Source organism: Perca flavescens, chromosome 15 (assembly GCF_004354835.1).
Source record: "Perca flavescens isolate YP-PL-M2 chromosome 15, PFLA_1.0, whole genome shotgun sequence".
Lineage (NCBI taxonomy): Eukaryota > Metazoa > Chordata > Actinopteri > Perciformes > Percidae > Perca > Perca flavescens.
This window is the reverse complement of record NC_041345.1, coordinates 18507184-18651362: the sequence shown is the minus strand read 5'-3', so window position 1 is coordinate 18651362 and position 144179 is coordinate 18507184. Positions and strand designations below refer to the sequence as shown.

The 144179-nt window shown below is 41.2% G+C and overlaps 7 protein-coding genes and 3 non-coding genes across 13 annotated transcripts; 3 read left to right on the top strand and 7 right to left on the bottom strand.

The window, feature by feature from the left end:
* Positions 1-3382: 3382 nt before the first annotated feature.
* On the bottom strand, positions 3383-42524 carry gjc1 (gap junction protein gamma 1). The gene is made up of 3 exons (XM_028600243.1): positions 42380-42524; positions 38919-38949; positions 3383-6376 (listed from the first exon to the last, which is right to left on the bottom strand). The coding sequence occupies exon 3, from the start codon at positions 6320-6322 to the stop codon at positions 4865-4867; it is 1458 nt and encodes a 485-aa protein (XP_028456044.1). The 5' UTR covers positions 6323-6376; positions 38919-38949; positions 42380-42524; the 3' UTR covers positions 3383-4864.
* On the top strand, positions 17347-17418 carry trnac-gca (transfer RNA cysteine (anticodon GCA)). The gene has a single exon. It is a non-coding gene; the product is annotated as a tRNA-Cys (tRNA).
* On the bottom strand, positions 21719-21790 carry trnac-gca (transfer RNA cysteine (anticodon GCA)). Its single transcript has one exon. It is a non-coding gene; the product is annotated as a tRNA-Cys (tRNA).
* Positions 22521-22592, top strand: trnac-aca (transfer RNA cysteine (anticodon ACA)). The gene has a single exon. It is a non-coding gene; the product is annotated as a tRNA-Cys (tRNA).
* Positions 42525-47550: 5026 nt separating the features above from the next.
* Positions 47551-62411, bottom strand: eftud2 (elongation factor Tu GTP binding domain containing 2). The gene is made up of 28 exons (XM_028600007.1): positions 62115-62411; positions 61315-61430; positions 61049-61211; positions 60797-60875; positions 59871-59946; positions 59588-59653; positions 59454-59489; positions 59110-59200; positions 58935-59017; positions 58653-58819; positions 58396-58520; positions 58220-58283; positions 58032-58122; positions 57765-57900; positions 57410-57537; positions 56857-57050; positions 56652-56763; positions 56420-56560; positions 54287-54388; positions 54108-54190; positions 53716-53802; positions 52713-52839; positions 51111-51198; positions 50795-50913; positions 50416-50510; positions 50157-50310; positions 48201-48308; positions 47551-48114 (listed from the first exon to the last, which is right to left on the bottom strand). Exons 2-28 carry the CDS (start codon positions 61417-61419, stop codon positions 48019-48021), a joined length of 2916 nt encoding a protein of 971 aa, XP_028455808.1. The 5' UTR covers positions 61420-61430; positions 62115-62411; the 3' UTR covers positions 47551-48018.
* Positions 62412-66079: 3668 nt separating this feature from the next.
* On the bottom strand, positions 66080-67561 carry phospho1 (phosphoethanolamine/phosphocholine phosphatase 1). The gene has a single exon (XM_028600282.1). The coding sequence runs from the start codon at positions 67427-67429 to the stop codon at positions 66575-66577; it is 855 nt and encodes a 284-aa protein (XP_028456083.1). The 5' UTR covers positions 67430-67561; the 3' UTR covers positions 66080-66574.
* Positions 67562-71616: 4055 nt separating this feature from the next.
* On the bottom strand, positions 71617-92397 carry znf652 (zinc finger protein 652). 3 transcript variants are annotated; one of them, XM_028600237.1, is made up of 7 exons: positions 92250-92397; positions 92056-92146; positions 85532-87065; positions 83662-83809; positions 83193-83308; positions 77191-77335; positions 71617-75029 (listed from the first exon to the last, which is right to left on the bottom strand). In XM_028600237.1, exons 3-7 carry the CDS (start codon positions 86549-86551, stop codon positions 74407-74409), a joined length of 2052 nt encoding a protein of 683 aa, XP_028456038.1. In that variant the 5' UTR covers positions 86552-87065; positions 92056-92146; positions 92250-92397; the 3' UTR covers positions 71617-74406. The 3 variants fall into 3 exon arrangements, with proteins under 3 accessions (XP_028456038.1, XP_028456036.1, XP_028456039.1); XM_028600235.1 differs by having other exon boundaries at positions 92056-92397; XM_028600238.1 differs by lacking the exon at positions 92056-92146.
* Positions 92398-93176: 779 nt separating this feature from the next.
* Positions 93177-96893, bottom strand: phb (prohibitin). Its single transcript, XM_028599555.1, has 7 exons — positions 96792-96893; positions 96155-96252; positions 95171-95332; positions 94708-94850; positions 94469-94585; positions 94280-94375; positions 93177-94129 (listed from the first exon to the last, which is right to left on the bottom strand). Exons 2-7 carry the CDS (start codon positions 96237-96239, stop codon positions 93917-93919), a joined length of 816 nt encoding a protein of 271 aa, XP_028455356.1. The 5' UTR covers positions 96240-96252; positions 96792-96893; the 3' UTR covers positions 93177-93916.
* A 1252-nt stretch (positions 96894-98145) lies between these two features.
* On the top strand, positions 98146-104203 carry si:busm1-163l24.3 (uncharacterized). 2 transcript variants are annotated; one of them, XM_028598656.1, is made up of 6 exons: positions 98146-98295; positions 99278-99461; positions 99842-99945; positions 100043-102853; positions 103279-103487; positions 103581-104203. In XM_028598656.1, exons 2-6 carry the CDS (start codon positions 99278-99280, stop codon positions 103666-103668), a joined length of 3396 nt encoding a protein of 1131 aa, XP_028454457.1. In that variant the 5' UTR covers positions 98146-98295; the 3' UTR covers positions 103669-104203. The 2 variants fall into 2 exon arrangements, with proteins under 2 accessions (XP_028454457.1, XP_028454456.1); XM_028598655.1 differs by having other exon boundaries at positions 99241-99461.
* Positions 104204-104208: 5 nt separating this feature from the next.
* On the bottom strand, positions 104209-136071 carry vat1 (vesicle amine transport 1). The gene is made up of 6 exons (XM_028598657.1): positions 135345-136071; positions 129214-129421; positions 116994-117164; positions 115778-115867; positions 113303-113544; positions 104209-109789 (listed from the first exon to the last, which is right to left on the bottom strand). The coding sequence occupies exons 1-6, from the start codon at positions 135768-135770 to the stop codon at positions 109541-109543; spliced, it is 1386 nt and encodes a 461-aa protein (XP_028454458.1). The 5' UTR covers positions 135771-136071; the 3' UTR covers positions 104209-109540.
* Positions 136072-144179: the final 8108 nt, after the last annotated feature.

Genomic DNA, 144179 nt, shown 5'->3' with positions numbered 1-144179 from the left:
TGTGTAGGGCAAGTACATCCAGCCAACTAGACCATTAATGGGATGAAATGTTTGGGAAAATAGCCTGCTGCCACAAGTTGCCATCCCAGACATTGCCCATGGGATTCCATTCATATCTGCAGTGACCTTGTTGTACATCCAGCTGCAGCACTATTCTCTCTCCCCTTCATTTGTCTCTTCAGGGAAAGGTTTTTATTTCAGAGAACCACAAAAACATACTTTCCATTTCCATTTTTGTGTTAATTCTCCTGTCAGTTTGACTGTGAACTTGCTAATGACAACAGACACAAAGTAGAAATATTGTGGATTTCGGCAGGTTATAACATGAATTCAGTGAATGAAAAAAGAATGAACAAATTATTATAAAAATTATATTATTTAATAACAAATGAAACAGTATATATTAATTTGCAGGTTCCGTTCCATAAACTGTATGAAGTTCATTGTGAATATGAATGAATATAAATTGTGTATGTTTTTTTAAAATGTTTTATTTCCGTGAATTAAGCATGTGATCTGTTTTCATCCTGCCCCTCAAACAATCAGGAATCAAGATCCGTTTAGAACCAGATGATGCCCAACGTACCCAACCCTATCCACTCAGATGTTCTCTCATCACAACCTGAAGATATTTATAGGTATTCATATTTTCAGTTTCTAAGAAGAACTGAATGATTTTGGTTGAATGAAACATATTGGTTCAGTATCAAGCACAATTCAGTTTTTAGAGAACAAACATTGTGCTTATAATGCATTTATGTAATTCAAAGCCTGACAGACTCATCACAACCTTAAGTTCAACTGTCACTGAATTAACTGCCAAAGTGACAAACAAAATGACATAGCTGACATGAGCTGAAGTGGCATCTCTTCGGTCTCCTGTGTTGTTCCTGCCAGTGACACAACATCAGCCTGTGTCACTGTAATTCTCCTGATAAGACTGCAGAGACCCCCTGCTCTCCACTAATCAAAATCAAACACAGATCTCATACCGACAACAAGAACAGGGCAATACTCAACGTTTCAAGAGTGGGAAGATTTTTATTTCCTAACAGGGGTTTCTCTCGGCTGTTGAGCCGAGACAAAAGATGCTGACACTTTATTCAATATGCATTTCTGATTTTTTTTTTAGGAAAATAGGTCTTTTCACATGCAAATGTACTATTCATCAACGAATATGAAAACAAATCTTTGCCAGGGGATGCAAGAATGGCACTCAAAGAAATTTACATTTTTGAAAAAGGCATAGAAAAACACAGAAATGCACAAATGCATGTATGAATCAGAGTTTGTACTGGTATTACCACTGGTTTAATTGTCACATCCCACACGGGTGACTATAAGTAACATAAAGGGAATCAACACAGTCTTTCTTTTGAACACTGACATTGTTTTACATTGACAGACAGATGCTGAGGGTGGACATTGTGGTATCCCTGATATATTAACCCACAAAAGACTTTTGATACAACCACTGTGTGATGTTCTTTCACTTATAATTCCTTTAGCTGCCATGAGGGATAATAAAATGGCTTTCAGTTCTTTGGAACTGACAGCCATTTTATTATTTATTTATTATTGTTTTAAAGGGTGCTCAACTGCATATTGTTGATGTCAAATTTAGGTAATGCATACTGCATACTGTCAGTACTTTGTTAGCGATTAAGTTTAAGCTAAAAATCCTTAAAGAATCGATGTACTTACAAAAAAGTAAAAAGAACATTCATGAAAGAAACCAACATTTACATAGTGCTGAACCTGAAGGATAAGATGCTCATTATGGGTTGAGAAAAATGTTCTTCCTAACAGGCCAACACCCTTATTTATTATTATCTCACAAATGCATTGTCACAAAGGTCAAAACACACATTGATACACTTGTAGCACAAATCAGACAGGGCTCCTTTAACCTTGGTTTGCCCTGTTTTTGCTTTAAGTGGGTTTTTTTAAAGCCCATTTTGGAGATGCATGTTTTTCACAGGACAGCAACAATATGCAGAGGAAAATAAACCCTAATACAAGTAGTTTTAAAAGCCATTTCTGTCCAGTGAGCACACTTTTTTCTTTCTTAACTTATTGTCTTTCTTTCGCTGTCACTCACTTCACAAAAGAGAACAGGGCGACACAAATACATAACTGTGCCACAGGGTAACTCTTTTGAGCTGGATAACCGCTTGAATTCCTTTCTTCCCCCTAGAAACAGACAAGTCTGAGCCACATAACCTCAAATAGTGTTGGATTTGTAAGGCTAAGCTGCCATGTCATGCAGTCTGAGCAGATGGGGACTTTCAGTACCCTCATGGCACCTTCTCAAAACGCCCCTTCCTCACTCTCTGAAGTGCTCCTTCTTTTGACAGGAAGTCTCCCTCTAGTGGCTTCAGCTAACTGCAAAGCATCACCAGCTGTGTGTTATCCATGTATACATCGTTTGTTTCCTTTTATTGAACAAAACGCAATACTTTAGTTGAGAAACATTTCTCACTGGGGAAGAATTTAATGAGTGCTGATTGGCCTCCAAGGGAGGAGACACTGACTGGAAGTCAGTAAATCACCTCTGGCTTATTGGGATAGAGTGGCACCAGTGGAGCCAGTGTCAATCAATGCTCTGAGAGGCAGCTGACTCAAGTACTTCTGATGATTTATGACTGTCTGCTGCTGGCCGGCTTGTTGAACAGACATGTGGAGCCAAGAGGTGAACAAGCGAATAAGAAAGACTCTTTCTACGCGAGCACCTTGCTATAACTTTATGTGAAGGAAACCACGTCACAATGTCCAGCCTCACAACTCACATGAATAATGGTTTGTTCAGTTAGTTCACTATTTCCTGGGAAAGACTCAGATCCTTTAGACAAGATTTATAGATTTATTAAATCAAGAACATAATGTGCCGGCTTTTCAGATTTGCTCCCCCTCCCAGTTTTGACATAAAATGAACTGCGGCTTGTTTGGAAAGCCACTGTGGGCAAAGCTTGGAATGGTTTGAATAATTTGGCACTTCATGTCCTTTCCCCAACTGATCCTATCAGCCAGTTTGTCTCTGCACACAGCTGTTAAACAGATCTCAGAACAATGCTGGAAAAGGAGTAACACTGTTATTAAAACACTGGCCAGAGGGTTGCTACATACATTAAATACTGATACTGTAACATACAGGGAAAAGTCTGGCTTTTTTTCTTTACATCAATAAGTCACTGTAGCCAACATATTATAAAAATATACTATGTAATATTTCACTTTTTTTTTTACAATGGAAGGCAATTTAAAACACAATAACCATAAATACCTATACAACTAATTCATTGTTAAAAGAACTTGCTTTCTTTTTCTTTATTTTACAAAACACATTAAAAAAAGAGTGTTTTCATATAAAACACCGGTTTGAACATAAAAATCAAGTTTGCTCTTTAAATCCCATTCTGAAAAGCAATACACATACTGTAATACAAAAAAACAATTGACTTTTAGAAAAGGGTTGGTCTTACATAGGCATTATTCCACAATTGGAGTAGCATGGCCACAGTATTCCAAAGCTACAAACAACCAGGCTTCATGGCAGCCTAGCATAAAATCTTGGCACTGACACTTGCATCACACAAACAGTGTTTGGTCTCACTATTTAGTAATGGCTTTAAACCTTTTTCCATTACAACTTGGTGATATTGCAGCCTTGTGCATCTAACACTGAACTTGTAGTGCTGAGAAGACTTAACTGACACAAGGCTTGTCACTAGAAAAGGAACACTACAGCTGGTTAAGGTGTTGCTGGATGCAGGTAGCATTGGCAACTGGTATCTGCTCCCCAATAAAGGAAGCCCTGTAGAAGATACCACCAGGGGGCAGTCAACTACAAGGCAGATGGGACAGCAGTGGAGTGTTGTGCAGCCTTGTTAAATAGCCATGAAGAGCCAGAGAAAGAAACTGAGATGTTGAGGAATAAGGTATACAAACTGGATGGTTTATGCACCTTGTTGAAAATAACTTTTTTTCTCAGGAAATTTCAGATGTAGACTGGTTAAAAAAAGCCACCTGCTGTACTTTTCGGTTTTTGAGCAGCAGCTGGTGTAGCACATCTATCAAAAAACCCACAGGAAACATACAACCACACGTCAAAAGCAAAGTCACAGAAACGTAACACTGTGATTGACACTGGAGATAAAGCAGAACACACACAGAACATGACTGACAGGACACAGCCTTCAGGAAGGTGATGTTCTCACTGCATTATAAAGTCACTGCTTTAGGCGTTGCCACTCAATTATAGTTTCATTTTATTGCATTTTTAGTGTTATGAAGTTCCTTGATAACATCATTACATTATGGATTCATAGCTTTGGCTTGCCAGAACATAGTGATGACATGACATCCCTTTGCCTTTGTATTATGATGATACATAAATACATTTTGATGTCCAAAGAATTAGGATGGCAATGTATAACGGAGACGTTGTCTTTGTAGAGGAGCGGCCAGAAAATGAGCTAAGCCAAATCTGGGATCAATCTGATTTGCAACAGAACTCATTATCAAGTTTAAATCCCTTAGAAAGGATGAACGGGAAGACAACAGAGGTCAATAATCTGCTTCAGGGCTTGAGGAGAACGAGACATGTAAACGACAGACTGTGGCCTACAGTTTGTGTTGGTGTGATGTTTCAAGTTAAACAATGATAGCCCAGACAAAACAAATTGTCAGCTGCAACATCACATTTGTTGACACACCTTAGTACACAAACACACATCTTCTCCAGCTTGCAGGATTCTTTTAAGGCACAGTGGTGTTTAAATATCCAAGGAAAATTGCAACAACTCGTCATCCAGTCTCTAATATATACTGTACATTGTTTCAATACATGCCACTGTTTCTGGGGTTAAATCCATACAGAGGGCTTGCCCTCTCCTGATTTGCTGCTGCTGCTGTTGCTGCTGCTGCCTCCTCCACTGCTGCCTCCTTTCCCATGCTTGAATCTATGCTTGCGCTCTTTCTGAAGCTGAGGCTGTGGTTGAGGTTGGGCCTGGATGATGTTACTTTGGGGCTTGTCGTCCTGGTTGTCCCCAAGCTGCCCCTCTGCCCGGTGCTGCTGACTGTAAGCCTGGATGGCCGCCTCCAGTTGCTCATGAGCTTGCTGAATCATGTCTTTGTTCAAAGCTACGCGGGCCTCCCCTCCAGTAGGAAAGTTATCCTCATTGCTACCAAATTGCTGCTGCTCCTCTTGGGCAATGTTGGCCCGGTTCTGCTTGCATGCCATTTTAGCGTTGCTAAGGTCCGTGTAGGGCATCTGCTCTGGCTTTACCACAATGTTGTAGCCAGGTGGAGCTGATGGGGTGTTCCAGGAGAAGGGGTAACCCACGTAATCCGCAGCCCCATCTCCACCCACCCCTCCCTCAGAGCCTGCCTCTGGCCCTGTCCCCCCTACTGAGCCCTCCACTCCTCCATTGGTGCCCAGTAATCCCAACTGGTACTCATCCTCCTGAGGTGGGCAGCGCCGACGGCGAAGAATGTCACAGATGGTACCAATCCCCAAATGGAGCATCTCCCAAACGTTAAGCGTGAGGCAAAGGACAGTGACACCATACATGATGCGCAGGAAGATGGTCTTCTCTGTGGGCCGCGACACAAAGCAGTCAACGCTGTGGGGACATGGTTTTCCCGAGCACACAAACACAGGCATCACACGGAACCCATACAGAAAATACTGGCCTGCAAGGAAGCCTGCTTCTAGCAGTGTACGAGTCACCAGTTGCAAAACATAGACCCGCATCAGGCCCTCATCTCTTATACGCTTGCGCCCATCATGCCGGATTTTGGGTTTGGGTGCAGGCTGCAGTGGATCCCGTGGCCTTTTGGGGGGCTCAATCTCTGGCACCTCATAGATCATGGGATCATCCTCTTGGTCCTCCTCGGTCTCCTCGATGCCCCGGTGCTGCCGTGCTCCAAAGCAAATTTTCCTGGGCTTCCTGTGCGTGTAGCTCCCTCCTCCTGTTCTAACTGCAGCAGAACCACCTCCTCCTTTGGCTTCATCTAACCGTGCAATCTTGTTGACAGCATAGCCCATGTACATGAGAGAAGGCATCGCCACCAAGATAATCTGGAAGACCCAGAAGCGGACATGAGATAGAGGGGCGAAGGCGTCATAGCAAACATTCTCGCAGCCCGGCTGGCCCGAGTTGCAGACAAACTTGCTCTGTTCGTCGTAGTAGATGGACTCTCCCCCAACAGCAGTGAGAACAATGCGGAAGACGATGAGCACGGTGAGCCACAGCTTCCCCACGAAGGTGGAGTGGTTGTGGATCTCCTCCAGCAGCCGCGTGAGGAAGCTCCAGCTCATTGTGTCGCTGGACAGTGGGGCAGACAGTGTCCCTCTCTCACCTGTTCACAGACTCTGGAGAAAGGAAAGGGGAAGACAAGAGGGAGGAAAAAGAAAAACAGTATGAGTTCACATATGTTCACAATAAATGCAAATTTCAAAACGTGATCAAAGAAAGTAGTACGATTTTCTAGACTTTTATCCCTGTCGAAATAGTATTAGTTCTGCAAATTCAGCAGCAAGATGGGAAAAGGGGTGACATAATAATTGCCTTAATTAAAATAAATGTTCCTCTCTGAGCTCGGGCAATCAACAAATCGTTTATTTGATCTGTTGCTTTTTGCAGCACAAATGCACACAGAATTTGGAGCTCAGTGCCACAGTGAGGTTGCTGTCAGGTTTGAGCTTTTTAGGGAATTAGAAGACCAAAAAGAGTGGAAAGAGGATATCGGTATTAAAGAATACCATCAAGCAGCACTGAGAAGGACGTGAAATAATCCAAATAGGGAATTTGCTATCGCCAAATACACACTCACTTTATTTAACAGCTTTCTTTTTGAAGAATAAATCCTCTTAGAGAGACTTCTTCTGTGTGAGGTGCAGTTTTCAGGATTGTATTAACTTGACTGGTTTGTTCTGGTTGGGAGGTAAATAGCAATGTGCTATGTGTGTGTGTGTGTGTGTGTGTGTGTGTGTGTGTGTGTGTGTGTGTGTGTGTGTGTGTGTGTGTGTGTGTGTGTTTAGGAAGAGGGACATGTTGCCTATGTAGGTTAGGTCTGGGCTCCAGGCAGTCCATCCAAACCAGCAGAATCAGCAGGTGGCCGGGCACAAACCGTTGGAGCGGGGAGTCAGACAGCAGACCCACATTAGCTCAGGCAGTGGAGCTGAACTCAAACACTGCTGTCCCTCAGGGCAGCTTTGGGGGATGAGTTAACACCTCCACAGAACTTTTCCCCCTTATGAAGCCGCAAGCGCATGGCTTATTGTCAGCTAGACTGAGAGGAAAATCCCACCATGAATACTAGCTTAGTTTGGGGTTTAAAGGGACGATATCCTTACCAAGCAGGTTGACAGCTTAGTCGGAGCAAGCTGCAGCGAGAGGGAAAATTCAGCTGGAGGACACAAGCAGGAGCTCCCAGCCCTCTGCTTTGTGTCTCCAGTAGGAGCAGAGAGGGCGGGAATGTTTTGAAGAAGGCTTGCGATGAAACATGTGTCATATTGATCACTCTGACCATATAAGGGCCTGCCAGAGACACAGGAGTTTATGCCAGGAAACCTTTGTTTGTACATGCACACTCCAGTACTCATATTACCCACATACAGTAAGAGGCCATAACTGTGCAGTCCGTCTGAGAGTGCCAACTGTGAGCGTCTGTGACCGACATGTATGAGTAAGCACCAAATGGCCGAGGCCACAAGCACACAGAGTCATAGCAGTGTCCTTCCATGGTCAATCTCTGTCTGACTTTTACAGCATTACATCATTGCATTTCTTAACATAGCTCTCACTTTGCTGCACAGTTGTCCTTTAGATAATAACAACCAGATTGAGTCCAGACAATCGGTGGCAAAGGTTGAGCTGCTTTGATAAAAAAGTAATGGTAAGCTTATTGTGTTGTTTATTGTTTTGGGGCAAAATGTTTCATTATTAGTGGATCTTTTGGTTTTTTTTCCTACTTTTTTCTGCTGTATTTGTCTTTTTAGTCTTGTACTTTTTTATTATAATTCATTTTTATCGGACTTTATTGAATATTTGTGATGTAGTTGATTGAATTTATTTATACAGTATTCTTTGTAATGTGGTCTTTTTATAGAGGCATTATTTAGTGGCTGCTATTAGTTTGTGAATGTTTTTAACTGATTTCTTCTTCAAACAAAAGTTTTGATCCAGCACATATTGAAGTTTTGTACTCTTGCTGTATTCAAATTAAGGGCAGCATTACTTTCTTATCGTAACCCCTTATTGTATAATTTTCTGTATGTTCTGTCTTCATGCTCCAGTGCTTGATGTTTACACTGAGTGAGTCAAACCCAGGTTTTCATGTTTTTGTGGCTGCACCATTGGCTCAAATGGAAATATTTCAGATGTCTTGTGCATGATTTTATCAGCCCAGTCTCATGCCAGGTCGTTATATAGTCACGTTATTGTAATCTATTAAGTCGTGGACAGGTTACGTAAATGCCGTTTTTTTTCGTGTGGCGATTACGAAATTGAAAGCAATGCATTTTAATGGGAAGCATATTTCGTGATCCCAGAACGCTGACGGTAGCGAGTAGTTGATAAGGCGAAAGTCCGCGTGGTGAGACTAGTTGGGGTGGTAGCTGGGTCAGAAAACACAGGACTTTCACCCCAGAGACCGGGGATCGCACCCCCGTGTGGCAGTACCTATGTCCTGTGTGTTGCAGTTCCTTTGTCGGCGTGTTCACGGTTCCTTTCCCCATTCTTTTTTTTTCCTAACCCCAACCGTCTCGTTATTGTGGTGTTTCATTTCCCCGTTTTTGTGTGCCCCTGCGGCCGGGATTGTGTCCTGCGAGTGGCGGCCCGCGAGTGGCGGCCCGTTCCGTTGTTTTGGCCGCCGTGAGCCGTTTCATTTCCCCGTTGTTGTGTGCCCCTGCGCGGGTCGCGAGTGGCGGCCCGTCCCGTTGTTTTGGCCGGCGTGTGGCGCCTCATTTCCCCGTTGTCGCGTCCCCCAGAGCAGGTTCGAAAAGCGTGACCTGTACTCGTTCAAAAGTCTTGGCATATATACACGAAAAAAAATCGTAACCTGTACACGAATTTATGAATCAAAATAACGTGACTATTACACGACCTTTCGTGAGACCGGGTTGGATTTTATACACATTTCCTCAAAATCCAGTCTGGTATTTTGTATTTTTGGAAACTTTGGGATTGGGAAGCTCTGTGGGTCAGAGGTGTTTTTAATTTCATAATGTTGCTGGATGCAATTTAATGCACGTTTATAGCTGAGACCCAGCTGAAACAGTCCTTGCACATTCACAAGATATAGAATAATTTAAGTGCATCCTTTGATGAAGCCTTGTATTTATTCTGTAGAGTTCTTAGGTAGTTTGTGCATCAGGAATTGTCACACTCCCTCCTGACCAGGAGAGATGCTCCAGCCCAGGCAGCCAAGCTTAATAATCCTGCTACCTCAGCCACATAAAACTTGGCATTTTGCTTTCCCATTCAATTTATGTCTGTGGGAGCTAGTGGGGCAGTTAGGGGTAAGAAGCTGACTCTATGCATGCAAGTAAATGGGGTGAGTCAGCCTCCCACATAGCAGCGCACACACAGCAGGCAGGTTTTCTGTCTGTTATTCTGATATAAACGATAAACTGATGGAAATCATGTCACACGTGATAACATGAAAAAGCACACCAGACTTTGGTTCTAAAGTGAGACAAGGAAACATGTAAAACTTAATTTAGTGTAATCCCAATGTCATTTCATATAATAAAAGACTACTGATGTTCTTTGAAAGGGAATAACATTCATGATCAGTGGCTCTATAGCCATCAGCCCTAAAGGTCATGACTGTGTTATTATGGGTCATCAAACTATCAGTCTCGCTGATACATCTGAGCTCATAATATTGCTCATAGCCCTACCAGAACAGTACAAGGTCAAAGGTCAACAAGATCAGTTTCCAAGGGATAAACTCCACTTCATGACCTCACACACCGATTCAATCAGACAGTTACAAATACAGTAAGCGTCACTGGAGGGATCCCCTCAGTCCCTGGTTTTTATCCCTCGGGATCCACAGAGACTCACATCCCAATATATTAAATAGACAGACTTACAGAGGGGCAGACACACACACACACACACACACACACACACACCCTCAAAAAGCATGCAGAGTAGACGAGAATGTCCCTGTACACAAACGCACCATTACTATGAGGAACACTGCATAGCTGAAGTGGTCCTATTTCACAATTGACTCATCACAAGAACACAACGGTCCAGCTGAAGGGCCCCATGCTTGGGAGGGACACCAGGGGAAGGAGCCCACAACAGGACAAAGCCCGACCCGTGCAGGGGACCACTGCAGGTGAATGAGGGTTGTAATTATGTAACAGTTAGATGTGCTGTGACTGCATGCTTCATTGAGGGAAATCCTGTGCAACAACAGGTAAAGGTACATAAAAGGTTTTGCCAGGTCATGGTTTCTGTACATCATATTTCCGCATCACTATCAGTTAACTGTCCTTTTGCCATGAAGAGTGGAGCAGGTGGACCCAAACGCAGAAGACTGCAGGCAGGAACTTGGAGAAATAAGTCTTTATTTAAGGTTGTTCACAGGTGACGCAAAACTGATCAAAAAAGAACAAATCCAAGGATCCAACAAAGAACGAACCAAAAACCGGGCCTTAAATACAAACTAACCCGACAAGGGGATGACGTGTGGGTGGACAGATCGGTGGAGAAGCTCAGGTGTGCAGGATAAGGTGATCAGGCAGGAAAACAGGCAGGGAGCTGAATGGCTGGGAAACAAATCTGGGGAACAGGGAAAGACTAACAAGGCTGATTCAGAGCAGGTGTCAGAGGTCTCTACCTTAATGCTTTGAGCTTTTTCAGAGTGTCTCTTTGTTAAACTATTAGTTGGAGTTAAAATAAATCTCTCTTTCTGTCTGTATCCTGTCGCTTTGCCTCTAAACTGTCTACATATTATTCCTGCTTGTCTTTGATATATGCAGATACATGTATAAACACACACACACACACACACACAAACAAAGCCACAATAATAAACACAGGCCACAGGCAGTTTAGATAATGAGTGTACTGTACATGGTAGGAAAAAAAGCTCTAATGAGTGTCTGTAAGAGTATTAGATTTATTTGCCTCTGGATGAACTTTAATCAAGTGAAGCATACTAACATGTACATTTATAGACAAATGAAACATATTAAATTATTATTGTACATTATATCAATATTGTCTGTTGGGGTGTATTCATTACACTAGTTATTGAAGTTATTAGATAATTTTCTATTTATTTTTCATATGATTTTGTCTCTGCTTCTCTGTTATTCTCATGCAGTACTCATCCTTAGACAAACATACTTACAGATGCGGCAGCCGCTATCCATCAGTCAGCTCACAGCACACATGTACTTTTCCCCCCTGCAGAGTATGAGTGTGATTACAGGCTGGGCTAAACATTTCCTGCTTCACCATACATGCTAATAATTTAAATTAATTGTAAAAGATCTAATTGATTTTGCCCTGATCCTGCTGATCTGCTGCTGAGTGTTAAAACACTCCTCACATTGACTTTACATTTTTATGTGATTATTATTGCTTCTTTGTTTATGCACAGTGCTGCTTTATGGGGTCTGCAACTTTTAATAGCTCGCATGATTTGAAAAAGTTTGTCTCCATCAACATCATGGCACAAAGTATCCCCTTACTGTACATGACCACTGAATGTTACATAATTAAAAATTAAAGTAACTATTTAAAGTATATGCTTCAAGTAATAACCAGATTTGTATGTTCTTATCATACATGTTCTTATTAAACTTCCAGTAGATTCATGAAGTCCAAAAATGAAATATTTGTAACCCTCTGTGGCAAATGTGTCCATGTTTATTTTTGCAACAATTTCAGGGGAGCAACATGTGCTGCAGAGAGATTTTTAGCTGTTCGCTACCTACACACTTTTGTAAGTGGAAACAGGAATGATGAAAGCTATAATTTGTTTTGTCATATTTTTCGTACTTTTTATCTGTTTGCAAGTTTCATTAGTGCCTAGATGTCAGATTTAATCCAAGATAAAACATAAATGTTTATATTGCATATATATTTTGGGATTAAAATCTAGAGTCAGTAAACCCAGATAGTTTTAGGGTTATTTATCTACTCTAAAAACCATAAACCTTCTCTATTCAAACTTATTGAATAACGTATGGCTAAAATTGAATACATTCAACAGTCAAAATAAGAATTAGATAAAATTAGAATTTTGAACATAACAGAAATCCTCAACGCAAATGTAATTGGTGAAGATCGAGACCAAAGCCAGTTCAGTCTTCACTAATCACATACAAAGAAACACCTTAATTCAGAAAAATGAACAATGTAGCTAATAATTAATTGGGATGAAATGAAAACATAAGTGGCATGTTGTCAAAGAGGCATACAGTATGTAAATGAAAGGAAAATATTAAATTAATAGATTCTGATATCAGGGTAACCCCAAGCCAACGAGAGACACATGAATAATTTTAGTGTATTTAATATTATCTCATTAACTTCATAATAGAGCCAGTCACTAGAAACAGAAATACTTCTACAAACAAAAGCATCAGAGAGCTATGAGACAACATGAGGGTCAATGCCCTCTTTCTCTGTTCTGCCAGTGACATCCTCAGGCTACACTGGTGCCCCTCCGAGCCTCCACCTTGTCCCATAGTCTGGACACATCAGACTAATCTGCTCACACAGTAGCTGGCCAGACATCTTTCCATGAGAACCCCCTGGATCGTCATATGTGGGTTAAATCGTGGCTGTTGCGATGCCATATAAAACCAACAAATTTATGTCACCAGCTTCTGCTTCACGCTATGAGTGGAGATAACCACTGTAACAGCGCCGCGTGAAAGACCGACCGCCAAACAAATGCTTGGCTTAAAAAGCACAGGGGGGTTTCTGATATTGTGGTTCCCCCTTCTCCTACTTTGAAGGCTGGATAGGCTCCTTTGTTAGGCACTCAGAGCTATTCAAGTCACCCAAAAAAATCCAGCACAGCTAAAAATGGATTTCTTATCAATTTTTCTGGTTGTCTTTTTTTTTTTTTTTTTTTGAATAGCAACTTTGTGCATGCCAAAATTGACTTTGCATTAAGTTAAGTTCACCCACACAGAATGTTATCAGAGCTGTTAATTACATTCACTTCATACACTAATTTCTACCATGACAAACAAATACATTATAAATTCCAAAGGTTTGAGTAGACAGTACACCCCAATTTGGGCCTCTGGCTCATAAAACGTGTAACGGTAGACATACAGGAATTCAAATCAGAAAACCCCACTAGTGAGGGATAAAAATAGAAACTGATGAACATTGTGGTCAAACTTGAAACTCGGCCTGTGAGAGAATCTTGAGACGAGGAAGTCTTTACTAAAAATGGATGAATGAGCTCTTCGATATTGTGCAGGAGAGAGGCGGGTTCAGAAGGAGCATTTGTCTCTCACTATTCATGAGAAACTAAAAATTCCCTCATTAACGGTGACCGAAGGGAAGAAACGCAACGGTAAACCAGTTCCATATGTTACAGGATGAATCTCTGAGGCAGGAGCAGCCTCTCTGTGTGCATATGTGCCTTTAATTCAACTGCATGCAGAGAAATTGACAGACAAACATGTAAATTGTCTTTTTAGTGATATGAAGTTCCCTAAAAGAGTATGAACAAGGATCAGGAAGACATTGCACCGTGGCCAGACCTTGTAAATATTTGTCTTTTGGTCAAGAGGTCTGGCTTCCTGATAGAACTGATCAGTTACAAATGAAACTTTGTCTTCTTGACTTAAAGTCACTTTGTATTAAATAATACAAAATACAAGCACATGCAGACAATAAACAAGCAGCAAAGTAATGAAAGTGGCGAAGCAGCATACTCACTCTACTCCTCTCCCAGATAACAGGTACTGTGTCCTTTGTCTCTCGACCTGAGGCCCCTCATCTCTGTCTTCTCATTTCACTTAGCCTGTGTTACATACCCCTTAACCTCAGCTGACATCAAACAGCCCAGACCTAAAATCAACGGCATCCAGACAACAAAAACCTCCAAACAAAACACAAGGCTCCGCTGCCGTTCTCTCATGAAAAGCCTCAGTGTGTGTGCTAAGCCAAGTGTGAGCTCTTCCTGAAAGAGAGGAAGGAGGGAGGCAGAGCATCTTGCCTCTCTCCCTGTGGTACTCAAAAGGGTCCTCACTTACCCCCTCATCCCCTTTCAAACTGGGTCATGGTTGGGGGTGGGGATGGGTGTGTGTATGTATGTATGTGTGGTGATGATGAGAATGAGGAAGAGGTGGTGGGGTTTTAATACCCTTTGGAGGGGTGAAGGGAGGCAAAGTCTGACTGACAGACAGTGATAGTGTGGAAGAGGAAGTAAAAGGTTTTGGAGGTAGATTTGTGAGACCTCTGGCCACTGGGCGCGACAGGACGGGGCTTAAAGGGTAAGGTTAGCAATCAGGAGTCTGTTCTTTATGTTTTCATAACAGTGTTATTGTGCATCTAATGCAGCCTACATGTCCTGTAGCCTCGCAAGTCCGGTAGATTCTAATTAAATAGCTTATAGTATGTATTTTGCGTACATAGTAAAACATGTTGTCCTTGGTTTGCCAAAAGGAAAAAGAAATGTTTAATTGAAGTAACCAAGATAGGATATGTTTGTACAACAATATTTTAGTATAGAAAAAACTACAAATGGGAACATGACTGAGAAGGTTTTCAGCTTCCATAAAACAGAAAGAACTGTTATGAGAGCTACTAACACAAACAGAGATAAAGCTTTGTAACATGTTTATCCTTTGCAACCTTTTGCTACAAGAAGCAATAGAGCTAATAGGAAATAAATCCAGAAACACTTGCAGTTTAACTTCTTCGGGAACCCCCTCCCGTCACACCTTTCGGATGTCGGATTAGGAGGGGCTGTGTCTGATCTTTTCTGCAACTTTCCAACATTCACTTCCACTTCACGCCGTGATTTATTAGCTGCACGAAGGTGCCAGATTTTGAAGTTCTTTCTCTAGCTCTCCTTTTTCATTCTTTAACTACTTGTCACTTCTTTTCAGTACAACTGACTTCAACCAGTTCTTTTCTTCCCCAACATGGCGTTGCTCTGCTGGCGACATGAAGGAAGGCTCTTGCTATAGCTCTTAGCAGATTGAATGGCTTGTGATTAATTGGCTGGTTGTTTTATCGCAGGCGGATGTTTGCACGTGTGTTATTTAATGTGTTTTATTGTGATGTCAAGTCTTAATGGATTAATTTCCCTTTCTCCAAGACAACTTTCTCCTATGGGAGACAATAAAGTAAACTTAACCTTTCTGTCATAACCCAGCCCTAAGAGCTGGATATATGGGCCCATATTAGCTTATTGCAGATATATAAGTATTGGTATAGGTCATCCAATTAGTGAATAGAAATTGCAATAAAGAAATACCAAAGACCTTATATTTGCAGTAGTTAACAAACAGTGTCACGATTCCATTGTTTTCCCACCTGAGAACACTTAAAAACATTTTTTAGCCAATCCACGATAATGTTAGTCTTTAGGTCGGTCGGTCAGTCGGTCAGTTCTCCACTTCTCCACTTTGGTCCAGACAAAAATATCTCAACCACTATTGGTTGGACTGCCATGATGTTTTGTACAGACATTCATTGTCCCCAATTGATATATCCTCATACTTTAGTGATCCCCTAACTTTTCCTCTAGCCCAACCATGAAGGTTTTCTTTGAGGTTTTTAGTAAAATATCTCTACGTTTGGGTAGATTGCCATAAAATTTGGTTCAGATCTTCCCTTCAGGATGAATTTGATATAACTTTAGCAATTCCCTAACCTTTCCATTTATTGCCAGCATCAGGCAAAATTGTAATACTTTGGCTTATGACCAGAACAAGTACAGTACCGAGTACCAAACTGGCATTCAAATCATCCTCAGCTGTACTTTGTGTTTAGTGCTAAAAAACAAATGTTCAATTGTAAAATAAAACCGTGCTCAGTACATATATTGATCCTAATTCTTTAATATAAACTAAATTTTTGTGTTACCTTTGTGTTGTGTGTTTATGTGAAAACATTAGAATTGGACAATATATTGAAATTCGATTTTTTTAAATCTAAATTTTCACTATTTGCCTCAAAACTCCAGTATCAGTTGGGCTATACTCACAGTACTATTCAGACCACTGGCCATGGTTTTATACCAAGTCCACTGTGTCAAAGCATAACAAATAATTGATGTCCAACATGCTGCTTGTAATGAATGCCAGTAGATTTTTGGGAGAAATCTGAAAGAAGGCCAGACTGTGAGCTGCCAACTATATAAAAAACAACAACATTAGTCCACACAGAAAGTTGTTGTAAAAGTCATAAAAGGACACTCCTTGAACTCTTTGTGATAAAAGTTGGGAAACATCCAAATAATCATCTGAGCTTGCCCTTATGCAGTTTCTGCTTGCAGATATAGGGACACTTGGTCATAATCCTCCCCATCACTTTCAGCCTCTGCATGCCCTCGTCCCTCCTTCACTCTGCTCCCTCCCTAATGCCCTCTCATAGAGTCATAATCATGCAATGCTACGAACAATAAAAGTTGTTCGTTTGATATTGTCCAAATCCATTCACCAGTGGTGGTTGCTCAAATTAGGACTGCACGCTATCTCAGTCTCTTTTCTTATCTCTCTCCTCTGAGCGGACCAATTGCTATCACCAAAATTCACAGATCATGTGCTGAGAAATCAGAGTGCATAAATCCTCTTTAAATTCATATCATGTCGCTCAAAGTCCACAGCTGCCATTAAATTTGTTTTTCTTTAATGTACAGCTATTGCAATTTGGTTTTGATGAATGTGAAGTTGATAAGTGGGGAAATAATTATTTTTTTTAACGTTTCATCTTGGTAATAACCTTGAATAATTTGACATCCTCATCTCCTTTTGATGTAGGCCTAAGTATTTCATGGAGCACTTTCTTCAATCATACTTATTTTTTATAGAAAACTGCACTAGATGTGATGGTGATTTTGATGGCTATAATATACATACTAAAGAGGAATAATGTCAGCTTTTTACAGCTATTAAATCAACATAGAAAATTTCTGGGTACCTTGTGTGTTCAAACACTACCTGTGAATAATATTAAATCGCTATGTAAGCCACTTTGCCTGTTTGTTTATCCCACAGTCGAGGCCATCTTTGCAGACTCAGCCAGCACACGGGTAGAGATGATTTATTACATTAATTTTCTGTGGATGTAAAGTGGAACAACTCCATGTTACTGTGACGGACAGTTTCTAACACAAGGGGGTGTAGTTCAGCGGTAGAGCATTTGACTGCAGATCAAGAGGTCCCCAGTTCAACTCTGGGTGACCCCTTCTAGAGAATACTTACAGTGCAAAAATATATCTAGGTTTACACAGGTAATACATGAGCACTTGTACTTGATGGCTGCTGCAGGTCTGTTAAATGTGTCCCAAATTCAAACTATATATTCTTAGCAACTTTTTAGTATATAGTGTTATCACACTGGAAACATGACAAAATTAAACGTTCTCAAATCAGACATTATCTACACTAAATACAGTGGGTTTTTTAGTGTGCTGGTGATGGATACCCTCTCACAATGCAATGTACAAAGGAAATAAAGGAGCAGCTCACGGCTAGAGAAAAAAATAAAATACAAATTGTGAATCTTGGTACAACAGCTACAGAAAGATTTATGATGTTTAATTGTTAAAGTCGCAATTTGATGGACGCCTGACATTGCACATATTGCATGACTTCCTGTTAGCACCAAGCGGTTAAGAACGTTGAGTTTGGCGGACACTGTATACTAACTGCTAAAACAGTATAACAGTTAAGATATAGCATACACATTTCATGTAGAAATAATATGTTGTACAGATTTTGGACACAGCTACAACCGCAGCACTGTTAATATAGAGTTTTAATTTCCCTTGAACTGTCTCCCTTAAAAATGTTTTTATTTTCCTGCTTTTACCTTTTCCTACACTGTATTGGTTTTATACACCAAATTGTTTTTATCTGTTTTCTTTTAAACCTGATGATTTTATGACTTGTCTGTTTATTTTGCTGCCTTTGTGAAGCACTTTGTAACTTGCATTTCAAAGTGTTCTATGGATAAATATTATTAGGCTATTATAAAATAAAGATAGTTTCACTGCTAACAGTTATGATTAGCTGTTAAGACAACTACTCTACTTTATTTAACCAATAATGCTGTAGCTCCTTCTGCTGTCATAGCAGTCTCCAGTAACATTTCCGAGCATTGCTAACTCATAATCATGATCTCTTTTGTCTTCCACGCAGCATTAGAAAAACTATTAATATTAGAAATCTGTAAGCTGTGCTTGGTGTTCACATGGGATGATCTGCTGACTAAATATATTTGACAGAAACCAGAGTTAAATGATGCGCTGCAAATCAGTTGACTCCGACTGACACTGTAATATCAATCCTTTATCCTTCATCAAACACAGCTGAGACAAGTTACAAAGATGAGTTTGTGTAGCCTGGTGGCGACTGAAAAGTTCCCCGATTACATGTATAAAAAGGCAAAAGAAAAAACGTGGAGTTATACTTATTTGGATACAGTCCGAGTGCTATATTATCTGATTTGGGCTCTTTCAAATATGTGTGAAAGGATCATAATATTTAAGCTAGAACTAACTGTGGTATATTATCCTCCCCAGGGATAATAATCACCTTCAGTGGGTGCAACTTTACTGGCCCTCAGTTCATAAATCTGGGGCTTCCCTCCATGCTGCTCATCATGTATACACTAGGACTACATAAAATAGTGTTAAAGTGACAGCCTTCACAAATATGTATATATCAGCATGTCATTAAACTGACTGCTCATAGATGGATTGAGGAGATTGGGGGGTTCTTAACTCTCATAATCCTTCAGCCTGTCTGCATTAACCAAACTGATTGGGCTTATTTGACAGTGTATAGTCCATGTAAACATTTTAAGAAGAGCCTTGAGTGACTGATCCATCAGACGTCTTCTTGTAATTTTTTTCATTGAGTTTCACTCAAGCTTTTACAGCAATTTCTCTATTTCTGAGTTGTAGACTGATGGGTTGCTATAAATGTGCACTAAGCCTGAGACGGCACATGTCACGTGTCATCATGAAATGGGGATTTCATGAAAAAGTTTAACTTCCAGGAAAACAGTGCATCTTTAAAGATGACAACACAGTCAACACAGGAATTTACAAGTTTACCACCAGAAAGTTGACTGACTGACTAAACTCCAACCAATAGTAGTACTATTTTCCTAAACACTTCCTCCCTTGCTATCAAGTTAACGTAACCCACTTAATGTTGTGTCCAACATCCTGTTTCAACTAGAGGTGTTTGGTATATGTACTAACAAATCTTTTGATTTCCACCTCTCAACAGGCATCACATCAGGAGAGTAAAAACACAATTTACTGAGGTCTTTACTGTACTGTAAGTCACATCTCCTTCCAGTTCTAATGTTTAGTCAAACAGTAACTGAACATCTTGACTGTGTCTGCATATTTCCTATACAGAGTCACTGTAAACTACGCATGGGGTGTAAATATTAAAGGTCCCATGACATGGTGCTCTTTGGATGCTTTTATATAGACCTTAGTGGTCCCCTAATACTGTATCTCAAGTCTCTTTCCCGAAATTCAGGCTTGGTGCAGAATTACAGCCACTAGAGCCAGTCCCACAATGAGCTTTCCTTAGTATGTGCCATTTCTGTGTCTGAAGCTATTGAGGAGGGGAGAGGTGGGGACAAGGTGGAGGGTGGGGGTGTTGCCTTGACCAACTGCCACTTTGCTCGTTTGAAAGCCATGATGTCTCTCTCTCATAGGTCGGCTAAATTCTCTGGGCAGGCAAAGCAGAGAAATGGCAGGCAACCTTGCTCCTTATAAGATTCCAGATCGGCCCATCTGAGCTTTCATTTTCTCAAAGGCAGAGCAGGATACGGTTTACACCTATTTCCATTTTTAGCCACTGGGGGACCATAGGCAAGCTGGGGGAACGCATATTAATGTTAAAAAACCTCATAAAGTGAAATTTTCATGCCATGGGACCTTTAAAGTATCAACAGACATGAAATGACATAGACAACAAGTTGGGTGGAGCCTCCTGATCACTTTGTTAAGCTACTGTATGCATTAGATCACATTAAATATCAGAGGTAGTTCAGGATAAACTGTAAGAAGAACTGTTTTAAGATATTATAATTGTGTTGTTTATAAAGCCAGAGAAAGACATATAATATGGGCCCACTGCCCAGCATGAAGAGAGCAACAAGGGTGAGAGAGGCTTTCTTGGTGTTTGGGTTGGGTAAGCAGCTTCCATTGGAATGTTTGGACACCATTTAGTTTAATTACATCCACTGGTATAAGTCATTGGCCAAACATGTGACAGCAGGTCAGGAGCTCTCTTGTTCAACTCTGGTTGCCTCCTTTGTTTATACAGTGATAGTACAGATGTTTTTGTGTGAGCAGACTCGCTAAGAAAGCACTGCAGGTCAATAAGTTAATTCAAAGACCGATACAAAACAACTTGTATTTGTTCAGAGTTTAAAGAATTTAAGCGAAGAGCTTTTAATGTTTCTTTATCTCAAGTCAAGCATACATGTCATGCAGCTTATGGCAATCTGATGGTATAGCTCAGTGGTGGAGCATCCGGTCCCCGTTTTCAACTATGGGTACACTTCATTAACCATAATAATATGGTTAATGAAGTACATACCTTAAATGCTATCCTAGGAACAAATATTTCTTATAAATGTTATTTTAGAATCTAGTTAAAAATATTGTAATGTTCCTTTATCAATAGTGTATCTACAGCTGACCAGCCGCACATCATTTCATGCTTAGCTGAAAAAAGACCTTAATTATAGGCAGTCCAGTCTTTGTTTATAATAAGCATGAAGGAAATGAAGTAAAAAAGCAACAAACAAGCAACAAATATGTGAAAACACTTTTTTTAAATACTTGGAGGGATACAGGAGGGAATTACAGTCTATAAATATAGTTGCACTATTATTTAAATCAAGACCTGATAAGAGTTGAGGAGGTTGTCCCCAGTGTAACTCTGAGTGCCCCCTGAAAGCCCATATACACAACCTGTAGGTACTACATGGTGTGGAAGCACTGGAATGCATATTTATTCAGTTCAATAAATTGATTTACATGAGCCTGAATAAGTGCATCAGGACAACATGATAATGTACTAAACTGGGCCATCTGTAAGGCAATATTAATTCTATGTGAAACAGTTTTATAGATCATCATTGCCTTAGTACAAAAACTATTTCAGTGAATCAATATTGATGCAAAGTGCTCACTTAGGTTAAACAGCATGTTTGGGGTGGATTTATTCGTACAATTACCTGCAGTGTGGTTGAGTGTGGTGTCTGGCTGGAACGGAAACCTGTAGACTTTCAGAACGCACTAGTACAGTTTGACACCTGTGGCTGTGATGTTATGTAATGTTCTGTGTTACATGCCAGTGGTTCTCAATCTCAGTGTCAGGAAACAGATTCCTGCTAGTTTCATTTGAAACATTCCAGCCTCTACATAAGGACTGCTGTGCTGTTAGACTGCAATAAACAGCATAAAGGATGTTTATGTTGTGTGTGGACATAAAAAATATCATTTCTACAGGGGACACCCAGAGTTGAACTGGGAACCTCTTGATCTGCAGTCAAATGCTCTACCGCTGAGCTACACCCCCTCTAACCTACTCCTGTATGTAAGTGGTTTTGTTTTGATAGGGTGATGAATAGATGGCTATAGGGTCTAAAGATAGCATACCTAAACAATGCACAATATAAATACTGTTGCACACTAATTAACAAACAAACACAAAAAAACAACCAACTAACCAACCATATCATGCTGTTTATGGAAATCCTACTGCTGAGAATCTATTAATGCAGACCAGAGGAAAACAACAAACTATTTAGTCTTATCCGTTTTGGTAATAAGTCCATTTTTGTTCATGTTATTTTGATCAAGCTCACATCTACATTAAGATCTCTGATATTTTCTAAAATGTACCATATTCATCAGTTTACTTTTTATAATATTAGATTTGATTACTTGGCAAGAAAATAAAAATAAGAGTAAAGTCTGTAAGGTGTGAGTTCACTGTGAGGTTCATGGTATCTCCAGCTCATGTACAATAGTGTTTGAATATTTAACTGCAGGAAGTCCATGGGAATATTAAACCGTTGTACATTTTTTCTGTAATTAGCATGGAGCAAATTAATTATTCAGGGTGAATAGAGGCTACAGCATCTACAAGCACACTTTCATTATCAAACAAAAACATTCAGAGGCTCATGAGTGAACACACTCAACACATCTGTGATTGAGAAGGAACAGGATTCCTGCTTGACTCAGTAATAGCTGTTTTGTTTTAGCTCTGAGTTGAGTTGAGCATCAATATTCATAATTTATAAGGGGGTATAGCTTAGTGGCAGAGCATTTGACTACAGATCAAGAGGTCCCCAGTTCAACTCTGGGTACCCTCTCTATTTATTACTAATGTAAACAGTGCTCTATGGACCATACCTTGGTGGCATGTTAAAGCAAACAATAGAGGAGCTCTGTGAAAAAAGCCTGCAGCTACAAACATAATAAGAGCTACAAGCTGTATTCTATAAATCCCGATCATGTACGTTTGATCTCTGCTTCACATCTTCCTTCAATATAACTATGTCTCTTAGTCTTCTGTGTTAAATCTAAGCCGTGGCTACATACATAGGTACGTGGTGGCACGGACCCTGCGTCGTAGCCTGACGTGCACCTCTCGAAAAATGTAACTACAGGTCGTAGGGACGCATGTCGCTCGGCTGTGGCTTGGTGGCGTTTCTCTTCCCACTACTCATTTCCTGGTTCTCCTTCTCCATAAACAACATGAAATCAAGGAGAGGGTTAACTTTTCCTGCTATAGATTTAGCACTGTGGTCAGAAAGCACAGGGGAGACACTTTGATTCTGCCTCTAGAGTCGGCACTCGCTCCAAAACTAATCACTGTCACTCTCTCACTCGCTCTACCACACACTCCCCATGCGCACATACATGCGGCCCTGCTATTCTCTTACAGAGATCGACGCACACACCAATGCACATGTATAAACTTTAGGCCACTTATGTAGGCTACGGTGAAACCTCTGCGTGGAGCCTCCGCACAACCATAAATCAAGCTTTAGTGGTAGAGCATTTGACTGCATTTTTTCATAACCTTTTCTTATGAACTGCATATGTTCTTTGAGAGTTGCGTACTGTATCTTCCATCACATGTACAGCAGCGTGACTGAGCCACACTTCATTAATGCTTTGCCATTCCAAAATCTTTAACTCAACTCAGCGTTTAAGATTCCCATCTCTAATTAGCGGCGAGGAGACGAGTTAACCTGAGATGAACAGATGGTCGGGCATCTCCGTGAGCATGTGTACGTTATCATCCATAATCATGCATGCCAAGATACACATGCACACATCCGGAAGCACACAGCTATCACCTCCTCAGGCTCAGGCTCACCTGCACGCTCAGAGAGTCATTAGAGAAGGAAGGAGGAAGAGGGAGTAAGGAGCTGAGGGAGGGAGGGCTGAAAGAGGTGGAGTCTGTGTGTGAATGAAGGCAGTGTTTGTGTGTGTATTGACTGAGTAAGCATATATAATATATGGTGAATTAGAGATAAAACAATTTTGTCCCAGTAACCAAGTTAAAGGCCATTGGTAAAGTAAAGTTCTCCTGAGGGTAACAGCTAGTCTTTGTGTGTATGTGTGTGTGTGTGTGTGTGTGTGTGTGTGTGTGTGTGTGTGTGTGTGTGTGTGTGTGTGTGTGTGTGTGTGTGTGTGTGCGCGCGCGCACTTGGGTGTGTGTGTGCTTGGGTGTGAGTCAGGCTGAGAGTGACTCAGAATTAGATGTTTCTTGTTGTGTCTTCAGGCGGGGATGGAGCGCATTCGACGTGTGTGTGTGTGTGTGTGTGTGTGTGTGTGTGTGTGTGTGTGTGTGTGTGTGTGTGTCTCTACATGTGTAGGTGCATGTGCAGAGCAACTTTGCCTTTGGAGACAGGTTTAGAGGGCAGAGGGAATGTATGTGTTTGTGTGTGTTTGTTTAAATGTCTGAATGTTTGTGCTCACAAACTACTATACATGTGTGTTATTCTTATTCATATTATTCTCGTTGCCCAGGGAAGTGGTCAGTCTTTCATTAGTGTGTTCACTTGTCTGACAGTTCTGTTCCTGAGGTGTCTGCTGGTGCTAAATATCACACACCTGGATGCATAGCGTGTGCGACTCCCTCTCTTTCCATGTCTTCTAAGACCCTATTACCATGCTAATAATATCCAACAAATCACATAGTACGTTCACCTTTCTGAGTCTTCGTCAGATCGGCCATACAGCACATACAGGATTAGGGATGACTTAATTTACAGTGGTGTATCTTTAATACCGCAGGAGCCGAAAAGCCGGGCAGAGGGAAGACGGATATGAGAGGAAGGTTTCTTTAAATAACATTCCAAATATGTGTGTATAAATACCACAGCTGGTTCCAATATTAAAGTCATCTACTGTTTGTACATCTGTTTATGCTGTAAAATGAGGAATGGGAATTGGAGAGTATAAGTTGAATTTAGTATGCTTTTCGTTAGTGGTAGCATGGTTGTGTGCATTTTCTGGCTAATATGCCACAACATCTGATGATTAAAAGGGCATAAAAGCATTTAGTAGTAACATATTATGATACTGTACAATAGTTCCCTCTGAAATGCAGCGGAGCCGAAATCACAGCATACATGAAACCGTGACAAAAATGTTACCTGATAACAATCATTATCATTAGTAACACACAACCCAGTCGATGCAAATTTATCAAGGTCATGCGAGATATGAAATGTTAATCTGTTAATTGAAATTCTGGAAGTGGAAATGGGTGCACATTCATTTTGAAATGCTAAATCATTCTAGCAGTATGTAAAAAGAAAATTCAAATTTCAGCAATCTTCACATGGCTACAGGTCTTTCACGCTTGGCTAATGTATCAGTTAGATAAATCTGACATTAGAATAAATTAAGTTGAACTGGCTGTATAGGCCCGCTGCATTCACTGTCCTCGCCTATGTGTTTGTAAAGGACTTTGGTAACCCACTTATGCAGCTGGATTTGCATTGAGTGAATTGAAGCGAAAGATTTAAATGGCATCAGTCTTGCTATTAAAGCAAAGCAAAACATCAGACAAACAGGGAGGAGCAATTCTCTCTCTTTATAAAAATGTGTGTGTGTGTGTGTGTGTGTGTGTGTGTGTGTGTGTGTGTGTGTGTGTGTGTGTGTGTGTGGAGCAGGGGGAGTGCTGTCCCTTGCCTCTGCTCAGTGTGTGCAGCAGCTGCAGTTTTCAGCCTCAGTCTAAACTGTAGGGGCCATTCTGCTGTCTAAAAGACTGATAGATACAAAGAGCAGAATGGTGATGAGAGATGACTCTGAGGAGAGCACTGATGGTGTGCTTCAAACACACTCAATTCGCAATTCAACATTTGTATGAAGTGAAAACAAAAACCACGCTTCCGGGTCAAGGATTCGGAGCGGGCTCTAAAATAAGTCACACTGTTTGGAGCTGTTTTTGGAAGAGGTGAACACAAGGGTAACACTGCCTTCAAAGCTTGTGTCGGTTTCACAACTGGCCTGAGGGTGGGAAAATCTTGGACTGAATTTGGAGAGAGTAGTCTCCTCCCTCCTTTCCTGATATGAGGTCTTATCCTTTGTCGTCCGCTGTCAAAACACACAGGAAAACAAATAATAATAACAAAGACCATGGATACAGATGCTGACCTGCGCCTGATGCACACATATGTTCCAGGGGGAAACCCTGCAAGCGAAGCAATCAATTCTCACACTCTATAGAAACAAACAGGCATGCATGTACACCTAAACAAACAAAGGGAGCTAAACACGCATTGCGCCCACAGTCTAATGAGAGAAAATGAGAGAGAGTGCATGAATGGAGTGCCCTGTTTCAGCCCATGGCATCGAGCGCTAAGCAATGACAAAGCTCTCATGCAACACCCCCATTCATAGTCTGGCACTAACGGTAGAAAATGGAGCTTGCTCGCGAGCCATATCACAGTATAGAGGAATTATAATATAAGAAAGCAGGGGGACTCTGCTGCACACTAGTATTCTTCCTCACCATCCCCCACCTCCCTCCCTGTGGGCCCTCACTACCCGCCCCCACAACTCCCAGCACACCCTCACCCTTCCACTAACCTCCCTCATTTTTGCTTTCACTACTGTTCTCAGTCCCCATCCCCCTCTCCAAAACCTCCACTTCCTTCTCCTCATCATCATCCACGAAGGACCATAAGGACAGATGCTCTTTATAATTACACACACTGCCTGCCACTGGATGATGATAATGGTTTATTCCAAACTAGAGGTCACGTATATACAGTACGATGCCTGTCGCTTCGTCTATATATTGTCAGAATAAATTGTGAAAATGCCTATCACAATTTCCTAAAGCCCAAAGTCATGTCTTCAAATTGCTTGTTTTGTCTGAGACACAATGACAATCATGTGAGACAAAGAAAAGCAGAACATATTCACAATGAGAGCTGAATTTTGGGATTTTTCCCAGAAAAAAAATCACATACAAAATCTGTTAATTGTTTGGTACCCCTTCAGATTTATCTTGTGTACCCCTTGGGGAGTAAATGACCACTCTAGCTTATGACCAGGCATACGCATTTTTCTGTTTTATTTGAATACACTTTTAGTCAGGTGATAACTTCTAGTAATTCAAATGAAAAAGTAAAGATTAAAAGAACATCTAAAAAACTTTATAACTGTCATCTCTCCCATCCATAATGTGAGATATGTTCATATCAGATGCAAACATCAGTGTGAATGGGGGTAGAGTTCAGTGGCAGAGCATTTGACTGCAGATCAAGAGATCCCCAGTTCAACTATAGGTACCCCTTGCTCCAACCAGCTATAACTTCTGCTACAACCAGAAGGTGGAGCTTTGCTCTGGGAATGCCGTTTATGTACATAGTAGCACTGTTTTGAGTGTCCATGGCAACCACTGAGAAGCAAACAGAGAAGAGATAACGGTTTCCAAACAAAGACACGTCTACACTGTATGTCTCAAGAGTTTTTGACTCAAGATCAAACTATATTTCAAAAGACGTTCGAGAGTGTGGAACAAACGAAAGTGCGTTTATTTCTTCTGTATCGCTATTTTTTAAACGTCCCCCCGTGTGACTGCACAATCATGGGAAATGTGGTGTGCAAAATGTAAACCTTTCAGAGGTGCCACCTTTTTCTCTAAACAAAGAGTTTTCTGCACTACACTTGTCATAACTCAAAACAAGTATAAATAGCAGTGGGTAAATAAGCAACATTCAAATGATTATGGTCTTCTATATCTTCTCACCCTGTTTCCTTTCTGCCTGTCCAATAAAGGGGACAATGCCAAACAATTATCTTAAATATTAAATAAATAAATGGTTTCCATTCTCACGTCAGCCGCAAGTTGCATTTTATTCTTATAGATCAGCTCTTATTTTTGGAGTGGTGCTCCAAACCGAGGGCAATTCTGAAATGAAGGGTTAACAAAGCCTTTAGCTCAGTATAAAAAAAGTATAAAAGAAGTAGTAATTAATTTATATTTGGTGGCAACTTTATGCTATGGACAATCCAGTTTTAGGCTCTTTTGGAACAAATCATGGTTTTCTAATGAAAGCGAAATGATAATGTTTTTTTAACTCAGCTATGACAAGAATATAAATGTGCTTAGTATAAAATTCACACCCTTTGTGTGTGTGTGGCTCCTATCTGATGAGTGAGAGGCAGCAGTGATGTGAAACAAACCCCCCACAGACTTCAACACACGGGCTAATTACTACACGCACACACACAAAAACACACAGTTTCTTCACTTATTGATGAGATTGATTTCTTTGTGCTCAGAGGTGCTATCCCTGCCAGCTGATGTGTGCAGGAGCTGATTAGATTGTTGATTTATGACTGACCATAAATAATGGCACTCTGAGCTCAGCTAGAATTGACTTGAGAGGGGAGACGCAGGGGATGCATGGCGAAAAGACAAACGGGTTAAGCGAGGTAAAGCAGGACAGAGGAAACAAGATGAAGGGGGCCATAAGAGCATTAGACCACTCCTGTACAGAAGCCTGGCTTAACTGTGAAGCTCATTGTCTCGGGCCAAAGCAGACCTGAGACTTGCCAACTGCACTCCCTCTGCTTTGTCAGGGCTGACAATGTCAGCGCTCACCATCGAGATGACAATTAGTAGAACGTAAATCACAAACAGATCCCTGAGGATGTAATACAATGCAACAACACTAATGAGTGACTGATTAACAGCTGTCTTATTAAAGTCCTCCCATTCTTAGTACCTGACATTTCACTTTAAAGTTAATAGCTTAACTTCCACCCCTGTAGCTAGCGTGAAATTGGCACTTAAGAGCATCATGAGTCGTGGACATCTATTTAGGGCGTGACAATGAGTCAATCAGTTAGAAACACGCATGACTTCCTGCTAAAATTAATTAGCATTGTGTAATGAAATGTGGCTTTCACCCTGCAGCAATGAGCGGTTTAAATCATCTTAGAGAAGCAGGCATTGACTTCACGAACCAAGCCCTGAGCTGCTGGGTCCGATGGCAGCGGCTCCGCACACACATGCTGCCAGGAAGCACACAGAGGCCAAATGCCACTGCCAGCCGCAGTTGAATTTTTCTTACTGCAGATAAGTAGAGACATTCTTGCCATCACAGTGACTGAATGCTGAGAAGATGATTTTGGCTCAGCTTGTGTGGAGAAAGAGGCGGGACGTCTGTGCGCTCAGGGCTCATGTTGGCATAAATGAGTGTGATTAAACACACATACATGCACCCTCACGATGCACCAAGCAAGTCCATATTCTAATTAAGGTTTTATTTGGGTTAAGCTGTTCACATGAACCATTGATAAATTGCAACCGAGTCTCCCTGTTGACATGAATGATTCACTTACCACCAATATTGTTGTCCACCTGTGATGCTGGTCTGCAGATTGAGCAGCAGTCTGTCTCTCTCATCTCTCTCTTACAATTTTTAATATATAGGAAAGAAATGATCCTAGTCCAAAATTTGTAATCTATATCTCTTGACAGACATTTTAAAACCAAACTGGCTCTTCATCAGGTACAGAAAAAGAGCCATGAAGTAGCCTACATATACTGATTTTAATGTAATAAGTATAAAGGAGAACACGTCATGGTGTTGCAAGTCTTTTGTGGGAGATAGCATATGCAATATTTTTTTGTAGAAATTCATATCTATTCTATAATCATATAATGCTGACTTTGAGTTTATGCAGTTGGTCAAAAAGTGAAAGAGGTCAAATGTTTTTTTTCACAGAGGAACAGTCATCATACAGTAACTTCCCAGAAAATATGAGTTTAAACTGTAACATGCAATTAATCTAAATCAGGTTGTGTTAATAGAAATACCCAAAAAAATGTCAAGAATGTAAGTGTACTGAAGTCAACCATACTTTTGCAGGCCTGAAACGTTGATTTCCTGCTTCCTTGATATATACACCATCTCAGAGACAAGAACACAACATCTACTGTACAACATCTTCTCTTTTTTTATAACAGCTGTTAGTTCGTTGCCTTGAGGAAATAATTCACCCTCTGCTGGTAGGGGTTAAGCATTTCACTCAAGGATGTTTTAGCAGATCCTTCCGATATAAATATAAATGCGTTGGCAGACACTGACCCTGACCCTGTTTCTTTTGACAAATCCAAAAGACATCATTCATATTTATATCTGGCCATGAATAGCAGGGGACAAGGATCTCCCAAGCTATACTTGTGGGTAATAACTCAAGTGTCAGTGCATAGCATCCATCAGCCATCATTCACTTTTATCTGACTGCACCATGGCCACTATCACTCCACTCGCCTTAAGTAGCAAAGCAGGCTGACTGAAGACTCCAGCGGAAGGAAGGGCCAAGCTTCATCAAACGACAATACTTAGAGACAGAGTTGATGCAGAGTTCAGCTTGAATTCATTACAGTGACTTACAGAGAGCCACCACATGGTGACATACATGTCAGTATAAATGACGGGCTTAATAGGTGAAAGTCAAGAGGTAAATGGAATGAAGCTCTAATTTTAGCCATGCTGCCAACATAGGTCTATGGATGTCAATGTCGTCAGACTGAAATATCTCAACAACTAATGGATGTATTGCCATGAAATTGGCTACAGACATTCATGTCCCCCTCAGGATGAATTGTAACAACTTTGGTGATCCCTTTTTCTTTCCTGCTTTTCTTGTAGCATTATCATCAGGTCAATGTTTGAATTAAAGCCAAATACCTGCTAAGCTAATGACATTCCCATCAGCCTCAGATGTACTTTGTGTTTAGTGTTAATTAGAAAATTAGCTTTTCTTACAAGCTAAAATTAGATGATTAACATGGTACAACATTAAGCTTGTTAGCATTGTTATTGTGAGCATGTTAGCATTTAGCTGGGCTACAGCCTCACATAGTCGCTGACATGGCTGTAAACTCTTGTTTTTACCTTATTTATCCTCCATTTAAAATATGTTTTGCAGTTATGGTTGAATCACTAAAAAAAGAAACTAAAATGTTACGGAGATACAAGTCATCTCCACTTCCATAAGACTGAAGCCTTGCTTGCTTGTCCCGATTACTATATATGTTTCATTTCTTATTATCTCTTTGGGAAGAGGGTCAAAGTTGAAATTGTTTGGGCAATTTGGGTATTATATAGAAGTAATATCAATATTCATATTAATTCACATACAGTAACTTTACTGCTTCAAAAGCAGACAATTTCATACTAAATGTATAAGCTGCTACCATAAACCTTCAATATAAATCACAAATTTTATGTAAAAACTACTACAAAAAAGATGAAGTCTTTTGCTGTCATTGTTTGCTGCTCTCAATCCATGTTTTTTATTCAAAACACACCCAGCTTTTCTGTGTAATTGGTGGTTGAGGTGTGTTCTCTCTGTTTTTTATTGAGAGTTTTGTCTAGTGTTTAAAGATTAAAAAATATGCCAGAGACAACAGAAAAGATTAAATGGAGGCACAGAGAAAAAGAGGAGGCAAGTGAATGCAAAGCTGCCAACATTAAAAATTGATTCACAGTTGCAGCCAAATTCAGCAGATGGTGAGTGAATGTAAACGGAACTGAGCAATCAGATTTCCTATAAAACACTTAAAGGATGCAGAGAAGGGGAGGAAAGAAAAGATTGAAGAAAGCTGGAGGAGCTGAGAAGGAAACATACTGAGAACAAAAAGAGCCCCTTTGCAGCAATATGTTCTCGCCTACGGTTACACTTGTTCCAATGCAACTTTAATCATCCAATCATGCTTGCCATGTCAACTGACAGGTCTGGTTGTGCAAAAATTGGATTTTAGATGCCATTCATCGATGCAAAGACAAGAAAAGGAACAGCTAGCAAATAATTGAGGAACAGATTTAAATCTGCAAAAGAGCTTTTTTTTAGGACAAGTTTAGACATGGCAATGTGTTGTTTATAAAATCTGATTTTATGATCAGTTTTTGAAAATTGCATTGGAATACACATACATACACAAGCTAGAAAATGACGTGTCTGCTCAAGAATTCCCTAAACAAATAAAGCACACATTCTCTAAGCTGAGAGTACAGACTCCATAAATCGATTGTTGCCTGAGGCAAATCCTTCAGGCTGCCTCACAGCTGAGGTGCCCAGTCGGTGTGTACAGCAACCCAATAAACACTCCTACATCACATTAAAGACCACACACTGCTGTGCTTACATTTGCATACATCAAGACTGGAAAAGTAAAGTCTTTTCTTGTTTAGGGCTATCTATGGCTTCTGTTATAGCAGATGAAATAAACACAAGTATATAATGTAAGATGGAAAAATAAATCTCCAAGTCGTTTTGTATTCTACTCACCAATACATAAAAAGGATTTATCTGCTATCCAGCCAGCCTATATAGTGCTTTAAGTTATAATAGTTAAGGTTTTTTATGAAATCCAGCCCCATTTTTTATGCTATTTATGGCGTTTCTTTTCTACAATAGCTATTGATTGTATTTACATTCAGTGATTAAGGACCCTATTTAATCAATCTATAGCGCATGGTCTAAAGTGCATGGCACAGGTGCGTTTAACTCCACTTTTGCAAGTTAAACGGCGCATCATCTGGGCACAAAGTGAGGCTGGGAGGACAGCACAAGCACTCCTGCCTGGAAAGGACACGCCACCCTAAGGTGCATTCACTTCACCCAAACAACAGGCTATACTGCCATCACTGTAACCACAGGTGTCACCAAATCTGAGATCTTAAGGATTACAAGACAAAACTAATAAGAATAAATCATCTGGGTTAATGCATGAGACAGGTTTGCCGACCTCAGGGAGAAATGAGTGTGTCTGCCCTGAGGGTTAGACAGAGAGGTGGGCTGAAGCTGAGGGGTCATGACTGCTCCTTTGCTCCCACGCCAAAACAGAGACAGGAGCAGTGATGAGATCCAGAGACAAACACACTGTGCCAGCCGAGGAAGCTGCTGCTGCTCTCCCCTACGGCCTGTGCATACAATCAAGTCATTATCATTCTCAGAACAAACACGTTCTTTATGTAATCTTTATGTAAACGCTCTGTCTCAAGGCGGAGAGAGGATCAGTTCCCTCAACTCCTAAAAACTGCATTTAAGATGGTCCCGAGCAGCAGAGGCCAAAACCAATAATAAACAGAAAAGAGAAAGAAAAAAAAACAGAAACAGAAACAGCACAGAGCTATTTAAAGTAAGGCCTTAAGCATTTCTGTCAAGGGAATCTTTTTCCCCTCTTTTTTTTTTATTTTAGACGTAGAGTCTCAAAGTGTTAGCCTGTAAGGCTATCATCGAGGCTACACTTGTAGCACAAGAGCATCTGTGCGTGCCTTTGGGCTTTTTCCTACCAAACACACCATGGTGGGCCATGGCTCTGATAGTCCTGAGGCCTTGTGGCCATGGAAACCCACTCATGTATGAATGTTACTTTGTTTAAACAAGACTCCAGGAGAAGAAGAAGAGGAAAGGACAGGAATGTCCTGGGAGACACATCACGTGTTGGTGATGTAACAGGAAAGAGAAAAGCAACAGGAGTCGCTGCTTTGGTGTTTTGCTGCCCAAAAAATATGGAGAGGAAGCTGACTTGAGGTTGTATGTGGGGGACTTTCCTCTATTCACTGGTAAAGGTTACATAGCCTACCTACATACAAGTGGAATGCTTAATCAACGCATCAAAATTAATATTTTCTCTTTATTAATGTAAACTTATACATACACACAACCAGTGGGCTTCTCTTTGTCCGTCTCTACCTTTTACTCACACTATTCATGTTGCTGCTTGCACCTCCTAAAAACAAAACAAAAGAGAGGACTGAGTTTTGTTTTATATCATTGCAAATAATATAATAACACACAGACCTTCTGTTATTAGCCACGCAGTCAAAAACACTATCAGAAACATCTCAGAAACGTATCTCTTATTAGAGCTATAACTCGTATCATGGTGATCATTTTGGTAAAATATGAGCTCATGAATATATGTTTTTTGTGGATTTGTAAAAACCTATATCTAACCTGCAACATTTCCTCAAAATCTACTCTAGTTATTTCCAAGGCTCCAGTAAAGCTCCAGTTAAATCTAGTCTAAGGTATGAGGTCTCCATAAGAGACTGTATAAACACTGAACATGACCCCAGAGCATCTTAGTGTCTGGAGTAACATGTTGTATATGGAACAGTGGCTAAAAATAACCCCGTGCTAGCTTGTCTCTTTCTAGCTTTTTATTAGTGTCACCCCTTTTATTTGCTCAATCGAGTGAAATTGTTCTCTACAACATTTAAAGAGCCACCCATCTGCTGGTTCACATGTCATGGCACAAACAGTTTCAAATCACAGTACATTCAAGAAAAAGACAATTAGGATTTACATGCTAACATTACTCAATATTTGTATTAGTAAAGGTGGAAATAAAATGTAACAAATTGTACAGCTAATTCCATGATGCTCACACTCGTGTGCATTTATCATGAGCTAAATAATTAGCTCTGTGATGCAATTGAGGTTGTGACCTTTTGCAGTATTGCAAGCAGTGGCAGGGAGGGGGAGGGGGGAGGAGGGTCTGCAAAAGCTGACACAGCACTGATGAAATGGTAGTAATATGTGAATTTGGTTATTGTTATAGTGAATCATTACTACAAAAATACCCCAAAAATGTCTCCTTTCCCAAATTACATTTTGGACTTCACACAATCTTTCCTGTGCCCTCAACTACTTTGGATTTTTGTTGCTCTCTGGTCCGTCTTCCTGTTTTTGTGCACTAACGTGTGTGTGTGTGTGTGTGTGTGTGTGTGTGTGTGTGTGTGTGTGTGTGTGTGTGTGTGTGTTAGTTTGTCTGCCTCAGTGTGTGGCAGAGTGTGGCAGCAAAGCGGTGACAGGGGTGTCGGCCTCAGTCTGTGAACCTGGCTGCTCTGTTGTTCCGCTAGTGACAGAGAGCGACGTCGCCCGACCATGGCTGCCCCAGCTGGGCCAATCAGGCGTGAGCGCTAGTGGACGGATCAGCGCATGCCTTCCGCCATGTGCAGCGCTGTGGCACAGATCCCCGTATGGATTCTAATCTACTGTTCCCCACAGTATCAGCGGCACTCTGCTGATCACTCCAGTGTGTTTGTTCAGATAATGGAGGAGTGTCTGTGCGTTTAATGAACTCTCTGCACCCTCCTTCACTACGGCTAGGTTGATAGTGTTTCAAAGGATTACACAGAGTCACATGGCTGAACACTGTGGGTTTGTGAAAATTTTGACTGCTATATGGGTTTCTGAAAGTTGAAAGAGTTAAAGAGTATTTTGGGCCTAAAGCTCATTTTTGACTGATGTTTCAATTAAACTGACGTTTAATTGATAATTAAAATAATGTGTCAGTTGCAGTGCAAATTTTCAATAAGGATTAAAGAAACACAAAAGTGCTTATTTCCATCCATGTTAAAATTATTAACAATATATGTGAATATACTTTTAAAATACAAATTAGGCCTTAAACCACATGACTGGAGTAGCACTGCCAAACTGATATTTTGAATTAATCCAAGAATACACTTAACCTACTCTGACAACACGAGATAGAAGTGAAACAACAGGTATGAGTCACACAAGCACACACAATGCGATGCACAGTCAGCTGTGTAGTAGCACAAATGTTACCTTACCACAACTGAACCCAGTACTTTGACTTAGGCTGCATTTACACTAAATCAGGCGTTGCGGCGGACATGCCAGTCCTCCCATTCCTTTGAATGTGGGTAATGTTAAAGGAAGACGCCAACTTATTGGGACTTTAGTTTATTCACTTTATCTTCCAGAATTAGATAAGTCCGTACATACCCTTCTCATTTCCTTGCGTGTCATAACTCTGTCTGACGCACCGACCGCTAGCCTGGCTTAGCACAGATGCTGGAGGTAACTGGCTCCATCTAGCCTACTGCTTCCAATAAGTGATAAAATAACGCCAACATTTTCCTATTTACATGTCGCAGCACCTGAGAAGCCCGTGGTGAGGAGCAGAGAGTTCGCCTGGAGTTCGCTCAGTTACTGCGAGAAAATCACTCTGCCCAAGTAGCAGAAGTTGCAGTGCTTCGCCTTCTGAGAATATAGTTCCCAGTATGTATACGGTTAGAATATGGCGGTGTCTCATGTGACCTTGTTATTTGTACACGCTGTGACTATACAAATCACAACATGTAAATAGGAAAATGTTGGCGTTATTTTGTCACTTATTGTGAGCAGTAGGCTAGATGGAGCCGGTTACCTCCAGCATCTGTGCTAAGCGAGGCTAGCGGTGGGTGCGTCAGACAGAGTTACGACACGCACAGAGATGAGAAGGCTATGTATGGACTGCAGGGGGTGATGAAGCGAAAAGTGGAAACAGAATCCACTTTTGGAGAAACGCAACCTGACATTACATGACAGATCACGATCCAGCGATTAGAAAAAATCACAATGGAGTGAAACATTACGTTTACAGTAAATGCACCATTTTAAAACCCACCGTAATGATCGGCCTTGCATACTGGTGAGTAACTGAAATTTTTTTTTTTATGTGTCGATGCGGACAAACAATCACTTGTAGAACCCAGCATACTAGCAGCATGGCCAAATGCGAGCAGTATGGGGAACACAATGGAGACCCAAATGGGCCATCATGATGACACTGCTGCACAACGCCTGATATGGTGTGAATTCAGCCTAAAACAGAGAGGAAGGTTGTGTCATTGGAGACTGACAGTGAATGAAAGGCATCTCTCTGCCTTCATTCCTGTCACGTTGTGACTCCGCCCCTCCTGTGACCCGAGGGAAGTGGCATAAGACCTGTCACCCCGAATCACGGCCCAGCCCACAACAGCCTAGCTCATATGTAAATGTGTCAGCATGCGCAGATTCATGAGTATGTCATATCAGTTTGAATATGCATGTTCAACACTGACTGGAGCGTAAACATCTCTGTACATGCAGGGCTCAGTGCATCTGTGTGTGTGTGTGTGTGTGTGTGTGTGTGTGTGTGTGTGTGTGTGTGTGTGTGTGTGTGTGTGTTTCCAGGCACACAGTATGTCTGTGCTGATCCTGGTATGTTATAGTGACATTCCCGGTGGGAAGGAGCCTCACGACTGTTTTCATTTGCAAGACTGCCCATATCTCTTCATGAGTACAGGCTGGGGGAAAGTGACATCTGATTTCATCCACACTTAGTGGGGTTCTCTCTGTCTGTCTCAATCTTTTTCTCTTACTACACATATTTCTGCTGTTTACACCTTCTCCAAGTGAGGATTTACTGCTTTTCTCTATTTCATATCATTGTAGATTATATTATGCTATTATATTATATACTTTTAAGTTTGTTGGCTGTTGGTCAGGCAATTTCCCTTTGGACTCTGGGATCACATGATGGGATTTTGTCTTATCTGTGGTTATTGTAAAGAAATTAGCACACAACAATAAAAAAGATTGTTAGTTGGAGCTCCAATGTGATAATTCCACATGCTATGGCAGAACAGTTTAATTTCAAAAGTAATAAAACTATTAAGGTGAACTCATTTCAGTGGTAAATTAGAAACTAATAATTGTTTTCATTATTAATGAATCCGTCTATTATTTTTTTCAACTAAACATTTAGTCTAAAAAAAAGAAGAGAGAAGTCAATCCCGGCTTCTCAGTCCACAAAAATGACATCTAGAAATTGCTTGTTTTGTCTGATCAACAGTCCAAACCCCCAAATTATTCAATTTATACTGATTATAAAACAGAAGAAAAGCAGCACATTCTCACATTTGAGAGGCTGAAACTGGCAAATGTTTGCCACTTTGCTTGATAGATTAGTTAATTAATTAGGTATCAAAATTGTTGCCAACCTGTTGACCGTAATATGTTGAATTAATCAACTAATTATTTTAGCTCTATGGTAAAAAATAATAAATTGGAGTGTTTGCAAATACAATATAATATTGAAGTATTCAGCTATACTGCATTGCTTTTGGACACATGCGTTGCACTTCTATGCACATGCTGTAGCAGTACTACATGTAGGACATGAACCACGGTGATCAGGATTCCCCTCTTTAGACAAAATCAGACATTTCTCTTTAATTTTTTTGCTAATTAAAGACTCAGAGATCTGCTGTGGCGTCACAGTGACACGTGCACCGACACAACTGTTTAGCGAAGGGTCAGGTCAGACTGCGAGGCTCGTTTTTACCGAGGAGTCATTGTGAGTCACAGAGAGCACGACACAACCCTCCCCTGCTCGTCGTCCTCTAATATTTGAAGTCTCCCCTAAAATATCCGGCGTTACGGACACAAAGCATACTCAGTTGTACTCTTGTACTTAAGACTACAATCATCCAGTACATAAACGATTCATCCTTCATATTGAATCTTTAGTCACATCACCGCTGACTAAATTAGGGAAACACAAGAAGGTCAAAATCTTTCTTATTTATGAACGTAAAGTTCATAATTTCTAAATTTAATGACAATTTAATTGCAGTTTTAATCTTCACAAGTATCTAAAGACACTCTGGCACATCTCAGTAGCCTCACCAATTATTTTCATACCAATGTTACGGAACAAATGTCACTATATTCACTCAATCTTCTAGATTAAACTATTCTCCCTGAAAATGACCATTTGCTGATTAGATATATAGTCCCATCACATCATCCAAATCATCAATTACATCCATACTGTACTTTCAAATGCCCTATCAGTACAGCTGAACCAAAGTCCCTACTTTATATAAGAGGGATTTAAGGTGGGTACATTTGATGACCTCTAACAATTGTAATCACCCGGTAATTACAAAGAGAGCGAAGTCCCTTGCCTCTGCTTTTACTTTAATGTCGTTTACAGGAACTGGCAACCAGAAAATGCAGAGCAAAGTACACAGTGTCAAGCTGAGGGAATCCAGACTAGTTGGCAGGCATAAAGACACAGTTTTCCCTCTGTGTGCTGCACTCTGAGGATTAAGGCTGGAAGTGTGCTCACGTCTGCTAAACCAGATATAGACATAATACCTTGATATTTCATGTCACACCAAGCCAGTTAGTGAAAGGCTGCAGCAGCGAAGGATCTAAGAATCATCCCTGCATATTTCTCAACTCATCCACAACACTGCAGCCACCGAACATGTTGACTGCTTGTGCTGCAAAACACCTGCTCCTCATATACAAGTTGGTGTGTGTTTTGATGTAGTGGCTAAAAGCATAAAATTTACCTCTTACTGTACTGGCTCCACATCACACATTCTGAAGGGAAGAATTGGGAAAAACAGGAAGTGAATTACTCCATGTATTCAAAATAGCTGCCTATAAAGCATGTAATTGACTTTAACACATCCCGCAGACATTTCACGGGACAATTATGATAATTGTAAATGCCTGATTTAATTGCAAGTGATTAACATTAAAAAACATTTAAATAACAGAGGTATATAATTTGATACACATAATATGCTGGTGATATTGAGAGATTTAAAGGATTTTAATGGTGGAAATGAAGCAATTTAGGATTCAAAACTATCATTTATGACTGATGAATACTGTATGTTACTGTATTATGTACATCTGGCTGAGACCATTTGTGTGGCAATAAGAAGCCCTTTTATTTCCATTATTATGTATGTAGTTAAATGCAACATTAAACCATGATGCTGTATGCAAAGTTCCTGAAAGGTTGCAAGAAAATCTATTGCACTTTTAATTTAATAACACCATTATCGATTACAACCCCCAGGAGCATTGTTCCTGCCCTTAAACGTGAATTGAAAGAGGAACAGAATAATGAATTCTCCAGTATATGGCAATATTGATTTTCCTTTTATCATAAGTCATTAAGAATTCAATAGTAACGTTTTTAAGCCAAACATATAAAGCTCTGTAATGGGCTGTGCATTATGGACTAGACTGATGAAAATATTAAATGTTAACAAGGGAACCAGATTCCTTCAGGATACATAAAATCATTTAGCTTGATCATCCTGAAGACTTTGAGTATTGCAGTGGTGGAATGTAACTAAGTGCATTTACTCAAGTACTGTACGTTTTGTCATTCTATTTCATTTGTACAATTCAGAGGGAATGTTTTACTTTTCACTCTACAGTTTTACTGTTTAATTTATTTGACAGTTCTAGGTACTTTTCAGATTAAGATCTTTACAAACAATGCACATGATGAATTTATAAAATATAATATACCTTAATAGTTTAAACTACTCAACAGTATATAAAATAGTTAAAAGTAGCTCATTAGCAGCATTATTGCATCAGTAATAGAAATTCCCAAATTAATTTAACAAATAGAGGGGCCATTTTCCTTTTGATATTTTAAGTACATTTAGCTTATTATACATGTGTATATTTACATAATTGAGGTTTTCAGTGCATGACTTTGGTTACTATTACTGTATTTGCATTTTTATGGTATTGTATGTTGCAGTATTACTTAAGTGAATGATCTGAATAGCAGTGGTGCTTTTTCCACTCTAATTTCTTTAGCAGGTAAAACTGAGCTCTAAATGTCATACTTTTATCATGCAATTTGTAAGTCAAGGCACTACTTTGCTGCATAGTAGATAGCCAGCTTTGTGAGTGTTGCTAATCACAACTTATCAAAGAGCCATTTTTGGATGGACTCTTTTTGTAAGAAACACAGCTGAAAATGTTGTTTTTATATATACTATTGGATCTGTTATAAATCAACTCACCAACCAAAGTGGCTATGAAACATTTCTCAGACATTTCTGGGACATCTTCTGATCATTTAATAAATATCCATGGAGAATTTATCACTTAAGTCTGCCAAGTCATGTTTTTTTTTTTTTTTTGTGGTCGCAGGAGTGTTTCTTTCCAAGAGTGAAATAATACAGAATATGCTGTATATTTTAAATGAAAAGAGGACAGGAGCACATTGGTCATGATACTAACTGAAGTGATGGGGCATTTCCTTGCTGCCACACAGAATCTGCTCCTCATCTCTCTCTCAGTGCTGGAGTGCACAGGGGTCGACTTCCCCTTCTCCCATATTGGTACAAGTTCCTCTTCCAATCCACACGGGGGATGCAGGGGTAACAAGGTGGGAGGGGTATCGGGCGACAGAGATAGACTGCCTTGCAGTAATAGTTTCACATACAGAAAATGTTCATTAAATCTATATGCAAGGCTGTGAAATGCCAAAACAGCACTTACTGGGTGCAAACAAAGAAGAAGGAATAAAGGGCAAATGGAGGTAGATATGCTTCTACTGGCAGCTTACCAAAAAATAAATTCTGAATAAATGCATAGCATCCATATGTTAAAGCAAGTATCATTCACTAGAACTAAGCTCTTTCATTTGGCAATATCCCAAATCCATTACAGTGACCTGACATATAGCGAGGATTTTCTGAAGCACAGGAGAGAAAGTCATTACGGTGGCTCATATTTGAGCCATTGCTGCTATGGCATTGACAAATGCTCCACACGGAAACCAATGTGGCATATTTCAAAGGCATCCAGCACAATGAAACGGATTCTCATCATAGTGAATAATGCCGGGTGCTGGCTGCTCCCCAGGTTAACCGCTCTGAGAGGTGGGAGTGTTTCTTTTGATATACTGACTTAAAAAATGATGAGCTAATCACTGAATCAGGGAATATGTATATGGAGGGGCTGTCAAAGCAATTGTTAGCGCATTCTGTTGCAAGAAAGGTAAAAGGCTTTTAGAGCCAGATCACCCAATCATGCCATCATGGATCAAATAAATCAAATCCTGAGTGTTTTTATATGCAGAGTTGCAAATTTTTCTACGCTCAATTGTGCAATTAAATACCTTGAATGGTCATTGTTAGAAAGGTGGTATTGTTATGTTCTTTTGGCAACTATTTAGTTTTAAACAATCTATTAAGCAAATTATATGTTTTATTATAATAAGCACTGCAGCTGCAATTAGCACATCTGTCACCTTGTTTTAAATAATTCAGTTCTATAGCTTTTGATAATGGGGCCCTGCATGCTTTATATTACAGGACTGTTCAATACAATTTACTACACACAGCTAAAAATGCATTGTAGGCAAAGCTTTTCAACACTCGTGAAATATATTCAGTATTAATAAATCTCAAGAGTTTGCCAATAACGTCATTACAAAGTCTGAGTGTACTTCCACTAATTTGAACAGCGCCTGCAGGATTAAACCAAATCCCGGGGAGAATCCCTGCACCGCCCATCTACACCATGTTTCTGCTGAAATGATTTGAGAACAAAAGATTATGAGACACTGTGGTTCAGTCTTCAAAACTTGATTAGCATTGCTTTTGAAGGCTTAAATTGCATTTGATTTGAAACTGATGGAAGGGCATTAAGACTCCAAATTAGCAGTTTATGTCAATTCGATGCGTCGGTCGCAACTGCTTCGCAAAAGCACGTTTGTATAGAGAAGTTGCTCTCTTGTTACTCACAGCTTGGCCTTGACCAAACGTGTTGCATTTATAAAAAAAAGAGAGAGAAAATCCAGTGCAAATTAAAACGGAAACAGACTACAAAGACGCAACCGTCGTCTGTGCGTTATGGTGCCAACTGGTGCGTCCATGACCCCCAACATCCACTCCCACCAAGGCTTCCATTGGGTTAGAAATTAGCCACATTAAGAACAAAGATGGAACTCGTCACAATATTGAAAAATCAAGACAAAAATTCTTACCGCTATGCGAGTCTGTGAAGATGCTTTAAGATGTAAGATGATCCTTTTTTTGGAAGGGGAAGGTCGTTTTGGACTTGGTGAGGTCCAAACTTGAATCCCGCCGTTGATAATCTGCTCCACTTCTCGGGAGGAACCAGCTCGGTGATTCGCTGATGTCTTTTTATCTCATAGCATCACTACGACATGTGTACGCATTCTTTGGCCATGCCAGCCTCGCTATTCTGTCTTCGGTCGAGGTACGTCGATTAAACTATGTGGTCTGCTGCGTAAAACCGGTGCCAAAATTCCTGCGGGCCCATTCCGTTACAGCGATGCTATATAATAGTCTGGTCATTTTGGCATGGGCTGAACCTACTCCGCTGCCAAGGACAGTTGCATCGGCTAATTACAACCAAATCCTGAGAGCTATTTTGTCCATATCTCTGTGATTGGCTCGAGAATGTGGTAATAAATAAGGCTCACGTGTGCCAGTTGGCTCCGATATTGTCTTTCAGGTCCCTCATCTTTTTCTTCTTCGCAGGAGGAGTGGACAGTGGAGTGGCCGATCTGTTGATCGCTGGAGGTCCACCTACATCCAGCGGTGTCTTTGTCTCGTATGTATCGGGATCGGCTTTCCGCCGTGTGCCACATCCAGTCCGACACTGGCTGAATGGGAGTCTCGTTGAGTCACAGCTGGATTCTCTGACTGAAAGCTTGGCGACCCATCTTTGCAGGGGAGCAGTAAAGCAGGATGCTGCGCGTACGCGTTTTTGACAGTGCGCGCACCCGACAGGTCACACATCTTCTATCCACAACATCTGCCTTTTAAAAAATAAAAAAATAAAAAGTAAAATAAGACAATTTTAAACAAAACCTCCAATTCGTTTAGCTTATATTGTGCAGACTTTTAGAAGTAACTAATATATTATCAGAATATTCTGTTTTGTCTGTTACAATTTATATGATCTATTATATAGACTGTATTGGAAACGTAAGATTAATATGGTTTCGTAATAATCCTACATTTATATTCTCAAAATATTAATGCCTGTTTTGTCTGTCTGGTATAATCATACTTAGTGGGTTTTCTTTTTAACTGCTAAGGTGTCATTTTTAAATCATGATATCTTTATATAGACTATTTGTATAGTATAATTCAAAAACGTGAACTTTAGGATTACTACGGTTTTGTAGTAATCTTACATTTACATTCTCAGAGTATTCCTATTGAAGCCTGTTTTGTCCGTCAGTAGCTATAATGGCATGCTAATCCTTAATGGGATTTTACCGGCTAAGGTGTCATTTTTAAGTCATAATCATATATTTATATAGACTAATATTTGAATAGTATAATTTAAAAACGTAGCATTACTATGACTTTGTAATAATACATTGATATTCTCAAAGTATGAAGTATGAATAATGTATTGTCAGTGTGGCTTAACTATCTATCACAGCTTTGAAAAAAGGTTATTAAAAGTGATGCACAGGAAGCAGAAAAGAAAACAGGATAGGAAACAGAAAAGAAAATAGAAAAAGAAAAAGCATTAGGTTACAGTGCAGTCAAAGAGAAATGAAATGGAAAGTAATAACAGAACAGACTCTTCTCTTCTCTGACTTTGATCAGGTTTGGTTTGTGGAGCCCACAAAGCTTGGATAAAGTGCAGATTTAGATGAGTTTAGCTCATTGGATGGAAAACAAAGTGACACAGTTTGACGACACACCAACAGGCCGCAAACCATATTCCAAGGAAATGACAGCAGCACACAGGATCCTTCAATGGATGATGTATATGATTCCACACAGTCTAAAATGCTTCCGTCTTGCTGATAATGAGTGGAAATGATTTGGATCATTCCAAGGTGCTTTGCCGTTTGTTACCAGCTCAATGTGTGAGGGCCTGCGTCTGGTGTCAATCTGCTGTTGTGGAAGGCCTCGAGCAGGGGAACACACATGGCTCATTTGGCAAATGCAGCCCTCTAAGGAACCCGTGCATGTGCAGCCATCAGTATGTGCAGCTAAACTCTGAGATGATTTGACTTCTGGATCCTCTGATCTCTGTAGGAGAAGGATTCAGTTTCCTGGTTTCCTTCAGGGGACCTAGGGTGCAGGAGTTACACAGGCATGCGTTTTTTTCTTTTTTCTTTTCTGTGAGTCTGCCTACAGCTCTGACCTTGCCAGACCTCAAATTGTCACTGAACTGGTGGGCAGGGATGGCGCCCTCCTGTGTTTCTGCTGCATAAGCTACATTTGACTATTCAAGAGGCAGACGTCAGAACAAATATGATGCTCTTTGGTAAATGGAGAAAGTGAAGATGTATTAAGAGCTGGGTTTAGAAAAGTTTTTAATGGGCACATTTGTAAAGTGAGTAAAAATGTGTTAGGACTCAAATTTAAAGACCTGGTTCTTGGTGATAATGAAATGTACATTACTAATAGTTACATTTTTTATTCAGTGTAGTAAATTAATGCGAATACTTGCCTTACTTTCATATGAAATAATATCAATAATCACCTATTTGTAACTCCAAATAGCCTACAGCCATGGACAGATCTTGAGACAACAGGCCTCACCCCTCCTACAAAGAAGAAAGAGCAGGGGCGCATACACTCTCACTGTACCTCAAGTAATTCACAACCTGCAGACACTTTTTGGAGTCATGACATTGTTTGGAGGCTGACTCAACGTTTATCATCTTCATTCAGCCCGCAGATCTATAAATGATTTGTTGAACTGGCCACCGGTCAGTTTAAAATTGCCTGACTGGACTCTCAATGCCTGTAGCTTCCTACTTTGGACTGGACGTTCTGGAGGGAAAGGTCTGCTTGTGATGTTAGCAGGAAGAGACAAGTGTGATTGAGTCACAGACACATGACGGAGCCAGAGAGGTGTGTAGGTGCAGAGAGTCGGGGCAAGATGAAGGAGAGGTAAGAGCAGAGGACAGATTTATTGCAGGGAAAGGTGACTGACGAGGCGATTGAGAGCAGATGGAGGTGGAAAGGAAAAGACCTGACTTGCAGGAGGAGGGTGCCCCTAGCCGGCCCTATACCGAGGCAGAGTCTTGCTCCCGTCTATATTTAGCACAGGGACCACAGATTGTAACGAGCGCTCTAGGGCCCTGTGTTCAGACCGGCAAGAACTGCTGCCATCCGTCTCACCGCCCGGGGCGAGGCACGATCTCGGCTCACGCCAGCGCAGGGGAGGAGTGACGAGTGATGAACATTTACCTAACACGTGTGCAGAGTTGATCACATTCTGTCTGAGCACATGCTTTCCGAGCAGAGGTAAGAGGATGTAAACCCTGAAATCATCTACATGTCGACGCCTTGATGAGTAAAGTGTCATCATTGTACTTAGCTTTTCCTAATGGTTCTTTCATGTTTACAGCAATTCCTCAATGTCTTTTCTCCTTCCCCTAAGCTTTTAAAAAGGGCACAGTATCACCCCCCCCCATCTACCCACGTCTGTTGAAAAAAAAAAAAAAAAAAACTTTTCTCGCTGGACAGGATTGACATTCAGTCCAAATGTCAAAGCAGCTAAAGCCATTTTTGACTCTTCCTGTCCCCGTTCTTACCTTCCCTATCTCCATCACCTCCAGGACTGTTCGGAGGATTGTCAGCGGTGACTGATGAAGGACTGAGCCGTTCAGACACATCAGACTCGCACATCAATTCATCATGAAGTGTAGTGAAACGCTTTTCTCAAGAGTGATTATCCACACAACATATACGTTTTTAAGATCAAACACTCATCACCTGTAGGCTTGAAAGGTTGCCAGTTTCATTTTTCACAGTGGCTGTGGTCGGCTTGAAATCACACCGGTTATGATGCATGGGGACGAGTTTCAGAGCAGATACCTCTCCAAGCGCTCCTGCTGCGTAGTCCCCTTCTCCTCTGTGTATTTGGAAAAACGAAGACTTTTGATGAAGTATAACTTAAAAACTCAAGGCCCAGTGTGCCTCCTTGGGGAAATTAATTTGTTCATTCTGTTATTTTACTGGCACCTCTCCAGCTACCAGTCCACACTCCTTACCTGGTCCATGCTGGACTTGAACCTGCTACCCTCCGGTTCTCTATGGACTGAGCCACTACCGCCCTAAAAAAAAAATAAAGTAAATTCTTTTTTCTATCCTCGTCAGTGTTGAGGCTCCACCAAACACGTTATTTCAGGTTTGGTCAAATTTAATTTAGAGCGACATTATAACACTTTATCTTTAGCTATGTATTTTGACTTTTCTCCTCACTTGCTAACTAGTTTATGCAGCGAGCCCATGTCTTAATTGTTATTTATTAATTATGACAATAAATATACTTGTGACTATTTTCCTCTGAAACTAGAGATGTTCCAATACAGATACCAGTATCGGTATCGACTCCGATACTGCCAAAAACGCTGGTATCGGGAAGTACTGGAGTTTATGCACCGATCAGATACTACGTAATAAAGCCCTAAAGAAAATCTACGTTGTAGTAGTTTATTTATGTTCTTTTTCCGTTATAACGGATATAATAAAATAAAGTTCTGGGGCATTCATTGTTTGTGTTTGTTCATGTTTCACAAAGAGTTTAACCCGAGCCAGACCGACAACAAAGATAGAAATAATATCACATACTACTATCCACATATAGGGATAGTAGTATACAGTTCTTAAGACATAAGAACTGTATACTACTATCAGTATCGGCCGATACACGAGTTCAGGTATCAGAAGCAAAAACATGGTATCGGGCCATCTCTATCTGAAACACAGATATGTGGATATGGTCTTAGCTAAACTACTGCACAATATTTCAACGTAACCCATAGCAACTGCGAGAAGTACTCCCTGGGTCTCTCTCAAAAGAGCAAACTTTTATTTCTCCACTAACTCGGATGTCAATACTAGGTCTTGTTGCTTTAGTGACATCAGTGACGTGCAGCATCATTCCCTTATTCTTTTATTCGGCTAACCTTGGTTGCTCTCCGCCTATTTCCAACAGCCTGTCCATCAGTCACCGCCCACACAGCGTCTCAAACAGACACGCCAATCACTCAAACCATCAGCAAAGCTCCAACTTAGCACTATTCTCACTACACTAAAGCTTCCCAACTCCTATATCTCAACTACACAAGTCCTTAGAGATAGCATCATTGTGAGGAGGTTGTTTCTCGCATGGTCTTAAAGTACAGAACACTGAAACGTCTTTCTTTGACTTCTTTTATTCAGACATACGCCAGATCAATGACATCCTATTTTCTTTTTTAAAAAAAGGCTTCCACGTCATCTTCTTCTACAAAAACAATTTGTACATTTAAAAAATAAAAATACTACAAAAACGAGACAAACTTCTGCAATGTTTTGACAGCTGCTTTCCAAAATAGGAGAGCAACAACTCTCCTGTGACAGCAATAGCTGTGGATTTTCCTGGTTTCCATCAATCCAAGGACTGATCCAGGTGACCTACTTTTGTTACAGATCTTTTTAAATTGTTGGTTGGGGGACAGTAGGAAACGGGAGAAAAGGTAATAAAATAAAATGGTCTTTGGAGATCAAGAATAATAATCTGAAACAAGGAAAACCATTTATGGATTTGGTAATTGTAGTTCATTATTGCCAAAATATCTATAAACAAAGTAGGATTTGCTGTTGATTCACTAGAGGTTTGGGTGTTGCAGTCTCACAGGGGGTAGTTAAGCACCACGTCCTGTTTGGCCAGCTCCAACAACATAGGATCGTCGAAGAACTTGCTGATGCTCACATCCTCGCTCAGACCCTGCAGAACAACAAACACGGGAGATCAGTCATGCAGGAATAGAACTTCAACAACTGAAGTGATGAACAGGTAGACAAAAGGCCCACCTTGCGCCTTCGGGTCTTGATCATGAACTCTCTGGCCAGGTGGGGGGCAGGCTGAGGCTCCAGAGGCCTGATCACAATACTCTTGTCTAAAGGGTCACCAGGGACGATCTGAAAGGAAATATGAAATCTAGTTAACCCAGAGAGAAGAAGCGAATGGCCAACAGAGGAAATCCAGCCAAGCCCAACCTGAGAAACAGTCCGACAACATGAAACACACAGCACATTTTGAGCTTTAACAAACTGACTGGACACTTCTATAGTGGCTCCGACCTTTCACTAAATATCTGATTCAGTTGCAAGTCCGTCCCATTGTTACTGAGTCAGGAGCACGTCCATCAACGTGATGGAAAAGCAATGTGCAAGTGCTGTCACTCCTTCAGTTTGTGACCAACGCTGCATCAATGCAGTGTTAGCAAGTTGAGTTAGAAGAAGAGTTCACAGGCTTTAAAAATGATTCATTAAAACCATTATCTAAAAAGGAGCTCATAGTATGTCCTCTGGAAAACATCGGGTGGATTGGATTAAATAAGACGTTCCCAGCCTCGGGGAAAGCTTAAGCGGAAGGGAAAAGGAAAAAATCTTCAACGGAGTGGCTGAAGCCCAATCAACATATGGATGAGAGCTGCAAACAACAGTAACTCAACACTGAGCTGCTTGCATGCAAATACTCGCAGTACATAATCAAACTAATGAGGGAGGCACACACCTCTTGAGTTCAATGAGCAAACAACACAGTTCAGGGACTCCCATGTTTTCCTTATTTTCTTAGGCAGTTTATTTAATATGTACCAACAGGAATAATGTCTGCGGAGGCCCAGAGCAGAGGAGAAGATTCAGAGTGTTGACTGTATCAGGAACAAACTCTGTAGCTGCCCTTTAGAAAGTCATTTTGAGAGGCGATCGGTATTGGACCCCAGGGGTGTCTTGTGAGGGGGAAAGGTATTTTCTGTCCAGGACTAACTGAGGACTAGGTGTTATGGAAATAAATCATCACGCTGGACCGCACGATGACAGGAAGTCAAAACAGAATGGGCTATTCCAGCTGACTTTAACAAAACATTTCAGGAATAATCCTGGGGGGGGAATCTGATTTTGTAACTGCTTTACTTACTATTCAGTGCTTTGCTTCATATATATAGTTTACTAAACAAATTGTGTGTTATGATTTGTACTAAAAATCCCACGATGCAACTACAATTACAGACAATAAATCATACATTTCAATATACTGCTCAGCCCTACCTACATTACTGTAAAATGTGTGGTAATACATGTCAACCAACCAATGTCAACAGCATTTGCATTTATTCTTGATGTGCCCAAAGGATCTGTAATACATCCTTTCCCCAGTGTTGGGACAAGTGTGCAAATAAATAATTCATCTCCAGTCTCTTGTCTAACACTTGAATTTCACCTCAAGGGGATAAAACATTACATATTTGCACAGAGGAAAACCTTTTTCTTCTTCCAGACGAATGATTTAGTTGTGAAATATTAATCCTCAGTAAGTGGAGTTCATTTTCCCATGACACAGCTCTCCAGAGTGCAGACACAAACACTTGTCAGACATGGCGGGCAGAGACAGCTACATTATACTTAAAACTTAATGACTCAACACTCCACATCAAAGACAATTTAGCCAGAGTGGCAGACATGGGCACAAGGTTGGTCACTCTGCTGCACAAGCAGCCACAGGTTTGTGTATGACAGAGTTGGTGTATGTAAAGTAAGCAAGTAAATATGTGTCATCTGAATAGAACCGTTTTAAATCTGAAAAATGTGTAATGTTGACAATGCTATTCATAAATGAACGTTTCGGATTTGTTTGTTTAGGCATTAGAAGAAAAAAATCCTGTTACACTGTTCTCCATAGAAATGATGCAGGCATGGGGCAGTGATGCAACGTATTTTACCTGTAGGTGCCCTGACAATCTAATTTTTGGCAAATATGTTTACCTGCCAGTGGTGGAACACAGACAGAGCAAAGGCCTGTCCCTGTGTATGAGTGCGAAGATCTGTCTCAAAGCCAAAGGAGTCGATGGCCGGGATGAAAGCCTTAATGGTGTAGAGAGGAGACCCTGGAATAGGTGCATCCTGGGTGACATGACCCCTAGATGACAAAGATAAATGTGTTTCAATATCAGGAGATATTGTCAACGCATGACATTTCTGCCTGGGTCGACACTAGATTTTACGAGAAGTAGAGTATACCAACCTTCTACGAGCCAGCACTGTGTAGACTGCAGATACACAATCAGCTGGAGCCTGAACCTCCACAAAGTAATAAGGCTCCATCAACCTTGGAGTGGCCTGCAACACAAGGGAGACCATGCATTAGAGGGAGGACAAAAGCCCGAAGAAACTGTATGGCCAGCACATGTACAGCTGACCTATGGATTTATGATAAGAGCAGGGAAAGAGCCAAAATTGTGAAAGAGGAATGTTTTCGCACTACAATTAAAAATAACGCACATCAGCAAATCCAAACCGTAATCACTGTAATGGAACATTAAAGAAAGTGAAGATGAAAATGAAGTCTGGAAGAGTAAATGGCAGGCGAGGGGAAGAATAGGCTTAGGGAGGGATGATCTCACCATGAGGAAAGCCGAGTACACCACTCTCCTAGCTGTAGGGATGACCTGCCCCCCTCCTCTGTGGAGAGGCTCCTGAGCAATGACTGCGTCAAGGATCTTAAACTTGACATTCCTGATGGCTGTGGGCAGCAGAAAGATTGAGTTATTGTAACATAACACGGATGAGGAAAAATACACATGCCCTTTGCACAATGCTCACACTGCTAGACATTCTGGTGAAGAGGAAATTCCAGCACCAATGGCAGTACAGAGAACAAAGGTTTAGTCCTAAAGACAACGTGTTTCAGGGTTAAAAGAGAAAGCGGAGAGAACTTACGCTCATCACACAGTGGCCCCTCCCTGGTGCCCCACTGGAAGCCCTGAACTATGCTGTCTTTGACTGAGCCGAGCAGCGCCTTGTCCACCTACGGAGGGTGGGGGGAGAACACATCACAACAAGAGTTAGGTACAAACACATAGTTATTCTCTATAAAGCAAAACCTGGAACTTCAGTAGCCTTGTGTAATCTTTATCCCAGTTAACAGATATTTATAGTGTAAATAATAAAATCGTAAATACACGCAGTTATTTTAACCCCAGGATTTAAAAGTAATGGATGTTTTTCTCTTTTTGGCATTTCAAACTCCAATGTTGTATGATTGACATGCACATGGTTTGACAGCGCAAAAACAATGGCCTAGTCTGGTGTTAATTTAATATCAATTAGAAATAATATAATACCAGTCATCTGTGATATGGATAAACAAAAGTGTGTGGCTCTAGATTAGAAATGATAACCCAACCGATTAGTCAAACGATGCAAAACTATCAGCAACAATTTCAATTACTTGTTTAAGGTATTTATTAATCAAAACTGCCAAACATTTGCTGGATCCAGCTTCTCATGTGTTAGGATGAACTGTTGGTCTAATAAGAACAGGTAATTTTGTAAAAACCTTTCAATAATAAATAATTGCTAGTCACAGCTCTATGTGGCTCTAAACAGTTGGAGCAAGCACTATACAGCAGTTAATGTGTATCGTTTACTTAACCAAATTAACCAAGATTCAAATAGGACACATAAAGGTGATTTAAACTTCCGTATAAAATCTACGCCGTGGCTACGTACGTAGGTACATGGTAGGGGTGCAAGATATATCGACTCAATATCGTTATCGCTATATCACGTTGCGCGATATTATACCCAAAGTCTTGCAATAATTATGCGATTTTGTTTTATTTGTTTAGTATTGCATCCCACCCGACATACCCAAAGAGTATAGAAGTAACAAGAGGCGAAACTCAATAGAATGTTGTGTTGCATTCAGTCCAAGAAGGCCGAGCTGCTCTCAATAAGAATATTCTATTGCAAGCTGCAGCACAACGTTCTATTGAGTTTTGCCTCTTGTTACATCTATACTCTCTGATGCACCTCTTGAAAAATACACATCACGTGGTAGCGTTGCATCCCCCCCAATATCGTGCACCCCTAGTACACGGAGACACGAACCTACACCAGACCCTACGCCGTAGCCTGACGTGCACCTCTCGAAAAATTTAACTACAGGTCGCAGGGACGCACGTTGGCTGTGGCTTGGTGTCGTTTCTCTTCCCGCTACTCATTTCCTGGTTCTCCTTCTCCATAAACATGATATAGATTTACCACCGTGGTCAGAAAGCACAGGGGAGACACTTTGTTTCTGCCTCTGGAGTCGGCACACGCTCTACCACACACTCCCCACGCACATGCCGGCCCTGCTTTTCTCTTACAGAGATCGAGGCACACACCAACCCACGAGTATAAACCTTAGGCCACTTACGTAAGCTACGGCAAAAGCTCTGCGTGGAGCCTCCACACAACCGTAAATCAAGCTTTAATCTTCAGACAAAGAGCCCTATTTCAGCTGTGATTCACCTGCCTGGTTGGTACAAAACTTACCTCGGAGGGCAGTGTGTCGTCTACAAGGATGTTTGGTCCCGTGGTGTCTGGTCCGAAGGCCCAGATGGACCTGGCAGCCAGCAGATCCCAGTCGTACTTTGTCTGGAAAAACTCTCCCAGCTTCTTCCTAACATGAGGAAACAGAACAGCCACTGGTTGAAAGGAGGTCTGCACATTGTGTCAGCGGGAACATTAAGGAGATTGGTTGATCGGGGGGGCAGAGGGGTTAATGGAAGAGGAGGAGTAGAGCGAAGGTTCAGTTTGATGGTGTGTAAAGTATGTCACTTCTTTGGCATTGCTACTCCACACTGGCACTGCTAGGTCCAGATGGCCTAACAGATGCGCCGAGGACTGACAGGAAGCCACTCTCGAGCAACACACACACACACACACACACACACACACACACACACACACACACACACACACACACACACACACACACACACACACACACACACACACACACACACACACACACACACACACACACACACACACACACACACACACACACACACACACACACACACACAATGAAAATCTTTTGCCTCTTACACACAGAGTTTCTAAGGCACCTTTCAATCTGACATGGTGAAGCAGAAATCCACTTTCCCAAAATGACTGTCACGTTCTGCAGTTCTGACATTTTTCAAAACTTTCAAAAATGAAATCCAATAACTGCTCTTTTTAAATGACTATTTCAGCTCTGGGCATTTCTATATCGCTCTACCTTGTTCAATAACAGCATTTAATTAAAGAATCAATCATTATTCTTACATGCCGGCTACTTAATCCCTGCTAACCGAGGGAATAATGAAAACGAACGATTGGTCAGAATGGCTCGGATATATGGAGAAATTAATAAGGCTGCTGCCATATCAGACTGAAATGGGGAAAATCTACAGATACGTCTAACATGACAGGCACATTATATAATTTTAATTAATTAAGAGATTACCTAATATGTGTGAGTGTGATGGTGACATCTTCTACATCTTACCTGTTCCATGTGATCTGCACCACTTCGTTCTCTATGTCCTCAGCCAGCCCCTTCTCCAAGGGCTCAGCAATCATGGTGATCTTATTCCTGTCAATCACATCACACGGCTGTCAATCACTCACTCTGGGTTGGGTAGACACTCGGCCAAAGGGAAGGGCTAACTCTGACAGTGACTTAAACACTACACAAATTGAACTCCCCAACAAGAAATACAACATCCAAGAGTCTTCATAACAGTTCATGCAGAAAATTAGAAACTTCAAAAAATACATTACAGAGCTATGAGTTTTGAGGTATATTAATAATATAGCAAACTAAGCTTTATTGTAGTTGCAGTCATGTCATTGTATGTGTGAATAAAAGAATCTAAAATTATTAAGTTTGTTATGCACTTTTTGTTAGGCGTTTCAGCGAAGCACTTGAGTGATGAGGTTTCCACAACCGTTTCACAGAAAGTCACAACAGGGTCAGCAACCTGTGGACAAAGATGAGCACAATTACACAAAGAACCAAAGGCCCCACTCCTGTGCAGTACTGTGTCAAGTTTTTTGTAAGCAGTGACAACAATTACTTTAATGTCGATCTCAGAGTACATCTTGCGCAGGTCGTGCATGACACAGTCCAGGTAGAGCTCTCCGGTCCCTAAGATAACATGCTCTCCAGACTCCTCCACCTGAAAGACAAAGACACACACGTCTTAGTATAGTAAATTATAATTTAAGCAATTGAATAGCTACATAACTATTGTTGAGCTCACAGTTTATACTTTTCACATCTGTCCTTCCTTCAGGGTCCATATTTGTATTTTGTTCTTCAGAAAACCATTTTAGGAGGCTATAAGATGGCTAGCTGTGTCAACTAAATTGAAAGTGTAATCTCATGTATTCCTTGCTTACTTTGTTTTATTTATTTATTATTTAGGTTGTGTTATAGGGATTTAAATTGACAAGTATTACAAGCCTAATAACTTTTATAATCTCGCTACAATGCACTACTGGACCAACTTCTGTGCTTGTATTAGGGATGGGCATTCGATTAAATTTTCTTCGTCGATCGTCGGGAGAATTAACGATCGACTATCGATTAATCATAAATATTTTTATATTAAAATTCATTATTTAACTTTTTATAAATTAAAAATGCAATGAAAATACAAAAATACAGTGTGTTTTTCCTCGATGAGATTTTAATTACAAGAACAACTTGTGGCATTTAAGCTGGAGGTTATAGATATAGATTATAGATATATGCGCTGCGGTGCTCTGAAGCAGCAGAACCTGCAGCTGCGAGCCACCATTCTTAAAGCATAACTCTCGCCAAAATGCATCTTTTTGTGAATGTATGCGAGTCAAACTTTAGTTTAAAAGCATATTTAGGACCGAATCGCCACTTTTAAGATTCACCATATTCTCGTTTTTGGGTCAAATGGCCTTTTGAATGGGAGTGATAGGGGCACTCTCATGCTAGTCTCAAAATAGCTATTTTCAAAATACTAAGAAGGCTTGACGCAACATGAAACTTTGCTTCAAGTATCACCAGCTCTACACCTTAACGCAAGCATCGACAACATTGTTTGTGTACACAGATTTACTAAAAAGAAAGTTTTTGAGCAACTCACCGCAACTGTTGTTGTTTCCGGCCACTACCATCTTGGCAGTCAAAAAGAGTCAATATCCGAATGCATATAAACGGACTCCATATGAGGCTCCTTTTTCAACTACAAGGTCAATACTGTTTTTCAATAACGACAAAACGACTTATTCGTGCATTTATATGGAACTAAGCTTTAGGAGCTTTCCGTCTTTACTCTCCTCCCTGTTCCATTCGGAAATCAATTGTTTTTGACTGATAAAATGGCTGCGGCCGGAAATAACAAGCGCTACGGTGAGTTGTTTAAAACCTCTTTTAAGTAAACTCTAGGTACACAAACAATGTTGTCAATGCTTTCGTTAAGGTGTAGAGCCCCTGGTGATACTTTGAGCATAGTTTCATGTCGTTTCGAGCCTTCTTTTTTTGAGGCTATCATAAAAGTGCCCCTATCACTCCCATACAAAAGGCCATTTGACTGAAAAACGGAAATACCGTAAATCTTAAAAGTGGCGCTTCCGTCCTAAATTGTTTTTTTTATAACAAAAGTTTGACTCGGGTACATTCACAAAAAGACCCTAGGTTGCATTTTGGCGAGAGTTACGCTTTAAACAGAGACCCTCGTTTGTTCCAAAATAATAAAAAGAATTATGTTAAATAATAACTTAACCAAAAACATAATACTACTTAGATCTGACAGGTTTTGTCAAAATGTAACTCAAAACTATCCAAGGCACGGACAAAGCCTAATAAAAAATAACCAGTAGGCTAAGATACAACTAATTTTCTTTGCTTGTTGTGCATCACAGCTCCTCCGTGCTAACGCCGAGTTTATGCTAGGTTGAGACTGAGAGCAGGATGCACCGCGGCCGCCACCGACATTAACCAGGGTCGGGTGCACTTTGTTTAGTGGTTGGCTATATCGTTTGAGTCGTGGCCATGTTGTACTTATACACGGCGCCACACTGTGAAATTCATTGAATCGCTTCAAGACTCACACTACGCAACAAGCATTAGTTTAAATCAATAACAAATTAACGTGACTGACGAAATTCTTAATAATCAATTATTGATCGTCGAATAATCATGCCCATCCCTAGCTTGTATGGCGACTTACCTTTGTGGTGAGAGACGGATAGCTTTTGTTGACCTTCCTTAATCCGTCCAACATTTTCGGTAGCTCTGATGGGTTGACAGGCTCCACTGCAATCTTTATAACCGATGCTATGTTGAACTTCAGTGGCCTGAAAATCTGAGCCTGTCACAGAAAGTAAAAAATGTCAACCATGCCATTCTCATAAGGTATTTTTTTTTTTTAGATCTCAGTGGCGTTCTCTCTTAAGTCTCACCTCTTCATTCCCTCTGGGCTCTGTGATTGTGGCGGTCTTGACGATTGGCTGGTCACAACCTTCGATGAGAACCCAGTTGCCTGCTGGCACTCGGTTCACTTCAATTTGGTATCTAAAAAAGGTGGATGGCACAGTTAAGATTGAATACAAACAATCATTGATTTCTGACTCTTTAAACTTAGGAAGCCAAACCCCTGCAGCCTACCTGGCAACTGAAATCCAGAGACGGCCCAAAGTGCAGACCTGGGAGTCCTCCTCGTCTTCAAGGGTGTAGTTCTCTCCTAAAACCTTGACAGGCTGACCTGCCTGAATGGTCCCACTCAGCACCCTGCCAAAGGCATGGAACTGAACCCCATCCTCTGTGCTGTACATCTTAGTGGTGTGGCACATCAAAGGACCCTGAGGGCGAGAGGCATGTGGTGAGCAGGAAAAAGGGATAAGAAAGAAAGGAAAGTTTTACCACTGGAACATTTCTTCCTAAAGAAATATAAGAGGGCTTAGGCAAAAGGCAGTAAGACTTTTAATGGAACTTGGAAAACGGTAATCAATGTCCAGCATTGTCCTAAATTGGCTTATTTAACAGCTTGTTCATTTCAAGCCAATTAAAAACGGCCTGTTGGCTTAATCTGTAAGAGCAGCTGGAATTACACCACTGGCTACGACTAGAAACAGATTGCAGCTATTCGCAGTTAACCGGCATATCCTCTTCTCACCAGCCAATAAACAGGAGACTTCTGCTCTGCTTCCATTATACTCACATCAGGGTCGCACTCTGCCATGGCCTCCCCGAGGTCTGAGTCCATACCGCCAGTGTACGTGTGCTCTATCTTGTTCCGAGCACCCTCCTGTGGTGAGGGGATGTGGTGTACACACATGTCCACAAAGCCTGTAGGGAAGAACTGTATGCTTGACTTTTTGATTTAACATGTTTAGCAAAGCATGACCATTTATCTTCAGATAAAAAAATAAAATTATGAGCAGATACATTAAGTAAAGCAGCAAGATAGATAGTGCCTCTGCAGTATTGTTATTACTTTATTCATACAGTTGTTATGAAAAACAGTTGTCCATATACAATAATAATAATAAAAAATATTTTTAAAAAAAACATACCAGTGAACTCTCCAAAGAAGCGGTTACAGACCAGCCTCAGTAAGGGTCTGATGTTCAGCTTCAGTTCCTCTTTAGTCAGGTGGATCCCCAACTCATCCAGAACTCTGGGGAGAGATGTGTCACAATCCCCAACCACCTAGACACAAAGAGGATTTGGGTGAGGATTACACACTGAAGTCTGCAACTCAGCCAGAGCCCGATGGGGCGTGAAAGTATTGAGCTAGCTGCATTGCCTTGTTACACAAATGTATGTTCGACGTGTCCAACCTGTGAGAGGATCTTGTAGAGGGGCTCCAGGACAAATTCCACAAAGCTGCGCTGAGAGTTACTGCTGGGAGCTTTCTTTGTGAACTTGCGACTGAACAGAAGAAAAGAAAAATGACCGATACCATAAAGGGGTTATTAAAAGAGGAGGATGGCTTATCATTCAGTTTAAATCCAAATTAGTTACTCACGTTTTGGGGTTGAAATAAATGTCTCCCCAAAGCCTCTGGGCAAACTCATTATAGTTGATGTCACCTGCAAACACAAAGAGAGGAGTTAGGTAGTATCTTCCTAACTTCATTAGGCATGAGATGAGAAAAGGATGTGCCAGTTCCAGTTTATGAGAGCATGTGCTGAAGAGTCATACCATGAGTGTCTGAGTAGATCTTTGCAAAGGACCCCAGAGTGAAACAGATACTGTACTGAGAGCTGGCGAAGCACACATTTCCAAGGAGAGGAGACACCACCAAGTTCTCATCTGTTGAGTATGTGCTGAGAAGGAAGATAAATGACCAACCATGAAATGTCACTTTTTTTCTCCACCAATATGTAGCACTACATCACATAAAGCCATACTGTATATGCTCTGCAGACACTGATGACATTCAGGGTTTCAAGTATTACCTGAGCAAACCATTGACCTCATCCACAATGTGACGAAGTTTATAATAAGCATCTGTGGGAGGCAATTTGAGCTCCACAATGAGCCGGTCCACCTTGTTGATGCAGATGGTGATGGCCATACGCTCCTGAACTGCATGCTTGATCAGGCGCTCGGTGTTCAGCATCACCTGGGCAGAGATACAAAAAAGTGGAAGTTATGTGGAAGGTTGAATAACATGACAAATGTGCAGAGCGAGTGCAGGATTGGGAGAAGATCAAAAAAAGGAAAAATAAGTGACTCACTCCTTCTGCTGCGTCTATAAAGAGGACGACACCGTCTGAGATTCGGATGCTAGATGTGACCTCGTCAGAGAAGTTTACATGGCCTTCGAGGGAGACACAAGGTTTTACATGACTTTCTGCTATGATACACCAAAACATACTTACAGGAAACAAAGCATCCAGCCGCACACAATACCTGGTGTATCCATGATGTTGAAAAGGTAGGATTTGCCCCTGGAGTCTGGGAGGACCATTGTGACAGGGGTGCTCTTGATACCAACTCCTCTCTTTGGAAAAAGAACAAGATAGAAATCACCTTTGCAGGAAGGGTACCATAAGTCCATCGTTAAAGCTTATTTTCTTAAAATCATAATTTCTGGCAACAAGGTCCTGCAATGTTGCTGCTTTAGAAGACTAAGTACTACGTTCTGTTGTCGATCATATTACAATGTTTACAATTACTAGCCAGTCTAATACGTGGTAACCAAATGTATTTCAAGAAATGTTATCATTATGCCACAGTTCAAACAAACAACTCACCTCCTGTTCTGTAAAGAGGATGTCTGTGTAACGGAGCTGAAAAAGTCCAAAGTCATGTTAGTTTCTGCTGTCATATACATAATTTAAATGTAATAAACTGCAAAGATGCGTTTGTTATTACAGTCGACACTCACATCCACATCGTCTCTCTTCCTGATTTCTGGGTGCGTCTGTTCAATCAGGCAGTCCACAAAACAGGTCTGAACAGAAAAAAACAAATTCATTAGATCCCCATGAGTCACAGATGAGTCTAAAGTGCAGCCACATCATTGGCATATGCTCCAAAACACTTTTTTTTTTTTTTTTTTAAATCTAAGGAACACATGTCCTCTCTGGCAAAATGCCACAGAAGAGCCCTTAGTAGAAAACACACCGCTAAATGAAAAAGCCAGAAGCAGCCGTAAGGCAGACTCTAACCTTGCCGTGGTGAAGGTGACCACACAGGGTGATGTTACGGATTAGCTCAGGACCGTCCATTAGATCTGCAAGGAATCTGCCAAGAGAGAGGAGGGAACAGCAAACATTTGTAAATGAAAGATATGTAATGGGAAATACACTAGATTGAGAAGAGTGCTATTGCACCAGTTAGGATCTGGATGAACATTTGCATCTACAGTAGGGTTGCACGATATTGACAAAATGTGATATTGCGATATAGATTATGAATATTGCGATATAGATATTAATTTTGATATTTTTAAACATATGGGAAATTACAAAAGTTATGGGAAAACGCATCAAAATAGATTCATAACAAATAAAACAAGTTTTCTTACAACACAAGGTTAATTTCAACTGACATATTGGACTGGTACAACATGAATAAATAAATAAATAAATAAATAAGGACCATGTCTACAGAAAAGAACATGATTTACAGTATAAAATATATAAATAAAGAGAACAGGACACAACTTTTCTTTTGCTTTTCTGATTTGTTCCATTTAGTTGTCTCTATCTATTTCTTCACTTACACTCTGTTGAAATATGCACACACGTGGTACGCTCCATAGGGTTTGTCACATATAGTACCCACATGTTAGTGACGTGCAGTAACATGTGCAAGTGGCACGGTAACTGGCCAATGAAACATGATCATTATAGCGTTTCAAGAGGGCTCCAAATCAAACAACTAAGCCACACAGCCAACGGACGGGACGCAGCGCTCCGCTCCACAATATAAACAAAATATTGCATATTCATCGCGACACTTTGAATTTAATATTGTGCAACGTGATATCGCGATATCGATATTGAGTCGATATTTCATGCACCCCTAATCTACAGACTTTTCAGGCAAAGAAAAACAGGACATCCTGTGTATAATCATGAAGACAACTTACTCCATATCATAAACAGTGGCAGGTAACTCCTGCTCCATCAGGGTGAACTGCTTGTTCTTCACAGGCTTAATGATAGGCTCTGGAGTGGAGAGAAAACACTAGCGTTTGTGTGTTTATCTTAACAGCATATAAATTATTAGCATCCATCACATACCATTATAAATACGTGAAAGTATGTGGATTAAGTAACCAAATACTATGCACTTCATTGTAAATCTGCAAATACAGAGTACACTGTTCTTTGAGTCTAACCTGTGAGAGGTTGTGTGTCTTCCTCTTGGACAATAGTTTCCACTTCGGGCCCATAAACCTCCTCTGCTGTAGGATAGTACTTCTTGTCCTCATGCAGGACCACCTCCATACCCGGGACATCCTCATCAGCATCAGCAGGCTCATCATCATCATCTTCGTCACCCTGCACAAAGAGAGAGTTATTAACATGACATGTGAGCACATATTGTATAAACAAACTAAAGTACTACCTAGTCATAACTGTTAAAACGGATTTTGAAGCGTACCTCGTCAACATCTCTGTCCCCTGCATCCAGATCATCTTCATCGTCGTCAGAGTCCAGCTCTGGACCGATGTAGTTTCCAAACTCGTCATACAGATCAGCCTCCATCTTGTAGAGAACTGGTCATGCGTTAATGAATATTAGTGCTTTTTGCCAATACATGAACGAGATCCAATGCAAAAAGACAATGCTACAACATTTTAGCTGAAACATAAATGGGGATTACATAGGCATACTATCTTTATCTAATGTGGAGAAAGCCTACAACAGGATACAACTAGAATTGTTTTAACATGTTATTAGTTTTAAGTAGTTATGTGTAACGTTAACTGTTGCTGTGTGAGTGTCATGTACACCAGTAACTTTAATATAGTAATTTTCACGTCTCCTTTATAATGACAATGAATTAGGCTTTGCTTATATTTCCAAAAAGCCGGTGACAACTATCACTAGCTAGCTGGCTAGCTTACTTAATAGCTAGTACCTTAAATTACCAGTAAAGTCAATGCTAACTTTGAATGTAAAGTTAGCACGTATGCATCACCAAAAATCAATACATTCATCAAGCTTAAAGATGCGTTCTGTCAGCAAAAACCCAGACAAAAATTTAGCTCCAGGCAGAAGTTTTCGATAAACTGCCTTTTTCTGGTGTTGGCAATGTTATTAGCGAGCCAAAAACTAGCATCCTAGCCAGCTAACAGTAAAGAAATGAATGACTTGGGGGCGACGTTTCAGTTACGTTGTTTAGCTAACGTTATCTCACAGCACTAAACTATAACTCGCATGCTGCAAAACCAACTTACCTGTATTCTGTTATAATGCAGTCAGGAAAGAATATTATCAAACGAGATACAAGTTGGGTATATGTATTCAGAAGATGAACAATTTCCCAAATAGCGCCATGCGTATGAGATATTACTTCCGTCTCTCTTCTTCTATTGAATGAGGTCGGTGAGCGTTCATCGTTGTACTCACTATCACCCCCTTCGGTGGATTTTGTACGTGCTCACCGAAAGGTTAATAAGAGTTTGTCGTCTCCCCGCAATTCACTGTACATTTGGCATATAGCCGTGTGCCAAAATAAAATCTTTGAATCTTGACACCGCACTAATATAAGGCATGAAATAAATGCATCGACTCGGCCAGACGTTAAGGAATTTTCCGGTGAGCGCTTTGACAATCAACTTTTTAAATATACGGGGCTGTAGTTACGCACTGTGACCACTGGAGGACAGTGAACATTTACTCATGACAGTTGGTCATGAAATAAATCTACCTGAAAATAATTGTGTGTGTGTGTGTGTGTGTGTGTGTGTGTGTGTGTGTGTGTGTGTGTGTGTGTGTGTGTGTGTGTGTGTGTGTATGTGTGTGTGTGTGTGTGTGTGTCAATCCACAACAATATAAGATTGGTAATGGACATCATTGAGTACAGAAACCAAATAGAGGATGATGGTTTCCTTCTTTTTTTAGACTTATATAAAGCATTCGACGCTCAAGCACACATAGAAATGGGTTGGTGGATTATATCGAGATATTACTAGCTTGTCCTATTACCTAGCGGTACCACCCCAAGCTTCAAGATTAATGTGGGTATTCCTCAAGGTTGCCCCATCTCACCATACCTGTTCATCTTAGCCACAGAAATGCTAGCAATCTATATAAAAACTGTAATGATATTAAAAAACGTAATGTAGGCCTACTTGGCACAGACATAATAATTAGCCAACTAGCGGATGACACAACAATATTCTTAAAAGATAAATACCAAATATCAACAACTATTGCCAAAATTGAAAAATTCTCTAAAGCCTCAGGTCTAACATTAAACTTAAAAAAGTGTGAATTGCTGGCTGTACACGACACTTCACTCGAAAACATCTGTAATATCCCTATTAAATCAGAAATCAAATACCTGGGGATTTACGACCAAAAACAAAGCCAATTAAAGAATGCAAATCAAGACTAAATATATGGCTACAGAGGGACCTATCAATACTAGGTCGAATTTACCTAAGATAGAGTGTTTATCAAGATGTACTTATCCAGCCTACTCCAATGCCATTCAAACCAATTTGATTAAATCTATCAACCAAATCAACCTAAACTTCATTTGGAGAAACAGACCAATTTATTTGAAGAAAAGCAATATGGTTAAAGACACAAAGGATGGAGGACTAAAAGTTATTGACTTTGACTGCCTTAATGGAACCTTAAAAATAAATTGGTTAAAATCTTGGATCAAACACAGCAACTCCTTTTGGTATTGTATTCCAAAGACCTTATTCAAGAAAATTGGAGGATTAGAATTTCTTCTCAGAGCGGACTTTAATGTTAACAAACTACCTATTTCATTGTCAGAGTTTCACAAACAAATACTCTTGTATTGGAAAATGTTAAACGTACATAACTTCTCACCCCACACATCTGTACTCTGGAACAATAGATATATTTTGCACCGCAACAAATCTCTATTCTTTGAGGATTGGTATGGGAGAAGCATATGGTCCATGGTCGACTTAATGGATACCAACGGACAATTTTTAATTTATGAACAATTTTGCATCAAACATAATTTCAAACCCTTAAAATCAGACTTTATTAAATTACATAAAGCACTACCCCAAGGATTTGTCCTTCTAACAAGAAACATTTTGGCATATTATCCGATACAACCACAATTGGCCCCACTATCAATTCAAGGGTTCTCTATTCTGGATAAAAAATGCACTAACCACTTTATTAGAAATTGTTTTATTGATTATCTTTACCCTAAAATGCATAATAAAAATAACATACTACAAAAATTTGATAAAGTTTCAATCACTAAACTAAGAACAATGTATATAACACTCCCTATATCTCCTAAAGTGAAAGAAACACATTTCAAAGTAATGAACAACATTTACCCTTCTAAAGAATTACTGAGACTTCGCTTTGGTATAGATGATAATAAATGTACATTCTGTGAAAATTATGTTGAAACTACGGACCATGTGTTTTTCTCATGTAATGTGATACAGAAATTTTGGTGTGATATACATAAATGGGTTAAGCAACAGATGTCTTCGTTGCTGCTGCATTCCCAACCTGGGAACGACATAACATTTGGATTGATATTGCAAAGCAAGGGTGATGAGCTCTGTACTAATACAATTGTATGTCTAGCTAAATTCTTTATTCACTAATGTAGAATTGTGAAATCATCTCCCAAATTTGTTGTTTTTTTAAATTAATTTAAACTGTATATCAAATCCTTAAAAACTCTGAAAAGTCCTAAAGCACAAAACATATATGATACCCTAAAACACTTCCCAACTGAGGTTAATAGCTGAACAATGACTGAAATCTCCCTTTTTTATTTCTTTATTTGAATGTCTCTTCTCCTTTATAAATTATCCTTACTCTTGTTACTAAGGCTATATGTATATTTCCTGTTTGTATTAAGAGCTGCTCCATCTGGCTATATTTTCCTTGTATCCTACTCTGATGTGGTTGTAACGAGTTTTATGCAGCCATGTTTGTTTGAAAATCTTAATATTTCAATAAAAAAATAAAAATAAAAAAAATAAAAAGTGTGTGTGTGAGAGAGTGTGAGAGAGAGAGATATTGAGTGTCTACTCTGATTAGGCCTGTATAGACTTGTATAATGGATGAATAATGGGCACTCTGCCATACACAGTCCTATATATTTATCTTTATTTATCTGTAGTTTATTATTTTTTACTGTTTATTCACTTTTTGTTTACTTCCTATATTTAGCTAAAAGTTTGTTGTTATTGTTATTCTTATACTGTATTTTCTATACTGTAGGTATTCATTTATACCTCTTTTTTCTATACAAGTGTCAAGCTGCGGAAATCTGCTGCTGGAAATCTAATTTCCTTGCTGGAGTCATCCCAAAAGGATCAATAAAGAGAAGTCTAAGTCTAAGTCTAATTTATAACTATAATTGAATGAGCCCTATAAAGTAATATTCCAGAACAACTTTGTAAGATTTAAATTAATTTATGAAAAATAACGATTTCAGTATTAAAATACTAAAGACCTATACTTTTTAAATAAGTATTTAGAGTATTTTAGAAACATAGCAATTTCTATCAATGTTAAATACAAAAATAACAATAGAATCTCTAGCCTATTTGGGGGAACATGTGACTAAATTAGCCCCCTTAAGTTTTTTGTTAAAGTTTGTTCTATTATTGTCACTTTCATGGGACTTTTATTTAAAACCGTTAAACTGCTGTTGATGTGGTATGCATGATTTGAATGCAAAGGACTATTTGCCTAACACTTCAGAGAAGTGAAGCACGATGTTGAAAATAAATACTGATGTTCAAATATAGAATGTGGCCTTCAGATAGGCTACATGTAGCATTTAACAGGGGGATTATTATTCCACGTTGATGAGGTTTAATGATAAATTCAGACACAAACAGGGTTTCAGTTGATGGCTTTATTCCCGCTGGTGTTAATATTTCTTTCAGTAGGCCTGGCATACACACTAAAGACACAACAGACTGATAAACAAGTTAAAATAACAAACAAACAACCATATATGTCATAAATTCCTAAATTAGATATAGGATATTCTCTGAGAAGCATATTGATACAAAAAATAGTTTGGTCATCTTGTAGATCTGTTGAAATGCCCATCAGATGGCAGTGTAGGCTACTCTGATTCCTGTATTAAGACTTATTTCACAATTCATATTTAAAAAAAGTGCAGATAAGAAAACACACTTGTTATTAAAGAGCAACCCATCACTTGGTTAACAAACATCCATACCATTTTAAATAGTATTGCTACTGAGGTTTCTTTATTGACCCAGTTTAACACTTAAAAGCACCATGACCCAACACTTAAAAGCACCATGTCCCATTGAATTTAGGGTATTTATTATGCAAATACAGACAAACTCATACTCTTACTTCTTAATGTTTTTATATAGCCTATATGCCTAATAAAGCATTGGCATTGGCATTGCTTTCCTCTCTTTGGGTGACAATGGCAGGGCTCCATAATCATTAACCTGCTGATGAGAAACTGGGCCTCTGTTCTGAGTGACCTTTGGAACAAAACGAGAGAGGCTAGACTTAAGGCACGTGCAGGCTAGACACACTTTATTTTACAAGTACAAGTGATTTTATTGTCTGGAACATTAGTTTCTGCAACTATTTGACCTGAGAATATGACTAAAAGTGTCAATTGGCCCCTTAGCCTACTAATCTCCTTTCTTCCCTTTCTGTCTATGTGTGCACTCCTCTACTCTGCCACCAGCTTCCTCAGCCTCTGCACCACTTCCTCCGCGCTAACCCACGGCACCGTGACAGCCTTGAACTCCCCGGGCATGGCTTCATGGGTCTCCGTGATCAGCCGGTGCATGGGGAAATCCCGCCGCGGGAAAGCCACGTCCCGGGGCCCCAGGGAGAGCGCTGGGCAGAAGTCGTTGGCTCCGTCCCCAACGTAGAAGACCCTCTGGTACGGACGGCCCCGCTCCTGCGTCCTTCGGGCCACATAGTCCCTGACGACCACCTGCTTGCACATGTTGCTGGGGCAGCGCGCGCAGTCGTGGGAGTGAAAGGGCCGCATCACCAGCCGGCCATCCTTGTTGAAGGTGGCCGGGTTGCTGAAGATCCGGTGGAAGAGTGGGCGGGCACCGGCACGCCGGAGCCAGGACTCGATGAAGAAGGTGTTGGCGTCGGACAACAGCACCACTTCAAAGTCCTGCGGGGGGCGGGTGCGGAGGAACTGGAAGAGGGTGATCATGCCGGGGGTGGCCGGGATCTTCTCCATGATGCTGCGCATGTCGCTCTCTGTGACGCCCTGCTCCGCCAGGTAGGTCAGCACGCGCTGCATGTACTCGTTGTAGCGGCCGGGTTGGTAGGTGTCCTTCAGCCAGCCCGGGAGGTGCTGACCAGGGGCGGCCTGCACCACTAGGTCGTCGCTGGTTTCATCCACGATGGTCTCATCGAAGTCAAAGAAGATGAGGAAGCGCTTGTCGGAGGAGATGTTCGCTGAATTGGAGGCCATGATCTCCGAGCGTCTGGACCCGGAGAGTTCCCCCTCGCCTGGGGGATGGGGTGGGACATAACAGCAGTTGAATATTGAATCCCCCATGATTGACTATAGCTATGCCACACCTCTTTTACTGTTGGCATCAAATCTCCCCTCCTGCTCTCCCACTCTCCAGCATCCCACGCCAAGGCAGGCCACAGTAAGGTGGAGGCTACCGAGGATGGCTGTCTGGGAAACTTCAATGCATGAATAGGCGAAGAATGGGGATTGGGGTGGAGATAACAAAAAAAAAAATCAATCAAATATAACATAAAAAAAGGAATGACCTTTGTGTGAGTGAAGTGAGCAAAGCAGACAGCCAGCAATGCTTTCAAACCAGAAGAGGCAGCATCCACCAGCTCATGGGTCTCTGAAAAAATGTAAAGGACTTTCTAAAGTAAGAGGAGGGGGGTTGGGGATCATCCTGCTGTAGCAGAAGTAAAAAATTAGGAGGGGAATAGGATTATATTCTGATCTATAAAATAGCTTAACTGGTCTACATGCAGACCCTGCAAGAGAGCAAGCACATAACTGTACATCACACGAACAAGCAAGATTCCCATGTCTACAGTGTGCATACGTGTCTTCCAGCATATAATACAAAAAGGTATATATAGCCTACCTTTGAGGTGATGTCAACAGCAGATGTCAGCTGATCTCGTATTGATTCCTGCAAGTCGCCTTCAAGCTGTGCGGCTGGTTTTGTCTGTATTGAGGAAAAACACAATAAACGCTGAACTTAACGGTGCGTGGCAGCATTAAAAATCATCATGTGGTCCCTTATATACTCCATGTATCCTACAAGAGTAGCCTATGTAGAAAAGGAGATTATGTCTACTTAGTCACATAATGATATCCAATAGCCTACAGAAAAAGAATAATATGTCTACAAATGCTAACTAAAATTAATCTTTGAAGTCTATTGGCTGTCGAATACATTTAAAGTCCCCTTTACAACAAATCAAGGAATAGGCTAGGCTACTTTACTTTTAGGCTACAGCACAATCCATATACATTTCCAACACAGGTTTATTTATGTCTCATTTATGTCTGGAAATTAACCTGTCAGCCGAATGCGAAACTAACCTACTTCATCATAACAATAGCCTAACAGCAGAGAGCCCGGCACGCAGCACATCAAACTTGAACTCTTCGATTAGCCTATTCTTGCAAAAAAAAAAAAAAAAAAAAAAAAAAAAAGACATTACTGTATTACGAGCGGTGGTTCAGATCCCCGGTGTCGGTCACGTCCGATCCGGTCTCGCAGAGACAGAGTCCGCCGGACGCCCGCTTTTATGTGACAGTCACCACAGGAGCCGCTGTGGACGTGACCGCGCCTACAGTCCGCCCATTTAATAGCAGCCTACTGAGCGCGTGCACGACACCTTGAAGAGGAGAGGGGGAGAGCTGTGGGAGGAAAGGAAGGCAGAAAAAAATAAAACAAGGACAGAATGTAAATATTCTGTTTCCTGCATAGCCAAGTGAACGGGTCAGCTTGTTCCCGCCTCACTTCTGCAGTGATGATCTGTGTCTTAAGGCATTCACTTTCCAGTGGAGCAGGGGCGATCCTAGGATCAGACCTTTAGGGGGGCTCAGCCCCTAATGAAAATGTGACACAGCTTGCAAAAGTGGGTCTGTCCGAGGTTTCTCCCTAAAAAGGAAGTTTTACTCACCACTCAAGGTTTCTGCCTAAAAGGGAGTTTTTCCTTGCCACTGTCCCACTGACTCCTCATTTCCACAGCATGCGTAACGGCTGCGGACCGGCTCCGCTGCGTGCCGGCTGCGTGCCCCGCCGTCCGTCAATACCCATCAGGTCCGGATTTGTTGCGGAACGGCTGCGGCCATGACTGACAGCTGTAGTCACGAGGACCCACAAGTTCTTGTGAATTCACGTAGAATAGAACCATAAAACCAACAACAGTTAGTTTCCATCCAGAGGAGTAGAGGGGAAACCGCTCTGTGCTGTGTTTTCAAGGTGTAGTGCAGGGAAATATGATCCGCCGTGAGCACTGTGTATTTTATTTTGAAAATTAAGCGGATATTTATTTTGTTTCTGTGCTCGACTTCCTGTCCCGCACAATCTGCCGTGTGCTGAAATGCTGCGGAGCTCTCCGTCGTCCGTCAAAAATAGAAGCTCTGCGTATCTGTTGCGGAGGGCTGCGGACTGACGGAACTGGGACGGAGTCTGGACGCAGACGTTCCGCAGTCTGTGGAAATACACACACTGACTTTAACGGAAACCTAATGGCTCCGTTGACGTTGCGGAGACGTTCCGCAGACGATCCGCATCCAGCCGGTAAATTCTTGTGGGAATTACTGGAATTGTTGGGTCTTTGTAAATTATAGTGTGGTCTAGACCTACTCTGTAAAGTGTCTCTAGATAACTCTTGTTAAATTGTTGTTGAATTAACATTCATCAATTATAGTTGCTTACATTTCAATTTGGGTTCTAATCTGCGCCATGAAATTACCAACTTCTTCTCTGGGGACTATCAGCGTTAATCTTCACAACAGCCCTCCTGCTCTCCCTCTGACAGATTAGATAGAGACTCAGCCAAAAGGCGGGAGTCTGGCACAACCACCGATTGGCCAAAAGTAGCCTACGTTTCGGTTAACCCTATCCTTGACTGGGTCAGAGGTGCGTAGCATCGGTGACGACGCAGGGTATTAAACCTGTTTCAAGCCCTTTGAACCTGTAATTCTTTGCCCTCTGTCACTAAGCCCCCAAGGTGCATGGTAGTGAACTTTTAGGCAGTTACTGGGAAATGTTTGAATAGTCTCTATTGTTCAGTCGGCCTAATGCAAAAGATTTCCTGCTAAAGACTCCCCGCCCCTTCAACAGGATGATCAGGATTTGGGTCAGTGTGACAGTAGGTGGAAAAACAGATTCTGCTCTGAACTGTACTTGACCTCTGACCGTTTCCTATTTTGAGGGAGACGCAGGAAATGAGAATAGAGCTGTATCACATCTAAGAGATCGATTGGAATCAAATGAATCAAGCATTTCAAAAGTAATACTTCATTTTAAATTTGGAACAATGTGGTATCTCCATTTATTAACTACAGAGAAACAGTAGCATCGCAGCAGGGGTTTGTAGATTAATCCTCGCAAATACACAGTGATTAATGAACCGCGCCGCGACTTTCAGAGCAGCGAATGCACGCCTGAAAAAAACACGGCGTGAAGCCCTCCTCTCTTTATCTGCCTGCTGACAGACGCAGCCCCCTCCCTCCCCAACACCACAAGGCATAATGACTAACAGCTGGGGTGGCTGACTATTTTCAAACCCAAATGGGAATGGAGATGTACAGACGGTGTGTTATTATCTCCTCTGCTTGTGAAGTGAGCCTCGGTACCTGACCACCCACTCACCATCAGTGAGTCACTTACGCTTTTCTCTACCCATCGGCCCGCTCAGTATCTTATGGGATTATGTGACTCATTGGTGCGCCACTTAAAACCACATACGGTGATGGAGGGCACACTGCATTTTAGGAGTCATTTTAGCAGAAGTAAATGTCTTAATGTGCCCTTAGAGGAGGTGCACTGTTAATGGCTGAATAAAGCTAAAGTTGGAACAAAGGATATCCAGGGAAGGACATTCTTCGCACAATCCTGTTTTCAATCCGATGTTTAATTTGTATAAAGACACTTTCTCCAAATTAAACTGCTCATCTGAGGGATGATATAGTCACATCGGAGGGGGGGGAAGCAAGAAGTCAGCTGCAGGGTCATGTGCAGCCAGCAGAGCATACGTTTGGTTACAGGCCGAACACCAAATGGACTGTTTTTATATAGCGCTTTTCTAGTCGTAACGACTACTCAAAGCGCTTTTACATAGCACAGGAACTATTCACCATTCACACACATTCATACGCTGTGGCCGAGACTGTCGTACAAGGTTTATCATCAGATAAACATTCACACTCATTTACACTCCAAGGAGACTCAGGGTTCAGTGTCAGGGATCAAACCACCAACCTTCCAATTGGCAGGCGACCACCACTGAGCCACAGCCACACAGAACCCTAAAATAGTAAAATAACAGCCCTAAAGCAACTCTAGTCTGTGCAGTTGCAACAGTCCGCTGGAAATGTAGGCTTTTCAGCAAAGTTTAGTACTTAGCTTCCGATCAGGAACATGTTGTGCACAATTCTTATTTTTCTACATTTCAGGTTTAAATACTTCTCCTTGTTCACAGTAAACTCACAGCATTTGAGGATAAAAAGAGGCGAGAGAATAGTGATAATCATGGCTACTTGTTTTTACTTCTCAAAGTTAGCAGTCAGTTAAATGTACATTATCAAAAAAGGCCCAACGTTTTCCACTTCTCCTCAATCTCCAGATAACATACAAAAAAGGACAAACCAGGACATTATAAAGCTGCACATTTTGTACCAGATACAATAATAAAATACGCAATGCTACATTAAGTGGTTAAAAATACAAAGGGAAAAAAGTATATTGATTTTTTAAAACATCTTTAAAGAATATACAATGTTATTTTTTTCTCAACTAGCTAAGAATTTTAGTAGAAAGTGCATTCTATATAACAAAGAAAGGAGGAGGAGAATCATTCGGCAAACTGAAAGACAAACCAGGACATTGCAGAGACAAAAACTCCATTAACAAAACAGGACAGAAGAAAGTATGTAAGACATAGCTTGGAGGGGCTAGTGTAAAGGCGCCAAAGCAGGAGGAACATCACTTTTCACTTTGAGAAGAGAAAAAGTGTATTTCTTTGAAAAAAATAGGAAATAAAATGTTTGCGCATACTAAAAGGACATGTTATTCAATTGCTATGGTCCCTTCCCCACTAACCGCCTCCACCCGGGATTCTCCTCCTTTCCTTGCCTAAAAACATCCACTCAAAATTATCACCTCCACCCTTTCCAATGCAGCCACAACTGCACTCTGTTCCACAATGCATTGTCAGTCCCTCCCTTCCCTGCGCCTCACCCACGCAGCAGTAAAGTGCAGAGAATACACACAAATGAAAAGGCTTAAAAAAATAAAATAAAAACAGGACAAAGATCCATACTGCAAAAATGCTGAAGCACAGCAGTGAACCGGAGGGGACAGGATGCTAAGCAAATAATGCAGCCATCTTAGGACCCACAGTAATGGCAGGATGATTGCAGGTCTCAAATCACAAAAGGGGCATCCTAAACTACTGAGCTTAACCACTTCAGACAGAATACCATTGAGTGGTAGAAAGAGGATCATGTTAAATTTACTGCTATTGTCCATCTCAGGTATCCCCAATACACATATTGGGGCACAATTTGTAAAAGCAGCTTTTGGTAGAAGAGCACTGGGGACAACCAGACAGACTTGCACGCGCACACACACACACACACACACACACACACACACACGGGCTAACAACCACGCAGCTCAAATTCATGCCAAATACTTGCCAACTCTTTATGCTAATTTTAAACAAATAACATTCACACCATCGGCTATTACATTAGCAAATGTAATTTCTTATGCTGACTTAATCACATGTATGCTTATCTATACAAGAATTCCAAGTATTAGAAGTTGTATGACCACTGCCTTTTATCCTGACATTTCCTATCATCTGCCAACAACAGTATATCTACACTGCAGAACCATTCATTAGCTTAAAAGAGAGCAAATTATCAGAGAACATAAAAAAAAAACATATGACTCAGCCATCATTTTGCGTAGGCAACATTCAACAGGTTTAGACACACGTTTGCCTGTGTGGATCAAAGTATATCAGTACGATGAAAGTCAAAAAACAAACCTTTACATTACAATGACCCACACCAAACCGTGGAATATAGGCGGAGGGGAATATGCATAATTGCCTGTTAAGATCTGTGATGAAAAAGGTCCCAGGTGTGTATACTGTGTGTGTCAAATGGCCTTTCACATGGTAACCCGTATCATTTCAACAGCAGCGAAGGAAGTGGGGTAAATCCTGATGGGGCCATGTGTCTGGCCCCTCACAGTGGCAGTATTTGACAGTCATCTGTTATCTAAAAGCATCTGTTGACCAACAGTACTGAAAGCTGAGGTTGCACGGATTACAGTAAGTAAATCAGTGGCCATACGGTCTTTGTGTTTTGAGTGTGTGCTTGAGTAAGTGTGAGGGTGCATGTCATGCATAATTTGAGTTTCTTGACCACAAAATATCTAGTCAGACCTCAAATCCATTGTAGAAAAGCCAGGCTGACACATTATTTTGTAATATTACACTTCTGAAAATCAAATGGAAAAGCAAAATTAAGAATTATTGTATGTACTGGAATGGAAAGCACCATTTAACCATGATGTGAATCTAAGACTAGATTCAACTAACCATTTACAAAACCTGTTTTTCAATGTCCCCTACAAAAATTCCTCCCCCCCTCCCCTTCTTACTGTAACCTATGGCACTGCATCTTGCACTCTTGTTGTTTCCCATCTGACAGAAAGCCTTGGCCTTAGGACAGAGAAAGGCTCAGGTAGAACCGGTTACAATTTTCAAAAAACATTTCTGTGGGATGAGGCTCTATAGTACAACTAGGGGGACAGTTTGAGTATTGCTGTGGGGAGGAACGGCAAAGAGTCCTGATCAATGTGCAACCATAAGTCAACTTGACACAAAGAGGAAAGTTCAATGACACTGATCTTTGAAGCCCAGGTAATGCATACGTCGACCTCCATCAGCAGCTTTTGATGACAATGAGATACTTTACACCCATCAATGTACAGATAGAGAACTCGCAGAGAAATCACTTTGTAGATTTCTTAAGAAAATGTTCAAGAAAAAAATTCTAGAGGCTGTAAAATCTTTGTCAGTTGACCAGGGTTTTTAAGTAGGGGTTCTACTTAAATACTGTGTGCACTGAGGGCATACATGTCTGAGTCACATACAAAAAGGTGCGTATGTGTAGCTGGAGTTATCTAAATCTGGTTGAGAGGGGCACCCTTTCATCAGGGGCCCAGGAAACAGAGACTAAAGCAGGACTATGAGAAGAGGAGGAACAAGGCGCGGTTTGGTGTGGGCCTGCAGAGCTAGAGTTCAGTGGTGCTGTGGGGCTCCAGGGCCCTTGTCAGGGGGAGCCATGTGGTGCAGGTAGCTGCTGTCTTCGTGCCCACAGTGGTTTAAGGGCTCACTCTTGAAAAGGGCCGGGGGTGGGGGCAAGTGGGAGACTGGGGGCACAGCCAGGTGGTGGTGGGGGTGAGGTGGGACATGTTGGGGTGTATTTGAGAGGTGTTGCTGGGTTGTCGGGGGGTGGGGATGATGGTGAGATGGATTTGAATGGAGCTGTACGTGGGAAAATGTGTGTCCCACAGGGCCTCTTGGAGGCATGGGCCCCCCTGTCGGGTTGAGGCCCAGGGGTGCTGATGTGGTGGCCGTGGTGGCAGCTGAGGGACTGGGACCAGAAATGGAGGAAGAGGAGGAGAAGGTGTTGGCAAAGATGCGGACAGGCACAGGTGGGCCGCTGGTCTGCAGGACCACAGGGCTGGTGACCCGGAAACACTTCTCTTTGTGTGCTTTGAGCATGTTGGAGAAGCGGAAGCGCTGGCCGCACACCTCGCAGGGATAGGGCTTCTCCCCAGTGTGGGTACGGCGGTGGCGCTTCATGTTGGGCCGGCTGGTGAAGCTCTTCCCGCAGATCTCACAAATGAAAGGCTTCTCTCCTGCACAGATTCAGAAAATAAAAGACTGATGAGCGTGGAAGACAGACTATATCAATTAACAAAAAGATTGGAGCTACAAAGAGAAAATAATATGATGCATCAGAGTCAAATCCTTTGTAATCAAATGTGATGGTTGCATAATAAAAAAAAAATAATCAACTTATTAAAGCTCTCCAAAAAACAAAGTTAACTTTGTTTTTTTTCCCCCTTCAACCATTTCTCTCTACTGAGAGCGACAGCTCTCTTATAAATATGCTAATAAGTTGGCATCTTGAATTGAGGGTCTTTGCTGTCAACCCACCCACTCCGCAGGAAGCCATTACAATTCCCACGTTGAGGAGAAGAGATGTGAAAGTGAATAACAGCAGCTCCGTTGAAATGCGGCTCTCATTAACCTCCCTCCATGGAGCTACTGAATGTGCCTGCTACCACCCACACAGTCATCTACAGTATTAACATGCTGCTGAAGGGCTCTCTAAATACCGTACACTGGCATGTTATGTGCAAAGCTCTTCCAAACCAATTGAATATTAAAAAAAAAAGGTGACAGCTAATGTGCTAGTCATCTGAAACTGTTACATTACACTCACAAGAAATCATGAAAAATGTGAGCAGTGAACTCAACTTTGGGAGTTTGTGTTTAACATGTGTGGCGCCTATTACAGGGCGGGACTGGGTGTGTCTCCTCCTGCAGGAGGCTAAATTGGTTGGTAGCGGCAGGGAGAGGATAGGGCAGCGTAATTACACATCACAAATAGAACCGTGAGGTTCAATGTAGAGCAGTGTACACCCACGACAGGCACGGCTGGAGAAAAACGGTGAAAGACCAACAGGCTGCACTACTCAGTTTGGTCTTAGAAATAGCACTGCAGCAGGGACAGAACACCAGAGGGCTGTAATACAGCATGTGTCTGGGTAGTCATTATAAGCCCCAATTTATGCAAGGCTCTTGTTTGATGTAGAACATCCCTCTCATTACAAAAACTGGGCGATGTCTCCCTGCTCTTACCACCATAATGTTCATCTTGGAAACATCCCATGTTTTTCCCTTTTTAGAGAGTATATGGTGACCGGCTGGCTGTCTGAGCCCAGGAACATTGTTGTTGGGCAACGTTTTTTATCTTAAAACATTTCTGAAGGTTAGAGTGTCTGTATTTAGCTTTGCAACAGGCAGAATAAAAACATATCTGATAACAATTTCTAAAATGTTTCAAAGCAAAGCAGACAAAAGATTTAAATATGACCACTTTGTACGAAACAATTTTTGCAGGCACTGCCACAACAGCTGAGTCATTTTGTTGGCTATGTAATTTACTAAAGCACGACTGTGTGATATTTAAATACGGTACTGTAAATGCTGGAAAGGAAATGCAGGCATTGAAGGAAAGACTGATGCCAGAAAGGCGAGACGGTTATTTTTCTGTTTTAGCCAGCGTATAAATCAAACACTGTGTAAAAAAAAATTCTTACGCCCCATCTGTTATCACACTTATTTTAGACTGGAAAGTTGGCTGCATAACTTATGCGTTTATAACAATACAATGAAATCAATTATCAAATCCTTATACAGTATCTATACTAGTGACAGCCAGGGCTTGCGTGTACTGGAGTCTCCACCCTGATAGTTTCTGGGCCATTGGAAACTACAATCTCTGGAACAGAACGTCTTATTGGGCAGGAACACTAACCTAGGAACTAAATTCAAAAATAAGATATTTCAGTCACCACATCGATCAGGGTCATAGTTTCCCACAAAGCTTCCCAGTTTCTGCAGTCAATAATGGCTTTAAAACTAGAAGTAGGTTCATGCAGTCAAAAAGCTGGTTACATTAGTTTCCTACAAAAAATTCCTTGGATCAAAAAGGGTAAAACCACAGGCCCTAAGGACACTGGGACAACTGGCAATGGGTGCGCAAACTTGGCATTTTTTTTTTTTTTAAAAAAAAAAAAAAAAAAAGATGATTATTTTGGGCATTTCAGGCCTTTATTTCCAACAAGACAGCTAAAACTTGAAAAGGGAGAGAGAGGGGGAACGACATGCAGCAAAGGGCCGCAGGACGGCGCCGAACCCGCGACCCCTGTGTCGAGGACTAAGCCTCTCCATATGGGCACGCGCTCCACCAGGTGAGCTACCCTGGCGCCCAAACTTGTCATTTCTCACCTGTGTGCGTTTTCATGTGCTCATCAAAATACTGTTTCATGTTGAAGTCTTTGCCACACCACTGGCACATGAACTGCTTGTGTCCGATGTGAATGCTCATGTGGGAGCGCAGCTGGTACTTGTATTGGAACCGCTCGTCACAGTTCTACAGCAGAGACAAAAGAAGCATCACATAACACAATACATCTTGTCAAAAAAACTCTGAATTAGGGTAATGACACTTTTCTTTATAACTTGCTAACTTGTTGAAAATGGTTTAAACCTTAAGGGTTTCCTTTGACAAGTTTAAATTGATTATGAAGGATAACAGATTGACTCAATATTATGTATAATGCTCCTTTTGAGCATTAAAAAACAAGAAAAAAAAGTTATGTGATCTTCTTAACAGATACACTGCTTTCATGTAGCAGTTGTAAAGGGACTACTTTTACTCTTTACATGCACACAAGAAACCAGGTTAGTCCCGTTAAGGCCCAGACGGCCGACCCTTGGAAGAAAAGGCAGTTGGGCTGATCAGTCTCCCCGAGTTGGTCAAAAAAGTGCCTCAGAACACACCAAAGCGACAAGACGTAATATGTCTCCATAACAGCAGGCGGTGCTAATCTGTATTGTTGCCCAAAAATGAAAACCGGCATCTAATTGGACGAAAGCGTCACGTGGGTCTGGTTTCTCAAATCTAAAATCTATAATGGTTTTCAGAAACACGGGAAACGAGTTTCTGAAAACATTTTAAGCGAGAAATAGACCATGCAGTTACTGAATCCGTCTTCATTTCAGATCAACAATTTCTCATTTATATGTACAGGACATTTAAGAAATTGGGGTTACTGCAGTAAGCCAACAATAACCAAATTATTTGGGTACATAGCCACACTGCATATTTGCATTATAAGGCTTTCTTGGTCAGGTCTTTTCCTAACGTAAAATATTTATAATCTCAATGGCACCACCTGGCTAAATAAATGTCTGTGGGGGAAAAAAATAAAAAATAAATCTGGCAGGTTCCATTCGGTAAGACCACTAAGAGAATGGCCTATAAATTACATACACCCTTAATAAGCATGTGACATGTTAAAGTGCAGGAGGACTTCAAACATTTAATTAGAGCAACTCCACCCATACACACATGTTCTCTGTGTGCCGTCCATTCAAGTGGTTGGACATTAAAAGGCCTCGGGTGGGAGTAAACCACCCCATCTGTCAACTTCCTCTGAATTCACAAGTGAGGGCAGGGATAAGATAATCAACTCTACCTAACCCTGTTGAGCAAATAAGCTCGAAAATCTTGACTTACAATGTGACGAAATGTATTCATAAGTCTTCAGTTAAAGCCCTGAACACTTAGTTCTACGTCATGTTCTAGTTAATTAGTAAACACTGTATGTGTAGTTTGCTAATATTTGACATGGTTTGACTTCTCTGTATAACTCAGATGATATAACCGTGCAATGAATGTTCAAAATACCCATTCTGAAAGCCAACAACTGAATATAACGGACCATATTTGGTTGGTCACAAACCACATGGCACAGCTGCTCCTCTGCTCAAACTAATGAGTGAAAACTACCTTGAGGCTTCTTTTGGTGGCACACAAGGGCAAATTCATCAAAACCGTAACCTTCAGTGACTCCACACAAACAGCCAACCACTCTTTGAGTACTGAATTCAGCCCAAAATAAATACATTACAAAAGGAAACAGATTATGATATTATACTATAGGTGTGTGCGTTTGTGACAAAATATTTAGTGCATACCATCACTACAGGATGCCAATGTCAAGTAAGTAAGTAAGTAAGTAAAATTAATTTGTATAGCACATTTCACAGATAAAAATCACAAAGTGCTTCACAACAAATGGGTGGATACACAACATTTATACATTGCAGTACATAATCGGAAAATAAACAGAAATACACTTAAGACACAATAAAACCGACCTAATCACCCTATGGTCTATTGAAACGCCTCTTTAAAAAGAAGAGTTTTCAACTGCGTTTTAAAATTTGTCACTGAATCCAAGCAGCGTACGGAAGGAGGCAAAGAGTTCCACAGCCTTGGTGCCACAGCTTGAAACGAACGGTCCCCTCTAGTTTTAAAATGTGTACGGGGGGCAACTAAAAATCTCTGATCTCTCTCTCAATATGTTTATATAGGTTTTGACTAGGGATGTCAAAATGAATGCCATAATAACGAGTTAACGCAAATTCCTTTTAACGCCACTAGTTTTTTTGACGCTTGATTCATGACATGCATTCTGTGATTTGGGCCTTCTGCCGCTCCGTAGTTTGGGAAATCAGGAAGCCATGCAGCACTGCTGCACTCACCGGAGATTACTCTCAGTAATGAGTTACGCCGGGGTCACAGCACATTATTTTGACTCACAGTGGGAACTTCGGTCGCTTTGACCGTTATGAAGATAGGGGAGAGGCATTAAGCCGACGCGCGTGCTTAGCACTTTCTGCAAGTAGCCAGAGAGTGGGACATAAAGTCTGCACACTGACCACTGATAGTACACGCAACATGATTGCAGTAGCCAGGCACCCCCCCCGTTCCAGCATATGCCTTGAGTTGCACATAGCCTCCACCGAACCGTCAGTTTCTCTCACTTTATTTTGTATCACCCTGTTTTGATCCCACTGAGTAGAAGGAGATGTTTTTGTGAGCCTTTATTTTCCCACGATGTTAAACACAATTACATTGTTGCATTTAGCTGACCATTGTACGTGTACAATGTGTCTGTTGCTGTAATGCACAAGGTCCATTGTTTTGAGCTGCCTATTTAAAAAAAAAAAAAAAAAAAAGAGAAAAAAAAAAAAAAAGTATAAAGTGAGACACTACATTGAGTTAGTATTAGCAAGTTATGTTACATAGAGGTCAATATGCCCATCTGTTGCTTGATGGACCTGAGTTCACCATATTAGGCTTTCAGCATATATTTTTTGAGCACACAGTACCTTTGAGGTTATTCTAGACATTATTTGTCATTGTTTTGGATTTTGCAATAATAATAAACATTTGCTTAAAGCAAGCATATTTGTCCGCTCCCATGTTGATAAGAGCTTTAAAAACTTTAAAAATAAACATTTATAACTAGGGCTGCACGATTTGAGGAAAATATGCGATAAAGTTGTTGAATATCGCGATAACGATATTATTTGTGATAAATAGATATTGTGTACTTAGTTCTGCTGTTTTCAGTATTCTGCTAAAATACAACAAATTGCTTGTTGAATTAAAAACAAAAAGGAAATCATTTCTAACATACTTTTAGTGAACAAATTGAACATTGAATTGAATATAAAAAGGCACCACTAAAAAAAAAAAGAATGAATGACGGTTACATGTTAAAGTGCATTTTTCTGAGATTATGTTTCAACTAACAAAACAATCTCTGAGTGTCTTTTGCGATATGTTGCAGTCTTCATAATGTTTTTATTGCGCCAGTTCATATCGCGATGATGGTAAAAAAACTAAATATTGTGTAGCCCTATTTAGAACAGATTAACAATATGCGATTAATCGAGAGCCAACTATGGACAATCATGCGATAAATATGTTAGTTGCTTGACAGCCCTAGTTCAGACATTTGGGACAAAAGGTTTTGACAAGGGCTGTCAAAATAAATGCCATATTGTTGACTTAACGCAGCACTAATTTTTTTGAGGCATGAAAAAAAACACGTGTTCTGTGATTTGGGCCTCGTGCCACTCTGTAGTTTGGGTAATCAATAAGCGATTGAACAAAGTGAATTGAATATAAAAGGCCCCACTAAACTAATTATTCAACTGTGGAATGTAGTATTATAGCTATAGGCTGCTTAAAAATGCATGCATGGTTGTGAACGGTCATGGTAAAAATGTCTTATGTTATGTGAATGACCTTTCATGGCAACACATATTTCAACAGCAGAATGTGGAAGGATGATAGGAAAAAAAAGTGACAGAACAAGAAAAACGAGCCCCATACAGCTAAAATCCTCTTGCGTACACCTGTATTTAGTACCATCCACTTGTGACTGGGTGTACTGAGAACAAATAGAGGATATACCTTACAGACAAAGGAGTGAAGCGCTGCTGGGTCTCTTGTATTCAACTACAGGTGCTCTTTGGATATTCTGGGTGCACTGTGTTTATATCATCCTGCAAAGGGCTCATTGCATGAGTGGAAACTGATCTCAATTCCAAAATTTGTAAAGATGCATGTCTCCTTCAAAAATAATCAAAAGGCACTTGTAGGTCTTGTGCAAATATGAATGCCTTTATTTTTTTTTACAAGACCTACGGAGGGCCTTGGATTATTTAGTTTCAACTCCTTTTTCTGTAAGGTATATCCTCTATTTGTTCTCAGTACACCCAGTCACAACCACATGCATTTTTAAGCAGCCTACCACACACACACACACACACACACTTTTTAGGGCTTGTGAGCTGGCCAAAGAATACTAGGCTAACGTTACCTTTTGAGTGGGTGGTGAGCGCGAGATGCCGAAATGGATGCCAATAAGATGCTGAATGGAAAGTTTACTTTTTAAAAGTTGCCAAATGGTTCCATTGACAAGACCAAAGTGATCGGTTTGTTTTGTCATTGTGAACTGATCACAGCACGTCCAGTCTGAAATACCACTTGATGGCCAAGCACACAGCTGATGCAAATTCTCTGCCCCCTCGTCAAAGCCAGGCGACAAAAGGAAGCTGATCCACTTTTCCATGTTGATGAGATCATTAAAATGAGAACTACACTAATCAACTGTGGAATGCTGGTCAGCAGCCTGGTCACACACTGCTGTGGGATGGCATCCCATTCTTCAACCAGCAGTCCTGACCTCAACCCCATTGAACACTGGTGGGATCAGCTTGGGCGTGCTGTTCGTACCAGAGTGACCAACACAACCACTTTGGCCGACTTGCGACAAATGCTGGTTGAAGAATGGGATGCCATCCCACAGCAGTGTGTGACCAGGCTGGTGACCAGCATAAGGAGGAGGTGCCAGGCTGTTGTGGTTGTGTATGGTTCTTCCACACGCTACTGAGGCTAAGGTTTATGAAATTAATAAATTGTTCAATTGCCAATATGTCTTGTTTCTACAAACTTCAATTATCCAATCCACCAAATGAGTCAATAGCAGAATAACCTGTTTGGCATTGGCAGAGAAGATTTGGCTAATGTTTCATGGGCGCAACCCACATACTCTGTGCTGCTGCTCATCCCACAAATGCATGTTCCTTACAAATGGGGTACAATTTGAAAGGGAACTAAACAGGCTTTCCAACAGTATAAGATTTATTGCCAAAAATAATCTACCAAACACTGATTGATTGATTGAGAGATATATATAGAGATAGATAGAGTTAGTTAGTTGTAACTCTAAAAGTATGGGGAACTTCTTAATTAATGTCGGTTCAGTAATTCATATTTTATCTTTTATTTTCTTTCCAGAAGCCATATTTGAGCGCACACACATACAATACATGTATATTCCTTTAAATGTTAAGGGGAAGATTAAAAAAAGAGAAACGGGATCTGTGAATTCTCACAGAATCACAATTCAATCCATATCTCGCTACTCAGTCAGTGAATCTTATTAACCTGGAGTCCCAGTCTTTGTCACAATAATCATATATGTGATGTTTTAGGCCTATTGGCAAATGTAGGCAATGGCATATAAATAGCCTTTTATTCCATGTCCACTGAAGGTTCTCAGCTGGCACTCTAGTAACATTTGTGTGGTCCAGGGAGTTTTGCATTTAAAAAAAAAAAAAAAAAAACTTTTATACTTTAAGTAAATTTCCAAGCCTGCACTTTGTTACTTTTAAAAATAGTTAAATCAGTACTTCTACCAGAGTATTTTTTAACAAAAGTATCTGTACTTCTACTTGAGTACGGGAAGTGAGTACTTTTGCCATCTCTGCTTTAGATGCAAGTGAAACACATTAAAGATATTATTGGGAATTGCAATTAGATCTAAATGAATCAGAACAGGGCCACAATATGTGTATCTTACCTCACAACGGAAGGGCTTCTCTCCAGAATGCTGGAGTGAGTGAACCTTTAAAGACATGCTGCGTTTAAACGATTTTCCACACGTCTCACAGGTAAATGGCATGTCCTTAGTGTGAGCTGGATTTGGGGGGGAAACAATGATGAGACAACTGCATACACCTGATCAGATAATACATCAATGTTTAAATAGGATAAGTGTATATGAATAAGAAAGACTAATCAACAACCAGAGATAACATACTAAATCAGACTTATTTTTACTAAACTGTAGACCGTGTTAACACATCTACATACACACCTCTAAAAGAAAGAAATGGTAAGTGTAACATAACAAAATACACCAAGAAAAAAAATACAATAGATAGATACAATGTTATGGCTTAATCATATTGAACTGAGAGTCACCCCAGTATAAGATATTAGGGTGATAAAAAGGACAAAAGGAACTGTGAAAAAAGGCCCTCACTTACCAACCATGTGCTTACGGACATGAGCCATTGTGTAGAACTTCTTCTCACAAATTTCGCATGAGAACTTCTTTTCTGCATAGCCGTGGACAATCTTAATGTGCTCATGCAGTGACCAGAGTTTCTTAAAAGACTTGTTGCAGGAGACACACTAAAGGACACACAAGGAAAAAAAAACAACAAAAAAACATTAAGATTAGGGATTAATATTTATATATTATGAGCACCAAAACCTGATGGCCATCAGATTGTTCTTATTTGCCCAAACAGTTTCATTATACTCCAGCTCCCTCTGCTGGGGGAAATATCACAATGAGTCTGCTTTCCTGAATTCCCTCTGGAGATCTTCATAAATTACAAAACAATCGACTGCATATGTATTCTATCCCTTTCAAATCGATATTCATTAGAGGCAACTTTGGCAGCAAATACACACAAACAGCTTTACGTCTGTGTGGGTCAATCTGCAGGAGCTTTGCGCTTTTGGAAACTGTACTTGTGCTTTGCAAAACTGTACACATTCTCGACTGGATTCAAGTTTAGACTGACGTGGAAAATTAGACATTCCTGAGCTTTGGCTCAGAGTCTGGGGCTGTCGTCTTGCTAGAAGATGAATCCAGTTGTACTGGCAGTTCTCTTGCAGACTGCAGGGCCTACTGTAGAGAAGCATCCCCACAGCATCATGCTGCCACCAACATATGAAACACCAAAACCCAAGCATTTAATAGGATGACTAGAAAGCTTAATTTTAGGCTCATCATACCAAAGAGACTTTCCCTTTGTTTTCTCACATGCCTTCTAGCAAACACGTGCCGTCATGTGAGCTTTCCACTACCATAAAACTGGCGAGGAACAGGAAAAACAGTTGTGTGTGCATATTGTTTCCCATCTCATTCATGAACCCTGGAGCTCTGTTGGTAGCCTGACTTGTACTTTTATCACACAGACATTCAGTTTTTGGAAGTAAGCCTGTTCAAGACAGATTTACACTGTGCCATGATTTAGTTTTTAACCTATTTTTAAAATAAGTTCACTGTCCTGGGATAACAATTATTGTATCCTACCCTTGTTTTGTTCTTTTCTGATTTGTTTTGGCATGATCCTTCGTCTTCATGATATAGTTTTGAAATGGACTAACCAGCCGTCAGACATTCCAGATACTGTACAGGTGTATGGAACCTTAAAACAATTACTTTTTCCAATTTAATTCAATATAGGTGATCTCCATACAACTTATTATGTAATTCACTTGGCTAAACCAGCGATGGTTTTTGTGTGTCCGAGTAAAACTAACTTTGTTATATTTGCACTTACTTTGATTATTTATTATTTTCCAGGTGGTTGCCAAAGGGGGCAACCAGAGGCCACGAAACTGTTGCCAATTGACTCAATCTGGTTGCCAAGGGCAACTGTTACTGTCGAGCCCTGCTAGGTATATAAAGATGTTATCAAAGAATATGGTAAGACTAGATATCGTCTTAGATTTTGGATATCGTAATATGGCATAAGTGTTGTCTTTTCCTGATTTTAAAGGCTGCATTACAGTAAAGTGATGTCATTTTCTGAACTTACCAGACAGTTGTAACTGTTCTATTATTTGCCTTTACCCACTTAGTCATTATATCTACATTACTGATGATTATTTATCAAAAATCTCATTGTGTAAATATTTTGTGAAAGCACCAATAGTCAACACTACAATATTGTTGCGGTATCGATATCGAGGTATTTGGTCAAAAGTATTTGATTTTCTCCATATCGCCCAGCTCTATGATGAACCCTGGAAATGCACTTTTCGATCATTCACAATAAAATGTTAATTTGCAAGAGAATTAACAGAGATATGATATGAGATGGGAGAAGTTTGCTCTACCTGGATGTTCTTCTCACAGTCAGTCTGCTGGTGTAAGGCCAGCTCACTCTCTAGGACAAACTTTTTGCCACACTTGTCGCAAATTTGCATTCGTCTGTGAGTGACATTCATGTGCTTCTCCAGGTACCAGCGTGTGTTAAAGACTCGGGGGCACTTTTCACACGCCAGCATCTCCTTCTCCTCCACTTCTGCTTTCCCCCCTGTCGTTGTGGTTGTCGAACCGGCAGACGACGGGGCTGACCTGCGCTTGCTCTTTGGAGGCTCCATGCGCTTCCGTCGCCCCCTGGTGGTCATTCCTGCAGTAGCAGTGCTCAGAACGGTTCTGAGGCTTTTCCTCCGAGGCTGGCTGGGAGCTGCTGTACTACTTGCACCACGACGGGCCCTTTTTGACCTTGTTCTTCGACTCTCAATCTCATCTTCGTCGTCGTCGTCTTCCTCCTCTTCGTCGTCGTCGTCCTCATCATCATCATCATCAGGGCTGTCCTCCTCTTCCTCCTCATCGTCGTCGTCGCTGCCAGCTCTCTCAGAGTCCTCTGCTGTGGTTCCAGTTTTGTTGTCCCCCTTGGATACATGAAGTGTTTGGTTGTTCAGATTAACCTCAACAATGATCTGCTCACGCTTGAAGCCCTCATCCTCCTCATCCTCATCTTCCTCATCGTCATCTTCAGTGTCTTCAGATGAGCCGTTGTTGCCAGCCTGGGACCCCTGCGTCCCCACTTCCTGCCCGGTTCCTCCCTCTCTGAAATACTGCTGATGTTGTTGTGGAGTCACATGTTGAGTGGGCAACTGACCAATGTTCTGATCTCCAATGGATGTCTTGGCTGTCATTTTATTGTCCACTAACACAGAATATGGCTTACCACCAACCTCTCTCTTATAAAGCTTGCCCGTCAGGTCCAGATCTGGGTTAGGGGAGTGAAAATAGGACTGGGACACCGGTGCCCTGCGTCCTTCCTCCTGTGACATCCCGCCAATGCTAGGCACAGAAACTTCTTCTTTGAGGCTCTTGCAGGATTTCATTTAGAGGGAGAAGAAAATGAAGTTGGTGCGAGCACAAGGCAATGGAACAGAGTAACTGCTATGGTGCAAGGCAGACTAGCCTACTCTACAAGGAGGGGCAGGGGACGCCACACCAATCCCCCACCCTCCTTCTACTGAAGAGACAGGAAGGAGGGGATGAGGCGACAAATCGTCAACCTGATTCAAAAAGAGCATCCATGCTGTCCAAGGTAGAACATGCAGTAGCAAAGACATACAATCTGTTCCAAGTTTTGTTCCATATGCTTAAAAATCAGACCGCAAAATCAAAGGCTCAGTTTCTTCGATGCTAAACATTTGAAGTTAAATTCCTCTCTCCAGTTTGTATGTGAGGTGTAGGCAGATCCCAGATTCAGTTTCTCTGAAGGCTGCTGCTCTGCAGGACGCCAGTGTCTTCAAACTGCAGAGCAGGACAAGACGAGCTGAATGCCAGACATGGAGGAGCTGCTGTAAGGACTTCAGTGTATTGCTTGAAGATCCACTTACAGTGCATTACCTAGGAGATAAGACAGAAGAAAGATAGGTGTAGATGAGGTTAGAAAAGGTGCTCTTCCACTGTCAATACAGAGACTGTGAACTGAAACTACAACCATAATGTCAACTTTTCAACACCGAGTGCTACATTTGCCCACAAATGTTTCAGTGTTGTGTGTAGGAGTCAAAACCACAGCCTTCACAAATGAATGTGAGTGGATTCAAGTTCAAAAGCTGACTCTAAATACTAGAAATATAAATATACAACTGAAACACCTCACTATTTAAAAAAATAAATGCTGAGATGGTTTGCTTTCTAGAGTGACACACCGTAATGTATCTTGTTAATTTAAGAACATATTCACAACAATATCTTCTTCAAGACAGTCTTCATTTAATTCACAAAAGTTTTAAGTACAATCATAAGACATAATGCATATACATGAAAAAGGACACCCTAGTAGGCTATTTGAAGCTTGTGTTTAGGGGCCCAGACACTAGCAAATAATACACATAAATACTATCATATTGTTTGGATAAAAAGGAAACATGTATTATTCAATATAATTTACAACCTACAAGAAGAAGAAACCCTAACTACCCTAACACTACTTAAGTGGTCCCAAGACATGTAATCAGACTAAGCATTGGTTAAATAGATAAAAATGCAAAACACATGAACCTATAACAAGTGAGAATAACAGTAGAAATAAAATCAAAGGGTTTCAGCATCACTTGTTTAGAAATCCCCAGCAGTTAAGAGCAGCTTGAAAATGAGAATCCCATTAAGGGCCAGATATAAAGTGTACTGCTTTTATGTCATGGGGAAAAGTCAAATATCTTTGACTGTATTATTGCAGGTCTCATATAGGCTTCTCACTTACAGTTTGGTCGACAAAAATGTCGACCAAACCAAACGTTGTGAGAAGTGACAAAAAGTAGGTTGGCCAAAATGTATTGTGAACCTAAATGTATATAGGGGCCGGATTTGATTTGAGTTTGACACGTGTGGTTTAGAGTATTCAAGCTTCAACCTATTTCAGTAGTAACTGTTGTTTTGGTTTCATTGTTTGGAGCAGAAAAACCTTGAAACACCTGTTAATAGCTCAATATGTATTGCAATAGACTATGACAACATTGAACACTGTACACCACCTACCTACAATAAAAAACAAACGGTAAATTAATTGCACCATTCAAAAATGTAATTCCCTCGAAATTATGTTTTCATATCATCATCATCATCATAAAATGATCTGAGCACTTTGCAAAAACACAAACTCACACCAACTCAATGGCAACTTCACTGATTAAACAACGATGTGTCGATTAGGTTGAAGCAATACACACCAACTTGCGCGCACACACACACACCTCTCATTGACTGTTAGAGGGCATAGAGTAACCACAGCTCAGGCGTTTGTATTGCAGATACAACCACAGGAAACTGTATTTTAACTTTCCATTGAAGCGTATGCACTGCACAGTTTGGAACCTACAGTAATAGTAACATGTTTATGCAAGGTAATGATATGAAAAGTTAGTAGTAAAACAAATACATCCTGCTTTTGAGGGCGTTTGTATGTTCTTTACTTTTGCATACACCTAAACTGGGGTGCTCCTGGCTGACAGTTGGGTGACCTCAAACAACCTCACACCCTACTCGCGTTAATGAGGGTGTACCAGGGCGGTTGGTTCAGTAGTAGAAAACCTCCCGGAGCATGAAGCAAAAACACATTTCCTTTCTTGGAGACGGCAAACTCTCTTCTGCGTCTTCATAAACGTCTTTTGCTTCATTTCTTTTAAAACAAAATGCTCCTCTATTTTCTACAAAGACAACAAAACTAGGCCAAGAGTCAAACATACCACCACTGACCCATTAAGACTACTTTGTTCTGGTCTTTAATTTTTAGTCATGATTAAGATAAAGGGTTTGCAGAAGTGCCAGAAGAACAAAAGAGTGTGAAAAAGAGGGGATCATAATGAGTGTAGAGCAAAGCAGTCACAGCAAATAATACAGGCCTCATTATTTTGACAATAAAAAAGAAATCACAATTATTTATCACAATTGGCAAAAAGTCATATTTTTTTGTTTTTGTTTTTTTACTTCTACTGGGAGTAGTATTTGTCAACTAAAAGTGTTTTCATTTCTGGTGTTTTACTTTTACTACAGCCCTCATAACTACTTTATTACTGAGGGTTCAACACCAACACTAATTCAAACTGAACAGAAGCTGCACTTGCTCAAAGTATATCAGTAATAAAATCAGAATCATTCCAAAAGATGCTTTCTATATCTCAATACGCAATCTTAACTTAAGTTCTGACCAAATTAATTCTCACTTCACTGCTATAATCTCTCTTGGTCAACCTTAAACTGATTTTCTTGTTCCTCCTGTCACCACATCTTATTACTGTCATACAAAAAGCATGCAAGAATGAAGGCAGGCGTAAATGTAACTAAATTATGTTTGTGGTTAAGTTTTTAATTAAGCCAAACATACACAAATCTATGTTCTACGAGTTTTGCAAATACAAGCGAAAGTAATTCATGTAGAATGTGTCTATCAACATATACAGACACACCTGTCTTCCTGTGCACGCTGCCTCTGATCCTTTCTGAGAATTGGACAGCAGCTCCGAGAGCATTAAGACCACAAGGGGAGGGTGAGCCCTGCACTGACAGAACAACTCCACTCACATGGCTGTCTTAGAGACAAAGCCTAATAGATTATCCTGCGTCTGAATGACGGGGAATATTTGCATGAGAAACCACTGCCTGAACATGACTTAGCATGCACCTTGTTCCATTCTCTTTTAAGTACATGGGTGTTTAAAATAAATGTTTATAGGGCTGAAAGAATATACAACAGCTAATGTATTTAATTTGCCATTCGCAATAATAAAAGTGCTAAATTCACTGCTGAAAAGTGTCCAAAATACACCACGCACATTGGCAAATAAACAAACACACAGTGTGGTTATGTAACCCATGTAGAGTAAAATCCTTCCACCGGCTTATCATTATCAATGATGAGTCATTTCAGGGTTTCACTCACAGCGAAATAATGCAGTCCTTTGATGTGGGAATCAAGTAGTGCGCAGACTCCTCAATATCACTGGTAATTAGTCTACACAATCACCTTGTCAGATCGGGAGGTCAAACCTACTGGAATGATGATCATTTGCAACTGTTTTGACATTTTTCTTTTTAGTTTGGACAGCTTTCAAAAGATCTTTGCACTCCGACGTAAAAAGAGAAAAGTACATAAATGAATGTCTCTGACACCCCATTTAAGTAATCCAAAGCATTAGTAATGCTCTGCAAAACTTGCCCAGAAATCAAAGTTTATTCAACAATAACCCATTTATAGCTTTCCCCAACCATGCTTCAGAGACATGATGAGAAACCAAAACCAATCTCATATAGGGTAAGCCACAAAGCCAGTCCTATACCGGATAGATGCTACTGTGGCTTAAGATTTGAATGACACAGGATGGGAGCTTTACTGCAAAGGCACTATACAACATTTACCAACAGCATTAAAATGTGCAAGCGATCCCAAACGCTTGCCTTGTGACAGTAAAGCAGATGAGACTTCTGAAGCAGTCAAAATGTGTCACGTTTACGTTGTCAGTGCTCTTCAAATCCATGGTTCCTCTAACGTCTAGACTTTAATGAGCTTTCCCGTTCGCAGCTTGTAGACGACCGTGTGAAGGTTCACATTCCTCACTCTGTCCAAACTCATAAGACCTTAACCAGCTCACTGTGTGGTGCACTGCAGGGGTGCTCCATGCCTCTCTAAGTATTTGGCCCTCAAGCTCATAATCGGGTCAGAGCATACCTAGTGTTTTTGGTCTGGTATAAATCATCTGAGGTATCATAGAAAAGTGAGAGTATTATCTCAGGCATCTGGTCTCCCATACCAAGTTTCTTGACACTCATCACTGTATAGAGAGAGAGACAATGTCAAGCCTGACAGCATTCCACTGATATTCACAACTGGTATATCTGTATTCTAAATAGGGGAAGATAACATAGGGACATAGAACTTGGATCTTTTGTTTAAAATCTGATTTGAATTGTAAAAAAAAAATACAAATACAAACGGAAGGATTGGGTCTTGCAAGCTTGCTATTTCTGGCGAACAAGGTTACAAAGTGCGAAACCAAATAACGTTACATCATTTTGGGAAGTATGACGAGATAAAGTGCAGCAGCTACTTTCATCTTGCTGAGGGCAACCTTTTTTAAGCTACAAGGCTTTAAGGTAACGTTGCAGTGTGTATGGAGCAAAGAAAGGGTTAAAACAAAAAGGCAACATTATAACACTATGCAGGCCTGGCCAACTTAGGCTACTTAGCTACGTAACGTTAGCCAACGATAGTCCATAGGTACTAACCTGCACACACATGACAAGCTAACTTGGCTACATTAGCTCAAGGTGCAGCCATTAGATATTCTAGTGCAGTTAAAGGTCACTCAACAACAATCATATTACCTTGCACAAGCTGTACCATCTAAAGGCTAGTATTTGCCGACATGCATTAGCTAATAACAGATGCTAGACTTCCACTTTTTTAACCCAAAACCGCCCAGATTGGGGCTAGTTAGCTTAAAGCTAGCATTCACGTCAGATATTTAGCATTAACGTTACGCTTAATTTCGATACTGCACTTTGAAGGGAAAAGTGTGACAGTTATCGGACCCACATCAAGCTAGATGAAAAGCCGATGTCATGCTTTGTTATCACTGTATCTTTCTTGTCTTACAATATGAAAAGCGCCGCTTTCCTAACAAAACCCCGACTGCTGTACTGACAAACCCACTCAACTCGACACTGTCACAAAGTCAGTGCTAGCTGAGCTCACGGACAATTCTCACGGTAGCTCCGGCCACTGGTTACCGGTGACCTACGTGTGCTTTTCCCAGCAGCTGGCATGCTTGTCATACATGTAAGTGCATACGATGAAGTTATATAGCAACATTTTGTTGTCGGTTTGCTGGCTTACCTCCGTCGAGAGCGACCTCCCTCTTGCGTTCGTGCAATCAGAGTTGCACAGATTCAGGGTTGCACGCGCACTTCTCTTGCTCGTTCTCCCTCTACATTGGCGGATGTGCATTTAAAAAGGGAAATGCCAATGATCTTTATGTGCAAATGTGTGGGAGATTATTTGTTGATGTGCGGTATGGGCTGCGGAGATACCTGCGCACCGGTGTCTTCAGCCCAGCTACGTGGCCCGGCCAAGCTCTCGCGCGTACCACCGCCGTCCCGCGCTCATCCTAGGCGTTGAGGCCGCTGTCTGGGCAAGCGCGCGGCAGCGTGTCTGGGTCTGGATTCTTTACGTCTCCCCTCCAAATCAGACACCCGGCGCGCGCGCGCACACGCGCTGAGCTGAATTCCTTGATTGATGAAATAGTAATAAAAAGACCCCGAGGACAGTTTTATCCTGTTAAAGGAGAAATCCTAAAAGTGTAATGATTTTATTCTATTTTTACCATCGACTCCTAATCTTTAATTAATATACCTCTTCAATTTGATGAGTTTGATGTTGGATTTGTAACTAAGTTTTTGTTGTCTGGACACACAAGGCGTTCCCATTTGTCTCCCAGGAAAGTGACCAAATTCAATATTTTATGGAATGTATTATCCTAAAAGGTAAATAACATTAGCGACAATGCCTAGCATAAGGGTTTAAAAATGGATCATCAATATAAAACACATCTAAAATACAGTGATCTCAGCCATACCTTCTTCTAAAATTAATTGTATTTAAGTTAAACTGATATTTCATCTATATACCAGGACATATTGAAAGAGCCCCATCATTAGTTGCATAGAAGTTTAAATTTATTCCCAAGCAGCCAGTTTAAATAAAATCACTTACTTTAAACTTCCACTTTGTCATTAAAGCTACCAATGACAGATTGGAACAATTTTATCTTTTTTGAGACATGATGGAGGAATTAAGGAAGCAACAAGGAACAGTACAACTGACTGCTTATCTTCTACAATATTTATAAATAAAAAAGGGAATGCAATTATGACACACCCTCCTGTGGTGATGATTATAATTACACTCAATACAAAATACTATTCACCTCTGAGGCCTTGAACAACAAGCGTGACCACTGGGAGGTAGAAAGACAATTTTATTGTTGGGTTGAGCCATTTCTGGAACATGGGGCATACACTTTCTCCACACAAACTAAAGACGCAGCAAGGACTGTAAAGAATGAAGGATCATCCCCTGCTATTTGACAGGCACATTCCAATTGATTGGGAGTGGCAATATTATTCATGAAGAAATAATTTGCTAGAAAGCAGATATTTTCCAGAGATTTAATCCTTCTGGCAAATCAAAGCACAAAGAGAATTAAAGTCAAATGAATACACCATCACTAGTCATTTATGTCAGTGAATCAAAAGGAGAGCCTTTCATTACAGATCTGAATATATGTAGTTACACAATTTGAGGAAACGTTCCAGAACATACAACAGATTAATGGCATTCATCATTTACTTTCATCATCTCATCTTTTAAAGGAATTGTGTGCTTTCCACACATGCAGTGCTCTGAAACAATGTAGCAAAGACCAATCTTGAGAATTTACTGCATTGTCAATTTTTTATATATATAGGTTACCCTCCACTTCCTTACACATGGTTGGACTTCATAAATGCATCCATCACAGACCTCTCACTCTGTCTCCCAATATCCTGCTGTTAGCAGAGCCCAGTCCAGAGTTGGTTAGAGAAGGAGTGGGAGAAGTGTGTGAAGTTGAATGTCCTTTATTAAATCCTCCAACCACCCCTTCTGTGGCCCTTATAACAGCTGGTGACAGCGAGAGTGGGCTACACATGAGATGTTATCACTGGGGCAACTGGATCAATGTGCGCTGTCCTGATGGCAGGTAAGTGACATTACGGGAGCGGGAGAGCTGGAAAGCGATGTCCTCAGCTGCCTCCAGCTTACGTAGCTCTACCAGACCATCACCAGCCTCCATCAGGGAGTTGGCGATGAGCAAGGCAGCCTGGGAATCTCCTTCTGCTGAGATGATGGTCGCCTGCTTCGTTTGCTCTGCCTTAAAAGGATAAAAAGATTGTGTGAGCTGCCTTAATTCACATTAACTGTAATAAACCGTACACCGTTTCCCCATGGAGAATTTGTCACGCATTTCTGAATGCACAAGTAGCATAGGGATGACCTGTGTGTTATAAAATAAAACCAATACCTTTTCGACAATGAAACGGGCCCTCTCAGCCTCCTGCTGGGCCACCTGCTTCATCTCAACAGCCTCTGTGAATTCCTTGCCAAAGGTCAAGTGTGTCTGAAGGAACACAATACAATTATTTCTCAAAGTTAATATCCAACTAAAAAGATAACATGGACAATGTTGCAAAATTTGCCAGCAGCTTCATACCAGTGAAACATCATCCAAGATGAGACCAAAGGTGTTGGCTCTCTCTGTGAGGTCCTCACTGACCTGCCGAGACACAAGCTCTCTCTGGGTGATGAGCTCACCAGCATCGAACCGAGCCTGTGGGAAAGAAAAAAAAAAAAAAAAAAAAAAAAAAAGACAGTGGAAGAGTCAGTTTTTTAGCTCTCTTATAACAAGAACGGTCATATGTTTATTTGTAATTACTCTTGACTCATACTCACCACTACAGACTTCAAGACCTCTGTGGTGATGGATGGCAGCACCCTCTCATCATAGTCCTCACCAATACTGGTGAAGATGCGTGGCAGCTGGGTGGTTACCGGCCGGAAGAGGATACGCAATGTGATGTTTACATTCTGCAGATCTGTGGGGGGCAATGATTAAAGTGTAACTCTTACTGCACATATTAGCCTAGAAGTGAAAGTGATAAGTGAATTTTGTGTGCAGTTTAAGTTACATTCTTAGGTCTACAAGCTGTGCAAAAATTACCTAACGTTAACATATAGAATTGCTACATTAGATGTAAGCCTTGCCAGCATATTTTTGTCCTTAATAGCATTTCCAATAGGCTAGTTGTATGATGTAACAGAGAACCCATTCAGACTACTGTGTTTTAAGAGACAGAATGTTCATCAACAAAAAGTGAGGACAACATTACAGCGGTTTAGTAGATAATTGATATACCTTTGCTGCCTGTGATGACAGGCACGTTGCGTGGACGGGAGCGACAATCAAAGATTATAGGTTTCTGAACCCAGGGAATGAGAAAGTGGGTCCCTTCACCAACAACCTCATCTTGCACACCTCTGAACCGGTCAAATATCACAGCCTGGTGCCCTGCATCAACTGTAGAAAGGAGTAAAGTCAGTCTCTCTGCCAAGAGGTTTGTGTACAGCATACAGGTTTTTATATCAGTATAGTTTATAGCTCTACAACTCTCAAATGTTTTGATTTTTTTCTTTAACCAGGGCAGTGTTTTCCTAACCTTTGACATCAAATCATTTGTTTAAAATCATACGAATTATATTGCTGAAGAGCTACACATTATTACATGACTGTTATCGGGTTTATTAGACATATTTTAGGAAATACATTCATCATGCATTTGACAACACACATTCAGCAGTAAGAAACGAATGGCAAATACAAAAGACAAGCTTTAGAGAAATGCTGGTCGTGTTACAACACAATAGAAGTTTCCAGGAAAAAACACACTAGATGAATATTAAAATAATATCAGAATCACACAATCAGACTTTAAAAACCAAAAGGTTAACATTTGCAACATCACTGGTGAAAGGTAAAAGTATTTCTTCAGCTGCGTTTCATTAGACTTAGGAAATTTCAACATGTGCAATGCATTTCTGTATTCTACTTACTGTGAAATTCCTAATTTTTTTTGCAGATTATATGTTGTCAAAGTAGTGAAAATGTTTTCTTGTTTCTTGTGCTTTGTTAATTTGTATGCGTTTTTTACTACACGTATGAATTAATGTGAACAGCTGTAACAAAATAATCACTAAGTTTGATTGCTCAGTTGATTGATTAGAATTCGTGACTGAGTGCTGTAGTGTTCACATCAAGGACATATGAATCACATGAAAGGTCAAAAAATAGGAGTAAATTGGCAAGTTATGAGTTATTAGGGGTCCTATTGACAGCACTCACCATTGAAAAGGGCAGAGTTCACAACACCTCCACCAATGGCGAGGGCCAGCCCCAACTTTCCAATAGACTCGAACAGCTTTGCCATGACAGCAATCTCACTAACAGTGAAAATAAGACAAGAGGTTGATACAATTACTACACATCACCAACATTACTCCTGCGCAGTGTCAAACATTTACGTGTTTGTGACGGTGTTTAAAAAGCCGGTATAAACCCCTTCCATCCAGTACTGGTTGGCCTTGAGAGATGCCAAGGCTGTGGATGTTAGCTAATTTAGCTCACTAGCTAGCATTAGCTTGACAGCTAGCGGTGTATTAAGACAGCTGGCAAGCTAAGCAGAGTAAATCGAGAACTGTATACGATATAAAATATTACTACTTTTTCATCATTTGAGATACATTAAAATTACAAAAATGCTTTTGTCAGTAAAGTCAACCCGGGTGACTTACGTTATGCATGTTATCTATCGCTGATGCAAAAGGGTTGCTCGTGTTCACCTCAACACTTAGCTAGCTATGATATAACGTATTTTATAGATCTAAAAAAAAAAAAGTCTCCAGTTTGCTTTATAATTACTGCTATTCACACATGTGGCTGTACAATTAAGTCACGCACACGCTTGCATATCATAACTCACCTCAGTTTTGCTCAGACGTCTATGACCTCCACCAGACACGACGTGCTTACAACACATGAAATATCTGCTACACAGCGCATGCGCACTGCATATAGCAACGCAGCCTCTGATTGGACAAAAGACAGACCTCTTCTTCTACGGCTTGTTAAGTGAGTGGTATTGAACGTGGCATTACTTCCATACTTCCACCTACTGTTTTTAGAGTCTTGGTAGACCTCAGATGATTCATTCATTCATTCGTCAGTTCTTCAGGTATTGAAAGCATAACCTTATTGTACAGTGTGGCATTCAATTAAACGTTTAATCTCAAAAAGAGAATCCAAATTAAAGAATTGTTTAATCTTGTGTGTCTGTTAGACTGACTACAACCATATTACACACATTCTGTGTTTATGAGGTCAAGATAGCTCAAATCACTGCATTCCTTTGGTTAGCTATTGTGATCAGTAGATCTTTACTAAAGTAAAATACCAATACAACATTTTTAAAATACTCCATAAAAGTCCTGAATTCTGTACTGAGTAAAAGTACAAAAGTAGCTTACTTAAAGTGTCAAAAGTAAAAGTAGCCTGATATGTTGCATTCCATTATTAGACTATACTGATGCAGCAATGCAATGTAAGTATAGAATTGTGTTTGTAGCTGGTTGAGGTGGAGCTAGATCTAACTACTTTATAGGCTATTGGCTACATAGGTAATTTAATTCAGTGATTCCCAATTTAGGGGTCAGGTAAAAATCGGATCATGAAATGATTAATGGGGTAGAAAAGATGAAAAAGCAAAGGTATACAATTTTGTATTCATCTTTTGACTTTTTTTTGTGAAATATTGTATACTTCTACTACTTTGGGTCTGAACAGGTATTTAAATGAGAGCATCAGAGACGTTTATAAGGAAAATGTTTCTTTTGAGGAAATGCTATTATAAAATACATCTGAAACATGACAAGGGGCCCCACACTGCTTTTTAAGGAGTCGCTAGCAAAACAAGTTTAGAAACCATGGTTTAATCTTTAATAAGGCGTGTTTTTATATTTATCATCTGCTTTTTTAAATGTAAAGTCTCAAATAATAAGCTGTCAGAGAAGTAGTTGGGTAAAAAGTAGGTTACAATATTTCTTTCTGACGTGTAGTGGAAGTAGAAGTATATAGTAGGCTAGCCTAAAATATGCCTCCAAATTGTACTTAGTACTTGAATAAATGCGCGCGCGCACACACACACACACACACACACACACACACACACACACACACACACACACACACACACACACACACACACACACACACACACACACACACGTGTCTTTCTCTATCACTCTGGCGTAGCCTACTGTTAAATATTGTTATAGTCTACTACGTAATGAGACGGCACTTGGTCGCCCCCTCGCGCGGACATGACAAATCACACATTAGTTTGTAGTTTCACTTTTCCTCCATGGCTTATAGTCTAAAGTGCGACGATCTTTGAAAGACAGCGAGAACCACCGTGAAACAGTTGTAAGGTCAGTAATCGTTACAAATATTAAAGATATCCAAGATATTGTGGGACATAGTAACAGCGGCGGGTGCAAAGTGAAGATCCGTCGATAGTGCGATGGACGGATTTGTCTGATTTTTTTTCCACTTCCTTGATACCCCGCTCTGCAATGTGGCTTTCCAGCTCGCTTCTACATATATTTTCTGACATCCTGTAGCAATAAACACTCAACATTTTGCGCACATGTTGCAGGGTGGCTGCAAATTAGACCAGCATAGTTTAGATCATAATATGGTTATTTTACCAGATCTCTTGTTTGTGTGTGTGTGAAAAGCAGCATCTAGTTCATAAAGAAATGCTGTTTTGGAGCAGTTCATTCTTTGTCAATTAGTTTCCAACACAACAGCAGCAAACTGTTGGTAGAAATGAGGAAGAAGGGGCGTTAAGATCATCATCTGTCACAATTTTGCACATGTTAATTACTATTTTTACATTTCATATTGCACGATTTGAACTAAAATGGCAACACGTTTTCTTTAACAATACAGAGCAAATATCTCATATGGCATTAAGATACTCAAATATCAGTCATTATCTTAGCCTGTCAATGTTTTAAAGAACCAGCTTTAGAGGAATTGGAGTGAGACACAAGATTTAAGATTGACAAATTATTTGCTGAGAATTTCAACTAAAGTCTTAATGATAGCACATGAAATGGACGTTTTGGCATTAATGTTGATGTAGTGTCCTAGTAACCCCCAATAGAGGGTGATATATTATCAAATATGTCTCCCATCCTATTTGCAAGGGTGGGGTCTGTGAATGCTTGGCTGATATTTTTACATGAACAGCTTCAGAAAGAGCTGTTGTGTTTTGACTTTTTGTTATCATCCTGTTGATGTTCACGCTCACTGTTTTTGCAGAATCATGACATTTTTTGCGCTGCTTTCTTCAATCACTCTTAAAATAGGTTTTCTACACAGCAGAGATTGTGTTTCTCCCAGCAGATGGCAGAGCCGGGCAGGACTGTGAGGGTAAGTGGTCTGCCCACAGACATCGAGGATGACAGGCTGAAAGATAAGCTAGCTATCCACTTCCTGAGAGCCAAGAATGGAGGAGGGGAAATAAACTCTGTCACCATTGTCAAGGCAACGCCCGTCTCTGCCCTCATCACCTTCGAGGACAGTGGAGGTCAGTGGGGTCAGGGTGTGTGCATGTCTGTGCATATGAAGTGTATGGAGGGGGATTTTTCTGCATACTTAAATGGTTCCATTACAGAATCATATGGGTGTGAAAATGCTATTAACAATATTATATTATCTACATAACCTCTAAGGTCTGACAATAGAACAGTTAAGGCTTCATTAACTTTCACTCTAAAGACTCCAAAATGTAATTGCCGTAATTTGCCAAGTATCAATAACATATTTCACTCTGTCGGCTGTCACCAGTGATTTACACTAAGCTGGAATGTTGACATGCAAGTCAATGAAATAGCCAATGCTAAAGCGCTTAGTCAGGATGCTTCACAGACTGAGATTGATTTCTGTCTGGTGACCCCTCTCACACAGTGGCACAGAGAGTTATTCAACACAGCCAGCACATTCTGCAAGTGGATGAGAAAAGGTATAAAGTCATTGTAACTGAGCACCGCGAAATCCTGGACCCAAACAAGGTATACTAATGTAGAATATTGGGAAATATGTCAACAAATACTGAATATACAGTAAGATCCATTAGTGTTTGTTGTCTTTCTTTTTATATCATCATAGGTCATTTTAAGTTTATCAGCAACTGTCGACCACAGCCAGCTTCCTGGGGGAATAATGGCACTGACGAGACTCCATAAGAGCCACCCTGATATCCAAATAAACTACGATGCTACTGAGGAATTGTGCACATTGCATGGGGCCTATTCCAAAGTCCAGGCGGCTTTGGCACAATTATTTGGCCATCCTGGAGGTCCACAATCAGCAGAAAACAAAGAATCAGGTCAACCTTCCACCAGTGGCTCCAGGTCCATTCAGATAGCACAGAAACCTCATACTCTGGAGTCTGAGGATCAGAGCAGGAAACCTAATAAGCAAAGAAATCCACAAGAGGAAATTCACATTGGCAGACCTTCTGATAAGAACAACTCCAGCTCAAATAGAGACCTGGCACCTTATGGTTATGGCTGGGAAGATACTGGCCAGACAGAGGGTGCAGCTGTGCAGCTTCCTTGGCATCCTACCACACCAGAGGAGGACCTCACACTAATTGTGGATGCAGACATGTTCCAGTATCTTCAGAAACACTGCCGGAAGGAATACCAGAAAATCCTTAGTCAGTATGGTGTTGATGTGGTGGATGTGACAACTCAGGGGTTGACTACTCTGTTTTTGCAGGTTGCAACAGGAATAGGGCAGGGTGGTCGAGATCAAGAGGGCCTGAAGTTGGCAAGAAAGGCAATAAGTAGGCTTTACCAAGAGAATGAGAACAAGATCCGTCGAGACCAGCTCTCTAAGAGTATCCTGTCCCTCAGGGGCGGACTGCGAAGGGCGATGGAGAACTTAAGTGTCAGATTTCCTAAGCTTCTTCTGAATGAAGATGATCGAAATATTTACATTATTGGGAGCAGTAGTGACGTGTCTGAGGCCAAGCAGTTTCTTCTCCTGGACCCCAGCGAAGTGAGGGGTAAAACAGAGGATGTAGCCAGTCTTCAAGCCAGATATCCTCCATACGATTCGGGTTTATCATCTCATGCTGATGGCAAGAGTGTCCCCCTCACCATGTCCTCCACTGTAGATTCTCCGGATGACAGGATAGATCAGCTGCTGGGCAGGTCAGAGGAAGATGAGAGGAGAGCTGAAGGAGCCAGAAAGTATAAACTAGCTGCTCGGTTTAAGGATTTAGGGCTTCCTGCTTTAGGCAGTCGACCAACTGACTTCACCTTACGAGGGCTCTCCTCTCCCAGTAGACAAACATGCCTTGGGCCAATGTTAGGGCGTGATGTATTGTCAGAAACAGCAGGGATTGCTGATGAAAGCGTCTCCAAAGCATTATCCCAAAACACTGGAGGGGACATATTGTTTAAGAGTGGAGATGCTTTGCCTTCAGTTGCTTCTATGCAAAATAAAACCTCCTCCAACTCACATTTAATTGATACTCGACCCAAGAGTTTAACATCCCCCCTTAGCACAGCTCAGTCCAGTTTGTCAGGATGTAGCCCACTTCCACCTCCTGGGTCTGGATCCACCTTGAAGCGAGCCAGTAGTTTCTCAGGAACGCCTCTGCAGAAGGCTCAAGTTATGAGTCAGAAGAGTCAAGACGACTCCAGCAAGTCCACAGTCAGAGCCAGGGCCAGGTCCTCTAGCTTCAGTAACCAAACTGGTAGGGACAAGCGGGACGTCTATAATGAGGAGATTACAGTTTCCATTGTGATGTGGAAGCACATAAAAGAAGCCTACAGCAGCCGAGTGGACGACCTGACTTCTGATGTCCAGATGAAAGAGAGCCGCTCAGAGGGTAGTGGTGATGTGACTGTCACCTTCAGAGGGGCAAACTCATCCAACGTGAGTTCATGTCGGCTAGGTTTACAGAAGCTGGTTGATTCAGTTAGTGTAGACTTCTCTGTGCAGGAGCTGCACTTGTCGGAGCTGGGTATTAATGACACAGCAGATGAAACTTTACAGGCTTGTTGTGCTGAGGTACGTAGCCGGTTCAGGAAGCTTACCATGCACATTTTAAAGAAGAGAATATATATTCTCGGTCCAAAGGAGTTGTGTTCTCAGGTAGGTGCTTCACTGCGGGAGGTATTTTCTGGAGATTCGGCCCAAATACCTGAACACAAGGACTTCTCTGGCCCTTCTACCTCACAATGGAATCCATCCACATTTTTACAAATGAATGAGGACCAGAGTACTATTCTGCACTGTTCCAGTAATCCTCGGGTGATGCTAGAGAGCCAAACAAGCAAAACTGATGGGATTGATAGTTATCAGGAAAGGATAACAAACCAGAGAAGTGAGTTTTGTGAGACAGAGCTTGTGAATGGATCTGTTAGCCAACCTTTAGTGAGGAAAGACCCTGTCATTAAAGAGAAGGTGAAAATCAGAGGTACAGTGGAGATGGATGGACAGAAGACTGAGACATTTGTCAGCCACTCTAAAGCAGGAAACGATAGGAGTACGCAAATTGTGAATGATGTCGGGTCAACAACGACAACAACCTCTACTGATAAAGACATGGCCCTTCATAAGAAAGAGAGAACTGTACATTCTACCCAAAAGGGCAGTATGCAGCAAAGACAAACGGAAATCCAGGACCCACCGGAGGAATCAAGATCAGGTCTGGGAGGTCTTGGGTGCATCTGTGTGTGTGGGGAGAGTGAGATGTTGATGGAAACTAAGTGTGGGGCTACCATGTGCTCAAAGTGCCTGGACACTGTACATGTCCACTGCAGAGTTTGTCATGAGAAAGAGCCGACAGCATGGGGCATCCAGGGCAAAATGAGCTACTCTAAACTACACATCAGCATACCAGGTCACAAAAAAGACTCGGCAATCAAGATCACTTACTGCATTCCTGATGGTATCCAAGGGGTGAGCTTATTTTATTTATTTTTTTACATATTCTTACTGATAACTGTTGTATCTGATATATTTCACACATTGTATTGTTTATTCTACACCAGTTTCCTTAATATACTTTTCTGATGTCACTTTACAGGAAATGTTATTATCCTTTGTAAGGCCTTTATTACAGAGAAGCTATACACAGATAAACTTTATTGTGTTGTAGTTGACTCCAATATGATTTCAACAAGCATTTAGCTTAACTATTATAATTTATAGAGTACTGGAAAATACATAGTGACATTGTGCGTAGAAAGTTACTGTACTGTACAAGTTTCTTATGAATGGTGTGTGCTAAGATATCACATAGAGCTTTTATATTGCTTTTAGGTCACGTTTTAATATCTAAAGACTGTTTTTATGACAGTGGTCTTTGCTTTCTGGCTTACCAGGAGGATCACCCTTCTCCAGGCAAGCCATTCCAAGGAGGGGTGTTTGAAGCTTATCTTCCAGACTGCGAGAAGACAAAGAAGCTAGTGCCCAGACTGGAAAAAGCATTCAAGCAGGGACTCACTTTCACAGTGACGGGCAAAAACACAGGGGCCAATGTCACCTGGGACTGCATCCCACACAAGACCACCCTACATGGAGGCAAATCAGGGTGAGTGAGGCCAGTGGGAACAGAGCCGTAGAGTTAAAGGCCACACTAGTCCATGTGTCTGACCTGAACACTGATCCTTTTTGTCTCTCTCAGGAACGGTTACCCAGATTCCACTTACTTGACTCGCTTGTCCGAGGTCTTGACCTCCAAGGGGATCGAGGAGCTACCAGTCAAGTCTTAAGATTAAAAGCAATGTGAGGAGAAGTTCTTATGTAGTTTAAAAAGTCATTTGCACTGTATTTGTGTGGGGAGTTCATGAGTTCAAGGTCATGGTGTCTGATAATGTATATAGAGATTGAAATATTTTTCATATAATTATGGCTCATTGCAGCCATTTTCGATTTTTTGAATGTTATAACCTGCCTCACTGTTGCTTACTTTAAGATAGATGATTGGAGTTAGACTTTTTCAAACTAAGAGAACAAGAAAAATGTGACCAACCACTATTATCTTCGTTATTTCACATATCATTTCACAACATGTTCTTACTGTCTCAGCTTTATTTTGTAAAAGAAAATGCATACTATTCTGTAGTGTACATGGCACTGTATAGATATCCATTTTGTATCGTCCTGTGTAGTTTCAAGGATCATTTATTGTAGTTTAAATACAGCAAGATATTTGTAGAATATTGAGGAGTAAAATTATATATATTTTTAAATCAGTTTGCTTCTCTTCAGTTTTTTTCAAAATGGGCACAGAAATAAAAAAGGACATCTCCTGACTTTTTGTTATGCTTTTTTTATTAGTCCTGGAAAACATGTAAGGCATATGGTAACATTACACACTGAAGCGTTACAAGCTCTAGAGGCCATGTTGACAACATGGCACCACGCAGTAAACCCAGAGTCAAGCACAGAAGCAGCATCAATTCAAAGGGTTTAAAAAAACAAAGCCGAGAAGAGTGTTTGCAACCAGGAAAAAAAACAACAACACAAGGAAGGACAGAGTAGAGGAGAACTAATCAACCTGTTGGGTATGCCTTGTAGAAAATGGCCAGCGGTGACTGAATTCCAACAGGTGGTGTGTAGTGGGGATGGATGTGAAGTGAGTTTCTGAAACATTCCCAGAGATAGGTTAAGGTGTATCATGAATGAACCAGCTGGCCATGACAGTGCCCATGCTGAGGGTGAGGACAGGGAGTCAGGGGGCGGTGGATTGGCTTCATTTGGCAACGTGATACAACTGGAAGGGCATTCTCCTTCTTCACACCACACCACTACACGACGACTACACTATCGTGGAAAGAGACGGTGAGCTGTACACAAACACATGCCTTACTTTCTAGTTCTCTCGAATACACATGCATCCTAGTACTGTACATGACAAACCCAGCCAGGTTGTACTTCCATAGCATCTCTGCAATGTTGACGTGATGTAAAAAATGACTGCTAATGAAACAATAGCTGCAGGCAGATGTGGTTGTTTTTTGGGTTCTCGGTGTGGATGAGTGAACACAGTTGCTCTGAATTTGGAAATAACCCACTGACAGAGCATCACCTTTTGACTCGGAATACTAAAGCTTACATCGAACATGGATGGTGTGACAGATGGTTTGTGCAGTGAACTCGGTGAAACAGACGGACGTTGTGTGTGTCTGTGTTAGGAAACGCAAAATTAGGTTGGCTTCTTACATGAAGTAAACGGCTGTTTGGAATGACCTGAGAAACCATATAAAACAAAGAAATTCACCTCAAAGCTGAACGGTGGGTGCCTGTGAGAGACTTCAGCTATACAAGCCAAGACAGACAGAAGAGTAGCTATTGGAAATACTACACTCATTGTCTTAGTGAATTTCTCAAACCCAAAACTACGAGTGTTAATTAGTAATATCAAATCTAAAACTACTCAGAAAATTACCACTTTGTTTATTTTTACTTTGAAACACTGTTTTTCTCCTGTGCATCTCTGAGTTGCTAAGTACTCTTGCATACGTGTCTGGAATGACTGGGAAACCATTTCAAGATGACATTACACTGCAGCTTCACCATGGTGGAAGTGTGCTCAGGCAGCAGGCCAACCGCCCAACTGATTGAGTTCATCTCAAAGGCATCTAAACTCAAAAGAACCAAGGGGAAAATGTGAAAGAAAGAAAGAAAGAGATCATAATCGGTTTTCCACATGCCAATAACTGCATGCAACTTCAAATTCCAGATGTTAAACTAATGTTTTATTTGCTATAAATGCGTATGGAGGGAGAAGGGGGGCGATATGGAGCAGAATTTTGGGCCGCCACTGTTGCACCGGCCAAGAGGCTCTGCAGATGCACGCAGGAAAAGAGGAACGTCTCTTATAACCCTTGAGTGAACTGAGATCAGCAGTAAAGCGGAAATGTTGTGTCTGGGGTAGGCCAGAGCTGAGCTATGATCAGCCAATAAGCTGGGGTTTTGTGCAGCTGTGTTACAGTATTGGCATCCCTGCACAGCTGTGTGAAAACATCTGCTCCCTCACTTGCTATACAAGCCATTTGGAAATAAACTGAAAGAAATAGAAATCCATAGAGAGGAATACGGTGGAACTATAGATTTGGAGGAAATTTGCAGATTTCTGCGAATCTATGTCTTTTGGTGGAGTATTGAACCTTAAATGCACCATGTCCAGTCCCTTTTCACTGTGATACTAATAGTATGGTTGTAAACACTTCAACCTGTTGTGGTCGACATGATGTGAAAGCTGGTAAAACACAGTGAGAAGGGTATGAATATGGAGGGAGGTGCCTCGGATTGAGGTAAGCTGTGTGCAAGGAGAGAGGCACAGTGCAGGCCTACACTTGAGCAAGACTGAAACCAATCAAAAAATTCTGTTAAACCTTTTGTAAACTGCAGCAAAATTTCTGTCAGCACCCATAAGCATTTTGGGATACAAATCTGACACACTATGAAAACTCTTATATTTTAACTATTCTTCAAGATTGATGGAAATGCATCCAAAAACAGAACTGTCTTCATATTTTTTATGCACTGTTAATATTCAAAGCACTGACAGAGGAATATACATACAATTTGGCACACATGGTTCAGACCAACAGAAAGACTTCATGACATTTAAAAAGGAGTGCAGGTTGGCAGGTCCCCACAAAAAAAGTATGAACTTTGAACTTTAAACCCTTGGATAACAAAACAGACAAAGAAACGGAAATATAAAGGTAAATTAAAATAACATTAAGTAAAACATCCTCTTTTTTTTGTTTTTACTGAAGCGCTTGTTTCTCACATGGCACTCGGAACAGAAGCACCGTCCACAGGTTCACAAAGGGAGCCCAGCAGATTAGAACAGAACACTAACCAGAGGCTGACAGGACACAGTCACTCCCCACACCAGCGTAGCGGTCGTACTCCAGCCCAGTTCACTCCGCCCTGCTCCACATTTTACTTCACACAGTCAAGGATGGATGAATGCTTTGATTTTAGCTGCCACCCAGGAGAAGTTGGCCTGGGCAGGGACTGGCAAGCTGAAAATGAGGGGACCTTTACATGAGTGTGTGTGTGTGTGTGTGTGTGTGTGTGTGTGTGTGTGTGTGTGTGTGTGTGTGTGTGTGTGTATGTGCCTGCGTGTGTGTGCCACCTGTGTTTTCAGTGAGCTTCAGCAGATACACTGGGAATGGATGATGGGAAACAGACTGCAAACCTGGAGCAGAATCAAAGTCTGCGTGGGACTAGAGTGCGACTGCCATGCCTGTAAGTGCAATAAGATCAGCGAGCAGAGTGCAAAAATACTAATACCAACTGTCCTCATAACACAGGCCTCTTATCAGACAGGAGGGAGAGATAGAGTAAGAGGGGAGGGTTGTAGCTACATAATACTGTAGCAGAGTAGTGTGAGGGGTTAATGTGGCATGGGTAGGGTGGGTGCTTTTAAAACCTGACAAATGACCTGAGGACACACACACATCTTCACACACAATGGCACACCACACACAGCACATGAGGGAGGCCACTCATGCTAACACAACAACTTTTTTTCATTTTTTTTTTCTCCAAACATTTTGTTTTGTGTTTTTTACAAAGTCACTAGTCACCACCTGAGTCTCAACGCTGAGGCCGGGCTCACAGACAGACAGACAGGCAGGCAGGCAGGCAGCCAGGTAGATAAAAGTTTCAAAGTTGATATCCTCCTACATGAAAGATTTAGAGTCCACCCAGTGGGATTTATGCTTAAGGATTTACTCCAATGACATTACACCAGTGAGACAAAATTCATACTGGCCATTAGGGGGAGCGGTGCGCTGTTTTTGCCAGCACACTGCTAATTGCACACATTGTCAATACTCGGTTTAAATTTCACTGGTTGGGAGTGCAATATTAACAACCTAGAGAACTGCTCCACCTCTTCATCTTTATCATCTGAAATCCTTAATACATTTTACACCTGTTGGAATACTGGTCGACAGCACCGACTGTTGGCAAATATAGAGTTAGGGAGGCAGAAAAGAGAGACACAGGAAGAGGGAGTCAGAGAAACAGACCACAGTGCCTCCTCTGACGAGCCTGACGCCTGTTGCTATGCCGACCATAGAAAGGGAAATGGAAAGAGGAGGGAGTAGAGTAGAGACAAGCAGGGGGTGGGGGGGGCAAAGTATGGACACCAACTTAAATTGAATTCTCCTCTCACAGGTCAGGGTGATCGACAGGCGAGCGGCTGCTGTGAAAGCAGCAGAATGCCATGGAATGCTTGGAGGGGGATCAGGGAGGAAGAAAGCCTGATCCTGAAGGAAAAAGGACTGATAGTCACCTTCTTAACTGGCTCATTTCAGACGCTTCACTGTCTCAGCATGACAGTGTTTCTTTCATCACATTCAGAGTGTGTATGTGTGTGTATTTGTGGCTTGTTTAACAGAAACAAATTCTCTCTTAATTGGCACTGCGAACTTCTTGCCAACAGTTGGTCAGTTAGAAAAATCTGTAACTAAGGAGAAGGAAGCTGAGTAATGATTTCTGCCCCGCTATTCAACACTGCACAGAAAGGCTCATTATGAGGACAATTCATATTCAGGCAAGTGCAAAACAGTAGTCACTACATTAACTTCACTGAAATTGGATTGGAACGCATGCATTATGGAGCGGTCTCATTCTACACTGAATTATACAAGAAATATTGAAGCTAAGGCCATATATATATATATATATATATATATATATATATATATATATATATATATATGATAACCAATGTTAGGCCTTCTAGCACTAACACCATTGTCTGAGCAATCAAACATCATGATCAAAACCACGATGCAAATATCTCCAGGGGTGCATCAGCCAATCACAGGCATCTCTGACTCATCCTCAGTGACATAACTAAGCGTTGGACACTAGAAGAGCAACGTGTGGGTGGGTGCGGTTCTCCGTTTATCTGCCTGCCTTTGTGCCTGTCTGTGGGTCCGGCCTGTGGATAGGTTGGGGGGCGGTGGTGGTGGTGTGGGACTTGGGGGTTGGGGGGCGAAGAGAGACTCAGCACAGTGAGGGGGGAAGAGAAGGTGGCAGGTGGAAGTCAAAGCAGAACAATTTAGCACAGTGGGAGTTGAGGTGTGTAGGGGCATGGGGGTCGAGGGTGGGGCCGGAGCGCGAGCATGGATTACGGTTGTCAAGGAAACAGTAATTTGCCCCAGGCCTGGACCATACCCACAATCCTCCACGGCTCTTGTCTCTCGCCATCTTTCGAGTGTTGCGGCTGCCTTCTCAATCTTGTGAGGCAGAGAGATAGGTTGCAGTGCTTACAAGGTGTTACAAGTGATTGGACATTTTTTTCTTCTTTTTTTTAATAGATAAATGCAAGAATACAGGATGGGAAGGGGGTGGGTGGAGCCAGGCCTGAGTAATCACTGCCATTGTGGAGTCGAGAGGGTGAGGCGGAGGGGAGGTGGACGAGATGAACGACTGACACTGGTGTGATCATTTTGTAATCTACCCTTCTAACTCCTTCCAATCCTTTCTTACATTCCACCCCACCTTCCCAACCCATCCATCTCCTTCTTCATCCCCCCCTCCCTCCCCCCCCCTTGCTCCCAGGACACAAACTCCCTGCTGCTCTGCTTGACTATCCATCCCTCCCTCTCACTTCTCCTCCTTGTTGGGCTCTTCCTTCTTCTCCTCCTCCTTCTTGGGCTCCTCTTTCTTCTTGTCGTCCTTCTTCTCCTCCTTCTTGCCATCGTCCTTCTTCTTGTCATCCTTCTTCTTGTCGTCCTTCTTCTTGTCCTCCTTCTTGGGCTCCTCCTTCTTCTCCTCCTCGGGCATCGGCTCTGTGTTGAGGATCACTTTGCCGATGTTGTTCCTCTCCTGCATCTTTCTCATGGCATCGCCCACCTGCAGGAGGGATAGAAGGAGGAAGATGGTTACATAAAATGAGATTAAAGAGTGAAGGGTGAAAGAATGACAAGGAAGATTTTAAATACACCTGTCATTGAAAAAAATCTATTAAGAGTACGTTTATTAGTAGCCAGGTTCTCCTCCACCCACACATTTCCAAAGCAATATGAGCCTCCTCATATTTTGTTCCTCTAATCTTCTGTTTTGATACCACAGACTAGAAGCAAATTTTACAGGCTCAAATAGAACTTTAATATGCACTATATGAGAAACTGCATTTGTTTAGATGAGACTGTAATAATCTTTGAGGGGAAATGAAATTGTTGCAGCAGCAAAAAAGCAAAGAAAAAAAGAGATAACAGAAGGATAACCAAATAAATGAGTGGAATATGTACTGCAAAGAAATACTTTCAATATCAGATTTTATCAAGTATAAATATAATGAAATGTTGATAATGATTAGGCGTAGAAAAAAAAGAAAATTGAGACACGAAGCAGAAAGTAATCATTTTATCCCAATGCCACCGAACAACAAATTTATTTCAATCAGAAAATGATATCATCTCTACATTAAAATGTGTTGATCATTGTGCATTTAAAGTTAAGGACAGAAAGGAGGGGGCGTGAGGCAGATTTCCTGGAGTGTGAATGATGGAGTTGGATCTGAGACCTTGGTTCAATCCTGGTCTAGTTTGGATGTCAATTCTAACAGGTGTTGGCGTTTAATGATGGGTCTGATGTGAATTCTTATATAATCATTTCTGTAAAATGAAGTTGTGAGCTAGTGCAGATGAATCAATCAATAAACTGCTGCTGTCAGATATCTCAATTTTAAACAAATAAAGAGGGAATTTTGCACTAAAACTTTAACCTCTTACCATTCCTGATAAATTAACTGAAAACGCCAATCCAAGGCATGCCCAGAAGTTGATTGTAATCTGTTCTTGAACCATTTGGAGTACATGGAGTCTGTTGTCTAATTTAAAATGATGCAACAGCAGTCTGTGGGTATTTATTGATGTAATAATGTGTTTTGGACTAGATATTTTACTGGATTGGTTCGTCTGGTCCTTTGCCTATGTAACAAGACTGTTTTTGTCAGAATGTTATTCAATTGGTGGATTACTATGTGGCCTCATAGGTGAGTTACCTCAATTTTGCAACCGTGTGCTTGTTGAGGTGACCTGCTAATGTGATTGTATCTTGAAATGGTTTACATCAATCGAATCACAAGAATCTTAGCTTTCTAGAGATATGTTGCATGCATAACCACTCAAACATAGCAGTTGTGTACAGGCCGTCAGAATTTTAAGAGGTTAAACGATTTGTGTAGATCAGATCACGTATGTTTTAGCAAAATTTAAGAACGTGAGTGTTGTTTAAAGATAGACTTAGAAAAATGTGAACCTATCCTTTAGCAGTGCTTGTTCATCACAGGTTAAACCCCAGGACACAGCCTTAGGTTAAAACGGTGTTAACTTTAGAGGTGGCTAATCTGATAATGGAAGAGCTTTATACATCAAAATGGTCTTTAGTATGTTTTTTTTAGTCTGTAGAACTATAACATGTTTGGTCTGTGACATAAACGCTGGAATTAATAGAGTTGACCAATCATCTTGCTTTTGGGGACAGACACTCTTGTGTTGACAGCTATCAGCCCCATCCCATGATGGATCGACTAACTTGGTCCAACTGACTGTAAAACATAACGAGGAGAGGAGAATCCCCGCCAGACCAACCCCACCCTCCTCCTGACCACCGAGCTCTGTCCACTGTCTGTTCCTGTCTCTGTCGCTTCCCCCTCCCTCCTTCCTCCAATCCCCCTCTTCGTGCGAGCCAGGCAGACCACCTAACGACCAATGCCACGGCAACTGCGCCATCTCCTAGCAACGTAAAGCCTGGCTGAAACGTGGCCCTGAGGACTCAGACACATGGTAAAGAGGGGGAGTGTGGGAGTACGAAGTGAAGGGGAGGAGGGAACCAAAGGGAGCAACTGGTGTCCTTCAGATGAGAAACACGCCTTGCCGAAACTGAAAGGGAGGGTGGGGGCAGTCCGGGAATTATAAGAATCATCTTCAATGTGAATGAAAGTCACAGTGAGAGCGACTGAGGCTCTTTTGACGACTCCGCCCACTTCCACTCTTCACTGTCGCAGATCTGTCAATCTGTCGACCTCTCTGGCTCCCAGGCATCTCGGACAAGAGGGTGCTATTTGCGGCTGCAGACATGATCCATTATTCTCCTGGGTATCAGTGAACATGTAGATAATGAACCACGATAAACCACAGGAAGGAGGGATACCGCTAATTTCTAAATATCGTCCAAGCTTTTTTATTGATTATTGGAGCAAAAACGAAGGGGGGGCGGAGGATGGAGGAAGGGCTGTGATGGATTGGGTCAGGATGTGCCATCTGTACTCCGCTTGTAATAATCAATCACTTATCTGATTAACTATCACCTAACAGCTTTTTGTCTTTGATGCATATACACTGGAAACTTTCCACACGCAATCGCCTTAAGCCAGACTGAAATATACCTTCTTCTCTCCTCCTTCCTCCTTTTTCCACGCTCCTTCCATGTCTCTTTCTCATACATCAGGGCCCCTCCCTAAGACAGACGCACACACTGACTAAAGGATGTCACCATAGCAACAAGAGAGAAAAAGCAAAAAGGATACACTGTGAGGAGGGAGAAGGAGAGAATACAGCAAGATGGAGCGAGATGGAGAGAGACAGAGAGGGAATCAATAACCTAAAGACAGAGAGAAAGAGTTTGATATAAAGAGCAGACAGATGGAGAGGCAGAGAAAGAGCGTCAGATGGCGGAGAAAGACAGCGGGTGTTTCTCTCTGGCCGCAGTAACACAGGCCAAAATACTGACCAGCTCCGACTCTGACAACAGAAGATGTTAGCCTCTGACTCCCTCTTTCTCTCTGTGTTTTTCACACTCTCTATTCATATCTGTTAGCAGTGTTCATTTTGTCAGCAACAATCTGACTCTGTCTGGCTGACTGAGTTATGCTTGAGGAGACACAGTGCTTCTTTGTGGACAAACTTTGCCTGTTTATTCCTGAGCTTTATTGAATCTGAGAGCCACACCCAACTCCTGCAGATCCCACTGCAAAACCCACGCACACATAAACCCATAGCTGGCATTAACATGAATTCTGGGTGACTGGGTTGTAAGCACATGGCGTAAAATATGACGTAGTTCAGGTGTAAATGCAAGCATGCTATGTGGTGCACAGTGATGCATTTAGTCACACTAACAACCAGGCATGAATGGATCTGAAACCTACATACAAAGGACATTTAATCGAAATACATATTTGAGTGTGGATTCAACCTAAGAGGACAAAACAACATTTCAAATAGTCACATACAGGTCTGGAAAACTAGCTGCATCCGTTGTAACTAGGGTGGATGTTAAGGATAATATCTTGGTACAAGTAATTTGTTTAGAGATGAATTCCAGGTGTAAAGGGATGGGGAACCAAAGTTAGACACAAACCTGCTCAAGATGCCAAGTGGAGTCGATGCGGGGCTTGACCTTGCCTTCCTTGTAGAGATCCAGGATGGTGTTCATGGCCTGGGTGATGAGCTCCATCTCCCCGTCCAGGTAGCCCAGATGGAAGCCGCACACCGACTTGTTCCCCTGGATCAGGCTGAGCGTGTGGATGGAGAACTGATGGTACCAGTTCTTGGCCACGGCGAGCAGGTTCTTCTTCTGGCCGGCGAGCATGTTGGATGTACCTGAAAGAAGAAAAAGAAACTCAATCTTTACTCTGTGGGAGAGAAAATCTAAGAAAGACCGTGTGTCTATGTGTGTTTTATTTTCTCAGGTACATTTCTTTACATACAAAACATTTTCGCAACATGTGAAGCACCCCTTCATTCCTCCGTCTGGCTATGTGCGTATCCATCCCGTTTAGGATTGACCCATCTCCCAGAACAAATAATCTTGGGCTGAATGGAACCTGGGTCCCTGCAATCGGACATAGGTTATCATGTATCCCAGTCCAAAATTCCTGGACCTGATCACAGGACCATAGGACAAGAAGTAATTGGCCGTCCTCCGTCTTACATTTCCAACAATTTAGTGTGTCTTTCATACCATTTATAAACAATCTGGGGGGAGTCCAATAGAAACATGCATAATCTTGAACTGAATGAAGCGCACCCATCATGTGACAGTTTTAATATTAATTCAGATTTTGTCCCACTCCTCATCCTCAGGTACATTTCTAAATCCTTGTGTATAATTGATTTACTGATGATGAAATGTTTAAAAGTCTGGTTCATTTTTTATCACGTTATCTGCCCCTTACTCCCACTTTTCCCTCACCTGATCATCAACTTTTCTCTTTTAACATCACTTGGTTACTTAATTGACAGAAAATAACTAAATAAATGTTGTCAATACATCAATCTTTTAAGTCATTTATCAAAGAATGATGCCAGACATTCACTGTTTTATGTCATTGTAAATTAAATGTCTTTGGATTTTTGACTGTTGGTTGAGAAAAACAAGCAATCTGAAGACATCATCTTGGGCTTTGGTGATATTTCATCTTTTCATTTTTTCCAATGTTATGACATGTTATGGGCCAAACACTAATGGATAAAAATAAGAGACTAATTCATCTTTACGCAGCATGTCAAATCCACATTAAGTCCTGTCAGGTACCTCTACTGGTTAGTTCTGGTTTATATCTTTGCTCCGCCTCTCTCACACTCTCACCTACACCTTCCACCCGGAAAACCTCTTTAGCACTTTGTCTCTCACCTCTGTCGCCACATCCGCCTCCTATTCCTTCTTTTTGTGTTCACATTGGCTCCTATGCTCTCTGTGTCTCTCTCGGGGGAAACAGGAAACACAAAGCATGCTCTGAGAGAAGAGAGGGACCCAGCCTGCTACATTCAGACACATTCCAGGTTTCGTGTGGATAGAACGCCCATTGTTCCGCCATGCATACTTCTGATAAGCTGGAAGAGAAGCAACCAGCAAAAAGGGTGGGGCGGACCTGGGGGGGTTGGGGGGGCACCATGCTGAGTAGTGGGTTTTTGTGCAGCATGCAAAGGCAAGGCCCTGTTCTTCATGGATGCCGACCCCGCCCACTGTTGCATGCATGCTGGTTCCAGATTGGCATCGCCACAGAGCCATCGTAAAGGCCTTCCCACAGACGACATACAGCACACTGAGGACATGGACTTCTACAGAGAGGTCACACTGCCCACCAGGAAACAGCTTTATTCTGTGCATGTGGAAACCCATGACTATTTCATGTACTGTATTAATTTGCTTAACAGTTACACTACAGGATTTTGTGTAGTTTTTATTAAAACCAAGCAGTCTAAAATGACGGAATTTGCAGCTGCTTTTCCGAATATTTTGCAATAGAGTGGAATAATATTTTAAAATAATAAGTGAGCTGTAAAGAATTGCCACTTAATAAAGAACTTACAGATAATCATAATATATTCAGTATTAGTATGAGTTTCGAGGGTATTTCTGTCAGCTGCTAGCTTGTGCAGGTAGCTAGCCAACTTAAAAGGTAACCGCTGTACTTCCTACCATGCTGTGGAGCGCTGTCAACAAGAGCTGCCACATATTTGGATTCAGGCATTACATAAGAAGTTCTGGTAACTTTAAAAAAAAAGGTTGGAGAAATACATACAGCTTGGGGGCAAGCTCTGCGTGAGTCTTTTCCACGTTTGCTTGTGGAGGTTGAGACTTCATTTTTATTTGACAATGGCTCATAAAAGTGGTTCTGAATCGTATTATTTCGTGTGGAAAACTGATAAAATTGGAAAATATTTTCCCAGACCGACCATTTTAACCAAATACAATTGCGTTAACTCTTGCCTATTCTTGCTCTGTTCACTCATGGAGGGGCTGTGTTGTATCACTGAGGATTCAAATAGAGCTGCTCCAAACTTGGCTCTACACTGAAAATACCTGATCTACACAAAGGTTACTACTTACCATAGGTGATAAGTTTCCCCATAGGCTTCAGCAGGTTGTAGGCCTTATGGGTGTCTGATCCTCCGAGAGGGTCCAGTATTATGTCCATCCCTGTTGCAGGAGAGAGAAGAAGGGGACAGTTATTACTGGTGTGAATTCAGCAAAAGCAGCCTGCCAAGTCTCCTCAGCAGCACTGCCGCAGGTCACTAGGAGGAGTGAGTGTAGCCAAGTTGTGCCATGTTTACACGAAGACGAACCCATACGTATGCCAAGAGAGGAGAGGAGAAGAGCGAGGTGAGATCCTACTTGTTTTATGTTTCCTCATTCTTGTCACTGATAAGACAAGAGGGATAAAATGTCTCTCCGTCGCTGTCCATTCCATTCCAAGGTGGAGCAAATAAACCAACCTCTGAACAGATGGTAAAGAATGGCAACCTAAATATGAAGGTTTCTCTGTGGCTTATTAATGTCTGGCCATGAAGGCCCGGCTTTAATGATGTTGCTTTGTGCCAGAGGGGACTCCTCAAATTGGGCTACCCCTCCTTGCTGCGTTAAACCCTGGTTCTATTGACTGTGGGAGGCTGCACATTGATCCATGCTTCTAATTAGATACATTCTGTCTAAAGTGTCAGTTCTCGCTCTCTTCCTATCTGTCTCTGTAATGTCTGTCTGTCTCGCTCCATGCTCCAAAGAACACAGACAGGGTTGGAGAGGGGACTATGAAATGAGCATAATAACAGTCTCCATCCTGCTAGGAACACAGCAGTAGGCGAAAGAAAAGAAAAAAAAAAAAAAAAAAAAAACAGGAACTGGATGTTGTTTCATTTTGCTGAAAAGCAGCGTTTTTCTCAGCAAGTCCAGGGCCGAATCTCCATAAAACTCTGTGGATGCATTATTGATAGCAATGAGAATCCAAACAGTCGCTGTTTAGTGAAATGAGTTTGCTCGGTAGGAAAAATGACTCCCTAAGCTGTCAGTCTAGTGTACGTGGCAGCCAGCTCTGCTGAGAATTGTGTCACCAGAAATATGTATGAAAATATATCATCTCACAACATGCAATCACATAGTATTGCTTTGTGCCAGTGGGAATATATTGATGTGCTTTATGAAACAATTTCCGTGAAAACAATGCATTTTGATGTAAACCTTGATTACAGACAGGTGACACTGGTAAATTATTTCCAATCGCTGCACACACAAACTCCAAATTTAGAGTACTTTGTCTGAAGTTTCTCACCTTTCGGACTGATCTTGCGGACTTCCTCCACATAGTCCTTGGTGCGATAGTCAATGGGATGCGTGACTCCACCCTCACTGATGGTCTCGTGCTTGCTGGCGGATGCTGTGCCGAACACAGTCACATCCTTCACTGTCTTGCACAGCTGAGTGGCTGCAATACCCACACCACCTGAAGGAAGAGGGGCTGGGTTAATAAACAGTTATGATTTTGTGAAAAAATATAAATTTCAGGACATGACTTGTGATTTATTCTACTGCAAATACTACTGACAATGATTCAAAGTTAACTGAACATGGTTATTCAAGGCAACACCAAGACCAGAATGAAAACTCAGCTGAACAGAAAGGCACCTAAGAATTCCCATTCCACACGTATTTTCTATGATAGGTAAATTCGATTTGCATTATTTATTGTCCCAGACAAGCCAGTCAATAACAGCGTGGATGTGTTTTGCTCAAGGGTATGTAAAGAGCGCATTAAACACAATCACATTACCCCGACTGGCCTAGGGAGAATAGACACCCACACACAGATGCGCACACACACACACACACACACACACACACACACACACACACACACACACACACACACACACACACACACACACACACACACACACACACACACACACACACACACACACACACACACACACACACACACACACACACACACACACACACCTCAGGAGAAAGTCGCCATTGTAGCTCAAATGACACGTCATTTCTTTTGGTTCCCTTACTCAAGACAACCTGTCTAAAATTCCACAGGAATAAAAAACATTTAGCAGTGGTATCTGTTTTGTTAGGAACGGAGAGTTGGATGACATTCTATTGCAAATTACATAAACACAGCTCCTTATAACCGTGCCAGCTGAAAACAAAACGTCCTACATTGTCCAAGATAACTTTTATTAAAGACAACGTGCTGTGAGACTGTGTGCTGCAGTGGATGTTTCGGATATCTGTGTTTGTGTTCGCTTTATTTGAAAGTGTGTACATAGTTGTGGCAAATGCCTCTGCCAATGTTTGCTAAGGCAGCCAGAGCAAGAAGTAATAGGTTACTGATAAGCAGTGGCTTGTTTTAAATGGAGGCTGACCTGAGGACTTGAACTGAACGGCATCCATAAAGGTCATTTATGCCTGACCAAGTAAAGAGCACGTCTTATCTGATACCAGAGAATAAAGCAACACAAAACATGTGCATTTACATCCATTTGTAATGGCATAGTGGAGCTGCCAGACTGCTGGACAGGTTTAAATTAAATTAATGATGAAATCTTGATTTGCTTACTTACTAAACCCAACATTTAATATGCACAAAAGAAAGGCAGGAAGGCAGGCACATGCATGAGAAGGCCTATGCATGTGTGATTAGACTAGATATATTTTTAATCTAGCACATTTCTTGTTCTCATGTGACATCAATAAAAAAAAAAAATCTTCTTTCTTTATCTGTATAAACACACACACACACACACACACACACACACACACACACACACACACACACACAGAAATGACACATATTACATCAGACTGTAAATTGCACAATTAATGTCCAATAAAAACCATGTATGTCCAAAATGTCAACTTTTCACAAGTTAAGAAAATCAGCCCCGTTTCTAGTTGTGTGACAATGCATTTTAGGGAAATCCAACGGCTTTTTAAATTGCTTTTTCAGCTTACGATGTAGGAGAATTTTCTCAACCCATAAAGGTACACTCAATCCTTTGGTTTATGTGACAAATTCAAAATCACCAAAAATGGATAAAGATGTTTTCCTTGGACAGCTACGAGCATCTTCTATAGTCTAGTTTGCACTTTGGACTAATATCAGAAATATCATGTCTTTATATCTTTTATATGGAGTAGAACATCAGATGACACTGATGCACCTCTGGTCCCTCTTCATCTCAGCATAGAAAATATTCTGAGCCATTGAACCAGTCTTAGGACAATTTCCTCAATGACATCCTGGCAGTTAGTGTCTGAGGCTGCACGGTTACATAAAAACAGCACTGACACTGGCCAAAAAAATGAAGTGAGATGTAAAGATAAGATTAGTGCCAAATCACATTATCCTCTTTATTAATCTCTGTTCAGGAAACGCTCAGCATGAGAATACAAAAAAGGTTCATTTCAGGGCCTTTTAACTTGTTTTAAAATCCTCAGAGTGCCTTGTTACAGAAAATAGTCCGTTGATGTAAAAAAAGGCAAGACAAATCATTTGAATACAACCCCTTTCCTGCCCTCTATTTCAGTGTAAAGCTCCAAAAGATTTTTGATCTGTGGTTCTCATCTTAGAGGTCCTTTGCACTGCATTACTATAATCACGCCTGCTGATAATGAGGAGAGAATTGAATGAGAAAATAAAAATCAAGGCTGTTGCTGTTGGATGCAAGTGTTGTTGCGGCTGCGTTATAACAGCACCATCTCTCCTTGTCCTCAGTGAGAAACCAAGTTTGTGTTGCCAAGGAAACCTTAGCCAAATTGCCAGTAATGACTGAGCAAAGGGAGCCATTTTGTGTCATTGACTGTTCTTCCTTTGGGCATACTGTATAAGAGTCATTTAATGGCAATCATATGTTTGTCATCAGTTTATATTTCACAGACTGGGTCATACCGTCCTTTTAGTAGCCACCAAGCTTTGTTTAGCAAGCCATCTGTAAGTAAGTGTCAAGGAGTAATTTATAGGTAGTTTAAGGGGCAGTGGATTTATGCTATACACTGATATGTGATAACACATGTACTTGTATACATATTTTTACACATACAAACACTAGTGAATGTGCGTCTGTTTGCCTTTTACACATGAGCAACTGTCTGAGGTAGAAGGGAAATCAAAAAAAAGTGAGACAATTAATATACATTGTCTGAGTGGGGGTAAAGAGCTGTTTTTACTAAATGGCTCTGTCGCATAGTAGCGACCTTCACATGCAGGTGTGAAAAAGTGACAGGATGATGCATCCATTAATCCCACGTACTTACAGCCAGGCACTGGCATATTAATATTTAACTAACACTGCTGTCATAAACACAGTGAATCCCCTTCTGTTTCTGCTGTATGAAGTCAGTGAGCAATGGAAAAACAACCTCTGCAGAAATATTTATAACCAGGCCTTAAACCATTATTTAGAGGAATAGGACAAAAAATATTTGAAATATACAGATATCTTTTATTTCTTAAAATTTGGGTATGTAAAAACATATTTCCTGCCAAAGAAATATAGTGCCTAGGGAGGAAGAAGGTACCTGTTTCTGAATCCCCTGAGAACAAACTCCTGATCGCCCATCACAAGACTGTTGAGCTGTGCCAAGAACCCCTTACTGCTCCCCACCCACACACCCACACACCCACCCACCCCACACACACACACACACCCACACACCCACCCACCCACCCACCCACCCACCCACACCACACACACACACACACACACACACACACACACACACACACACACACACACACACACACACACACACACACACACACACACACACACACACACACACACACACACACACACACACACACACACACACAGAGATCACAAGGGAGAGAGAAATGGGGCTGCAGCCTTGAACATCCTGAATGGCTGATTGAATTACCTTATCTTTACGAATATGCACAGAGATTAAAATATTTACCTTTCTCTATCTCTAGACTAAAATCATCTTTGTTGGTAGGGGTTGAGTGTGAATTATGACCATCCACAAACACTTTCCTCGGGGGTAGTAGAAAACAAATTCTTGCTGCTAATTGTATTTGCTCTCCTCAGGATTCAATTGAATTGTTTACACTTGGAAATTACATAGGAAATGTCAAAAAGCATCCATCTATCCATTTTGTTTTTCTCTTTCCCGCTGGAGAAACAGGATACATAGGGTTTTGTCTTCCTCTGAATCCTTACATACTCGCATTTTGGCACAAATTGAACTTGGCTTCCATAACTGCGAAGAGGAATTTACCCCAAAACACAGTGGAATCCAGACTGACACTGAGGCCACTGTCATTGCTCCACATCCAGAGCTTAACAACAGGGGTGGGTGGGGACATCAGAAATGTTTTTCTTATTTATGAAAAAATAATGGGACGGACACATCTGCCTCGTCCCAATTAATACATCCCTCATCGACAGCTCATGTTTCTTGTCAAAATAAAAAAAAGAGCTCACATCACAGCATTTCTTCAAACTGTGTGAGCCAGGCTATGATCCTAGGTGTTAGTCGGGGGACGGATGGTGGCCATATGTCTACTGTCAACACCAGAGTGATGACTGGGCCCTTGTGTCTGAGCTCCATGTTGTTTTCTTGTGCAATTTCTTTTGCATTTATTTCCACAGTTCCTCAAGGACTCTTGTCTTTCTTAACCTATCATTAGCCTGCAGTGGTAGTGGCTGGCAAAGAATGAAATACAAACGTGGACCCAAGCATCTCTTTTTACCCAAACTCGCTGTGGCTGCGCTACAACATCAACAAGCTGAACCAAATAAATGAACTTTTTATTGCCACTTTGTAGAGTTCAAATGAGTCCTGTAACGGTGATAGGAGCTGTGGTTGGCGGTTTGTGAACATTTACTCTTGAGGTATTACTCTGCATTATGTAACCTTGGTGTTTTTTCTGGGACGACTGTGTAAGTGTGTGTGTATGTGTGTGTGCACACACTGTGGGCTTGAAGAGCAGTTTAATGTGCTCTCTCTGATGGTGAATTTTTTCTTCGTGCAGCAGAGAGGAAGCCCATTTTTATTTACTGGGTGAGTGAATTAAAAAAAAAAACATCATTTGCTGAAGGTGGTCCCTGTGATTCACTGAGTAAGGATTCTCACACTGTGAACTAACCCAAACACAGAAACACAACACACATGCACATAATATGCATCTGTGTGTATGGCCCAAAACAATTTATTTCTGACATAAGGACCTTTCTTTCCTCACATGAACCCAGGTGCAAAATGAAACACAAGCTTGTGCACACTCATCCAGTTTCACACAAGCAGGTGTCCTGACACAGGTTTCACATACACCTGCGACTGTATGTGGTGGTTAGGGTGAGGGGTGGGTGGATGGGGTAATTTGTCAACGGCTGCAGCGATGAGAGCGCGACGAGCGATGTGATTGGTGGGGTAGGTTGGAGGTTGCCCTGGTTTCCCTCTCCTATCAGTGCAGCTGATCTGCCGCCGGCGATGCCAGGCCTGGGGAACACAGAGACGGTTCAACCACGCAGCCCAGACTCCCGCTTAGTGGTCAGACTGAATTAGCATTCTCTAAACTAGGGTAAGACCTCCAGAGCAGACAGACCGGGAGGAGAGGGAACTATTTTCAAGGCACATCACATTTTTTCATGGCTCCCAGGAACAATGGGTCCATAAAAGACAGAGTTGTAACTACACTTGAGCTAATGCTTAAACAGCAAGGGACTCTGTCAGCTGGTATATAATAAATGAGAACAATAATCTGTCTGGGGGAGTCCTAGGAGAAATAACATACATAGAAATCTATATTTCTTTCCTTATAGCTCACAAGTTTTTTGCAATTACCCAACCTCCAAAAAAATAATTTGTTTCTCATTTTTCAATCCCATCTGCAATCAGCTATGCACTGAGGGCTCATATGCCTGAGGCCCTGCTTCAAGGTCTGACAGCAGTCATGAAGATCTACACCAGGATAGGGCTCTCCTTCACCACACCCAAGAGATCCAGCCACCTGTTCCTCTTGCTTTAAGCATTTACAGTACACCTCTGACAATACTTTTCTAAGATTGTGGTACAGAAAAGTTTAAGGCCACCTTCCCTGTCAGACACAGCTAATAGAGTCAGTCATTTAATTCCAGAAGTTAAAGTCCTGTTGGTATTTTTTACTGACAATGTTACATGATAGAGCAGGACATTCTGTTAATGAGAACATGCATAAGTAATAACATATGTGGTTCTTGTGTAGCTAAAAACTTAAGGAGAAAGGTCAACTGCAGCACAAACCCAGAGGAGCATGTCAGTAAAAAACATCCAATTACAAACTTAAAATGATATAATGTTTGTGTCAGCAAAAGTGAATCAAACCTTAAGATCAGGTATAGCAGATAGAAGTTCAAATTAATGCCATTTCAGATTGAGGGTCAATTTTGGATGAATTTGGCGACTATGGTGCATTTCTTTGTTCCCAATTGCAAATGTGAAGCATCCTGAATTTACCACAGCTCTGCACGCCCAACTGGCATCAGCACAGTATTTAGAGCAATCTGTCATACCAAATAGACAACCGAAAAACATGATTTCTAAGAAACAAAGTTAAAATAATTATAACTGATGGCATTACCATAAACCTATAATACCATTAAATTATCCAATGGCAAAAATGACTTCCAGAACCAGCAGCTCAATTTTATAGATTGCCATTAACAAGGATTTAACTCCTTAGCTGTGACTGCTGTCACCCATCACTCTCATGGGTATATTACACCCACATGCAGCAGCTGGAAGCCACTCACATCAATGGTTTCTAGATAATCCTCTACGTAACCTGGTGTAACTCTATCCTATACACAGACACTCCAGCAAGAAGCAGCTGCAAAAGTATGGAAGCCACCATAATTGGCTGGTAGGAAAAATAAAAGGTTTAGTAACGGTCAGCTTAAACAGCGCTCAGGATGTGTGGAATCTAACAGACAAACCTCAAACACACTACTGTGGAGCTTTATGACAGGAGATTATTGATAATTTGTTATTTATCAAGTTGGAAGACACAAACTCTGGCAGAATCGCATCTGAGCCATAATGTCACACAGGGGGAGGTGGCTGAGGGCATGAAGCAAAATTATAAGATAAATTGATGACACGGACTCCTGTACCACCACCTAATTTATATTATGCATTCCACATCTGTAACACAATGCTTGACGTTAGCCTGCAGTCAATTGAGAGCTCATAAATAAAACCGAGGTGGACGTCATCATTGGATGCAGCAGAGCCCCTTATGGATGCAGGAATGTGTAGTGTGGGTGTGGTGGTGGGGTAGCCAGCCAGGGTTCATAAACATTCGGACAAGTTCAGGGAGAGGTCAGAGGAAAGGCTGTTGGCCGGGCACAGTAGAAGACCCACGAGATACATCCAAATGTCACTGAACTTTCCCCCACCCAAGCCCTCCGGGGAAAACAAAAGGAGAAACGTGTACTCGTTCCCCGATGACGAGGAATCAAGCACGGATATGGCGAGGTCACGCAGAGGGAGCGGAGGTTACGGAGAGCCGGAGGGGGAGGAGGAGAACGGAGGATGCAGATGTGCGGTGCGTTGGAGAAGGGAGGCACGATGGGAGGAAATACAACAAGCTATTGTTTGGAGAGAGAGGACAGGAGCAAACCCACGGGAGAGGCAGCTGAGGACTATTCACCAGAGTTTACACACACACACACACACACACACACACACACACACACACACACACACACACACACACACACACACACACACACACACACACACACACACACACACACACACACACACACACACACCACCAGTCGAGCATTCTGCTTTGGTCACCTGATTGGGATGGCTAAAGGTCACCATGCTTTTGAGGAAATGATATTCTTTATGGAGAGCTCTTGGCATTACATGCAAACATGGAACACTGGAGAAGCGATAGGCATGAGGATGGATACCCATCATCATCGCTCTGTAAAAGCACTCGCTACAACATGCTTCAACAGGTTATTTACCATATAGAGCTGTCGTTGAGCTTTTGCACCAGCAATATTTAAGATGAACACATTTATGATGATCATTCAATGTGACCGGCTGCAAAGTTATGTTGTCATTTCTGTTTTTTTACAACCATACCTTAGTCTCCACTCTGAACAATTTTACATTTGATCTAAAAATCTATTACATTTAGTTTGACATGCGACATGACATTTTGGAAATTTGCTTATTCGCTCTGACTTAGATGAGAAGATTGATAGTCTCATTTATGTACAGTACTCTCCAGTACTATATGTAGCTGGAGCCAGCAGCCAGTTAGCTTAGCTTAGCATCAGGACAACAGGGAAACAGCTAGCCTGGCTTTGTCCAAAGATTAACAAAAGCTCTGTAATTGACTTCTATCTCTCCTCTGTTGTTCTTCCTCAGTTTCTTCCTTGTCTCCACTACTTAAGGGTTCTCCTTATCCTAATCAAGGGTCTTAGGATAAACTGTTAACTTGTGTAACTCGTAAAGCACTCTCAGACATACAGTATTAGGGATTTTGGACCATATGAACAAAATTGAACAAAACATAAATGAACAAAAATGACACTATTTATTAATGACAGGGTCACAAGATGAAGAACCTGACATAGCTTCACTGAAATCTCTGAAATACCTGTTGAAGATGACGATATTACATGAATATTATTACATGAATATTATTACATTTTGTAATTGTTGAATTAGTTATTTGTTTAACACCGATGTTCCAGGGGCTTTGGACACAAAGTAATCAAAAAGTAATTGAAAATAGGATAATCGTTTTCCTGATGTGGATAAATCAGTGGATTACGTCCTTATGAGAATAAACAAACTTTTTTTTGTGACAGAAGAAGAAAATTGCTCCTCAAACACAGTCTATGGCTGCTGTTTGGTAATCATGATTAACAAACCGTACCATGTGAGGGTGAAAAACTAATTGTTGTCTTCTCTACTGCCTCTACTCCTCGGCTGAACAAATAGGCCCAGTTAATCTCATGTAAAAGCTTACTATTTTATCTTTGCAAGACCTGGACTGATCTAGCAGAAATGTAATGTTGTGCGGCAGACATGCCTGCCACACAAAATCACTACTGTTTAGTTGGATGCAAAACTGTATATGCAATGGTCAGTTGCAAAGTCTTGTGAGACAGTCTGACGAGTTGAAGTAAAGCCATTCAACCACTGTAATACTGTGTGTGGTTAAATGGGCTGTTCACTGGAGCTGTGGGCAGGGTTGAGTAGTAACAGAGTACTTGTTAATTACGGTTTCACAATCAAAATACAAGACATGCTCAGTTAGCTTTTGATGCACTACTCAGTATGACACGGTGTGCCCTGCTATGACATGAACTTCCACGACTACCTTCAAAGTCACTGTTCCTGTTCATCACACCATCAACCGGCCCCGTCAGACACCGCCTACCAAGAGCCTGGGTCTGCCGAGGTTTCTTCCTAAAAGGGAGTTTTTCCTCGCCACTGTCGCAACAGCCACTGCTAATGCTTGCTCTTGAAGGAATTACTGGAATTGTTGGGGTTTTGGAATTTAAAGAGTGTGGTCTAGACCTACTCTATCTGTAAAGTGTCTCGAGATAACTCCGTTATGATTTGATACTATAAATAAAATTGAATTGAATTGAGGCGTTACTTAGAACTGTTTTCACTGCAGACATCAATTCTTGGCAAACGTTTAAACTGAAACAAGGAATTTGTATTGAGACAACAGTGGTGGTTTTCTACATTTACATGTGACACATTACAGTCAAATTAATGAAGTGAGTGCAAAGTAATCAGAGTTCATTACTTAGGATGGATAATACTTTAGTGGTTCCAAACCAGGGGGTCAGGATCCCCACTGGGTGTTTCAAGATGAAGGGAGAAAAGAAAATGTTTGTATGAAATACTGTAAAGTTTTAGCTCTTCAGGCCATTATAAGATATTCATTGGAGATAATCATAGATGGGAAAATCTCTTTGATCTGCATACAACTCAGACATACGTGTGACCTGAGGATGGACTGTAACAATATTAAGCCAAAAAGGGAACCACACCCTTAAATTACATTACTGTAGTGCTGCAACTAACATTTATTTTCATGATCAATTAAAGCAACACCAAAGATTCTTTTGTACCTTAAAATAATGTTTCCAAAATCAATCAACCAGTTTCAGTGGTTCACGGAACGGCACTTCCGCATTCGCTTTGCGGCCCTCTATCAGCTATAACCGCACTGTGCAAGTTCGGCCAGATCGGGTTGTGGATCTGTAGTTCGAATGACAGCAGTAAAGGACAATTCCGCTTCCAACCTGTAGGGGGACCGAAGAGTTCAGGTTTATCAGTGAATCTGGTTTGGTTCTGTAAAATGTCGAAAATGCTACAAAATGGTTGTTCAATTTCCCCAGAGACCAAGGTCTGTCATGCCATGTCTTCAAATTGCTTGCGTTGGGCGACAGTGCAAAACCCAAAGATATTCAAGTTGACAGTGATATAAAACAGAGAAAGCAGATACTCGATACATGTTTGGCATCTTTGCTTGATAAATGACTTGACACAAACTTTTAGTTAATTATCAAAATTGATTGTCGATTGACTAATATATTAAATAGATTCCTTGATATTGTCACAAATACACTGCTATGTTACAATTTTGCTAAAACAGCCAGTTCCAGAATTGGAATACATTTAGTGAGGAACATATGCCACCCTGTCTGCAATTTCCTTCAATATTATATAACATATAATATAATAATTTCAGACTTGAGAAGACAATCACAATCTCATTTTCTCTCTCTGGCCCTGTCACATCAGATACTTTTGATCTCTCTAATCAGAGAATATCAGGAGCATTTTTTGACAGCCTCAAGGGTTTTAGACCACCCCCACCCACACTCAGCTTCCAGCACCATGTGAGCCATGCAGCCCCACGACGGAGGGAGGCGAAGGATGTGCAAATCTCTCCCACCACTACGATCAAGTTCACTGCTATTAACTTTTAAAGTCTCAATGGAGGGGCGTTGTAGAGCATACAGTATGATAATGATTTGCACATGCAAAGAATGACAGAATGCAGTGAGGCAGACTGTTAAGCAAATGTTTTTGTCATAGCCTCAGTAATGTGCTTTTACACTCATGATGTCCGGACAGCTGGCGAGACAAGACTGGCAGCCTGCCCTGAGAAACCAGAAACCGCCGCCTCGACCAAACCAGTGGGGGAAAGTGTCTCACACCACACTTCCACAGCATTCCTCCTATAGCAAACATAATCTGCACAGAAAATCTGGCAAGATGAGTGACATCCGCTGGATGAAATGGTGAACGCAAACATTTGGGATTCCTATGCAAACCACAAATCCCACAACTATGAGTCTGTTAGCTGTCAGTCAGCTCTGGGGAAACTGCACGGTTTAAATGGTATTCTTACATATTCATTCCTTTTGAGTGTTATTGTGTTAGTACCAAGGGAAGCATCCACCTGGGTTGGCAGCCTACTACAGCTCTCTGTCATTTTTTTTTGTCTTACAGAAAGAAAACGGGCTCAGGTTTCATCGTGTGCTTGATTCTCTTAGCCATCCACGCCCACACACTGTCCCAAATGCCGAGGGATTCCTTTCTCACTCCCTCTGCACAGACAGAGTAGGAACAAGAGGAAAAGTGTAAGTTGTACACCGGCAGACAGCGAGAGAGAAACGGGGAGAGAACCATTTCTTTTTGGCTAATGCACTCCCCATCCTCTCCAGCTGGCCTGATTGTGTAAACACAGCAAAATCAAATGCTCTCAGGCTCAGTGCATCACACCCCAAAACAGGTGTTTTTACTCCCTCAATCCCCATCTTTCCCCCACCCACTCACTTTGAACTTTGACCTCACAGTCCAGGTGGCAGGTGCTCCAGTATTAGTGCAGTCCTAGAGAGTGAAAAGCACTGAGCCATATCTCATACTTATGGACAGTGGGACCTTCTCCAGCAGCCATAATTCATATATTAAAAAAAAAGCATAAACAGGAGGTGCAGAGAAGGAAGAAGTCTGGTACAGTAAACATTCAAAAGGCGTTTCCTTAAAGTCATAATACAAGCTTTGCATCGTTGTGTTGAGCTTCTGCAGAGGATTTCAAAAGGATTCTCTAGAGAAGGCTGGTGGTAATATACTAAATTATTTGTGATTTGTGTTGCTGCTAACTACAGAGCAGTTAGAGAGAGTCCTGGGCTGACATACTAATATTAAATTGATTATATGTGGTTTTCAGTTGCAGGATTACAACATAAATCGACAGTTGGTCATAGATACTACAGCAACAGTAAAACAATGTTTGCTTTGGTTTGTGAATGAATTATTAATCAATTTATAATGAATTCAACCCTCACTGAAATGTGTGACTCTTTCATGAAGAGTGATTCATCCATTCCCAACCTAAGATTGACACAGATTAAAAGGGTTTATGTGTGTCCTATGTGCGTGTGTGCCGTGTGTATCCTTCTCTGTGTTTGTCTCTTTACCTGCAGCAGCGTGGATGAGGACACTCTGGTTGGGTCGCAGGTTGCCAAAGTCAAACAGCATCATATAGGCAGTGATGTAGTTCACAGGGAGGGCCGCTGCCTCCTCAAAGCTCATGCCCTCTGGGATGAGGAAGGTGTGGGTTGACGGCACCACCGCCACCTCCTGCCACAGTCCAAAGCGGTTCAACACCATCACCTTATCGCCAACCTGGAACAGAAGGCACAGGAAGACAGGGGGTAAGAAGAAGGTAAAGAAAAGGACTCTTTGTCTGTACCTGTTTCCAGTTACTGAAAACGATGTAACTTTTTTATAATAATGAACGTCCGTAACATTCAAGCCATTGCCAAATAAGTTGCTACAAAGCTAGTCAAGACTATCGGCTCCACAAAACTATCTCTGTATTTCTCAGTATGGCTATGTTTAGAAATTGGTGTCTTCTGGCAGAAACTCGAGTAAAGATAATTATCTCCTCTTAAGAGTACCTCATGTTTTTTTTTTAATCCTCCGTGTCCTCCTTGGCTACTAGCAACTGTGTGTGTGTGTGTGTGTGTGTGGGGGGGGGATTCCTCATGAGGGAGACAGAAACTACGCACTAGCTTTAACCTCTGCCGTCGGACAGTCTGGCGAGGTCAGTGACTCGAGTCTGTTCGAGATCGTATTCCGAACGAGCCGCCATTATGGTCGGTTTTGAAATTCGGGAGAAGTGACGCGTTCGTCCAATCAGCTGCCGGTATTTGTTTTTTTGGGCAACAATACAGATTAGCGCCGCCTGCTGTTATGGAGACATATTACGTCTTGCGCACACGCAGAACGTACGCTCAAGTCGGCGTCACTTCGGTGTGTTCCGAGGCACTTTTTTGACCAACTCGGGGAGGCAGTCAGTCCGACTGACTTTTCTGCCGACAGTCGGCCGTCAGGTTGGTGTGTCAGAGCCTTAATGCAGTGATCCCCAACCAGGGGTGGTTGCAGACAGTGGTGGAATGTAACTAAGTAAATGCACTCAAGTACTGTACTTAAGTACAAATTTGAGGTACTTGTACTTGAGTCTTTTCTTTTCATGACACTTTCTACTTCTACTCCACTACATTTCAGAGAGAACTATTGTACTTTTTACTCCACTACATTAATTTGACAGCTTTAGTTACTAGTTACTTTACAAATTCAGATTTTTGCCCACAAAACACATGTAGGTAATAAAATACGATGTTTTATTATAAATTAAAGTCCAGCTGAAATGATTATCCGATTAAACACAGAACTGTTTTGATTGACTGCTTCTAAAATGTGAGGATTTTTCTGCATTGAGTACTTTTTACTTTTAATACTTTAAGTACATTTTCCTGATGATACTTTTGATACATACTTTTACTTAAGTCACATTTTCAATGCAGGACTTTTATTTGTAACAGAGTATTCTTTACAGTGTGGTATTAGTACTTTTAGAAATAATGAAGTGACAGATGAATCAGGGTAAAAAATCTATTTTTTGTTTACCATGTTATATATTATCTTTCGGAACCACCATAGTGACAGTGAGGAAGCCACAGACATCATTCACTGTGCTGTACACCACAATCACCATCTTGTTGTGTTGTGCTTCCAAACACTTCCTATCAAAGCAGGATCCCCCGATTCACAACTGTCTCTTTCCAGAAGGACAAGCCTCGATGTAAACGTATTCCTAGCCCCCTCACTGACCAATCAGGAGAGCCTGCTCGAGGGACACAGGAAACAGAGGACTGCAGCATTATAACTCTCTTCCTGTTTTCTTCCTCCCCCTTATTCACCCCTCTCGACATAGCTCTCCCTCCTGCACTGTTTCCATTCTCCTCACTTTTTCTCTTCCCTTGTTTCTCTTTCACTTCCTGACTCCTTTTCCCCTTACAACTTTAGAACGTCTTCCTTCCCCTTCTCCAGTCCCTCGTCTCGTCCTGTCTGTGTCTCGGTCATGCCGCCTTCTTTGACGTTCTCTCTTTCCTCCCCATTTCTTCATCCTTCACTGTCTCATTCTGTCTGTAACATCCTCTTTCTTTTCTCTTGCGAGGAGTGTCCCGTATCTCCTCTTCCTCATCAGTGAGACAGGACAATGGGGCCCATCTTCTCCCCTGGCTTCCCTCCACTCATCAGAGTCCTTGCCAGATTCTTCCCCATGGCTGAGCATAAGACAAGCGCTCTCCTCCTGGGAACAAACCCTCTCCACCCGGGCCTCTCTAATGGTCTGGAGGGAGCAATGCGCCTCGCTGTCTATCCACTCCAATTAGAGAGATCTCCCTCTTTCTCTCCCTTTCTCCCTCTCTCTTTTCATACCCGCATCTTTCTCTCTGAGGTTCGACTCATTTGGTTTATTTTCAAACTCTACTTTCACTTTTTCACCGTGGGCTACTTCTCTTTCCTCCCCTTTGTTATTCATGCTGACTTGCTCTCTCCCATCTACAGCTGAGATCCTCCCCTCCCCCTTTTTAAGTCTTCAAACTCATCAGCCTCACAGGTTTAATTAGGGGTGCAGTGTGGCACAAATCAATAGGTGAGGGAGTTCAGGCTTTTACAGGAAACACATAAATATGACTCACAAATCACATTCAAATGCATCTGCAGCTACTCTTCTGTCTTCTGTGCCCACGTAAAGCATGTGAGTTACTGTCAGTCACACAGAATCTTGGTAGGAACACTGAAGGCCAAGTGAGCTAGCCTTGTGACAGTTCTGTTACAACATCTTCACAGTGTGACTGACACACACACACACACACACACACACACACACACACACACACACACACACACACACACACACACACACACACACCCTTTCTCAGCCTTCTTGCCACTGCATCAAATGTAGTCACAGTTGGGGTCAGGAGTGCGGGGACACTGAACAAAGACACTTCCAGTTAACTGTACATGAATGGACTTAATCAGATGGTGATTCAATTTTGGGTTATGCAGGCCTCCAAGTCAGCTGCTTCGTGGCTCTGAGCTTTGATGATCTCAGCAAAAAATTATCAGAGAAAAAAAAAAACAAAGAATGAACCGAATTTCTGATACAGTGTTCCTGAGTCAGGTTGAGGCGAAAGATGGTTAAATGTAACACCCACACGAATATCTCCCTTGTGTCAGAATAGGGGTTATTGTGCTTTGACACAGTTTGTATGATGTTCGGATAAAGGCCGCGCCCTGCTTACATACAGCAGAGAGGATGGTAACATAAAGAGAGGACAGCATGATAGAGGGATTCACTGACAGAACGATTGACAGAGGAAGAATCAAGAGATCATAAGAAAGACAGAGAGATAGTTAGTAGGAAGGAAGGAGGGATGGAGGAAATACCAGACTGACAATGTGGGCCAGGGGGAGATAATTGAGAACATATGGGTCAGATCCGACCAAAACTCACAGAGGGAGAGCATGAAAAATGAAAAAAAGCAGGTCAGGAAAAAAAGTGCTGATGTTTGGTGTCAGGGGAGCTTCGGTGTGATTTGTAATATTTCCCCTCGTCCTCGCTTACTCACTGTTACATTTTTCCCCACAGTCCCTCTTAGGTCATTTCGGGTGAGAGCACTGTAGCATTACCTCATTCAACTTTATTGTCCCCCTCAAGGGATACTTGTTTTAAAGAAGTTATTGAAATATAATGGAAGGCATGCAGTGGATAATACATAAACAAATACAAGAGGCAGCAAGCAGGAAAACAATAAACAAGACAAAGACAGGGAGACTAGAGGGAAACAATGGTGCAAGTGCTTCCTTTATTAAATCTGCAAATTTCTAATTACATTATATCTGGGGATGAGTGTTGTTTGATTTGTTTCTATACATGAGTTTTGATACCAAAATGGCATGGATGTGTGCATAGCTTTGTGTACACTGTATGTGGAACAAACTATTAGACACACCTATTATTGTTTGTTTGTCTGTGTGTGTGTGTGTGTGAGAAAGAGAGAGAGAGAGAGAGAGAGAGAGAGAGAGAGAGAGAGAGTGTGTGTGTGTGTGTGTGTGTGTGTGTGTGTGTGTGTGTGTGTGTGAAACAGAGATAGATAGGCAGACAGATAGGGCTGCAGTGAGTGATGAGCCTCCCAAAAATTCTGTGCCATCAGGGTCAGCACATTCCCTCTGAGTTGGCTGCCAAAAGATCTCAGAGATCTCCATCCATTAGGAAGATTGGCTCTTAATTCTATAAGCTAAGGGCTGCAAGGGGATGTGGGAGTGTGAGGCCTTGATGACAAGCTGTGTGTTTGTGCGTGTGCGTGTGTGTGTGTGTGTGTGTGTGTGTGTGTGTGTGTGTGTGTAATGTGTGACCTTTAAATCCAATCTACATTACTGACAATGTGGAAAGAAGCTATTAAGTATTTTAGAAACACAAGGGTCTTAACCTTCTATGATGTATGGCTGCCATTGGCTGACCTGTCACCAATCATATTCCTATTAGTCTGCATAGATTCCCCATCCATAAGGATTTGGCATATGTGCCACTCCCAGCCAGATGCACTGATTCTGCATTTGCATCACACATCTGATCAGCCTGATGTTACCCACGGACATTAACTGACTGATGTGAGAATATGTGGTGCTCTTACAACAAATGTCGTGAGTCATCACTGGCTTATGTGTAACATTTCGGCATTGTAGTTTAATTGCCTTACAAAAGCGTTACTGTGGTGATGCCACCAGGAGACAGACATATAGGCCAGTGACTCATCACACCACTTCATTCCTTGTGGCTGAACATTAAAGAAAAGCTGTTGTATTATGATTGTTTAATTGACTTGGCTTCATTGTCTGTTTGAACTTTAATTGTGATATATTTACTCTAAATAAGTGTTAATATTCTCTGAATACAACAGAGGAGATAGGCTGTCTGTTGACAATGAGGGCGAGTGATGCTATTTCTCACACCATGCTGTCGGTTGCGGCGCGCCTCGCCCTTTCCACTCGGTGAGTCTGTGCGCCACCGTCACTCCCGGTAACAAAAGGCGTCGGTGACTTCGGTCTCCGCCACCGGTGTCAAGTCAGCCATATTAATAACTGTGGCATCCGGCCATCGTCTCCAAAATAAAATCCCTTATTAATTAACACTGCAAGCGAACTAGGAGTAGCAAACTGGAACCGAGGTGGCATTTTTGTTTAGTTTTAACCAAAACGTTATTTTAAATAAAAATACAGTTAAGATTTCAACTTTAGAGGATTAAATGCCCCAAGCAGGATGAAGAAATGCACACCTATTGCCTACATGTGCACTGTAGCTATATGACCAACTCTGACACGTCCATTAAGCTAAACATGTTTTCCATAGCTACTCATCACTCCTTCGTGAATTCCGTATTGTGCACACATTTTCTTTAATTTATCTTCTTTTGCTACAATAAAAAGGCAAAGGAAACTCTCCGAGGTGACTATTCAAAGCTTTCATTTTGAAGGCACAGCAGTCTAATTTCCGGTCTTATTCTGTCTGCTTTGACGCAGCTCTCCGCGCCTTGGCACACATCAAAGCGCAGTAGGCAACAGCGTAGGTGCTGCAAGGGTGGTAAGCATCCCGCAGTTTATGTGTTTATTTAGACTTAAAACTTCCGTTGCGTATTATCAATGAATCCATCTGCATCTAGGCAACTATTTTGAACTTGAAGTTGCTCAATCTAAGTGCGCACAGTTCAGCGCAATTTGAAAACCGGGGGAGACAAGAGGGGCGACGCCTGCTGCTGACTTCATTGTACTCAACTCGTGTCATTTACACACTTTGGGCTTGTTCTACAGATATTACATACAACATGAACACAATAACAGGCGTCATGCTTTCCAGTTTGAGATAACAAATGTATCTTTATGCACTGAAAAGAATGAATAAATGAGCACCAATAACAGCTCAAACATAAACTATAGATCAATATTTATGATTAACCTATTGTTGTGTTAATTACCTGACCCAATGGCCTATTCGCATTTAACGTTAAGTCATGAAACTGCACAGCACAACCACCACTGCCTGTGCAGCGAGCAAAGCCTGACACGCCCATACCGATGTAGCAGTTCAGAACCAAAAAAAAACGAAGCGAGGCAAAAACTCATCACTTCAACAATAAAACACACACAGAAAAATGAGACTTAAAAGTGGCAGGATTAAAGCTGAGAGTGTGCTTACTTTTCGGTCCGTCACTTCTTCCCCCACAGCCTCCACCACCCCAGAGCACTCCATTCCCGGGGTGACCGGCGGGGACGGCAGCCGGTCGTAAAGCCCCTGCCGAGCCATCAGGTCTGCGAAGTTGAGCCCGCAAGCCTTGACCCGAACCAGGACTTCGCCAGCCTTGAGCGCCGGCTTGCCCTTCTTCACCTGCAGCTTGACTTTATCATACCCCCCGTAGCCGGTGAGCACCAGAGCGCGATAGGTGAACGTGTCCTCCTCGGGGACCTTCTCGGTGGCCGCCGCGGGGGTAGCCGTCGCCTCGGCGGCGGCGGCGGGTGCGGGCTCCGTCTTGGGCGGCTCGGCTTTGGGTTCCTCGGCGGCTTTGGTCTCCTGCTTCTGGTCCACGGCGTTTTGCTGCTCGGCAGGTGCGTCCTCTCCAGACATTGTGCAGGGAGTTGTGAGTCAGTGATGAGTCTAGAAAATGACTTAAAGGCTTTTTTTTACACCTCGTGCTTTCGTTGCCGTGGACGGACTTGTTGTTTGGTCGCGTATGCTTGCCTTTGCGAATAAAAGAAAATGCGAGAGTCAGAGCTTCTTTTTCAGCAGTCTTGCATGGAGACACAAACCCCGACAAAGTGGGCTGATCAGTGGCCAGTGGCTGTCAACGCCGCGCTCTGACAGAGTGTGAGTGGGACGAGACAGAAGGCAGGCTGGAAAACACGGAGAGAGCTGATGAAACCCAAGGAATGGCGCCTGTGATTGGGTGGGTTTGGCTGTCTGGGTAGGGCTATAAGATAAGCCTATATTGCAGCAAGCAGAGAAGTGATTTGCAAAAATGCACATTATAGCTTAAAGGCAAATTAAGTTGAAGCCAACCATAGAAAAACCCTTTTGAAAAAATATTGATTACGGCAACTCTCCATACATATATTCAAATTAAAATGTAATATTGTAAGAGCAAAAAGTCACTATAAACTAAACACTGTATATTGATTGTTAATTTTGAGCTGACTGTGACATATCTTCAGAATACACTGCACTTCTGCCCCTCAGATGTGATGAAATAGAAGAAACAATGAATTGATAGGCTAATGATAATGAATTAATATTTCTTTCAGCAAGTATTTGCTTATTTCTGACTGTTTACTGCTGCTTGTTTTACAGTGAGGCGTGTGGTGCTGGAACAGTAGGAGCTAGAGGAAATGTCTGTTTATGCTGCATATTCCACAGCAGGATTTGCAGGAACTTTGGGCTCGCATATGGCTAATTGTTGCAACTTCCCTGCATAGACAGCTCAGAAAAATATGAGTTTGTGTTGAGCTCATGCCAGTTTTTGATTAAACAATATAACCTGCTTTGTATGATTCAGCTTCAGTACATGGAGCCAGAGCCACAGGGTGGGATGACCTCTCCATCAATACACAGTACACATGGAACAGGGCCACTCATAGAGCTGGGTAGCGAATTCAATACTTTTTAGGCACCGACCGAATTGCCTCTAAAGTATTGAGTATCGAAAAATGCCTCGTCATTCAATACCTAATTTCAATACCTAAGGAGTAAATCTCATCATCGTCAGTGAGCCAATAAACATGCAGCATGCTTCTACCCAGATCTCATAGATTGTCTGTCTAACGTTACACGTTGTAGAGGCAGGCAGGAAAAACTAAGTTATGCGCAGAGACTGGGCTCACATAGTACGAGCTGAGAAATAAATACTAAGATTTGTGCTGTAATGTGTAATTTTTTTTATTTTGTAAAATTGGTATTAAAAAAAAGCATAATTTAGGAACCAGTATTGAAGTCACGGTATCGGTACCAGTATCGGTATTGAACATTTTTGAACGATACCCAGCCCTAGCCACTCATAAAATAAAGAGTATTTTGGAGAAAGTACGGTGGCTCTGTGATCACAAAACTTTTGTGATCACAGAAGCAACTGCCAGTCTATTTACATTGTCCAGCTCTGTGCCTTTAGAGTTTAGAGACCAGCCCAGAGAGATGTGACCACAAAGAGGAGTGGTGAGACACCTTGTGGGCATAAAGTGCCATTCAGCACTTCTGGGGCCAAAGTCAGCAGTGTCCCAATCAATATCCCATAGGGGCTTAATGATGTAGGATGCAGGCATTAATGATATGCTGCTTTGACACAGGCAAAATGTTACAAGGCAGAATGTCTGTTTTTCCCAACCAACCGCGCTGAGCCACTCTGAACATACATCAGTATGCTGTGGGTGCTCGCAGAGTGGCTCTTCTCCTCATTAGCTCTGACAGGGCTAGTATGGTAATGTACCAGCAAAGCACAGTCAGGGAAATGTTCTGGACTGCAGGTTGGAGTCTGAAAAAAAGGATTAGAAGAGAGGCATAATGCAAAAAGCTTCATATAATAGTTTCACTGTGAGGCCAAGGATAACATTTCAGAACACGTCCCAGCAGCTAAATAGAGTTTGAAAATGTATCCATCACAGGAAATGGCTGTGGTTAAAAGGAACACAGGAATAGGATGCAGGAACAGAGATGTACTTACCTTGGACACCTGGTGTAGTTTGGAGACTTCCTCTATTGTCTAAGTAGGTTACTGGATGCATAATGTTGCTCAGTGGTGTAATTTGGCCTGAATAAAGTACTGTGTCACCATTCTGCCAGACATTTAGAGTCTGCTGGTCTCTGAGGATGTGTGTGCCTGAAATACAAACACACCGATATTTCACTTCCATTAAAGCTAGGCAAAAACTGGGATTTATAACAAATAACTCAAATCCCATGCATGCTGTCTGCATGAATTATTACTGCATGATATAAGGAATATAATAAAAGCTTCATGTTCTGTGGCTATGGTGACTTACCTGCTTAAAACTGAAAGTATTAAGGTGTATTAATGGTCTATTCTGCTTGGTTACCTTCTAGATACACGCAGGTAAATGTTATTATTTCACGCTTTACTAAAATATCTTTGAGCAAGATGCTGAATGCCTTCAGTGCTGCTATTTTGTGTTGTTAATGACCCTTATGTTTATGGACTGAACAGTTCAAACATATGCTGTTGCCTTTTGAGATTGTTTCATTTGAACTGTTTTATAGAAGCTTGAAGTAAAACAGTTATTTGGCTTTAGAAAAGCAAAGACTGGATACAAGTCGGAGAAAAATAAATATAATTAAAAAAAGCAGAGATATAAGTTTTTTTCAATTTGATCATCTTGTGATGACTAAGATTTTTGTCAATATCATTTTGGAAGTCCCTACCCTGGGGTTAGGAACCACAGTGTTAAACCCTGAAGTATAAGCAGCAATATATTGTTGTAGCTGGTCAGGGTAGAGCAAATTCTAACTACACTTTAAAAATACGATATTTCCCTCTAAAGATGTTAGTGAAATATATGTATAAAGTAGCATTACATGGAAATTATTAAGCAACAAAAACAAGTACCTCAAAATTGTACTTAAAGGGATACTTTGCCGATTTGAATCCAGGTCGATGTCATGGCACTGTGGGCAGTGTGTGCAGATGAACAGTGTTGGGCTTCACTCCGTGGCGCCACAGTGTTTCGCGTCATCCAGCAGACCTCGGCTGCTCCGAGCTCGGCCACGGAGAGAAGCCACGCACCGTTCACCTGAACACACTGCTATGACACAGGGCTGGATTTAAATCAACAAAATATCTATTTAAGTACAGTACTTGACATGATGTACTTATAACTATACTTACATTGACACCACAAGTGCCCTACAGCATTTCATTTCTTTTCTCATCCCACCAAATTTATAACGCATGGGCACAATAAACAAAATCAGTGGTTAGTCTCAGGGTAGCAGTGTACAGATGATGCCAAAGCATGCATTACATATGATGGAGCCAATGCTGTTTGTAAAAGCTTTGTTTGTTTTCGCAGTCTTCTTGGCTAGAAGCTAGAAGTTACGGCATACTGGCCATTCATATATATATATATAGTTGTTTTTTTTCCATCTACCCTCTTGTTGAGTGATCTGGCAGTGGCAATTCACACGCTTGGGTGTAATGAGTTTATTGGTTGAGTAGCATAATCCATTAAAGCATCTCTTAGCACATACTATACAGGTAATGGAAATGCAGAACACAACACCCACTTGCTGGTAGATGCAACAGACTGTTGAATAGTCAGCATGAGAGTGAGTGTAATCCAGATACTATTAACTAAGTATTTATTTGCTTTTGTGGATATGTGGAGCGTGATTAGCCTACACCAACATTGTCTCCTTGTGCTATATGAGATTCCTTCTCACTACACAACATAAGATTAAATATCTTTGTCTGTAACCTTTAAGGTCTGAACTAAAAATACAAAATCCTGCTCTAGTAATGAATACATACTGCCACCTGCTGTTCTATTGACACAAAGAGTGACTTTGACTCTAAAGGGTCAGTTCAACCATGTATCCATTACTTTTAGCTAGTTATTTGAACTGTTTAGTAAGTTGGCCTACCCTAACCCTTTCAGCTGCTTATGCAATACTTTAAGATTTCTACCAATTTATTCATTACTTTTAGCTAACAACCTATTTAAACTTCTGTGCTCGCTTGCTAACTAGTTTGCAAGCACTGTTACATAACTGCAAAATCTAGGGTTCAGGTGTTTACAGCTGATATATTCTTTTAATCAAATCATAATTTCTAATTTTTAAGTTAGTTCTCTTTCCACCTGTCAACAGACTCACAGAGTTTACACCCCATGGTGATTGCATGGAAAAATAACACTAATTTCTCTCTCTCTCTCTCTCTCACACACACACACACACACACACACACACACACACACACACACACACAGTACTAAGTTTGTTGTTACTCACCTGGGTGAACGCCGCCAGTCATTTACTGACTCTTGTGCACCTAGAAGTTAACCTCAATCTGCTCCAGGTTCATCTTGCTCTGCTCGTTCATTCTCAAAGCACAATGTAACCGTTGCACTCAGTCTCTCTGTCCCACTGCCTCCTCAAAGTCTGAATCTCTGAATAAGGGAGTCTGCAGTCACACCTGGGAGAAGGATTTTAATGTCACAGACATCAGAAAGGCCTCGCACTACTCACTGAAGATAGAAGTTCCTCACTGAAGCAGAAGTTCACAGCTGGAGGATCCACCGTGTGCATCTTAGCATTTAGCATGTTAGCCAGATGTGTTTATTTGGATCCCTGAAGTCAGATGGGCGAATCAACAGTAGTTAAAGCTGATAGCGTGCTGGCTGGGTGGTGCATTAACGAGTGATTAATTTGTGCAATGCAACCACCTTTTTTTTTTTTTTTTTTTTTTTTTTTAAACTATGCCGAGGTACAGTAATGGTAATGAGTTCATCCTTAATGTTATTGCATTATTATCACTAACTGCAAGCCTATCCTCTGACACTCGGCCACACATTCAACATGTAGCTATCTTTCTGCAAATTACCTTCCCCATCTTTTTTGTTTAAAGGTCCCATGACATGCTGCTTTTTGGATGCTTTTATATAGACCTTAGTGGTCCCCTAATACTGTATCTGAAGTCTCTTTCCTGAAATTCAGCCTTGGTGCAGAATTACAGCCACTAGAGCCAGTCCCACAATGAGCTTTCCTTAGTATGTGCCATTTATGTGGCTGTAGCTATTGAGGAGGAGAGAGGGTGGGGGTGTTGCTGGCCGATCTGGAATCTTGCTCCTTATGAGGTCATTCCAGATCGGATCAGATCTGAGTTTTCATTTTCTCAAAGGCAAAGCAGGATACCCAGGGCTCGGTTTACACCTATCGCCATTTCTAGCCAATGGGGGACCATAGGCAGGCGGGGGGAATGCATATTAATGTTAAAAAACCTCATAAAGTGAAATTTTATAAGGGTGGGTGGCATCTAGCATTTGAGGTGCATTAGCCTACCGCCACTTACCAGGCTACTGGAGTGTGGACCAGAGTCCCTATTTCTTTCTTTTCTATCGGAGTTTCTCTTATCTTTGAATTTGGAGAGACATGTGCTGCTAGCTCCTGAATAATTGAAAATGCACTTTAAAAATCCACAGTGTGGTAGGCCTAACTGTCGGGGCATTAGGAACAGTGGTGGGAAATGTAATAGGTCACAAATCGTCATCTAAGAATGACAAAGGTGCCCTGCCCTGCAACAATGCTAACAGGAGTCTCAGGAAGATGTCAATCAATCACAGTCTATACACACCCACACAGTCCTGGGGCCTGTTTCACAAAACCAGGATAAGGGATTAAGCCGGGATTTCCAAGTTATCCTAGCTCAATTTAGCCTTGACTCGGTTTCACAAAAGCGGAGGCACATAAATCACCATGGAGATTTATTCTGTACAGCTAGCCTGCTCCTGACCAGGCTAACAACCAGGATTTATTTAATCCTGGAGCCTTTTCTGATCACCCAGCAGTGGTTTCACCTTATTGTTATCAGCCTGGATTAAAATACAAATGGTGCATATTGCTGTTAATTTAAGTACTGTTATTAGTTAAAGTTGTGACCATTATTTTTTTATAATTATTCATGTGACAGTCATTGTTACGGTTATATTGCTGTATGAAGACTGCTGTTCATATTGTTGTTAGAAGTTTGATGGATATATTATGGCAGTTGTTGAAATAATTAGAAAAGGCTGATAACATTTAAAATGTGTTTTAAATGAAGTCTGTTACTAAGGGCAATACATACAATGCTTTACATTTCTATAGTTGACCAATGCACCTTGAATTATTTTAGTTGAGAATTTTTTTTATTATTATTCTTTAACAATAAGGATCATGTTTATTCCTCTTCCATGTGCATTGTATTTGGAATTCTTAGCACACAATTTGTGTTGTCCAGTAAACTGGGACTATAATTTGGGAGGATTGAACAATTTTAAGAACATATTCTTATTGTACAATCCTCCCAAATTATAGTCTTAGTTCACTGGACCAATAACTATCTAGTGATGTAGGTTACACAACAACAGGGAGAGGACACCTTAATGGTTTTTGACCTTTTTTGCTGGGGAGAAATAACTGACGAATATACTCTGTTCCATTCATGTTTACAGTGTGTATGGAATTTATCACTTAATTATCTTTTTAGTTTCTAGATTTTAGTCCAATTTCTTCAGTGTCTTTATTTTCTATGTCCATACAGTATATTAGGGAGCAAGGCATATAATATGTAGAGAAAGAAACTCGTCCTCTATAAAAAATTAAAAAAAACGCGAGAAAAAGCGTGGCAGATAATAGCGGACTGACTGAATAATAGTCTAAAAATATACATTTATGAAATACTGCTCTTAACTGAAACCATTCAATGAGTCACTGTCATTTGCAAAAACGAACAATTGTACCCTTTGCATTAAAAGCGAGCAGTGGAAGTTAATATGACTTAGGAAATTTATATTTTAGCCCATGAGAGAGAGAAAGAAGGAGGAACAGAGTGAAAGAGATATTTACGCATCATATTTGGCAAAGAGTAGGCTACTACTGTTAATTTGTGAAAATGATTAGTAGCCTAATCCTTGAATGGTATGATTATGAAGGTTTCAATTCAGAGCCGTGGTCAGTTAATGTTTAGGCTGCTTACGCATTCAGTCGGTCCGTGATCGTCTGCTGCGCTTTTTCTCGCTGTTTTATTACAGCGGCCGTGTTTCTTTTCTTTTTATACAAATCATGTGTTTCACGTCATCATACTTCCACAAGAAGCTGCTGCTCACTCTGTATAAAGTATGAACAATGCGTATTCTCCATTTTGGCATCAGTAAATCTGTGATCGACCTTGCGGTCTTTTGAGGAAAGCCGTGGACGCGCATCTATCAGAATTACTTCAGCCTGGCTCGACCTAGTCGCTCCTCCTCAGCCTGGTTTGGCCTTCGTGAAACGCACCAAGCTAGGCTGCACAGATTAGACTAGGTCAAGCCTCGCTTTATCAGTTATCCTGGATTTATATATTCTGCTTTTGTGAAACAGGCCCCTGGTTAGACCAACCATTAACTGAAAACAACTCTGTGGGTGTTCAGAGCCTTTAAAAACTATGTTGTAAAACATTTCTTCTTTTCTACCACATTAATCATCTCATGACCCCTCAGAATTTTCTTGTGACCATTTCGGACCCCTATTTTTGTAATGAACTACCAAAATAAAGTAGGCAAATTAAAATAACCATAGGACCACCATTACCAGCTACAACACAAAATACTGCTTCATGCATTAATGCATCAGTATGAACAATATAATAATGTCATATATAATATCAGTCACAGGGGCCATTTTTCAGCAGAACCACTTTATACTTATCTAATTATAGTCCTACTTCACTAAGGTACAGGTTTGAATGCAATAGTTTTACTTGTGTAAAGGAGTCCTTTTTCCACTACTGAAAGAGGGACACACCCAACAATACAACAAACCATGACTACAAACATAATGTGAAGAGAACAAGTAAAGTAAAAAGTTTGCAGGTCTGTTGTATTGTATTATTGTATTATAGTTCTGCTTTTTGGGCTATGGCTGTTTTTGTTTTCCATGTGAGGTATTGCCATTTATGTCCACAAGGTGTCAGTGTCGGTCTTCAGGGGAGAAAACAATGCCTCAACAGTGCGGACCATAGACTGTTGTGCTGACCTGTCCTGGCCCTGGCACGTGGTGCCGCGTCATTTAATTATCCCATTCACAAAACCAATAACTCCTCAGTGGAGCACTTACAAGGAACATCAACTAAATGCAAGGCAATGAGACCCATAAAGGCAGCCCAGTCACCTCTAACTACTTAATTTGATGGACTATTTTATCTATGTACGCTGCATTTATTGTATCTCCATTAAGAGGACATGCGGCACTAAATCAAGTGTATACTGTGCAGATTATTCATGATGCTTTCCCAGCAGT

Coding starts and splice junctions, on each gene's coding strand:
- gjc1 (XM_028600243.1), bottom strand. CDS start 6,322: ATGAGCTGGAGCTTCCTCACGCGGCTGCTGGAGGAGATCCACAACCAC.
- eftud2 (XM_028600007.1), bottom strand. CDS start 61,419: ATGGAGGCTGATCTGTATGACGAGTTTGGAAACTACATCGGTCCAGAG. Junction 60,876..61,048: donor AGACACACAACCTCTCACAG/GTTAGACTCAAA, acceptor TCTCCACTCCAG/AGCCTATCATTAAGCCTGTG. Junction 54,191..54,286: donor ACTCTGAGATCGACATTAAA/GTAATTGTTGTC, acceptor CTTTGTCCACAG/GTTGCTGACCCTGTTGTGAC.
- phospho1 (XM_028600282.1), bottom strand. CDS start 67,429: ATGGGGGATTCAATATTCAACTGCTGTTATGTCCCACCCCATCCCCCA.
- znf652 (XM_028600235.1), bottom strand. CDS start 86,551: ATGAAATCCTGCAAGAGCCTCAAAGAAGAAGTTTCTGTGCCTAGCATT. Junction 83,810..85,531: donor ACTGTGAGAAGAACATCCAG/GTAGAGCAAACT, acceptor TGTGTCCTTTAG/TGTGTCTCCTGCAACAAGTC. Junction 83,309..83,661: donor TGTCCGTAAGCACATGGTTG/GTAAGTGAGGGC, acceptor CCCCAAATCCAG/CTCACACTAAGGACATGCCA.
- phb (XM_028599555.1), bottom strand. CDS start 96,239: ATGGCAAAGCTGTTCGAGTCTATTGGAAAGTTGGGGCTGGCCCTCGCC. Junction 95,333..96,154: donor GAACTCTGCCCTTTTCAATG/GTGAGTGCTGTC, acceptor TCCTTTCTACAG/TTGATGCAGGGCACCAGGCT. Junction 94,376..94,468: donor TCTTGGATGATGTTTCACTG/GTATGAAGCTGC, acceptor GTGTTCCTTCAG/ACACACTTGACCTTTGGCAA.
- si:busm1-163l24.3 (XM_028598656.1), top strand. CDS start 99,278: ATGGCAGAGCCGGGCAGGACTGTGAGGGTAAGTGGTCTGCCCACAGAC. Junction 99,946..100,042: donor AAATCCTGGACCCAAACAAG/GTATACTAATGT, acceptor ATATCATCATAG/GTCATTTTAAGTTTATCAGC. Junction 102,854..103,278: donor TTCCTGATGGTATCCAAGGG/GTGAGCTTATTT, acceptor CTGGCTTACCAG/GAGGATCACCCTTCTCCAGG.
- vat1 (XM_028598657.1), bottom strand. CDS start 135,770: ATGTCTGGAGAGGACGCACCTGCCGAGCAGCAAAACGCCGTGGACCAG. Junction 115,868..116,993: donor CCGCAAGATCAGTCCGAAAG/GTGAGAAACTTC, acceptor CTCCTGCAACAG/GGATGGACATAATACTGGAC. Junction 109,790..113,302: donor CCACTTGGCATCTTGAGCAG/GTTTGTGTCTAA, acceptor TCCCTCCTGCAG/GTGGGCGATGCCATGAGAAA.